Consider the following 121896-nt stretch of genomic DNA (forward strand, 5'->3'; position numbering starts at 1 on the left):
CATCATGATTGCACCACAGGAAAGATTTCTGATTATAATGGGATCTGTTATCTGGTGAATGAGTGAAAGCTCAAGGCAGACAAACTCAAACTAGAAATAAAGTGGAAGTTCTACCATGGGAAAATATAGCCTTTGAAAAGCTTAACCTACAAAAATTGTTTAATTTTTAATTTTCATAATTTCAGAGCTCTTAGGAAGGGATGTGGATTTAAAGAACTGGTGCAGGTGAAGAATCCAGATAGGAGACACTAGGTGAACTGGTGCTTATAATGTGGTCTTAGGCAGACTAAATTATCTGAAGTGGTTCAACCTAAATTACTGAATACCTCTTTTTCTCATGTATTTGCCATAAATTTTCAGTAAAATGGATCTGAAATCAATTTAAGCCTGCACAGTGGCATCCCCTCATGCTGAGGAGATTTTTTTCTTTCATTTTTTTTGCAGAAGTACAGAGTAAGCAGTGGTTGGTGAGATTATAAATTTAGCCTTATGGCAACTTTCAGGAAAGGAGGCAAGAGTGTTATGAATAGGGGCAGGCAAACCAACTGAGATAAATTTAGAAACAACCTCAGCCTGGACCACACAGTAATATTTACACAAAATATGTGGAGAAATTAGAATATAAATAGCTGTCAGTGGTTAAAGTCAGGATGCTTTATATGAGTAAAGTACCCCAGGGAAGACATACGATGATTATTTGCATCATGACTGACGATTTCAAAGATGGGGTCCCAGAGGTGTAGCCCAACAAAACCTTGATTTTTACTGGTGATGCTCTACTTTGAGAATTTTGGTCTACATATAGCCATTCCCAACAGCAGTGATGACACCCATCTGGCCCAGCTCTTGCTCACCTGGAGCTGAGTCCCTTATAAATAGCACATGAATCTCTCAGCATGGAAGTGGTTTAGTTTTGTTGGAGTATCCTCAGGGAGAAAATCCATAGCTCTGCCACAGGGTAGCCATAAATAGATTGTGGTGTACCCCAAGTAACATGTTACACATAAACCACACAGAGCCTTCCTGCCAGATCCCAGGATGCCAGCACACCTGGCAGTCTCACGGACACTTAGTCATGTGTTCAGCTGGGCTCAAGACCACAGTATGGTTTGAGGTCTACAAAAACATATTCTGTCTCAAAATATTCCAGGCCAGGCCAGCCTAAGCTTAGTCTCCAAACACCCCTGAGACCTCATTTCTCCTCTCTATTCCAGGCACTAAACAACTCTTCCTCTATGTGTGATTTTCTTCCTCAGGGAAGCAATTTGGAAGTTGAGCTCAGCAAGCACAAACTTTATGCTACTTGGAAAAAGATGAAATTATACTTCTTAGAAGGGTCTTGGCCACTCCTTTCAAGACATTGCCATTTGATTTCAGAGTTTTCCTGGGTCAGTAACAGAACAAGTAGTAAAGCCATCCCCAATGTGAGCATTTGATATGGGTCTCCGGAGACACACAGCTCTGCAATGAGCTGACTTAGACACTGAAACTAGGAAGAGGCCATACTGGATTTCACCTCAAAATGCCTCTGATGCATGTGATATGTGCCAAACCCATCACAAGGTCTGCTCATACCTGTGTGATACTGTTATGTCTTTTGATTTATATATTAGAAGCTCCTTTAGTTAGGGCAGCCCTCTCTATCTAATGCTCCAGCAAGACTCAAAATCCTCTTCCTTCATCAGGGCTGTGCATCGACATCCTGCTTGGCAGAGCAAGCCCAAGGAAAGTACATAAGTAACAAAGACAGCCATTGCTGCAATTCTTTCAGATTCATTGCCCTTTCTATTAACAGCTCCTTGTTTGCTGAGTCCTCTCTGTCTGGCTATGTGGTCAAGCTGCAGTGCAGGATGGATGCAGTCGTGGTTGGTCACATTCTTACCTGAGAGCGTACAAGGCCCAGTGGAAGACAGGGCACACGCATGTGGTGGGCAGTTGACAACATTAAGCCTAAAACTGTTGCGTTGGTGGGGAGTGCATTCACACCTAACGTGGAGCATGTGAGAAAATAACAACTTGCAAAGTGCCTGATCCCCACCTTACTGAGTTACCAAAGGGGAAAGACCTGACCACTGTCCTACCCTGCTCTCTGCTTGGTCACTCCGTGTGTGTGTTGGATGCAAAGGCAGCTGCTGTGCTGAGGGGGGTAAGAGGTTGGGCTGATTGCCTGCCTGCCCATTGCTGTGACATTAGAGTTTGAAGCACTGCAGGGGAAATAGTTAATAAAATAAGCACACTACATTTCTCAGTCTGTTTTCACTTGTGTCAGGTTTCATTTTACAAACCCCTCATGTTGTGTCTGAAACCAGTTGGCAGTTTGAAGCTTTTGAGAACTGTTTCACAGTTGATCATCCAGTACGTGGTAATTCATCTTTGACTAGGGTTTTATATTTTTTCCCTTTAGGCCTTCCAGCTGAATTTGAATCTAACTTTGTTTTCAGCATAAGCATCCTTCCAACTCCATATCACCTCAGCACGCTTCAAACCACTGGAAAAGTCCAAACTTTCAGCTTGTGTTTGTAGTTCAACTGACTACAACAATTTACTTGAGAAATAGCTGGTGATCTATCCTATTTTGTCATCTTCCCTGCTTCATTTGCAACATTAGAACTCTTTCATTCTTAGAAGAGTTGTGTGTATGAGGAGAAGAACAAAGTCCTACTGATGAGACATTTAAATGCCATAAAATGTCACAACATCAGATAAGCTTCAAGATCTTAAAAAAGGATTAAATGTGCAGAGACTTTATTGGATGCTGACATGCAGTTAATAGCACTTTTGCATGCAATGACTTCACAGACTGTTACTGTGCAGTTTTAAATGTCATGTAAGTGTATAAATTCCATTCAAACATAACCTTTATTATGAGGGCATCAATAACAGAGAAATCTAATTAAAGAACAAGAGGCATGGTGGAAACATAACCTTTTTCATATTGAATTGGTAAAGAATTAATAGAATTCAATGAAGGATATTGTTTCAGAAGACAACTGACAAGCACAGAGAAAACCCTACCTTTCACCGCATGGTTTAGTGGAAGTGTCTCCTCTCTCTTCAGCATCCTATCCTCTCCCTCTGTATCCTGTGGCTGCATCAAAATACAGGAAAACAGTGGCAGGACCTTTGAAATCCCCCTGTTTCTTTCAGCTCAGTTCATCTACACTGGGACACTTGCCACCTTGCCACAGTCTATTACACCCAAGCCTGTGGCTGATGAATTACAGCTCTGTCAATCCTCCTGTCTAGCAAATTGCCACTGTATGAGAAGGAACCCATTATCACTATCAGCATTACAGAACACCATGGACAATGTAATAGCAGACTATGTTTCTCTCGTTCAGTGCTTACCCCAGAAAACTAGGCCATGGTGTCCTTCAAACCATAATGAGAATTACTATGGAGAGGACTGTCAATCTACATAAGAGAAGAAATGAGGCTTGACAGTTCAGAAAATTGGGGATAAGTACAGTAGCAGCACCAATTACTGCAAAAGGATTCATTTTTTTCTCCATACTCAGTCTGAAACAGCTAGAAATGACCCAGGCCATAGCTGTTGCCTAATTTTGGCAACATATTCTTATCTGTTTCCAGCTGTTGATTTTGGCTGGGAAGACTTGGAATGTGATAAAGTTCCATTTAGGTTCTGTCTCTCCCTAAACCATAGTTAAGTCTAAGCTATGAACATGCCACATCACACCACAGATGGATGATTAGGATAGCTCTCATCCTTTTCTGTTTCTTTTACTATATTCCTACAGAATCACTATAAATATAAATATCACTATGTATAAAAATAAGAATATTTTTTATCTCGTTCTTTGCATTTCCAAACATCACTTGTTTTTATTCTGCATCGATTACTCAGGAATTATTACTCTCCCTTCCAGACTAGTGGAAGATAGTACAAGCCATTTGATACGTACTGTTGACTGACAGTGAGAAGAAAGGTTCAGAAGGGACTTTTCTATTATAGGTAGCCCGTGGCAAACAGCAGAAATGTCACAGGTCTAAGCAAGAAAAATGGATTCAGAGATTCACACTGAGCTGACAAATACAATGAGGAGTTTGAAAGCAGACCTGGATGCCCCCAACTGGGTGTCTTTCACTGCTGTTGTCCCCTGCCTTTCAAATTGGCTCTCCAGCTTTATGTAGCAGCCATGCTAAGCTAGACCTCTCTTGATGTCAGGTATTTCATGGATCTTCTGCTACACAATTGGGAAATTCTTTTGGATACACAACCCGGTTTCTGAATCCCAGTATATAGTTAGGGCTTGTGGGACTCAGTGCTATCATGGGGTTCTGAACAGGTCTGAAATCTATGTCTTATCCTTCCTACTGTCACTTAATGCTGGAGGGTGGAGGCTTGTTTTTAACATGTTTATGGTACAATAATGCTCCTTATCAGTTGTGCACTAAACATAAACCAGAAATATCTATGGAAAACAGAAGATCTTCTGTAGCAGCAGGCATTGGCCATTGACTTGTACCAGTTGTTTCAGTAGATAGCTTAAAGTTCTCTCAAATATGATGAAATAGAGATTATTTAGGGCCATGACGTCTAATCATTCTTCATTTAGTGCAATACACTAGAACTCTGTGATTCTGTATAAATTGTAAGGTATTCTTCTTGAGCTTGCAAAGTTGGCCTCAATGGAACCTGTGGCTTTGACTACTAGCTACCATAAAGAGAAATCCTGGATGGATTTCAGTATTTCGCAGCCTTTTATTTCATTAATGTGTTTCACCATTTACCTACTTTATATGTATTTGAAACAGTAACACTTTAATATCAAATATAGCCATTCTTATAGTGTTATAGGTACTATTACTTGCACCACAGATCATAAGATAATTTTAATCTGGCTATTCTAATGAATAGTCTATGAACAGAATCTTAAATGTGAGGGTCTGATTTTCAGAGAGATTTAGCACTTGGGGGAATTGCATTGACGTCATTTGCATGTTATATACTTAGGCAGTTTGCAAAAGCTGCAATTCCAGCATTGCTTATTACAGTGCTATTTATTAACTATCTTTCCAGTTTGTTTCTGTACAAGAAAGTAAGTACATGACAAATATAGCACTGCTTGGAAACTGGATCAAGGTTGTCTTTTTCTATGTGGATTACGAAAAATGTAGAGGTAATTGATTTTAGAGTGTATAGTGCTCCCATCAGTTCTCTGCATCTCTGCATCAGTACAGGTGCCCGTCATCTTTTCAGGGCCCTACTCCTAGTCTCACTCTACTTTTGGTAATGTGGCTATGGTAAAGCATATCACTGATTAGCTTCAAACACTCTGTTCATATTTAATTATTGTTCTTGTAGTTTTCCTCTGGGCTTTGAGCTGTGGCAGATATTTAATGTAGGTAGAAAATGCCATTTTTCTTTTGCTAGAATTCTTCTGGGGAGATGCTGTCAGAGTGCTCCATCACATGTGACGGATCATCACTTACAGAGAATTATCTCTAATACAAAATTGAGTTTTTATCTTGGACTGTCATGTCTGAGAAGTCTTGGCTGTGACACAGGGGAGTGGAAGGACCTAGATTTAGTAGCTGATTGCTCTTCCAGGATTGATTCTATCCTATCTCTTATAACCAGTTCTGTCCTTAATCTTGTAACAACTGCCACTTCCCTCTCCTGGGCTAACACTATAGTGACCAAATTTTCAGTCCAGAATCACATGGTGTCACAGTGCTGACATCACTGGTGCTCTTCACACATTCTGGCTCTTACTATTTGTGAGCTATTAACTGCTAAAATCATGTTGGAAAGAGTGGTGGAAAAATATTCAGCAAATAAATGCAACAATCTCCAAGCAAATAAACTTTGAATACTGATTGTGAATCAAGGCTTAGAAAAAAACCCAAAAGGTCGTGAAGAGTAAAGTATATAGTTCTGTAAAACTGTGTGCCAATAAATGTAAGCACAAAATATTGTACCCTGGAGAATGATGTTCAGAAAATGCTGTTTCCAGTCCTGCTTGCTGTCTGCTCCCTGACACACGCATGGGACTCTCTGAAACACAGTGACAACCACTACTCCTCTGGGAAGCTCCCCACCCACCTCCACAATTACAGATTCCTGGTCTAAGACATGATCCTTATTTCTCCATCCAAAGAAATTGTGTTTTCCCAGTAATCCTGGCACAAGTATCAGAACAAATACAATATACAAAAAGATATTTGAAGATTTTGTTACATATTCATACTTGAAAAATTTAATTATTATTTGGCTAAGGACATATCAAAATCACAGTAGTTATCATCAGTTCTGGAATTCAGAACAGGGACAGTTGAATCCTAAGGCTTTTTCTAAGATTTCTGTGAGGGATTTTTTTGATCCATAAAATAATGTCTGAGAATAAAAGTGCTTCATGCTGTGAGCCACGGCGTAAAGTCTATAGAGTATAACAAATTTTTCTTTTACTCTCTTAATAGACAATAAAAATATTGAAACTCCCCAGGACCTGGGACCCCACACAGACATGATTAGTTTGTAATCAACTGAGAGGATTTGTATTTTGTAGTTTAAAATCAACTGATAGGATTTCTATTTCAATACCCTCTTCACCAATCAGTAGCACATTTAAGAATGCCTGCTAAGTACATGCCATTGAAAAACTATGTAGGCATCAGTGCACTTTGTGAATGCCATGTACATTAGGTTTCACTAGATACTGTTTTACAGAGTGCTGCCTTCTCACAAAGCACTATTTATTTATATGTCAGTTTATTCACTCCTAGCCACCTTCTGCGGAGGTTATTTTTTTCTGCCATTACACAGTATGTTTCTTCTGCTACTTCAAAAAGTGGTAGGTGTCACTTCCTCCCATTTATTGATGGAGGAAGCTGAGGGCCAGAGAACAAAGCCCAGGCCTTTGAGTTCCTGCGCTCTGTTTCCTGGCCCTGCTGCTTTCTTCTCCCAGACAGTCACCAATGCACAGGCCAGCGCTGCATCCAGCCGAGAGGACTCTCTGCTCCTCCACATTCATCTCCATGGAAAACAGATTACTAATAAAACATCCAAGCTCATTCAGAAAGCTCTTCTACAGACTGCAGGTGGCTTAGTGAGGCTGAATTGCTCTTGACAAACAGGAGAGGTTCATGACAGATGAATCACTATTTGGTTGTGCTACGCCCACTCCAGCTCAAGCTGCCTCCTTTCATACCACCCTCCAACACTGCCTCTCAAATGCTCTCCTCCTGATCACACATACACCCCCTCCTTCCTCTCAACTCTGGTGTGCCAAAGTGGCACTAAGGGGGAAAGTCCTAGGAGTTCAAGTGGCAAAGGTATGAAGGCCAAAGCAGCATATGCAGCTGGGCCCAAAAAGAGAAATTAAGAGTTCAGTATTTGTATGTGACCACTCTCCCAGCATCACTGCTGTCTTTGCCACGCCAGATGATACTGTAGAGGAAAGAGACATTATCTTTTGTTCCAAAGTACCAGTAACCAATGGGAAGCATTAGGGATCCAGTAGGATGGCACTGGGACCACACCATCCTCTGGTTACCTATACTCCTGGGCTAATTTTTTTTTTTACATCCAATTTTGCTTGTCTTTCTCCTTCTCACTGCTGCATTTCAGTCCTTAAGTGCCTTTCCAACTTGGTTGACTACAGTGCATGTTCCCCAAAGCCTGTGACAACTTATTGTTGCTCTTGTATACGAAGTCCTGTTTCTAATCTTTCTGCTGAGCTTTATGCTGTCCTGTCTTTCCACAGCCACTCAGAGAACAGAGGTGATGAGTCAGGAAGGGAAGTTTAATAGCATCCAGAAACAGAAACAACTAGAAAACCTCAAGAGTTTTGCTGTCTTTTTCTTACTGAGAACAAATAAGTTGCAATGAATAAAGAACATCACATGGGTTAGTTTCAAAAATTATCAGACTGATCTGTCCCACAGCTGCTTTCATAATGGAGAGTAAAAGGAATTAGGGAGTGCTAAGAACTGTGGAGGGTTTGATTTAAGTGTTTACTGGAATTCAAAAGACTGAAGGTCATTATAGGATACATGCAAATCTATTAATCTTTAAACCGAGTTGTTAAATACTCCATTTAGAAAGCTTGGTCACAGTGAGTAGGTGTGAATAGAAAAAGACAAAATTGTGGTGAAGTCCTACACCCATTACAGTCAAAAAAAGCTAGCTAGTGATTGTCACTACTTTCAGAATTTTGTTCATAGTGTCAAAACCCCATGGGCTAGTCATCCTGTGGCAGCAGCACTCTGACTGTTAGCTACATAGGGATAAAATGACTTCACAGTGAAGAACATGCCATTGCAAGAGCATACTATGCCATGAATATGGCTGTATGATCCCCCGTCTTGCAAATAACACTCTATATTAATTTTTAACCTTCAATTAACAGAAGTGCAAACCTAGGTAGGCCAAGTCTTAATGCAAGATTATTACACTGTGCACAGGAGTTTCCTTGATATGTGCAAAAAACAATGCATATAGCAAGAAGAAATCAGCATTACTTATAACATCCATGCAATAGAAAACTAGGAAATCATACAAATGGAAGGGATACTCAAGTACTGCAAGAGTGAAGGATTGGTTCTTTTCAGCATATTTTATTTGATTAGCAGACCAGTGTTAAAATTTTTGGAACTCACTTCCATTTTTCATGCTGGCAACTCTGAATCATCTCTCTCTGATGCTTCAACTTCAAAACAGGAAAAAGCGAATACAGTAACCAGCCACGGAACCTTATAAAAATATTCCTATGTTGTACAAAGTAGATGAAAAAAAGGTTGACTCATGCAGCATCTTTCACCATGCCTACTTGTGAAACTGTGCAGGGCACCATTCTAGTAGTCTTTGTAGCATCAATGTAAGAGCGTGAAGAGAAGGTAAAGAAAAAAGGACCTGAGATAAAGGGGAAATATTGCAACACTGCACTTCAATCTCAATCCTACTGACTTGAGTGAAGACTACCATTGACAGCACAAAGTTTCATCAATAGAGCTTTGCCCCCAGTAGAGAATGATCCCCAGCTTTGCTTTGAAGGCCTTTGCTGTTTTGGTGGCATCAACAGACTCAGAAGTGCCCCTCAGTAACTGCTGCTGGAGGAATTCCTAGAGAACAGAGTTGTCCTCTATAGCTGGTGGGTGTGTTCAGAGGATGGAAGGCATGGTCCTGGGCTCTGTGAGTGAATATCCAATGGTTGCTGTGTACCACACCACGCAAAACCAATGAGGAGCGAAGTTTAGGCAGGAAGAACGCAGATGGCGTTTTAGAGACGCTCCTTTTTCAAACAGGCAGTGTTCCTCCTTTTCCTCATGTTTAAAAAAAGAATTGTCTACATGGTTAATCTGTATGTGAACTTTTCCTTTCCCAAGTAGCATTTTCTTTTAAATTAAGCAATATGCTGACTTTGGTCTCTACGCATACCCATACTCACTCACTGTTTACTGGAGCCAAACAAAAGCAAAAAAGGCATTCAGATAAATAGTCACTTGTATTTTGCCTCCATCCTCCATAGTTAAAAACTATGTAAACAGTTAAACTGTATTACAGTTTATTTAAAAAAATGAAGGCCTTGAAAAACTGTAAAGTCAACCTGTGAATAATGTTATTTGGAATATTTCACTGGATATTGGGTGCTTCTTTCTATATAACCTAAAATAAACATTGTAAAAAAAAATGGACTGATAATATGGATGCGAAGAACGCTTTAAGAAAATATAACTGAGAAAAATACACTAATACATCTGGGTTTGAAATGATCATCACTAGGTTAACAATAGAGCCAGATAGTTTGCTTGCAGGTGTTTACCCTGAACTCCTTTACATGCAACATGTGAACTCCCTGAAGGATTTTTAGCTGCACCTCACCTTTCAGAGTATCTGCTTGACTCAGCTCATTTTAAGACTTTATGGTACACACAGATTTCGACTGAGCATCAATAATGCATGAAATTGACCTCCATTTTAAGGAATCAGCACTACACTCAAATCCCAACATATTTAAATGGTCACTTAGCTAAATGGATGTATTTTAATTTTTTTAAAGCAAAACTACGTATCAATTGTTGTTCTAACAAGATAGAACGGGATCAGAGTAAGCAGAGTTACATATATTGTAGAGTTGAACATACAAAATCTCTCAGACCTAGTGTATGTGATACTCATTTTTTACTTAATTTTTTTTTGCCTTAAAATCAAGAAAAAAAGCACCAAACTGTGTCGAATGCTTTCAGTGTTCCCTCACCTCTTTTCAGGTTGTAGTGTGCTAAAGAGAAATACATAAATGCTAAGAATACCCAAGCATTGGTTCTGATAACCTGGTTGGAGGAAGAGACTTTACAGAAATGGTTAATTTGTGATATAAATTATTTCATTCCTTAAATGCCATGCAAACAGTGGTAGGGCAGGCCTGCAAATGGAACCTTACTGGCTTTTAGGCCTCTTTGAAGCATAATGCTAATTGTGATGACATTTTTCCACAATCTCCATCTTTCAATTAGGACTAAAAGTCAGAACTAAAATTCCAACAGCCTAGGTTTTGGGCTTTCTGAGGAACTGAAACTGACTGTATATTTATGGCATGGATGAACTTTGATGTAACACAGTTATTTTTCTGTAGATAAATCAGATTTAGCTGTGATAGATTTGGCTCTGGAAGACTAATTTCACATCAGCTCAGAATACAGTTAGCAATCGTGAGTTTCATGTTGCTTCCCATCAACTTCAGGTTCAATCAGAAGACTTCCAGCAGCAAACATAGAGAAGGACTGCCTAAAAAGCAATACCTGCAGGTGTTTACCACAGGCTAAATGTTTCATTTTGTACAACACAGAATAGAACTTGCTCCTGGCAAGATCATAATGTTAAGGCACACAATCTGTAACTAGACACTGAAAGAGCTTAGCACCTTCTAAAACTGCTCCTAACCCATACAGTTTGACATTTAAAAGTGCAGGCTCAAGATGTGACATTTACTGTGCAAACTGTTTTCATCCCATCCTGTCCCTGCTTTAATTTTATAATAACTAGAAAATAAATTAAGTCTCTAAGAATTCAGATGAAGTGCAAGTATAGCAATGTTCTTGTTCAGAGCTCTATTGACTTTTACAGGATGTTATACATATGTATATGTTCATTACAGTCTCAATGCAGAAAGAGCATCTTGAACTGGTTAAAAAAGAAAAAAAATCCATGTAGAATGCATGTCTTGAAGACCTCTAATTAAAAAAATGTTTTTAAATAGACATCACCATCTTCCCCTTTTTTCCCCATAACTGAACAAAAACTGCATTTTCATCTCTGTAAGATTTTGCTTGTTTTTCTTCAAATTTATTAGCTTCTGTAATTATATAGTCCATTTTATTGTTAAATCAGAAACAGGAAGAGAACACTCTAAGTTGGTATAGTCATTTTACAATGAGCATATCAGCTACAATATCTTTATCTAATGTTTTCAGAAAACCAAAACAGAACCAGCAATTGATTTATTTTTTTGACAAACCTGCTTATAGAGATATCTATTCTGTAAGGAAGAAAATACTCAAAAAATAAAAAAGTTAAAATTTAGTTAAAAGCTTTACTTGTTTGAGAGCAATCTCATAAAACTCTTTTTAATATGAGCACTTCACTTCACAAAATGAAAAACTATTTACATCATTTTACTTGCAATTTGGTCACATTATCTACACACATTTGCAGAAGATCTTAGGCAAAATAGGTATGTATCTTCTTCTGACATAGGCTATCAGATTGATTGCACATTTTCCTTTTACATAATGGCTCTCCAATAGTGCACTGAAGTCAGTGATCACTGTCTAATTACATTCTCATTTTCATTTATGGCTCAACAATAAAATCAATATCACCTCAAACCCAAATATCTGAGCGGCTGAATCACATATAGTGTGAAACGTGGATTCCACTTTCTTGGACCTGATTTTCAAAAGAATAGTACATCTCAATAGCACAATTAACAAATTGTGCAAAGAAAGAAACTACCTGTGCATCGAATTAGTTTGAAAATCAAGACATCTTGTCAAATTCTGTCAACTGATTTCCTGCTAATTACATCTCATTTTAAAAATTTCATTTCCCAATGGCACTACAATGAACTTTTCAGCACGCAATTACTGAATTACAGTATCTTTTACATATATTTGTTATATTTAGGCCAATAATGTAATTTCCATGTTACACAATGTCATTGCCTTCACAAGCAGAGTTGCTACATACATTCACAGTTTCAACAGATTGTAATTAGCTTCTCCAGTTGTGCTTTAAAAATCCCAAATATTTTCCAACAGTAAGTGCAAAGCAAATGTCCTATGCAGCTACAATTGGTCACAGAGTTATAAACTCCAAAATTACGAGAAGAGCCTTCTCTCATTCTCCATTTTCATCACCTGCTTTTTCAGGTATGACCTCCAGACTTCGACGAGGCTTTGAGATTTCTGCATTTTCAGTGCCTCGCTTATTGAGTCCACACGAAAGAGTGGCATAATGGATTTGTTTCAGATTCTCCAGTGCTTCATTTTTAGCATATTTGAGAAGATCAGCTTGTCCCTGTAAGAAACAAAATGGAGTTGGAATACACAGTTGATACTAGGGTTTCCTTCTTTTTGACCCTTCTGTTTGTTTTAGGTTAAAATTATAGTTGCCCTTCTCAAAAAAAAAACAAAAAAAACAACAAACCAACCAACCAAAAAAAAAAAAAAAGAAAGAAAAAAACCTACACAAACCAAATGGAACCCCCTCAAAATTAGAGTATTTGATGTTAGTAAGAATGAAGCTCTTTGCTTCCTCTGAAGCCCACCAGCAGCACCAACAGCAGGACGGGGGTAATTTCTGCCTAATAGTTTTCAAGAAAGTAATCTATGCCATACTTTTAATCTGTGGTGACTATAAATGTTTTTGCATAAAGAAAATAAAGGCTGATCTTAATACTTCAGGGAGCCATTTAAAGTTTTTCTGGATTTTTCATTCTTAGAGATTTTTTTTTTCCTAGCAATCTGATTCACTCTGTGGTAGGATGGTAAAGGACCAATGCTTGTCAATGCATGAAATATGAAAATACAGGTTGTGAGCAACACACAAAAAGGATAGTGATGACAAAGACTTCACAGAGTTGCCTGCAGTTCAGTTGCCTGCAGTCTCCTATCACTATCCCTCTTTAGAATCATAGAATCATTTAGGTTGGAAAAGATCTTTAAGAACATCGATTCCAACCATTAACATAACACTGCCAAGTCCGCCGCTAAACCACATCCGTAAGCGCCACATCACTCTTCCTCCTTATATCAATTAAATTATAAGTAAAGCTGTAAGAGAAATTGCCCCACACTGAGGTGATTTGGCTCTGTTCTACAGTACTGCACCTCTTTGTATCAATTAAAGCCCTCTGACAGCAACAGCTCTCACTAGCAGTCTGTGGATGGTCTTCCCCACCGCTGGATCTGCCTACCCTGCCCATAGGCAGGGAATGAGCACGGCTATAGCACAGGGTGAGCTTACTGTGGGGCACAGGACAGTTCAAAAATGTGCAGAAAGTCTGCATGGGCCAAAACGATTGTGCTCTGTCTGTGCTCCCAAAGGAGAACTCCACTCTTGTAAGCTCCACAGCTTACAAGAGAGTCAACAATGCTTCAAAAATACCTGAAGGGGAGAAACACACACACACAAACAAACGAACAAACAAAAATACTGGGGATTGTAGTTCCTTGAGACTGCCAGCACCTCTAATGTCCAATAAGGTATGAACACTGACTGCACCTTCTCCTGTAATTGGGATACTCTTGCCTGTCTGTCCTGTGTAAATTCTGGTTCCTGACAGATACTTCTCTTGAAGAGATGCTAATGTCTCTTCTAGAGATATGTTGGCCCTCCTTCTCTGCCAAATAAGTTTGAAATGCATCTTTACATCTTGATTTTAAAAATAAAGGAGGAGAGATAGAACGGCAGTCAAAAACATGTGTGCACTCACGGTGTGATACTTCTGATGCTTCTTTAGCAACTCAGAACATAAATACTATCCTATGAAGTAAGCAGAATTACGCATCTGAGGCACACAAATTGAAAACAAATAGTGCTTCCTTCAAAGAAATAATGCCCCCCTTCCCTTACCCAAGACTATAATAGCCAAAGTCTTCTTTTCTGATCACTAGAGAGGAAAAAAATCTAGGAGTTCATCAATCCCACCAGCACATGCTTCAGTAATATTTTCTTCTAAAAAAAACCAAGGCACTTTTTAAAAAAAATAACTTTTTTTCCAAACTGACAAACAACTAAAAGCTAATTTAAAACACTCCAGCACTCTAACTGAGTCATATCTGGAGTGCATCTGTTTCTAGCCCAAGTTCTATTTTACATGGATTAGTAGAATATAGTTCTGGAACTTTAATCAAGTTGTTTATTATAGGCAGAGCTGCTAGCAAACAGTCTATTAATAAGGCTGCCCAAAACTTCTCCATTTAACCCCCCCCTGCTTTCAGTTACTTATATGCTTGCCAAACTTGAACTACTTAAGCTGATACTTTCTATCCAGGATTCTTGCCATTGGCAGTTTTTATTATTATTTCTGTTTAGTGTTATTCTTTAACCTCATCCATATGGTTCATTCAGCTCCAAGAATAAAGACAGGAAAATGCCATCAGAACTCTTTTAACAATCTTCTGTACTTTCTTCCCTACTCTCACTTGGGGTAGGGACTTGTAATTCAAATGACTTCAAGGACCCATAGTAGTGGATCCAAGTTACAAGCTTTTAATGAACAAAAATCGTATTTTGAATGTGGTTAGTACAATCACTTAGGTTTCCATTTTTGATGATCCTTCATCTCTTGACACAGCACACACAATGTGGCAAGACAATACGTATTCCATTCCCACAGAATAATGAATGTGCACTAGGAAAAAAGTTGTTTTTTTCCTGGATGGCTTCTCCAAGCCACCAACACTGGGTTGCCAGTGCAGGCAGTCCAAAAGCCAGACTAGAAGAGGGGAAGGAAGAGCCTGAGACTCTGGAGAGAAGGTGGATGGAGAGAAGGAGGGAGCAAGAGTGATCTCTGGGACTGACCTGGCAAGAAGCCTAGGACTGCAGAAAGGAAAGTTGGACTGCAGTATACAAAGTAGGTACCAGATCTTGCTGAAAAAGGAGACTGTGAAACACATAGTGCAACAGCACTGAATTTGGATCTCACAGGTGTGCAGAGAAAGACTGAGGCAACATTTGGGGTTAGAATACAGAAAGAAAACACATTGACAAAATCCATCATGTTGAAAGAAGCCTAAAAATTATAGATAAGCTGAAGGTCTAACAACTCAAAAAAAGTGAGAGAGCTTGGTAATGAAAATAAAAGTTGGTGACAAAGAAAAACAAACAAAAACACAGTGCAGGGAGAAGACTGCAGAATATAATCAAGTAAGGTGATGAGAAAATGAAAAGTAACGCTTACCAAGAAGGATCTCTAGCGTGGTGAGGAGAAAGCAATATGAACTGGAAAGCAATGGGAAAAACTGACAGAAGAGAGAATTAGGCACCAAGTGGGAACAGAATAGAGGAGGGAGGCAAGAAGAGAAGGAGGAATTCAAGAGTTAGAAGGAGTGGGTGGATTTTCAGCAGGGAACTGTGAGTGCCCGGACAATACTGACCAGGGAACAAGAACTTTGTAGGCAAAAGAGAATCTGGGATAAAGGGCTGCATTATTGCAGAAGAAGTGATCAGACTAAACACATTCAGCCAAGTGATATCAAGTTTAGACCAGGTGTTTGTGAAACAAACCAACTGTGTTGTCATTATCTGCGGGTATGTCTTGATCTCAAGATAAAACAAGAGCCAACCACTGCTATCAAATATGCCACAAACTCAAGTGAGAGAGGTCTGTGCAATTGTTACGAAGTGCCTAGTTCTGTTGATATACCATCATGAAGCCATATGCTGGGGAAAGAAAACAGCATGCATCTTAAAAATTCAAGTTGTACTCACAGTGAACACTGTAAAAAGTAATACAATACTTCTGAAAGGCAGAAAAGTTAAAAAGTCATCCAAATCTGAAAAATTTGCCTCCATGCACTTGAATGAACTCAAAGACCTTTCTTCTAGTTATGTTTCAAATGTCTCTTGTCCAAGGGCTGTCAAGATCCAGTTTCAATTCTTTATATTCTATGCATCCTGATTTTCACAGTAAGTGCCATTGACTCAAAAGGCAAGTTAATAGCAATGTCAGTTGACTACAAACTGGAACACAGCAACCTCTCAGACCTATGGACTACTCAGAGTGGTCGACTACTCACCTCAGAGTAGTAGACTACTCACCTTCTTATCAGTCTCAAGTGACTGTAGCAACTTGCTGTGATAAAATGCATATTGTAAAGTCAATAAACTTACCAACAGCTCAAACTTTATCTAAAGGGAGTACAAAAAAACCCACATTCAAAGAAACAAAGCTAGTTCATGCAGAGAATTCAATGCTGGAATCTGGAGCAGCTGCAGAACCAAACCCATATGTTTCTCACTATGTGGTAGAGTTGTCTTTGTCAGGCTTTCATCTCAGATTAAGTCAAAAGGTAAATTAATTTAGCCCTTAGTGTTGTCTGGCAAACACTCCTCAAAACTTGAATTTACTCCCAGCACTGTGGTTAACAGGCAGTTTGTGGTAATTCCCACCTGGGAGTGGGACCGATCTAGGCCTTGCACATCCCTCTCCTCACTGCAGCAAACGACAATCACTGCTCCCTTTCCTTCACCGTGGTTAAAATTCACTAACACAACTGAGCACTACATCACCTGAATACCATCTATTTCATGTATTGATGTTTGCAAGTTTCAGAAGGAAGAATCAAGCAGCAAGTTGGTTTTTAGGCAGACATGAAAAAGACCTTAAAAAAAGATCAAAGAACAAAACTAATATTCAGTTAAAACCTTTTTATAAGCAAGAACAATAAAGGATATGGATTACTGTGGAAATCCAATTCAATATCCTTCATACCACTCTGTCCCAATAAGCCTGTGTCAACTAGTCTGGTTTGATTTTTTTTTAAATCATCATTAAAAATATTTTTTTTTGTTTTGGAACTTTTGGGTAAGAGGCAGTGTTTTTATATCATAGCTCCTTAAAGGTAACTAAAAACAAAACGAAAATAATTCCTATTAGTTCTCATACCTATGAAATGAGGTATGACTTCAGAGTCAATTGGATATAAGGATCGACTGGAATGTCTCAGTACAGCTATCTTTATAAGCTGTTATGTATTCACTCATGATTTTTGCTTAACTGGTTCTTCACTGGGTGTGGGAACATGAAAGTAAAACTGTAGAGACGACATTTGAAATAACTGCATGAACACCCTTTCCCCCCAAAAATCCCAAGAAACTCTATCATTAACAACTGGGCTTTAGCTCAGGTTCTGGAACCCCAAAGCTCTTATCAGGAAATGTAAGAAGCCCATATACCTTTCTCCAAGTGTTCCTCTGAGCAGTGGCTGCTTGGTACAATGGGACATTTTGAGCAACCTGGTCTAGCGGAAGGTGTTCCTGCCCAGGGCAGAGGGGTTGGAACTAGATAGATGAACTTTAAGGTCCCTTCCAATCCAAGCCATCCTATGATTCTATGTTTCTATGACATACTACAGTGTTCCATGCCCAGCTGACATGCTTTGAGTGCAGTTTTGGAATGAGGACATAAAGGAATTAAAACTGCCTAACTTTTAAATAAAGCTTTAGTTAGGAGCCAAAATCCCATCAGTCCAGCAACTTCAAGAGACTAATAACTTCAGATATTTAAATAGAACCGGGTTGTGGGAAATCTTCCAAGGACCTACAGGACTAGGCAGCAGCTATCAGAGGCTTTATGAGTGCTTCATGGCTGCCTGAATCCACTTGGAGATTTGGTTGAAAAAATTCAGATGATTTAAAAAAAATGTAAGAAGCTGCAGTCCTGTAAGTGCCTTGAATGTTCCATTTATAAATATGTTTTTAAAAATAGCGTAGGTGCAGAACCAATGTCATTACAGAGATAACAGATGTCATGAACTGCATGCCTTGGGATTTCTTTCAAGAGAAAGTAATTCATGTTGTCTAATGTGACTTGTCTAAAAACTCATAGCCAAAAAAGAACATCTAACAAATGCCCAACTTAGGAGTCCCACTTTCATTCTGAGTACTTCCATTGAACTCTCTCTTTGTGTTTAGAACAGCACTTTTTTGCAAAGACTGATTTACAGATGCTGTTATGTTCTTCCTATGGGCATCTCAAATTCTGAGCCTATAGAGGGTTTTTCCTCAAAGTTTTGCTATGCCACACAAGTCCATAAATTTTTACAATAGGTTATTTGTAGGACTCTGCTGCAACAGCAGTTGGAGTAATTTTCTTTCTTTAACTGTGTACTTTCTGGCAGAAAATGTGATTATCTATGTTTAGAAAATATGAATGCTATCAGTCTCAGTAATAACAATAAATTACTACCAAATGATCTTGCAAACTGCATATTTGAAAGAGATGAATATTCTAACACTGTACAATCTCTAAACCTCTCAGGCAACAAAGTTCAGTAATGCAGACTATATTTACTCTAAGTGATGTTTTGAAGTTAAACAAATCTCTATGTACATATATGGGGTGAATATGAATGGGCATGTGTGCATATGCACATATACAAATTGGATGGAGATATTTCAGCTGAACTCAAACATACTCTACTAATAATAAACTTGGCCACATGGTTTCAAATTAAGAAAAATTAAATCCTTTAAAACAGTAACTGTAATGCATGTGCGTGCAAACACACAGATATTTAAGAGCTATGTCAGGTGTTCTAAAGAAAGAGTTCCCCTAGAATTAAGCTGTCAATTTTGTTATTTTATCAAACTTTCCATTGCATCAACTGTAGTCAAAATGTCCCAATTGAAAGAAAATGATCAATAAGTATCTTGAGGGTAAAATGCAGCTTAATTGGTTTGGAAAATACATTAGCCACACCATGTGAGCATTCCATGATTCCTCTGTGAGGGAGCTGAGAATGGCGCTCATGCAGAATTATTCAGTAATGCTGTTCAGAGCCACACGGCAACTCCTGAACCATAGCCAAGAATCCATGCAAAATACTTTTCCTAACTACAAGAAGAAGAAGTCCACCTAAGCACTGCACTGCCTTCAGTGTGTTGTTTGCTCAATGTCTTGCTTGTTGGACAGCAAAATTTGGAGCCACTGAATAGAAAGGCTTTTATTTTTTGCTATTTGAGAAGGAATTTAATCTGAAGCAAGCAGGGAATTCAACAGATAAAAGAAATTCTTCTTAAAGTGACTCAGATTGTCAGTCTCAATTTCTACTCTAAAAAATGTGGATATTCACTTTCCATCCCTGTTCTTTCATAGTTTTCAAAGAACTGGAAACATGGAAAGAGTAAAACACAGACCAAAATTATGATTGCAGGTCTTTTCTCCAGAGAGGAAGAATAGTGTCTTGGAAACTGATCAACTTCTACTTAGTTATAAGACACAAGAGAAGTTATGCTTGCAGCCCACAGTAAAGAGTTTGGAGTGAAAAACCTCGATGTGTCACTTCAGACACATCAGCCTCTAACTTTTTGTACATCTAAATGTGAGTAACAGTACTTAGCAGATGCCCATCTGAACTGTAATAGCTGTAAATAACTTTTAAGATGTAACAACATACCAGAACTTTCTGTAACGCCTCCTGTTGCATTTCAACAAGAGGCTGATTAAATATCTCACCGATTTTTTAAAACAAAATATTCATTATGGGACAGATTGTACCTTCCTACAGAAAGGATCTTAATCTCTGAGTAGAAAAAAAACCCAAGTCAATGTTAAAGAGATTTTCTCAATAATCTCTTCAAAAGGAAGGCCTTCTAGCTTCATAATTACGTTAATCCTAAGGACATGCACATAAGCCTTTCAGTGCTCTGAAGAGCCAGATCTACCATGTGGCTTCTCCAATTCCTGGCTAACACAGAAATCACGACTTCACATTTCAGTCGCTCACCAACTGCAAACCTCCCCTCCACCATCCCGTATGTTCTGAATGGAAAGCAGAGATGAAGCAAAGGTACTGCTGTTTCAGGCAGTATTAAAATAGATTTGCCTATCCAAGCTGGTATCTGACACCTTTGACAGAAAGGATGGGATAAGAACTTATTTTTTTGACATTAGCCCAAACCCACTGTACTGACTCCTCTCTTATCTCCTCAGAAGCACAGGACTAGTACGTGACACATCCCATAATATGCCTTCAGGAAACTCCATTCTAATAAAGAAAATGCGATAGTCTGGTCTGGTCCTTTACCTATAAGAAGAACCTGCATTCATATTTTCAGAATGTATTAATGTCCATGCTGTAGCAAGTTTCTCCCCCTTCTCTCCTCAGCATTGGATTTGTGCATTATAACACAAGGGGGACGGAGCAACATCATGAAAAGCTTAACAATTGACACCAGCACGGAAAGCTGCATAAATACATGTGTATTACTGCGCTTTTCTGAAGTAGTTCACTGTAAGAAGCAGTGATAGGGAATTGTATTTTTAAGAAGAACTAAAAATAAAAAAATAATTTTCTTTATAATTAAAACAGACTTTATAGTTTAATGTAGTGATGAAATATTTGATTGAGTGGGAGAGAAGAACTCATTAGTGGATGTAAACACAAAACTTGAGTAATTGGGCTAGAAGAATAGTGTCAAGGGAATAAATTAAGGGAGGTAGTTTTGCTATCTCTATAAATTTTGTTTTAGTCTGCTGAGATGAAAGACCAGCAACAAGAAACCTGAACTGTTCCACATTCTAGTTTCCTGAGAGTCTCGGGCTGAAAGCTTTTTTTTATACTTCATCATTTACTCTTTTGTCAAAATGTAAACAAATGTGCTCAACAAAATGTAAAGAGAATCTCCAGCTCATATACACTCAACTTACTCCAGACTGGATTATGAATATGATTTGTCTCTACCATTAATCGCTATTCATCACTGACTGCAGTAGTAACAGCGTCCCTTTTGTTTTTCAGTAACTGCATTAACCTTAACACTCTTACTGCCTTTCAAATCACAAACCAGGCTTCTTTCCAGCCTGTGTCACTTTGCAGAAATCAATACTCATTGTTTCACTCAGGTATTCAAGATTACCAAGGATCCTGTTGGTGTTAAAAGGTTGCAAGAAGAAAATGTCAAACAAACTAAATGAAATAAACTTCCACAACAACAGAAGAGAAGAAAAATTCACATTGAGAGTCTGGTGTGTTTCAGGTTATAATAACTTAAATGACTATGGTTATAGAAGTGAATAAATCCAGCTGAACTGTGACACAGAGTAATGATCAGTAACAATATTAGAATATCAGTATTAGAATATTTTCTGTTTTGAACAGAAAAATACAGTAACTAACCAAAGGAAGACACATTACCTTTAAAATTGTAATGTTCCATGTAAAACTTTCAACTGATTTTTGCAGTTTTCTTTCTTTTAAGCCTTCTCTTGCTCCTATATTGTGCAGGTTTTCATGAAATTCCATTGCTGTGGAGAATAAAAGAGGCAAGAATATAGTATCCATTTTAATGCATTTTTGTGGTCACAGCAATAGCAATTTGAAACTATTATGGCAAAAAGACAGTGAAAAAGCTTCAGAAATTTTACTCTTCAAGCACAAATCTATATGATCTAGTAATGTGTAATGTTATACAACATGCCAATATACACAAATCTCTCTAAGCCCAAATCCACTGAAGCACCTGTTGGGTCATTGCTATACAAAGATGAAGCCCAGCAAGTATTTCCTACACGAAAACAATCTCTAAGCACAACTGAGTTTGTTGTACCATACGTAAAAACCTTTCTGTGAGTTGCTATAGGATGGAAACAGTAATTTCATTAACTACTCTATCGCAACAAATTTATTTTGTGCCTTGCTCTTTTAGGCACTAAATTTACATCACAGTTGTCCAGCTAACAGCTTATGTGCTGAGGCCAGCCCAGAAAATAACCACCTCACGTTATACCTGAGGAGAAAAGAAATAACTGCGAAGGAGGAATGCCAAGTGAATTGTCAAGGACATTTTACGACACCGTGTAAACTACTGTGTTCAGAAAATTTGTCTCCAACAAGCTCCAAATCAAAAATTTTTGGCAAAATTCAGAGTAGCTTGATCTTAACATTGAGCAGACCAGCCAAAGCTTTAGATTTTACCCAGCACACTGCATAGATAGAAGAAAAATAATTTCTTTTCATGCTGGAGTTTCCTTCATAGAGGGGTATACTGCAGTGGTTCTGATTCACAACTATGAAAGTAAAACCAAGTTATAGTTAAAGTAAGAATTGCAATTTTAACTATGTTGGTTGAGATCTACTTGCCCAGTGAGTGCATGTGCTTCAAAATGTGCTTCAATCCATGAGAAGACTGAGATTTATGGACATTAGAATTACCTCTTCTTTATAATCTCTCTAACCCACACTAATATTCCATTAAGAGATATGACTGAATGTTTTCATTGTACATTCCCTTACCTTACTCTCACATATATATATATATACACACACACATTTTAAAAATATTCATAGATTCATCTGAAAGGCAAGATTGTTCTTTTTATGTTTTCTTACTATTTTGACTTTTGTTACATGGAAAATAAATGGCAAATATTTTCCCCAAATTAAACTACTGTATCATTTTTATTTCAGTCACTTCTCTATAGCTCTGACTCTGCCTTTAAAGTCTCAAATAATGTTCCTATTATATTTCCCCAAAACAGATTTCTAAACATTCTAAACATTTCTAAAGTTCATTAATCCATCACTGTTTCCAAGTATCCATTTTCTTTTCACATCAACAATAAAAAACCCCCTCCCAATATGACCATGGAAAGATTACATACAGATCCATATTTACAACATTACCTTTCTAGAGCCATCATGACAATACAAATCATCTGATTTGTACCATGAATTCTAAGACAAACTGGTAAACGTCTGGACTTCTGTACCTCATTTCCACCTTTATAATTTTTGCTTTTTAAGTCAATGGACACTAGTGATCAATAATAACCTTGAACTAAAGCCACTCAGAGAGATATTAAGAATAATGTTGAGGGGCCTCATGATCAGTGTGAAATTGGTGCTTTGTAGATCTCAGATTATTTTAATGTATATGAAATCCCTGGTATCATGGACATGGACACAAAGTAACCACATCTTCTGTCAGCCAGAAGAGCTCCTTTTGTTCAACAAATACCTTCTGTGGTGATGCTCTCCCTTCTTTACACTCATGCTATGATACATTTCTGTTCTGCCAAAGCCATTCCGATCCAGCTAAGTATACTTGGCAGTTAGCAGGAACATCTCATCACACTTCTTCAGAAAACGAAACAAAGTCAGATCATCCTATCAGGGCATACACATGTAAACCCTCAGCAAACAGGTGTCTCCTGCTTAAATAGCACTAATCACCTCCCTATCCTCAACATCTCTTACAGACTGGCCAATTCCTCATCATCATGCTAGGCTAAACCTGTCCTACTCTAAGCCCAAACATACAAGCAGGGACAAGTAGATTTGAATTTTATTTCCATTTTTATTATTAGCTCTTGCCTGATAAACTGAAATTAATTATGTCACCTCTTAGTCTCAGTTCTTCCATCTGTTGGAAGGAATTAATTATATTTGCTACACAATATATGGACAACTAAATTTTAGAGTATGAAAGCAGCATAGCATTTAATTGTTGACTATGTCTGTTTTGGTATTTCCCTTACTTGTTCCTGCTTGGTTTTCTCACATTTTGCCTTGGAATTATCTCATGCATTAACTATGGCAAAGTAAAAACACAAGCGTTAAGTTCCAAAATTAAGCTGCTTTCTAGAAGATAACAGAAAACAGAAAAAAAAAGGAAAGACCTTATCATTTACAGCTGAATTAGTAAAATAAACTACATGTCCATATAAACTCATGTAAACATGCCTTTAAGATATGCTGGCAAAGAAAACTGAAAGCTAAATGACTCTTTTTCATAAGTACACAGAATTTTCTGTGCCTTTGCAAGTAAAAATTCAGCTCTTACTCTCATTAAGACATAGTAAACAAATCACTAGCCCTCATTACTTCTAGAATTATTAGTCCATTAGTAATTTCAAACTGCCTGAGAGCTCTTGAACGATAACAGGCATACTACTAACCTGATGTATCACCCAATACATTTCTGTACATACCATCTGCTTAATCAAAAAGCACAAATTACTCATGTTTTTCATTTAAAGTGGCAGATGTTAAGAAGGATATCATTCACAACTTTCTAAGTGATCACGAAGATTATGGGTGTTCTGTTTAGATGGTATTTCCTGTGTTTTAATTTTTGCCCATTGCACAAACATATTTATCTATAATGAAGTTATTATTATTATCTTGAGCCAGAAAGCTCAATTCTAAACAGCTCTTTTGATCAGTCAACTTTACTAAAATCCTTATTTACAAACAATCACTGAGGTAGGAAAGCACCTCTGGACATCTTTTAGTCCAACACCCTTGATCAAAAGCAGGACCACACAGAACAGGTTGCCCAGGACTATGTTGAGCTGGCTGTTGAATATCATCAAGGATGGAGACTCCACAACCTCTCTGTGTGACCTCTTCCAGAGTTTGACCACATCAGGCCCTCACTGAGCCTTTTCTGCTCCAGGGTGAACAGTTCCAGCCCTCTCAGCCTCTTCTCACAGGAACCATCTTCGTGGCCCTTGCTGGACTCTCACCAATATGTCTGTGTCTCTCATGTTCAGGGAAGTGCAGATCTGTATGCAGCACTGCAGATGTAACCTCACCAGTGCTGACGAGAGGGGAAGGATCACCTTCTTCAGTCTTCTGGTCATGCACTTCCTTAGGTATATTTGACTTCTTATCCATCAGAGCACCCAGATCCTCTTCTCCGAAGCTACTTTCCAGCCAGCCTCCAGCTTGTACTGGTGCATGCACAGGGTCATTCCTCTCCAGGTGCAGTACTTGGCACTTCTCTTTACTGAATCCTTTTTATGGAGTTCCTACTACCCACATAAGCAAAGTCCCTCAGAGCAGCAGCACAACCAGCTGTTGTATCAACCCTCCACAGACTTGGGTATCTTCTGTCACCTTGCTGAGGATGCATTTGGCCCCATCATCCAGGTAATAAATGAAGATATTTAAACAGTAGTAGCTCTAGTATCAACCCCGGAGGCACATCACTAGTGACTGCCCTTCAGATGAACTTCATGTTCCTGATCACCATGCTTTGAGCCTGGCTGCCCAGCTAGTTTTTAGCCTCTACATGTAGTTTGTCCAAGAGAATTTTACAAGAGACAGTGTTTAAAGCTTCATTGAAGTCAAAATAAAAATCATCCACTGCTCTTCCCTTTTCCACCAAGCCAGTCACATCATTATAGAATGCTGTCAAGCTGGTTAGGTCTCATTTGCCCTTTGTAAATCCATGCTGACTCTTCCCAACCATCTTCCTGTTCTGCATGTGTTAGGAAATGGTTTCCAAGAGAATTTATTCCAGCAATTTTTCTGGAATTGAAGTGAGCCTTCTTGAATTGCTTTGACTGTGGTAATTCTACTGCTTGTGACAGTGTGATGAGGTTTCAAACATCATCATTTGATTGCCTTCTTAGTTGGGGGCACTAAGTTGGCATAAGCTGCATTTAGAAGTCTGGTCACCGCTATTCCACCATAAGTAAAGGCAAGGTAGAATGGAAGCCATACGATTTGCAAAATAAAGACTGATTCAAGTCTTCCACATTAAAAAGACCAGCTCTTCAGTGACACATTCGCCCCGATTATTAGGTCATGTAAATACAGGCAACAAAACAGCAACAGCATGATTCAACAGTAGGGTTTTAAACTGAAAAAAATGCTGCCAATAAATTTTCCTAACCGTAGTCAGATATTTCACAGCTATCTTTCTCCCTTGCAGTACACTTATAAAGCATACTCATAAGCAATCCTCCAGTATTTCCAAATATTATTTTCCCCTTTAGTGCTGAATCTCTTTCTGATTCCCAGTGAATGCTGGTTAGTCTGAATTTCATGACTGTCTCAGCTTCTCCCTCTCCCCCAATCCTGGAATGCATTAGATGGCTTTAACACTTCTTCATCCCCCCGGGAATACCTTAGCATTCAAGATGCTCTTCTGAAATTTTATGAACTATTCTTTTCTCCCATTTTCAATAACTTCAAACAGCATGAGGAAAAGAGAAGTACCATAAAGCTGTTCAATGTGTAGCAACCCTATATCACGTGAGGAGACTAATAAAAATTTGCTTGGCTAGTCTAGCAAAAAGCAAACCAGAAGAGGAGCAATTGCTCTCTAGATAGGCATCAGTCAGGTAAGACCTTGAACATGAAAGGATTGTTTCAGCTAAAGGAAAATATGAATGTCCCTCAGGAAAATTGGAATATATGTATAATTTATAACCATTATAGATGTGGTTCTGTAAGCAGCCTAGCAAAGGAGAAAATTACTCAAATCAAAAACTCATATTCATTTTAAGATACACCTTGACATGATCAATTTCCAAAAACTGTACTGGGAAGCAGACTTCAGGACTTTCCAGTCCTGCATATCCTCAGACAGCTGCGTGATGACATCTCTAAATAGTATTACATGGCAGATTCTCAAACCTGCATTAATTTATGCTTAACATATTCTGATAGAACATTTATGTCTATAAACTAAACAAGGACTACATGACAGTATAGAAAGTAAGGTGTCTTATTGCTATGACATACTTTAATAACAAAAATTTATTTCCTAAATAAAATATACAAGCCAATACCATAGTCTTGACGGGCTGACAACAATTCTGAGCAATCACTTGTCAAAATAACTTCCAGATTATAACTTCAGCTTTGTTTAATGTCCCGGATTCTTAATATCTTATTTGTCACAAAATCTTTCATAATTTACAGCATGCATATAAGCCTATAATATGTGTGTTATTGTTTTGCCAATGCTTGAAATGCTGGAATAAAGAAGATGCATTTCTGTTGCTGCCTATTGTTGTAGTGCCAATACTGTATCTTCATAATAAAAAGTATTACTTGGTGATGTATCTCAAAACCAACATTGCAGATACTACTAAAAGTTACTCATCTTCAACTGTATTTAGCTTGAAAAAACAGCTTTTTGATTTCCTTAAAATGAAATTACTTCATAGGAAATTCACTATCCTTAATTACTAACTAGAAATGACACCTGTTGAAAGCTGGTTAGCAATTCCTCCCATTACTGGGATTTCACTATAGCTCCAAAGTCCTACACTTAAGATATTGATTAAAATGTGACATAAACAGCAACATAAGTGATTCTGGTATTTTTTAAGTAATTAAGAAAGATATATTAAAAAGGAAAGTGGCCTTAAGGTACTGAGCTGCATGTATTTATGGTTTTGCTTTTTTGCTATACAATATATGTATCTTTGTTGGAACACTCTGATGATAATTACACGTTTATTAAAATCAAGATGTGAAAAGAAACTGAAGTATGGAAAATTGGAGTGCATGTGTGTACTGTAGGAGTTCAGGCTGTTGGAACTCTGAGATTTGTTCACTTTTGCAAGAGTTACTCTCACAAAACCCTGGCATAAAATCTCAGTTTATAAGAAAAAAATTCACGCCTTTTCTTTAACTGAGAATCGAGATACTAGTTTTTCAAGGAAAACTAATTTTTCTTAGCAAAACAGCCAGCACAACACTTGCTAGACTGTATTTTTAAAGCCAAATCTCTACTTGACATGCTCATTTATTTTCTTTGATGAAAGCTTTCTTGCCAAGAGCATGATTTACAACCTAGCTGAGACATGACTACACAGCAGGTGGGCTCCTCCTGGTATAGGATTTTTCTCTTAATAAAGAACTTCATCAATGAAATAGCACAACAGTAAAACTTTGGCAACAAATGTAGTTACTGAGTAGGCCTAATATAAAATGAGTAGCAAACAAAATTTGACTATATCTATATGAGATACACACTGGTAATACTCCAAGTATGAAGCACTTAATTGCGGTCAAGACAAATATATTTTATTTCACTCTTGGTAGAGCACCTTAATTTAAAAGCAAATTAAATACTTATTATTACTCTTTTGAAAAGTAATAAAAATTAAATAAATATTAAATATTTTTAAATGAAAGGAAAATACCATACAGTTCTTGATCAGGTTACCCCATCTTGCAGGTCAATTACTATGTAGACTCACCTCAAATAATTATAAAGATTCTGTGAATAATGTGCATACACAGATTGTTCTTTACAAGAAAAAACATCCAAGTGCTTCACACATTAAAATATTTCTTTCTACACTGTGTAAGTTAAATGGTAATATAGGGAAAGAAAATTCTAGAAAAGAATTTAAGCCGTATTATTTTCCACATATAAATATTAATATTTATATGTGAAGTACTTAAACATATATAAATATGTAATTTGTTTAGACAACTGCTACTCTTGGCCCCATCTTTGAGAGCTAAGGCTTAATTTTTAAATATGTTTTTCTAATATTTTTGGTTCAGATTATATTCCTTAAACACTCAAGTATTTCAGCCTCATAAACAACTTCCTTTTAAAACAAAGTTTATCATAAAAAGTGATTGGGAAAGAAGTCTGGCTACTAGATTACATGACCAAAAAATCAAATAAATCATGTTAGAGAAGCAACCAAACTCAGTATACTTAGAAATTCTCCCACATTTTTCTTACAGAACACTCTTCACACAAAGAATTAGAATGAATCTTAATAAATTAATGTTTAGAGTACCTCTGTATTATCTAAGAATCACTACTAACTGCAAAAACTGAATCTTAACAGTAACAAGGATTAGATATTGAAATACTTCCAAGCACCTACTTTCCACCGAAGTCCCTCAAAATATTTTATGTCATAACTGGAGAATTGTAATTTCTTTGTGGATTTTAAGTGTGTTGTTCTTCAACTTCAAGAAGGTCAAGGTACGAACTATTTGCATTCAACATATTTAGATTAATACTTGACAAAAGAATATATTAACTTAATTAGTTGTTTGGTATTTTTTAATTATTTCAACTTCTTAGACAATGTGCACTATCTCTGTAGTAAGTGGAAAAGTTCCCCAGACACAGACATCTATGTACTGCCCCTACTTAGGTGGTTAAAAAACGTTTTGGTGCCTGATACCCTGTTATTCTTTACAAGGGGCAAAGACAAATTGTATATTTGAGATAAACTTCTTATCCCAACATCCCAATCGACAATGGCATCACAGCCTGCTGAACACCATCCTCTCTGCAAGGACAAAATTAGTATTTAGTCTTTCAATCCAGACTCATCCAGTCATATTCAATCACAATAATTCAGTTTTCAATATAAGACACTTTCTTTAATGCTAGAGAACAACTTAGGACATAAGATGTTCACCAACTTCTTTATGAACCACTGTCAGAAGAGATTCAAAGTAGTTGTAGCACCAAGTTTATACTGGTATGAAGATAAAAAGAGGACACCTGTAATATCTGGCCTCTATTTAATTACAGCTTTGTTACTTCCAAGAGTTAAGTAACCAGCTCCACTTCCTTGAACACTTTCAAGACAATCCTATATAATATTAACCCTCTCAAAAACAAAGTAAACAAAAATAGCATCAACTGACAAAACACATAAAACTCACACTAACATTCTGTACTTCCAAAACAGCAACACAGAAAACCAGATCTTCACATATTAAAACAGCTGTTCTGGAAAACTGACACATAGTATTCCACCCCCAATATACAGAAAATTTTATTCCACAAGGACATTTTTCTGTGAAGACAGATTGTATTTCTAAATGTGGGTGAAGTTAAGCCATCACATTTATTAGAATGAACTAAGACTGTCAATAACGGGCATAAACACAGAGGTACAAGGGCGAGGATTTTTTCCTACAGACTGCTGTTTCCATCTTTTATTTATCAGCCTTGATCCTCAAGAGAGACCAGTGAAATTTTATGGAAACGTTTCTGATTTTATTTCATGTTAGAAAGCAGACTTAATCAAGACATTGATTTATGGCACATCATAATTTCTCCAGTGTTCAGATCTGGCTGAGCCCATGTTGTTTCACTGACAATAGTAATGAATCTCTTTCACTTCCACAGGAATCTAACTTCTTTCTTTACTAGTACCTTTCGCACCTGAGAAATTTGGCACCCTTTTCTTTCAAGTTGCCTGATTAACACAATTAATTTAAACCCAGAGCCATTTCCCCAACCTGTATTTAACTTGGTATTTGTTGTTATTGCTTAAAATATAAAGAGGAGGAATGTCTATCTGAAAACCCGGCTACTTTTCAGCCCTTCAGCTAATAACGCATGTTACGAAATTTGTCTTTCAACCATGCTGATTGTAACACTTTACTACCTCTCCTTTTTCATAATTCCCATCTATGGATAGGTTGGAACTGTTGGTTGGTCTCAGCAGCTGTTGTACTAGTTTGTTCTCAGATATTGATACAGAAGACCCATGGGGGAGTAAATGGGCTCCTCATACTTTCCTCTCATTTTGGATTAGATAGTAGTTAGGATAACCATGTAGATTTTGAGCAGATCTTGGTACATTAAATGCGTGCTGTATTTGTGCACTGTAGTATACCTCTTTACATCTTAAGAGATAAAATTAATCTTGTCTCCTTAATCATTTTTGCAGGTACAAGGCAATTGCTAAAAAATATAAGCTAATATAACAGATCAATTTTGTAAATATTTCTGTACTGGGAATGGCTATTTAAAATAAAGAATTTTACTTTAGCCTCCTACAACGTTAATCTGATTTTGAGTACACAACCACAATTTCCAATAATTTTTGCTCACGGAAGTTGCTGAAAGTTGAATGTGCAAATCTAGATAGCCATCCTTAATATGATCTGATCTTTTCCTGGGCTAGAATTACAGTAACAGTAGGGGAGAAAAAGACATACAAAGGGGCAAAATCAAGAGAGTAATGCAAAAGTGTTAGTAAGTTATTTGCCCTAGTAGCAGTGAGTGAGATCATTAAGAAGTATGGGAGATGTCTCCTAGGAATCATCCACCCATGTGCAATATATATCAGGTTCCCCAAAAAACCAATACCATCCAAGGCATTACAGTGAGCTATGTATGAGGAGCAATACAGGAAAAACATGGTGTATGTCTGGTGTGAATAACCATAGTGAAAAAGATCTGAGCATAAAGAAAAATGACTGATCATCTATTCACTAACACTACCAAAGCTGATCTAAGTGCAATTCTTCATGTCCCCCTTACCCAGCAGAATGTGGTTTCAAGAATATTCAAGGCACAGGAGAGGAACAGAGGATTACAGAGCCAGAGAGATTATATGTGTGTGTATGTGTCTGTGTGTGTGTGTGTGTGCATATCTGTATATATATCTCAGTATAACCTAAGCTGCTGTGGAGCTGTACCTGAAGGGGCTTAGTGGAGTTGTTTGAGGAGGATGGACAAACAGAAAGAAAAAATACAGAAAAAATGGAGCAGACAGAGCAAAAAGGAAAGAAAAAAATGATGACTGAATACAGAAAGAAAGTTAAGAGACATAAATGAAGGACTGCCTTGAACATGCCCTTTATTTCCTTAGCTATCACAGAAAGCCTATTGTGCTAATAAACACTGAAAATGATGTTATGACAAATATGGAAAAAGGAGCTAAGACAATTTGATAACTGGCTTAGAAAAAATGGAGACATGGAGAAAATGAGGAAGAGCAGGTATTTCAGAAGTATGCAGGCTGGCTGAGAGGAGCCTCAAAGTGCCGTTTTAGTTATAGCAGGTGATGTTGGAGTTTACGTGACGGTGGTAAATATTGTAGATGTCTTACTTTTGACAGTGAACCTCATGAAAAATATAGTAATGGATCCAATTCTAAGATGTAACTTGACGATCAGCACATCCTACTGATGCAGTCAAACAAATTAAATATTCTCAGTCATGAAGCCCAATGATAACAGATAAAGCAGCATTCCTTCACTCCCTATTAATGAAATGATAGTTTAAATGCAGTGGCTTCTAATCAAAAGCCAAGACTTGCTGATGAGAGGCAAGACGTGGATTAACAAGTTCTGCTGAATTTGTGTAAACTCCACAGTACTGAGACCATAAACACTGCAAATTCTCTTTCGAGCTAGGTATAACAGCAGAAATACTGGGAACCTAGTCATTGCCTTTCACAGTTTAAATAAAAACTCAATTGCATGCCTATATACCCAGTCAAAAGTGCTCCTCAATATTTAATTATATTGATTTCTTTTGAGGGATTATGTAATCTGTTATGACACAGACTCTTATTTTTTCTTACATACTTTGTTTTGATGGACCCTGAGTCAAAACCCAATTTAGAAAGCAAGTAACAGGAACAAATAGTAAAAGAAACAGCTCAAGAGCTCCATAAGTGTCATTTTGCTGCAAAGCTTAAGCAGTAACGGTGGGGAAATAAGAGTTACAGCTACTTGAACAAAATTGATTTTATTCCTTTAATTTTCAACTACCAGAAGTATTTGCAGTATTTTGGTATGGTCATCATCCTAATATTTTTCTGCATGCAGCCCAGATGTAACTTTTCCCAACAAATAATGTGTACTGTGTTTATCTTCAACAGCATCCAGAATGGCTAAATATTTCCCTTCTTGAAACTGTATCCTGTTTCTGACAATGCTGAAGGACTGCTTTGAGTACATATTAGAAAATGTACTCATTTTAGGTCTTTCACTACTTGCATCATTAAAGTCAGTCACTGTACAGATGGGATAAATAAGACAGTCCCTGCTCCAATAACTCAGAATCAAAGTATGAGGAAGAAAGGGAACAGATGGATAAAGAAAGAGTAGGGAGTACACGGCAGCAATGAAAACTATTTTGGTTAAGGTGGTAGGAGGACATGTGTCAATCTAGCTATATTTGTGGGATAATTTTAAAAACAAATTCAAAGGAAGTAGCCTGGTGGATGTTTACAGTGAGCCCGTGGGACAACATGATAGAAAGCATGATGATGGCTGACAATTCTATCAGGCAGTGGAAACTCTTGCTACCAAATGAGCAAACACGAGAGAAGCAAAAGCAGCTCAGTCTTGACGCACAATGAGAAAAAAATATCAAAATTCATCTAGGGACAGACATCATCAAAACAACAGCCAGGAAAATGACGTGCATAAAGCAAAACTGTAATGGTCAAATGTAGAAAAAGGATAGTGTAGCCAAGATCCCAGAAAATAAGAATCTGAACAAGAGTTCTGGCAGCACAGATGACTAGGGATGGTTATGCCTCTAAAACCACATGGAAAAAAATATGTATGTTTTTAATGAATCTGAATTACCAGCCCACATATGCTGAAATGCATATTTATGCATCACTTTAGCCATAAACTGACATTGCTAGAACTGGATACCATAACTTCATTTTCTGAATTAAAACAGAAAACTCAGAGACCATTCCCTGCAGGTATTGTCAAGGCAACCTTTTCCCCTAACTCATTAATTTACCCTTACTGATGTTATATTTCACAAAATTATAGAATCATAGAATGGCTTGGGGTTGGAAGGATCATCTAGATCCAAACCCTCTGCCATGGGCAGGAACACCTTCCAATAGACCAGGTTGTTCAAAGATCTTCCTGTACTGTTTCACAGTCATATCTACATTTGATTACATTCAATAATTGCTACCAGCAAACTGTGTTTGCTCATTATTTGCCTCCCATCATTTAATGAGTACTTGGAATATCACATGTCCTTTCGAGTTTCCACTGCTAAACATGAAAATTGATTCCTAAACTGTGGTTCTCTTTTAACCAGTGATGAGCACAGGCAGTATTTGAATTATAAAGTAAAAGACCGCAATGGAAGATTCAAAAGAGGAGTTGAAGATTGATGTGAGTTGGGTACAAAGGAGGCTATGAAGGGGTAAGGTGACCCAGACATTCCAATTCTTTACTCTAGCAAAGATACAGGAGCATTTTTGGGTTTTAAGAGATTAAGGGAATGAACTGGATTGTCTTCAAACTCCCTTTAGCACCTAGGTTATATTTTCTTGCAGGATCTTTAACTGGCTTAATAGCAACAAAATAAATGGCACTGTAGTCATCTTGAAGTTATGTGAATTTTTTTCTTAGTTCTGTGAAGAAGAAAAGTACAGTGGGAACCAAACCACTATTATGCTATTATTTGTTTATTTTTTTCATTACTTATGTATCTAAAATGCTTTCAATAACTAATTAAGAACTTAATGTGTTGAGTTGAAATTAATGTGCTGATATGAAGAAAATAGGTAATTTTTTTATATGGTTTAAAGAATCAAAATAAGGAGAAATGTTTACAGTTAATGCTCTTAAGAGAACATTAATTCTGAATTAATTCTGAAAATAACCATCTCAATAATTGTATTTTTGCTCATTCAACAGGCCATCAACCTAACAAAAAAATAATAGTGCATTTATTTTAAAATTAGTTCTGAATTTTATAAGGTCAAAAGTTTTATTATTAAACTTAATGTCAGAAAACAGTTTAATAGAGTGAGTCTACTTTGCCTATTCAACAAACTCTCATATAAGCCCATCCATGACAACAAAAATTTACTGCTTATTGGCAGCTTCTGTATTTCTTCTTATTTTAGCAACTTTTTGACTCTTTGAGCCATAGAACGAAAAAGCCCAAACAAGGGCATGATTTTGCTTTTTCCTTATCAAGAAACTACACAGGAAAATGTATAATCTTTTATTTGTAATTAAATAGAGCAGCATCTACTGAAATCATGAGATCAATCAGTCATAAGACACCCTTCAAAAACCATTGATATTAAAAGGTAATCTAGTTCAGCTCATTCATCTTAAAAAATGCCTTGACCCTGCAGGGCTAAAGCTGCCCTAAATAGCAGGATCTATTACATAATCCATACTTAGGCTTATGTACCATGCTGGAGGGTTCTCATTTAAATGAGATCAAAATCTCCACTATTTAGCATGGGCTTTACGACTTTAGCATTCATAAACAAAGGATTCTTGGACCCAGTTGTCCTTCATGTAAAATAACGTGGTAAGACGCAAGAAAATCAGACATATGGAATTTTACTGGAATCCATACAAGCTAGGAGAAAGCAATCTTTTCTGAAGAGCAGCAATTCTAAAATACGAAAAATGGGCAATTACCTTTTGGCTTACCTCTAACCAAGGATCTAAACTGCTTGAGATACTGGTGATGCTAAAAAAATATGGCACACCATCACCACATAAATGGGAGATGATTCAAGAAGCACACAAGTCTACCAGACAACAGTTTTATGACAGCATCTCATATTTTGTGTTTGATATTGTTGCAGTTTAACCTCAGTCAGCAATTAAGTGCCACACACTTGCTTACTCCCACTGGGTGGGATGGGGGAGAGAATTGGAAGAGTCAAAGTGAGAAAACTCATGACTTGAGATAAAGACAGTTTAACCGGTAAAGCAAAGCTACACACGCAAGCAAAGCAAAACAGGGAATTCATTCTTTGTAAGCACTGCTCAGCAATAACAAAAACATCTCAATATTATCAGCCCTGTTTTAAGCACGAATCCAAAACTAAGCCCCATACCAGGTACTAGGTACAAAATTAACTCTATCTCAGCCAAAGCCACCACAGTATTTTAGATAAATAACTCCCATTAGATAGATCGCTCTCTTACCTGTAATCCCACATTTGCATTTGTGGAAATGACTATATTGACAAGCTACTGTCCATATATGAAATGCTCATGATTTCCAAAGTCAAGCTGTAATTCTATGGATCCTTGATTTCTATGGTTTGAAATGTCCTTTTCACTCTTACTGTATATGCCTAAATTACAACAATCTCTTTTTTTTGAGTGTTTTTTTTGTTGTTGTTTGATTGTTGAGTTTTGGTGGGTTTGGGTTTTTTTTGCTACAGTTGAATAAATAAACTCAATTAAAAGGTTTGGGAAATAAAGAAAAATGCAGTAAGTTCTGAATATTTTTAAAAAGCAGCTTGTACTTACCCGCTTTCTGACACTGTACTATCCTCTCATATAAGCTATCTGTATTTTCAACTAGAGTTCTGATGGTGTGAATCATCTGCAGAGAAAATAAATTAAAATATACAGGAACATCAGTAAAATTAAATTTTTACTGAAAATTTTTAATCTGTAAAAGATGCTTAAAATCAAACTCAAATCAATAGTATATTTACCATTAACATAATGAATACACTCATTTTCATGGTCATGACAAGGTAGAGAAGTATCCTAAATGTAGCATGAAAACATAAAACATATGATGATTTTGGGCTGGGATCTGTGAACACTGAAGCAAAACATCTACCCCATAATTCATTGTCTATCAAAGCAAGTGGAAATGATACAACCAGGTAATTCACTTTTGGTGGCTTGGGTGAGATAACCCGGATGCAAGTTTCCTCTTCTTCACTCCAACATTCAGGATGATGACCACTCACCACCCACTGCTTGCTTTTTCCTAGGGATCATTCCACTGCTTTTCCAGATTTTCCACATTTTCCCTTTTTGTGGCTTGACCTGTACATATGTATGAGACAACACTCTATGGAGGAAAACAAATCATCTGAGGCTGGTACCGGACGATAAGAAAAATAAATTATTCCTTTACTTGATCTTTCTAAACAAAAATCCTATCAGGGAAGCTCAGCTGAAGGCACAGTAATTAGGATGGAACTGTGCAGACTTTTCAGCCCTAGGGTATATATTGAAAAGCAACAACTTTGCTGCACCTTACCCACTGACACCCCTGGTATCTACTCAAGCAGACAATTTTCTCACCACTAAAACAACGACTAAAATTTGACATGTTACTTATGTGGGTGTTCATGTGGAACTTACTTTTCTTAGGAGACCACAATTTGCTGTTATGAGCAGGAACATTCCATGTTATAGGGAAAAAAAACCCCCCAAAGTTCTGTAACACACTTCCTCAGAGCAAAATTGCTGTAAGGGTCGTGGACTATTATTATGGCAGTCCTTCCTCACACATATTAGAAGGACCCTCCTCCAGCTGAATGACATTGAGGCTGTTTGTCTGAACATTCCTCTAAGTGAGGCATAAATCAGTTCTGAGAAGCAGGCAAGTAAGCCTCAGATTTTTGATCATGACAAGTGTGCAAGCAAGTGAGGAGGAAAAACACCTGCACAGACAAACTACTCTACAGACTTCTATAATTGTCGGCTACACAAAAATCTGGTTTTAACGAATGACAAAGCATTTAAAAATAATTCTAGTTCTGTTTCTATTATTTCAGTTTAAACCAATAAAGAAAATGATGCAAACCCTGAAATTTTTGGTTTATTCTAAATATAAAAAGCATGTAAATAAGCAACTTTGGAGTATGTGGAGGTCATCATACTGGATAATTTAATTTCATCTTCACATCCTGATTAATTTGTATTTAAATTCAAAGTATCTATTTAGCCTGATTTATAGTTTGTCAGTTGATGGAGTTTGGTTTTTTTTTAAATAAATGTAAATTATAATAAGTGAAGTAAGAATAATTTGATCAGGTTGCTAAGCTGCAAGTGAAAAACTTTATCTTACCCATTTTTAACTGGATTGTTCTTTTAATATAAATATCAATGTTCACTCAAGCAAAAACTACCTATAAATAGAATTATGCTGATTACTATTTAAGTGTAACAAACTGAAGAAAACTTAAATAAGAGAATACTATATTTCACCCACATAGGGAGCACTGCAACTATTTCTGACTGGTCAAGGAGAAAGCCCTATTTCACTGTATTTCATTACCATTCAGTCTTTAAAAACAGTATTCAGAAATTGAAATAAGGTCACTATAAATTTGCTTGAAAGGCAAGGATTTTACCTGTTTCAATATGTATGTCATGTACCACATCTGCTTCTGCAATGAACTTAAATCAAGAGAACTAAAACACAGCTGATGTCAATCACAAATATGCTTCCAGTAACTGACATTATTTTGCTAACTAGCTGAAAGGAAGCTGTAAAGCAATTTTTTGCTGCATTGAAAATCCCCTTGAAAAATGAAATGCAGAGCACATATGGCTCTTGGTTTTCTCAGGATGCTAACAGATGATAATAAGGACTAGAGTCCTTTAACCCGAGCACCCTTTTGACTGGAGTTCATAAAAAAGAGAGACCAATAGTGCTGCCTGTTCAAGTATTTGTTCTGTAGGAACTGTAAGAAATATTGCAACATCCCTGTTTTTTCCTGACCCCATACATATAATAATGTAATTTCTAAGTCATCTCAGTTAGGTGCTATTCCAGACACAGAACACATCTATCTGCTCTGCTTCCTTCATACAATACACTCTACATGTACATCAGATAATTCAGAAGCAGTGGAGAACAAGTTTCAGCTGATTAGAAAACTTACTCTGAGACACTGCCCTGATTTTCAGAAATAAGAGAATTCTAAAATGAATAAAAATGCTTACATTACTGCTTTTTGTTTACTTTCTGTATTGACAAAGCAAGAAAGTTGCACTAGTTCTGCAGATGAAAGGAAATGAAACTAATCGCTGTATTAGTGTTCTTTCATCACAGCAAGGCTAACATTGAAGAATGATTTATAGTAACATGCCCATTTCATATTTCACAGTTTCTGTACGGAAAGCTGCTAAATACTCTCAGATCAAAAGCAATGCCCACTTTTCAACTTTGGAAGAAAAATGTCACTGCATTTATGTGGCAAATTATTCTAATATCCATTTTTATATTACCAGGATCAGTAACAGTTACTTTCTTTATCTCAGGTCTCTAAAATACATACAAAGCTGTATTTAAGATTAGCAGCACTGCAGAGCAAAATTGACTGAGCTAGCAGTCAATTCAGGGGCTGCCTGCCACTACCATTTGATCAATATTATGGAACACCCCAATTTTCTTATGTCCTTCACTAAGAAAATAATGGAACAATATGCTGTGTGCATGAACAGATGCACCTTCTAGTCGTGCTTGATTAATAAAGTAATAGTATTAGTTCATTATAATTTTATTCTTACATTGCTCTTCACCAGGCAGTCACCTTTTAGTATGCATTCAGCTATTTGTTAAATTATTCTTATGGAATGTTTGAACATACAAATCCTTTCTGGTGTTCAGGCCAAAATTATGACATCACGAAAACACTCTGTAGATATTAAGAGAGACTGAAAGACTTTCGTGAGACACAGCATATGGAACAACTGAGTATAAATGGCTATATTTAAACAGAAAATTAGCCTAATCCAAATGATACTGGTAGGTATATGTATGCTTGATATAAAAGCGAAATAGAAAATGATGAGTAAGCAGCAGCTTCAGTGTGCAAAACAGTATGTCTGCAGCAAACTAAGCATGGAATTCTCAAGGCAAATGAGTTGTGGAAATTGAGGGGAAAGACAAGGTAGAACCTGCTATATACTACACTAGTCTATATTGACCAAGCCAGTCAATAACCAGGTATTTGCTAAACACAGTCAACTTTAAGAATATTATCAGTGACAAAACCATAAAGAGAAATGCAAACAAACGTAATAGGGAACAAGCAGTTACCAACTGACCATTAAAAATGTATTGCAAACTACCCATGCCTGTTCTAAGAAAAGAACAGATATTATATGAAGTTTAGTAAGCTATACTTTCTAGCAAGTCTTTTGCAATACTAATTTCCATTTCTAACCTACATTGCTTTTTTCTGGAAGTAAAGATTCAAAATATCCAAAAATATATTTGAAATACAGAATTTGTAACACCTTCTGGAATTGCTTCAATTCTCCCTTCAATTCCCACCTCACCACCACACCCCAATCTTGGTATGATCACAGAACTTGCCTGGTACCCATTATGTACCAGACTATGTCCTTTTTTTTTTCCTGGTCAATGGAAAATGGGAAATGCAGAATGGTTTATGAGACTTGAAGTCACCACATTTTTTCGGAGGCCAGGCTGACAGTTTGATCTATTCTTCAAACTCTATTTGTTAAATCATGCAAGCATTTTACCTAGTTATCAGAAAAACTGCCATAAGTTCTAACAAAAAGATAAATGTCAAGAAAGTTGTAAAAAACAAATAAATTATTATTAAGAGACTTTAGAAATAAACACTAAATGATTAGTCCAGAGCTCTCAGTGAGGACTGGAGATCTATATTAGTATATAGTGTTCCTGTCTTAAAAAGATGATGGTTAGAAATCACAATTTTTGCTTCAGACCGATGTAACTGTACTGTTACCAGTACCATTCACCACTTACATGACATTGTCTTCAAAAATCAAATTAAAAAGTCATATACTGAAAAAAATATATCCCCCTTCTCAGCAAAACAGAACTCTGTCATTAAGACAGTTACAGAAAATTAAAAATAGATACATGTCTAGACTACCCTTAGAATAATTTTTTTATGTTTCAAAGTTTAAGTCTGTTTTACTGTTTTACAGAAGAGATAAATGCTATGAACTAACACTGTGTAGATCTGTGCATGTATGTAAGTGCTCACACATATGTATACATGCATATATTTGAGACCATTCATTCAATTTGAGCTAAATTTGAACAATGAAGATCAATTTCTACTAGGTTCACAAAGACAAGTCTTCTGGTAGAATATAAACCATCCTGTTTATGCCTTCAACTCAGGGAAAATATGTAGACTGAACTTAACACTAAATATTTTGAATACTATATTTAACAAAGACTACAGAGCTTGAGAAAGAAATCTTCCAAAACTCTGAGGATATATTCATTCCTCTACATGTGGAACTAGTTGATAGCACACCAACAGAGACATCAGCTGCATTTTAAAATGGAAAAACCATCCAATGATAAACTGTCTGGCTGATGAAACTCAGAGAGAGAAAATACCTTCAACTGACAGAATTGCAACACCAAGGATGAATGTTATTTTTAGCAAGTAAAGCACACCACACATTTACGTCTCGAAATCTGTGAATATGTGTTGCCAATACTGTTAGGCCCACATTCCAAGAGCAAAACTGAAACTATACTTACAGTAGGTATAAACCAAATCTTCATTAAAATGGCGTTCACGTTCTACTTTCACCCAAATCTCTGCATATTAGATTTCTGAAACCACAAACTACAACATTTCTGAAAACAGTTTAGTATTCAGAGGCCAAAATGGAGCTCTTAAAAGTAGTAAGAAAAATGTAATTTGCATTGTCCAGACATTTCATTAAGTCCAGGATAATACAAACGGTACCAACAGCAAATAGCACTTCTCAAAAAAAGGAAATCAAACATAGGGCATCCCAAACTGCTAATACATAAGCTGCTAATAGTATCTGCACCACTTCAAAAGTATGTGTGGCACAGAGTTGTCTACTATTGCCCCAAGTAATAACAGCAAGGAAAGGAATTCTGGTGGGGACAGCATATAAACACTTTGACCTGAAGAACCATTATAAGTACTGGAAACTCAAACAAAATATGGTCAGTTCAATCCAACATACAATTGAATATATGTATAAACTGTATCCAAGCAGTCCAGTATTCAATGTCAATGCACCAGAAGGCATCTTTGCTGTGGTACTGGAACAAGTCAAAGAACTATTCTTAGTCCTTTCAGTGACAACTGCCATGGTCAGCTTGCTCTGCAGCTGCATAAAGAGTTGTTTTAAACTACATGTGCTGCCTTTTATTTTCCGCTGGAGAAGAATGGTGTTATAGCAAATAAGAAACTACTGTAAAATCAGATTGTAAACTCATATTAAACCTCATAACTCCAATTGTTCCAACAGTGTGGACAGCACACAGAAAGCATTCTGAAACATCCAACTTTTAACCAGGACCACCATAAACAAGAGAAGTGGACTTCTAATAAGTAAAAAACATTCACTGCTTTCCTCTCCTCCGCCAAACCAGCCACCTCATTGAAGAATGCTAGCGGTTAGCTAAGCCTGAATTCCCCTTTGTAAACCCATGCTGACTTCTCCCAGTCTCCCTCTTGTGAGGCCACATCTGGAACCATTCATTCCAATCTGTGGCTTTCCAGTACAATAAAGATACGGACTTACTGTCCAGCACAATGCCACAAAAAGAGTTAAAGAACTGGAGCATTTATATGAGGAGAAGTTGAGAGGGCTGGGACTGTTCAGCCTGGAGCAGAGAAGGCTCAGGAGGAATTCTGGGTGGTGAAACACTGGAAGAAGCTTCCCAGAGAGACTGTGGAGTCTCCGTCCTCAGTGATATTCAACAGCCAACTCAACATGGTCTTGGGCAACCTGGTCTATCAGATCCTTCTTTGAGCAAGGGGGTTGAATTAGATGATCTCCAGAGGTGCCTTCCAACCTCAATTATTCTGTGTAAATAAGGATTTTAGTTGACATATAATAAGTTGACATAAATAAGGATTTTAGTTGACATATAATCCAAATAAAGATTTAGTTGACAATAGTTAAGTTGACATCACCAGTCAAAAGAACTGAGCTTTCTGGCTCAAGAAAACAATCAATAATAACTTCATTATAGATAAAAATCAGCTATAGATTTGCACAAAAAATTAAAAGCTGCTCTATAAACAACTGATCTTTCTACTATCCAAGTACAGTCCAAAGCGCCAAGGTAAGAAATTACTACTTCTTCTGTACACACGGAGTACTCTTCACATCAAACTAAATTTCCTTCAAAGCGGTAAGGTTTTTAGCAAATATATTGTCTAAATCAGAAATTATTTCTTCAACTAAGCAAGGAAATAAATTTAGCAAAGAAACAGAGTCATTGAGGTTAGAAGAGACTTCAAGAGGTCATCTGGTCCAAACCCCCCATCTCATGCAGGGCAACCTAGCATGGCTGGCTGCTCAGGACCATGTCCAAAAGGCTCTTGAGTATCTCCACAACCTCTCTGGGCAACTTGTTCCCATGCTCAGCCACTCTTACAGTCAAAAAGTGTTTCCTGATGTTCTCACAGAGCGTGCTGGTTTTAACTTCATGCCTCTTCTCCTGTCACTGGGCACCACTGAAAATAGCCTGTCTCTGCCCTCTCAGCAACCCCTCTTCAGGCATTTATACACACTGATGAGATCCACCTCAGCCTTCTCTTCTCCAGATTGAACAGTCCCAGCTCTTCCAGCCTAGAAGAGATGCTCCATCACCTTAGTGACCCTTTGTTTGACTCTTCTGTGCATGTCCATGTTTCCATTGTACTGGGGAACTCGGCACTGGACACAGCACTGCAGATGTGAGCTCACCAGTGTTGAACAGGGCAGAAGGATCACCTCCCTCAATCTTAACATATATTATGATATAATTAAGCATTATGTTTCTCTTTAGACTTTAAACCACTGTCCTCTTACAAGAAAAACGCAGATTAAATTTCCATTATGCTTCCTGAACTCACTGGCATATTACGATATAAATGTAATGCTGTACCTAACTGACAGTGGCAGTATATCTCCATAAGTAGGAAAAACACAGGAATAGACTCATGGCTTAACTTTCTCACCCTTCCTTTCCCCTCTCACCTCTTTTTGCAATGTTTTACATTCTAGGAAACACATACATGGAAAAGGGTTTTTTGTCTTCAGAAAGAAGCATGCTGAGATTATGCCATAATACAGTACAGGAGCATAAGGGATGAAATTCCCTTACCAGAACTAATTCTTGTAGGCCCAAGAAAAAATACGACATAATCTGTTCTTAATTCTGCAGTATCCCAAAATGAATTAGATTTCCCACAGTTCAAGAAAACTTTTCAAAGGAAAAAACAGTCCACAAGTTATCCATTAAAAAGTCTTCTATTCTTTCTTAATTCCTCTTGAGTAAAGTATATGAGAAAGACTAGGTTGAATAATCTTCTAAACTATGTACCCAATCCAGTAGTAATTTCTCTTCACTTTCCTGATACTCTGGTTGTTGTATCAAAATTATTTTTGTAATTTTTTAAGATAAAGTTGACAGAATGAACAACTATACAAAAAGTGGACAATAAAGAAGCACATATATATGAAAGAAAAGTATCTTGTATCTGTATAAGAAGAAAAATCTATCATCTGTGTGTAAAAATTAGTAAGTAATGTTATGTCTGAAACTAAAACTGTCAGTAGCACAAATGTTTTCACAGAGATGTGAGTCAGAAAGACAAACAGAAGATTTGGAATTTATTGAGAGAGAAAAAGAGAACCACTATTGGAAATATGGAATACATTTAAGAGAAGTTGCTATGCATCTGACCTATTTTTAAGCTCTTCCATAAACATTCCATTGGACTACATTAGAAACAGGACAGTAAGCTACAGGAACTCCTCTTCCTAAGTAGCCATATTATTTTATGCTCTTATGAATACTGTGAGTCAGCCATTAGACATAATGGGATTAGTGAGAGGATACAAAAAGCTTCCCTGTTCATGCTCTGAACAAAAAATACTGAAATCTTGACTTCACAGAAGCATCAAGTTGTCATTATCAGAGCTTTTTAATCAATGCAAAACAGCTCATACTTTACAACATTTGGCACTGGAGTCTGAGAATCCAAAATTAGACGTTTGCTTCTGCCCTTGTGGACTGAAAAGCCCAGCATAAGCTGAAGTTATCATCTGCAGTTCTGTTTTTGGAAGCATAATTACAACATTCATGACTGTTCTGTTATAAAACAGGAAAATAAAAACTGATAATAAGCAGCATAATTCTTTCTGAAGAAACTGCCCAAGCTATTCACTATATTTTCCATCAATACTTATTTTTCCATCAGTTTTTGTGACAAACAACTACACAATCAGTAAATGTTTCAATTCATCTCAAAAACCAGGATCTACAATTATTATAATTTATTAAACATGGCAAAAACCATTACCTGAGCTATTTGCAATATTAAATTGTAATGAATGATGTATGTTTTCCCTTAGATCTCTTCACCACTGAACTGTATCCATTTATTACCTAAATAAAGACAGTTCTACTCTGCAGAGACTTGATAATGAAAGCAAGAATACTGTAGAAAGCCAGAGGTAGTAATGGAAATAGTGAGACAGTGTGTGTAATCGCAACTGAAATGCTGCATTTATATTGCCAACTCTGAAACTTACTGTTTTAACACACATTATAGCAATCTACCACTAAGACTGAGAAAGTTGTTGAAAGTCTAAGCAGCCACATCTCACACCTTGATGATCTTTGCAAACCTGGAGGCATCATTAATTCATACATCTTCAAGAGTACTTAGTTACTTTAGCTAGATCAAAGTTGTTGGAGCTATACCTACTATCTCTAATCTGCTTACTGGAAAAACGTACCCTCATGCAAAAATTAACACAAGCAACTGTCTTTAACAGTTCTTTTCCTGCTGGAACATCAGGTTAAGTTCAACATTCACTTCAGCTACCAGAGAAGATCTAAGATTTTAAAAGGCTAAAAATTTAATGGTATCTTCATTTCAATATGATCGTTTGAAAAGGGACTTTGTCAAATGTTTTGGAAAATCCAACCAGACTGATCTTCTGTGTCTACATGCTTCTTGACTTCAAAGAACTCCAAGGGATTAATGAGCCTTTTTATAAAAGCTGTATTGACTCTTCCCCAACATGACACGTTTCTCCATGTTTCCTCTAAATTTCTTCTTCAAAACAGTTTCTACCCATTTTCACAGTACAGATGTCAGCCTGTCTGATCTGTAATTTCATCATCTTCCCTGGAAATCTCTTAAAACACTGGCACCACACTAACAATTTTGATAGTCAGTTGCAAATGAGAGGATACACACGATTAGCACTTTTGACACATAACTCGAGATCTTTAAGACCTTTTGACTGAATATCACCTCTTTCTGGTATATTTTCTCAGTCATTTTGCCTTTCCTGTGTAATATCTTCTACCAGCATTTCAGTTAAAGACGAGTTCTCCAATGAGTCCCTCACAAAGAAACATTTCATATGAAAATTTAATCTCCACAGGTAAATGCAAAAACTAATTTAGTGTTCTGGCTTTATCTCTTTAGCTGGGGCTTTCTTTCATATGTTGATGAACTAGTGATCTTACACACTCTTTGACAGGCTTCCTGTTTCTGGTATATTCAGAAAAGAAGTTATGTTATTTCTAAGTCTATGCAGATTATTCTTGAAATTCTTCACTGTCAGCTTTCTTATACTTCTTATTTAACATGGCAGGGTTAAATATCTATCTTGTCTTTCCTATTTGCACATGACTTCAGCTTTTTGGAAGATGCCTTCTTTTTTTCACGAGAACTTCCTCCTTTTTGTCCTCCTCAAGTCTTTTTTTGATAAGTGGTACATATTTATTTCAAGCTCCCCGTGTGGTATCTTTAGAATGTCTGATGTCTGTTCTTTTGACTACTTCTCTTATCTAACAAAGGTATTTATTTTTATGCAGATTTTTTAAAGACTGTTTTTAAGAGCAGTTATGCTCTTAAGTGTAAAAGCAAGGAATAATAGTTTTTCAATCTTCTATGCAAAGCCTACCTTATTTTCTTTATAAGCCAGATAATGCTAAGAGTTAAACTGTAACATGGAATACCCATGGAGCTTGACTGCAGAAGACATGGGTTCAAGAAGAACATTCTGATGTTCAAGAACATTCTGAACCAACCGGAAAACAAAACACAGCTATTGTGGCCTATGCCAGTCAAGTATTCCTCAGAATAAGTACCAGATGGAAAAAATCTGGATTTTCTTCAAGTGCACTAAGCAGACAGTGGTCAGATGCTATAATGTAATTTAAAATCAAATGAGATCCAAAGATTGAGTTCTAATACAAGAGACTGGTGACCACATTGAACTCAGCCTCCTCTGATAGAGTCAGAAACTGACTATTTAGATCAAAAGAAAGTTAAAGTATTTAGATCAAATAGAGTTGAAGTAACCTATTCACTCACTCAGATTTAGGAGATAAACTGATAATTACCAGCACTAGATCCAGTATTTTTTTGGTTACCCCAGAAGTTTGCAAACTTAAAGGGCAGTTTGTGGAACAAAGGCTTCTCAACCAAGTAACTCTGGCACATTAGTAGGCTACGATGAAGTAGAAAAGTCTTGAGCTACTTGTTTTCTCAAGATACAAATCTGTAACCACAGCACAACAACTGTAATCCTTCTTAACTTTTTGCAAAGCAACCACAGCCAAGGACATACATCAACAACAAGGTAACTAATACAGATTTTATGAGCTAAGCATAAATCTAAACAGATCTGCTAATGACTCAGATCCTGGGAAAGAGGTAATGGATATACTCTTTGCTTCCTTCAGAATTATGAGCTTCAGTCCAATACACCTGATAAAGAAGTGTTCCACCCAATTCATCTATATTAATATCAAGGTTAAAAAAATTTAAGATTTTGAGCAGTAGCTGAACTTTTGTGAAGCAGTTGAAGCATGAGAAAACTATTAACATTTTACCAAAACCTTGACACTCAGCCCCTTTTAGGCAGTCTTTTAATAAGCCTTACCAGTACCTGTCAAGTCCATAACTCCACAAGGTGCAATGTCAAACTATCTACTTCCCTATGGAACAGACACATTCAAGTTCCAAATATAGACTATCAGATTTAGTTTATGTCATTGCCAAAATTTCAAACTCCATAACATGAAGTTAACTTCTACATGATTGCATATGCAGTCTGTTGTATTGAGTCAGTAGCTGAAATGAGGCAACAATAAGGCAACTGGATTTAAGCTTACTACAGAGCTACTAATCACCAATCATATGGTGTTTTCCAACTTAACACAGATCTGTTCTCAAGTCCATCCCTGAGGTATGTATACAAAACCTACTGATCTTACTTGATTTCATTTAAATCAAATACAGACCTCCTAAACTGCAGTCTGCAGACAAAAAAAAAAAACAACCAACCAAAACCAAAACCACACCACCACCCCCAGAAACTGGAAAGAAAAAAAAAATTGAACTAGCAGCATTATCTAATTAGGATTTAATAAAATTTAATCCTAATTATTGTAGCAGCATTATCTTTTGCACACAGGTATAGTTATCTGCCTGTTTTGTGTTAGTTTTTCTCTTAGAAGTAAATGCCTGCTTCCAAAGTTCAGAAAATCTTATCTTCATCAGATGGGGCACTTCATCCTCCACTAAGGGCAGAGAGAGAGTCTGGTTTCATTTGTATGCTCCTCTAGCATATCTTTGCAGTGCTATTATACTCATCACTGAATAATGCTGCAGACTTAGGGCAAGATAATTTTGTTTTCTCTTGCCATAGCATAACTTCTTAAGGCTTACTTACTGTTTATCTTAAAGGTTATAAGATATTAAAAAAAAACATGCAATGGTGTGGAAGAGGCACTTGCCTTAACTCCAAGCTTCAGTCTGCAGCACTGATCAGTGATGGGTGTGATGACACCAACAGAGTGCATGCTGAAGTATCACATAAAGGAAGCTGAAGTTCATGAACAAGAGGGAAAAATAAAACATTGTTAAAAAGTGAAAAGATGGTAGGGTGAAAAATATTCAGGAGCACGGAGAAGCTAAAGAAAAATACACAGCTTAAACTTCTGCCTTTCTAAAAAACTCCTTGTTATATTTGGATTTCATTATCCTGAAAGGACACCCCAGTTCCTGTAACATGCATAAAAGTAAAAGGTTTTAACCCATGAATAGTACTAGCTTTGATCACTTACAGCTCCTCCACTAATACAGTAGTGCACGTAGACAATTTAAGAAAGCATTATGTGTTATTTGTTTAAAGATAAAGACACCAAGTATCCAGTGATATACTAACTTTTCATTATTTGCCTCATTGTTTCTTTAAAAAATATATGCACCTGTGCTACACCAAAGATACTCTCTCCTTTCCATGTGCACCTGCAGTATTTCACTCGTTTGTAATTATTTCAGTGTAGACTGACTGTCCCACTGTAAAGGTCTTGTATCCTTTCTCATTTTACAGACCAACAATGAGTCTTTTAAGCACTCCCAATGTAAACAAACTCTGAATCTCGGCTGAATATTGCTTTCTATGTTTATTATCAGTTCATAAAAACGAGAGTATCACCTACAAATAAGAATTAGCTGAAAACATCATGAACCTGAAACATCCACACTGAGAATGCCATTACATGTGCCATTATATTGAGAGGGCACACAAGGTAATGACAGCCTATGTATTTATGGTACTAATCAAGATTTGTTTAATACACATTTAACACCAGCTTTGTTATCAACACTATTTCATACAGGATTTGACACGCTGGAAGTACATAGTTAAAAAATTTTGACCTAACCTGAGGCCTAAGCCAGCAGAAAATAAGACAAGTAGGTAATCCTTACTTCAACAGTACATCTATTCTTTCTCAATTCTGGATAACGATACTCATTATTAATCAGGATTTTACACCCACATACTAATTAATCATGACAAAAATATCCCCAAGCCAAAACAAACAATTGAGGTAAAATGTGTCATTTTGAGGGCTCATTATATGAATTTACACCAAAACCATACAACTCCCCTGTGATCTATGATAATATCAGACTCTAAACATCTGCCACTATAGCAAATACCAATATATGAACTAAATAGCTTCACAACTCGTCTCCTCAATTTGAAGAAAGTATGATACAGATGTCTCCCACTGTTTCACAATGTGTTTTCAGAAATTAGAGCATGGGAATATGGCTCCCATGGCTGACTTTATTTCACCGTATATCCGACAGATTTTAATTGCTTAAAATCTTTTGTCAAACTGAACTGAGTACTGGCAAGACCCAAATTTCACAAATTAAAATGCATCTCATTATTTCAAGTTTTATTTTATTTAAATAATCTTGAATTTACTTATCTTCAATATCATTTAGAGCTAGAAGCACTATCATACGCTTTGTTTGAAATTGAGTCTTTACATTTTAGGGAAGAGAGGATGGAAACACTTTTGCCACTAAATAAATATTTTAATACTCTTGCATATGAAAGTAAAGTATAGATTTCTGAAGTACACAAATATTCAAATTCTGTATAGCCTGTCAGATGAGGAGTGGGTTGGGGGGGGGGGAAATGTGAGAGACAAAGGGCAAACCAAACTCATATTGTAAAGATTTCTGGAGTCACAAGTCACCTCTAAGTGACACTCAAACAAAAAATTTATTCCAGACTTAGAATAAGATTTTAAGTACCTGGAATAGCTTAATAACTTAACAATCAGTATCACCACATAAGAACTAACTGCAGGTAGAGACATTCTGGTCAACAAGACAAAACTTCTTTACTTACGTGTTACAGGTGCAATCCCAACAATTGAGCTTGTTTGCACCCTAAATTATAGTGATACCCTGTAAGCCACCACCAAGAGGATATACCACTGTCTCCTTGTAACTGTGCTACCATTCCAATCAAATTCTGTTGTATTTACAGCATGACTGAACTATATAAACTCTGCTTAAATTGCTAATTATTGATGAGTGCTTTTTGGACTTTGGTATAGCACAATTCTAAAGCTACTTTTTCTTTTAAAAACAGTTTATAAGATGTATATGAAACTGGGCTATTGGTTTCTTTTCCTCTATTTTCGTTCTTTAAATGGCAAGTGACTTGGGCCTGCCAGGTGCGGTTTCTCATTTTAGTGCACAAAATTAATGTAAAATTATCCTAGAAACATTTATTTATTATCAGATGATATATCAAATGAAATAAAACATTAAATAAATTAATAAATAATCAATTACTCTGTGCCAGATTACTTCAGTGGAAGTAAGGAGGACATTTCAAATCACACTCATCTGAATCTTTTTTCCACATTTCAAATTAATGCAAGGCTGATGTAAATCAGTATTTATCAGTGAATTAGTTCTTCCTTCCTCCCTTCTTGCAACATGTTTAATTTGACACAATTTACATATTTACTGAAGTATAAGGGCTGAAGTTAACATTACAGCTTGCTTGCATAGGGAAAAATGCCTAATCAAATGAGATCTGTAAGAAACAGAAGAGGAAAATAAAAATACATGTGTAGCATTTTACACTTTGAGGTGCTTATAAAACTACAATACCTAAAAGCAGTGCCTGACATTTTTTTTATCCCATGTTGAGTCAAAGCCAATACAAATCAAGGTCCACAAAGTGGAAAATGTAAAGTGAGCAAATTAATGTAAGATCTTTATAGATACACAATAGGTTTCTAGTTACTGCAAAACTGGTAAATTAATATATCCTTTTCAGGGTAAATCCTCTTGATTATAACCACTTTGCTTTCTGAAGTGTACAAACGTGTTTGCATGCAGTATATTAATCTCTCTGGTTTACTCTGTATGAAAACACTATCAGTTGCTGTACATTTGTGGGAATAACTTTCAAGTACTTGTAATGAAGCACAAAATACGAAGTCACAGGTTAAAATCACTTTTCAAAACAGGCACGGTACTGTATATTAGATATATTTTTAAAAAGTCTTTCAAATAGCATATAAGACAAAGAACTACTCACCATTTCATATGCTGTTACAATCTTTTTCAAGACCTCTGGAACAATCCCTTGGAGCTCCATGGTCGGATATTGATCACTGAGATTCAGTACCACCAAGGGTGTATTATCAGGCCCAACCAAGTGCATAGACACTGCCAAAATGCACTGCATAAGATTTGCTACAGGGGAGAGGCCACATAATTCTTTGAATGAAACTACTGCATTCTGCAAAAAGGAAAGAAAGAGTTTCCTTTACAGTTAAATATGAAATTTAAAGTCTCGTTCTCTCAGGATAAAATACTTTATTGTTAAAGTTGAGCTATAATGCGGAATTACCACAGCTTTTCCCTGAAGAACTGTCAATTTTCCAAAGCAACCGATATTGCACATATATTTTTTAAAAATGTTAAAAATTCAAACAATTCAATACATGCCATAGGAAAAAAACATCTATTTAGAACAAGTATATCGGCTCCCTATCACTGCTAAAATTAACCATGCAAATAAACAGTTTCTAAAACATACTGGTTAGATATTTTGAAAAATTCTATGACATTTCAAAAACATTTTTAAAATGCCACCAAGAGAAAAAAAATATTAGATGGTGAATGTCCCAATTAAGCAAAGTGAAGTGGAAGGAATTCAGCACATTTGTAACTTTAAACATACCTGAACTACAGTCCAGACGTGCTGTGGATCTGTTGGCTCCCATTTGGTGTGATTCACAAACCCAGCACTCCACTATCGATGTATTCCTATCACAGAATCACACTTAAGTGAATTTTTAAGGTACTTTAATACAAATACCAATTTTGTGCCCTTCCCTAAGATTTATGAGTTATATTTTATATCCAGTATGGCAGAGTGTAAAACCATATGTTTAAACTTGGAGAAAATTTACAGTATTAGAAATACAATGTGACTCCAAGTAGCCACTGAAATTCCACGGTGTGAATATTGTCAGCACTGTATTGAATTTAGGATTTTTTTTACCAATTGGGAGCTGGTGATCTATGGCAGGTCTGGAGTTTGTGTTCCTGCAGGAAACAAAAACAAAAATATGGTATATTTAAGTTACAAATGTGCTCAGTGTTCCTTTCTTTCATGTCATACCCAAGCAGGGTATCTGACAGAGATTTTAATTTTAATCAAAAGCACTTTTCATCTTGCTGGCATGGTAATACTCATTTGTGGACATGTCTCCTAGAAAGACATAACGCCAACCTTAATGCAAACAGGAATCAAATGTGAAATATTTTGCTGTCTCTTTATGAGAAAAATACTGAAGCAGACTTCAAAATATACATATATAACATATTCATGCAAAATTATGTGAACACTAAATTGCATCTAGTACAGTCACTTACAGTGTACTTTAAGTAAATGTTTAATAGCATCTAGTAAATGTTCAGGAAACAGAAACTACTTTTATTAACTGGACTACACCTTAATGACACAGTAATTACATAGTTAAAACAACAGACATTGGGAAGTCCATTCAAATGTATTTTGTTTGGGGTAAGTATTATGGGTAAGCCATTATGAAAAACAGTTTTACAGAGAGGTTAACGAGGACCAGGGAATGTATATATTCACTAACAGCAGGCAGGACAGGACCACCATATTCTACTACTACAACTCTTGCCTTTGGACTTCTCTATATGCAGAGACCATTCCTCATACTGTTAAGTAATTTAAACAAGCAACATCACATTCTGTTTAATCACTCATGTTATACTTTTATCAGTGATTAACATGTAACAACAAGTTATGACATCAGCTTTTGTCACAGGAACGTAGGAACAAAAGGAACAGAAAAGGCTACCTGTATTCGGATTTAGAGAATCTATTAAACTCCCTGTTGCACACTTTCCTTTTGTCTCTTCTTTCATCTTATACTAAAAAATACCAAACCAACCAACTTTGCCCTTTCATAATCCAGCTTGTGGTAACATTATTTGTGCGTCATAAAAATCATAACAATTTATAACGCAAAATTTCACTAATATAGAAATTAAACAAATCTAACATTCCCTGTTATAAGCTGATATTTATTTTAATTGAGTGGTTTATTTACTTTTGTTAGCTGTAAAAACTTAGTTCCGCAGGTTACAACCTTAAATTGAGCACATTATATAATCTCTTAAAGTCTCAGATATCTTCTTGATAGTATTTTGAGAGATATTGATAAACTTAGTTGATAGCACATCTTTCAAACTGACAGAATAAAATACATAAAATACCTTTTAATATCTCATGTTCAAAGAAACCACACTGTAGAGTCTGTTTTCAATTACATCATTATACTGTGCATATTACAGCGTGCACAATAAAGAGTTTAAAGTAGTTACACGAAATTGCATGTTTTCACTGCTTTCTCAACTCAGCTCTTTCTTGAAAACTGTCCTAAAATACAGTATCCTTTACATGACAGAATTCTAGCCTTCAATATGCAGCCTGTAACATGAAACAAGTCAAAATATCATTTTTACTTGTATTTTTTTAATTATCTGTTAGTATCGCAATTTTATGTACCAAGTGGAATGGGAGAGCTTCATAATGATGTACTAATTGCTTCTTTCATATGAAGAAAAATTAGTTTTAAAATTGTATTACTATTCAAATCTGTTTAATGTAAGATTATTCAAGAAGAAAATTTATCTGATATGTCTTTAAAATCCAGAACTAAGACTCAGACATTTTCTTTAATCAGTTTCCCCTTAACACTGCCTAAAAGCAAGAGGATTTAACAGGTCACTTCATCTGAAGTGACAGGTCACTATGCTTAATTTTACTGATCACTGCGAGTATTTAATCAGAAATTCAAAGATAGTTAAAAGGTTTATTAAATGGAACACAACTTTACAACTCAACTTTAATCTATTTCTTAAAGGGGTTATTTACCTGGAATCTTTACTGGAATCTCCAAATAATGGATCTTTTGAAGTGAGATCTCTTGGCTTCCACAGAACCAAGCACCTCAACCTGTACTTTTTCCTGAAATTCAGTGTGTTTACTACACATGACCTTTAAGGTAAGACAATTTCTTCTAGAAGATGCCTTAGTGCTAAATCCATGTATATCTAACATGCTGTTACTAGGAAGAATCATGGAAAGCAAATGGGTCTTTCTGAAAGCACTGCCTTCTATTTGCAAATAAAGAAAAAACATCAGTGAAACTATGCTAAATACACTTGGACATACAAGAAGGTCTCTAGCAAACACTAAAGTCTCCTTTTTCTATCTGCTGTATTTTCCTCCCTCATTTATACTTAAGTTAATTTTTAAAAACTCAAATACTGACATACATTTTTCTAGTTTATTTCTAATATTCCTTCAAGGACATAGGACGAGTCAACATCATTGAGCTGAGTTATAACACTTGAGTCATATTTCCAGTTCACATTCAACAAAATACGCATGTGCATTCAAGGTCTCATCAGTAGACAGTTTACCTAAAAGACTGCTCTGACATAATCCATTTTTAAAGCTGTTCAGAATCAGACTCAAATAGCATAACTTACAAAATTCTTAAAAGCATATATTCTACATGCATCATAATACAAAGACACACATAATAACCAGTAAATTCATTATAAAACTGTACCTGCATATTTTCTCTCAAATCCGTAGCATCCCGAATAGGTTGGAGAGCATTCTTGAACACTTCATCTACTGTTTTAATCCATAATGTTCTCATAGAAGCATATTCCCTTGATTTCTTGCCCTTCCTCACAGAGAGGCCCCGCTTATGAGGTTTCCCACCACCCCTTCTATTAGTAATGGCCACGTGCACAAACAAGGAAGCGTGTGCTAAAATTTCACCAGTTAAAGACTGCAGAGGAACGTGCCGATAACCAGTCTGTAGACACTCAAAGGGAATAGTGTATTGCCCGATAAACTCGTCCCCAATGTAATCATCATCCAGTACTACAAAACGCACCATAGCTAGTTCTGGCAAATTTATTTGAAATTCAAAGCTTTCATCAAAAATTGGATTATCCCCGTTCTGATGCATAGTTTTCGTCCTTTGCTCTGCACAGTCAGCAGGGATTCCATGTATTTCAACATAGACATAAGGATCCACAACATCACCTTTGGCACCTGATCCTTTGGGTTTAGGAAAGTTTTGCCCACTAATGATTTTAATATGAAGCAGCTGAGGTGAAACTCCAGGCACGGTGTCTTTTGTATTTGCGCTGAAGAAGGATACTTCTTCTCTCATGATAGCAGGACGAAGGACATAGCCACAGTTTCCATTTTGTCGAAACCAGCCAATGTTAAGGTCCATCATTAAGCCAGGTGTTTGAAAGTTCATTGCTACTATCTGACAACCACATTTCCAAAAGTCCTGGGGATTCATATTACTAGAGTCAATCCTCATAGGACTGGGGAAAACCCTCGCAAGAAAACGCTTGTTATAATTTACAAAGTCTCCTGGGTTTTCATTGGCATATTTGCTAGCAAGCACTTCATTAAAAGAGCACACTTCCCAGTACTTCTGGAGCTGAAATGAAACTTGAAACTCTTTGAACTGAACCGATTTACATATGCTTACCAACTCAGAGAGATCTTTGCAGAGCTGAAATCGTTTCCCAGTCATTGAGTTTTGCTGTTCTACCCCCTCTTTCGCCACTCTCTGTGACATTTCTGCTCCTTCATCTTCATCTGTAACATCTCCCTCTAGTCCAGAACAACTAGCAGAAAGCTCTTTGCTTTGATCAGAATTTTCCCTTTAAGTGATTCTGGCGATGGAAGATAAGACTCTTCAATGTTTGGAGACTGTGTATGCAGTTTGTCCCCCAAAATTTTCTTCATGTGTTGTACCATCACTTTCTGCTGCTTAATAGAACATGATTTTCTAAACATAAAATAAGAGGGTATTCCGAAGCAAAAAATGCATACTTGTTAATAATGTCAATCACACTACGGAAGACAATCTGTGATGTCATTGTATGCCCTGTGTAAATCACTGGCTCATTATCCGGACCATCCATACATCCAGCTCACACTCCGACAACACCATTTTTAGAGCACGAATGTAACCTGTGATGTCAGAAGGCCCTCGGAACTGATCCTCGATCAAGTATGTATTATGAGATGAATTTATAAAATAATGAGACAAGGGTTGTTTCATATCTTGACAAACTTTTTTATGCTCTGGATCAAATATGTGGCAGTCTGGTGAAGTAAGGTAATTCGTAAACCCATCTATAGAAAGACAACCCTTTCCTGGCCCTCTTTGGCTGGCTACGTATTTCTGAATAATTTCAAGGCTTATTTCTTCTGTGACCTGTGCCATACCCTGTTCTGCTTCTAAAAACATCATGAGATCCTTGGTATCTAGAAATTCTTTATTGCTTGAAAACTGAACTAACAGAAAATAGATTTCAGGTCTGGTACAAAGCTCATGAAAAACTTCAATAAACTCTTCTTTTGTTACTTCAGTACCAGTTTTTTCCCTGGATCTATGTAACTCCTTGAATTTTAGTTCAATTTTGTTAGTTTTTAAAACCAGGATTTAAGTCTTTTATAAACTGTACAGGCATTACATAGGGGTATATGTCCCAAATTATCTACATCTGATTCACTGAACATTTGTGACAGCCATGAAGTCCGCATATTACTTGAGTACTCCCTATCATATCTAGAGTATGTTTTCCATAGGAAATCAGGTACCTTAAGCAGTAACCCAAATATTTGCAACATCTGCTGAGTTAGCAACAAGATCTAGTGACTCATAGTTTTCTCCATATATAATGAAAATGCACAGTCTTCTGATATCTGGTCATATATTCCATTGCTGCGAAAAATATCTGTATTTTTCCTGTTCTTACTTCTTTGATTGATTTAATATCAATCTTTGCTTTTCAGAATCCTTTTTGAAGGTTCCCAGCGCAGAGACTGCATATCCGATCCAAAGAAGTATCGGTGATACACCCTGAGTTGGATCGAATCTTTCTGAGCTCAGAGCCTTCAACCATCGCATTTATACAGTCGCTTGCACTGCTGATCTTCTTCTCTGTCGGCATGCTGCTAAAGGACACGGTCTTCTTCCGTTCTCGCTTTTGTTTCGTACCATCCTAGTAAACCATGCAAGGGGAAGGGAAACAAACATATATCAGTATGATTTTGCTCCACATTGAAATAGGTTTCAACTTAAAGCAGGAAGTTCATAAAGTAGTTCAATAAGGTCTGTGCAATGACCAGTAAGATAGAAATGCTTACTAGAATCATCACAATCAAAATACTAGTAACAGCTTAATATTTGTTCTTGCTTAAATAAATAATCTTCCAGAGTCTTTTTTAAAATATTTTATGAGCACAAAATTTAAAAAAACCAAGTTTTGATTGCTAATGAAATAATATGTTGTATTACTGCCTGTATGTACATTTTATTTTATGAGTATATTCTACTTACAGAGGTAACAAGTTCTACAGCAAAGGCAGTAGGAAGTTAAGCTTTCCTCCAAGTCCTTATAGATACTTGCTGACTTGTCAGTACAGAATATTTTAATACTATTTAATGCTGACAGGGTGCATAAAAACACAATTAACTGCATAAAATCCATAGGACATGGTCCTAATCTAAGCATACAAGACATTAACAGCATTTATTATGCACAGTTCCCTTCACCACTGCACCCATGTGTGCTCTTCCCACAGGCTGCCCACAGCACTCATACATGCACCTCACTCCTATACTAGGAAACTATCCATCATAGTCTAAAGAAGCTGCACTGAGACACAGGGAGCAGATGTAATTCACTGTAAATTCAGAGTTTCAGAAAATATGACAGCGACTCAAGAGGGAACTTCTGAGAGGATTAAACTGTTTCCGAAGAACCAGCATATCATCAGAAATAAACGGAATGGAAGACCTGGTCAGGAAGGGAAGCAAAAGTGCTTCCTTTGCTCTTAAAAAAATGAGATAACCCAAAGGTCTTACTTTACTAGAGAAAGTTTGGGTATATAAGGATATATAAGTCTAAAAAAAAAAAAAAAAGTCATTTAGCTACCTCTATTTGTTGTTTGTATCAATTCAAACAAGTGCAAATAATCAGTAACACATGACGAGTACAATCAATTCCATAAGACTGAATTTAAGAAACCTGTGTGATTTCATTACTTGCATTTTCTGAGACTGAAAAATGGTGTGGGTTTTTTGGTTTTTTTTTGTCTTGATGAGCCAACTTTTAGTCTGAATTAATACTTCCATTAAATAATCTTTACATTAGATACCCTAATTAGAGCACAGCTCAAAAAATTACTTTTCCAGCTTATTAAAAAAACAATGTTGATATTCCCTCAAACAGTTTTCCATTTGAAGTATGTTCCAGTGCAAAGCATTGCTTACATGGCAGAAAGGAAAGTGAAAGAAAACCTTTAATGATTGCTACGCTGAACAGATGTTCAAATAAAACCATCCATTACAAAATGCATTACAGTTCAGGGCATATGTGCTGTATGTTTAATTTCATTAAATTAAAAATGCAGAATCCTGATTTTGTCATTTAATTTATAAGCATCCAAAAAGCCATGCATTGAAAACAATGATTAGTAAAGTGAGCAGACAATATTTGCTGTTCCGTGTTTGAGAAAATTAATCAACCATACAATTCTTGCACCTTTAATGACAGCAGAATTTGCTTTATGCAAGTTCTCAAGAGACCAGTATAAGTGAATAACCCTGCAGATGACTGTTTTATTTCTAACTGCAGATCAAACACCTGCAATGGATACTGCACAGGGTTGACTCTCAGAATCTCATTACATGTAATTTGGGTTGTTTTCAAACAAATCGAATTTCCTTTAAAAAAATCAAATGTGCTTTTTGTTGACTGAGGTTTTGTTTCGTTTTAAACCTAGCCTCTTGTCTGGCTACCCTAATCTACATCTCTTAACCTGAAAAACTGGCAAGGGACAGTCCCACAGAAACGAGCAGTGATGTTCCCTTCTGGTATTTCAGGGCTTGGAATGAAGCATTTTTAAACTCCTTAATGCTCCAGATTTCTTAGTCACAGACGTAGGAGGGAAATACGTTTCTCAAACTGTTTGGTGAGAGATAGCTGACAGATAACCTTGTAACACCAAAACCATCAAGGCCTGGGAAGTATCACCTTGCCTGGCCATGATCAGAAGGAAGGTCTATGCCTTTCTGTGTGATCAGGACTGTATCTGATCCAAGGCGCTGAATTGCAAAGGAAAAATAAAATCTTCCATTTCTTGATGTCATCTGATGTAAAGAGGTCCATCCCAAGGCAACCCCATTCTCAGCGCTAGCTACCAAAACACTGAATAGGAGTTTATGCATGTGGATCAGAGGAGTAATTCGATCCACCACCTGCAAGATTATTTGGCTTGCCTGCCAGATGAATTTGAAGCCAGCTCACAGTATTCTGCATTTCTGCAGGGTAAAGCAGTCTAGCCACTCAGTTTATTTATATAAAGCCTGCACCACAGTGTAAATGACCGTGAAGACATTCTGAGCTCCAGAACACCCTTCATAAGTTTTTGCTTGTCCAGAGATCAATGACCCGGAGCTACTAGATTGCCTGTGCAAGTCCCCATCCTGACAGAGGCATGGCAGTCATGATCAATCTGTATAAACAGAACTTAAAGGATATTTTACCAAAAACACTGGTGAGAATCATTTGCCTGTTTGAATTACCCACCTGTTTGAAAGGAAACAGGGAAAAAACTCTCACTCATAAGCTGAGAATGCAATTGCACAGAGCGCACACAAACTGTGTGAAACAAGTTGGTGAGCCTCAGCGATACAGTCTGGCACGGAGAAGGAGACAGATATATTCTGTTATATGATGTGGAAGATTTCACCCTGAAAGTGGGGTGGCATCCATGAACTGGTCAGGTCTCTCATGGCCTTAGGTGTGCATTGAATCAAAAAGATTGGCCCATCAGAAAACTGTTATATATCTGAACAAACACAGGAGTGATTTTTCGGCATTCATGAAGACTTACAGTGTTCTTGCTGTTCAAGATGTTTGAAGTGACAGTGACTCTATGGTGCAGATGCACAATTCTGTCCAAGAAGCGGCTACAATTTTTGTGCTGAAACAACTTTTAGTGCATTCTAGGATCTGCCATACAGTGAAGACCATGTCAATCTTCAAATTATAAATGTACTGTCATTGTAACAGGACTTCTCCCTAAACACTGTCTGTGCTCAGAAGACTCTAATCACTGAAACCAGAATGACCCCTCATCATACATTTCCTACACACTGGGTGCCACAACCAAGGTCACCTGCAAGAAGTTTAGAGGAAGAGACCAGAACACACCATATATAACCATTTTGAAACATTGCTCATAACCACTACAAGCAACCACACAAAGAGTTTAGTTTATCCCGGAGTTCCTAGCAACAGAAAAAAAAGCATCTAGCAGTTTAAAAGAACAGAAATAATCCAGCTGTCTTTGTTGGCACTTAAGAGACAGAGACAGCTGGAGAAAACGGATTAAAAGCACAAATAGGAATAGTGTCTCCATGATAACTTTATTCCCCTCAAGGTACCAACAACAAATAGTTGTGTGACTAAGACAGCACTACCTACAAAACAGAATTCTGTCTACAAAACACAACAGAGAATCTTGAATCAGACACTGGGAGAGTGCACATCGTCTCTGAACTGCAAAGTTTTTAATTTATGCAATTCTTGATAAAATTACTTTAAAAGCAATTTGAATACCACTGGTACTGACAGGGACAGCAGTGGAGTTCAAACAGCAATTTGATAACTTAATAGACCAGGACGACAGAGCAAAACAATGACTAGTATAGGTTTGTAAACATTTGCTAAAGGAAAGGAAGCAGAGAGTGAACTTATGACCTGTAAAATGTCCAAATGAATCATGCCCCAGAAGCAGTACTGCAAGAAAACATTCAAACATGGAGTTACCAAGATGTTTAGGTACCATTTGGTCCAGTGGAATTTAGAACATTTACAGCCAGAGGCAGAGGCTTGTCAACTAAGTGTGGGGCTGCAACTTGAGCACAATGCAGGCAGTCCTTCCACCTGTCAATACAAGATGATCCTCCCACTCATTAACGGAAAGTTTGAAGGTGGATGCCTGCAATCCTGCCTCTCTCTCCATGATTAAAGCAGCCACCTGCAGCTTTAATGCGGTGGTTTTGCTAATTAGGACTGGAAGATCAATGCCTCTACCTGCATTTAGCCCAATAAGTATTCTTTGAGACAGAGGACTTTAAAAAGAATAGACAATGGTAACAAGAGGAAGTATCACAATGACAGATTTTTAGAGCACTTGTCGTGGCATCTGGGAAGTGAAAGTCACTGCCTCCATAAAACATTTCACTTGGTGACCTGAATGCAAAATACACTGACAGTCCATGTAGCAGGAACCTGAACACTGATTTTACCTTCTCAGAGGAATACCCACTTCCCCAAGTGACAGGTCCTGCTTATGCTCTAACTGTAAAAAACTTCCACTGGCTTTTATATACCAGAGGTTAATTGAAATGTGGAAGGCAGCTCGCATCCTAGTCTTGAGAGCATGTGGCTGAGCATTTGAAGAACTCCAGGCAGAGGGACTTAGAGCCAGCCACTCCATGAGCAGGTGAGTGCTCTGCTAACCAAGCAACTCCAAGGAACGGAGTACAAACACCCCCCCACCCCTGATGCTTAAGTAGCCAATTTGAGTACAAAAACTGCCTGTCTTCATCAAATGCAATTCAGTAACAATTGCAAAATCACCTAGCTTAACAATATGATTTATAATAAGCCTTTTTCAGGAAGTAGTTAGTTAAAAAAAAATTGAAACTTTGTTTATTTAATTAAGATTCCTAAGCATTTTTCTTCAGAACCCCACAAAACAAAAAACTTGAATTTTATATTCTTCATGTGTGTCTATGTATAGTTAGGTCTACTCAAGGGAAAAAAACCCCACAGATACTTATAGTCAGTAGTTTAAAATATTCAATTTCCAAATGCATTTTGTTAAAAAATATTATAATCTCAGTAATTTGTTCTTTTCCAAGGCTTAACCTGTGGTTTTAGAGATATAAATGCAGGCATAGAGCAGCAAATTAGTTACAAATGCAACATAAATATCAAATTATCCTTATGTTTATAATTATTTTTATCACAAAAATATTTAGGGTTTTCTTTGAAAAAATATCTCTAACTGAAACAGCAATAATAAACAGGATCACTAATTTTTGCAAACACACAAAACCCCTCATATTATATATAATTTACTGATGTACATCTGCCATCTCATTCCAGAACATAACATGCAGCATTATAAAGAGGCTAAGCAAGTTTTGTGTGAACAAGTCAGTAGATAAGTGGAAGGAAAATAGCAGGTAACTCAAATTAGCAACGTTTCATCTTTGTTACACAAAATTTAGCATTTCTTTCAAAAGTTACATCCAGTTAGAGGCAGACTGAGAGTCTTCTTTAGAAGAGGGTGGGCAAAAAAAGGGAGAAAGTGGAGAGAAAGAGAGAGGTTGTGCAGGAAAGGCATTTCACTATTAGGAGCCACGTCCCCAAAGACAGGAGCTCTATGTCCTCAATGCACCCTCTCTCAGCCCAATTCTCCTGCAATCAACAACTCAGCAGAAGAATCTGCTGACAGCCACCACTCAGCCTCATTCCTCCAGCCAAGCATCTCCATTCTCCCTAGTCAGTACCTTTTAATTTGCCATTACTAGAGGATTCTTACTAACACAGTGACCCAGATTCACTAAAAGGCATGTAACTTTGTAATGCTTTAACACAGCAGTCCAAAGCTTCCAGAGCATGTGAAAGCCAAAACAAGAAAAAAACTCTGCAAGTAATTAGCAGTTCAGCTGACAGGATCCCAAACACTTCAGAAATGGCACATGTTAAATCACACTGTGTACAATAGTTTCTGAATGGAACTGTAGCCACTGTTTAACTGGATACAGCACCAAGCAGTTCTATTTAAGACAAAGTAGAGTCCTCAACTGAAATAACAACCATTTGGGAGGAGACAAAACATCAGCTATTTGGAAAACACAGGGCCTCCTACTTGTCATGAATCACTATATTTGTGCTCAGCATTTAAATATTTCTCCAAATTGGTATTCATGACATATCTGTTGTTTGCAGAAATTTTTTAAGAGAAACTTATTTTTACAGTGTGTGGTAGGTTGACCCCAGCCCGACCCAGTTACATAGTGTTATAAATAACAATGAGAAGTCAAATAACAAATAACAATTAACAATTGTTAAATAACAAATAACAATTCTTCCTCTTTTTTTTTATCTTTTTTTTACTAAAGGAATTCTGTGCTTAAAGGAATATGGACACAGGGGCAAGTCTTAGCTCATTATTCAAACAAAAACTACCTATATTATTTCAGATGAGCAAATTGCACGGTTCATGATACAGTTAAACAAATTCCCTCTTCAAAATATTAATTTTCTGTCCTGTCTCTTCCTTCCTCCTGCCCCAGCTGCATCTCCATTCTCCCCCTCCAGCTCCTCAGGCCCTCATTAGACCTGTCTGAACGCAGTAAATTAATTTTACCTCACTACCTCAGGAAACAAAAATCTATTTTCTTCCAAATTAGTCGTGCAATTTTAGTAAGCTGAAACAACTTGCCATTTGATCAGTTAAGTATCAGAGATGGTTCAAAATAACCACTAGAAACAGGGAACAGATTAAAAATGGGGGGAAAGAAAAGAATCACTCACTTTCATCAAGAAATTAATTCAATTAAAATCAATGCAGTTGAAACTGTTCTGTTGATCTTACATGACCTGACAAGAGAGCTTTATGTCATTAGGTTAGTGGTGGACTTCACAGTGCTGGGTTAACAGTTGGACTTGATAATCTTAAAGGTCTTTTCCCACACAATTCTATAGGGAAACAAAATCTCCCATCTTGGTCCACCTCACAGAATGTACATCAACAATTTCATAGAACATAATAAATATTACAGCAAGATATTGGTAACTGCCACAGCATAAAATAACAGAATTAGGGTTCTCAGTACTTGGGCTCATTTGTTCTGCCTCATTTCAAGAAAACAAGACACCAGAAAATTCAGAGCTCTATGATATGACAGTATCACTTCCCCACTACCTATTAGACAGGCAGCAAAAAACAGTAGCCTGTGTGTTGGCCTTGCTGCTTTTATAGCAGGCAATTTAACCCAAAGAGCAAGGAAATAACAGGATAATTTAACCCAAGAGCAAGGAATAACAGGATATGGTTTTGCAAATACAGTATAGACTAAGGCTTTCTTTGAAATTCTCCTGTTTATTTAGTCATTTGATCAGTTTACAAAAGTATAAAGAAACCATTATCTAATATTTTTTGTGTATGTTGATGTCTTCACAGAATCACAGAATATGCCAAGTTGGAAGGGACTCCCAAGATCATTGACTTCAACCCTTAGTCCTGCACAGGACCACTTCCAAGAGTCCACACATGACTGAGAGTATCACCCAAACGCTTCTTGAACTCTGTCAGGCTTCCCTGGGGAGCCTGTTCCGGTGTCCAACCACACTCTAGCAAAGAACCTTTTTCTAATATCCAACTTAAACCTCCCCTGACACAACTTCAGGCCATTCCCTCAGGTCCTGTCACTGGTGACCAGAGACAAGAGACCAGTGCCTGCCCCTCTCTTCCCTCATGAAGAACTTGCAACTGCAATGAGGTCTCCCCTCAGTCTCCTCCAGGCTAAACAGACCAAGTGCCCTCAACTGCTCCTCATATGGCTTACCCCTCAAGGCCCCTGACCATCTTCATTGCTCTCCTTTGGACTCTCTCTAACAGCTTAATGTCTTTGTTATATTGTAGTGTCCAAAACTGCACACAATATTCAAGGTGAGGCCACCTCAGTGCAGAGCAGAGCAGACAATCCCCTCCCTCGACCGGCTGGTGATGCTTTGCCTGATGCACCCCTGGACATGGCTGACCCTCCTGGCTGCCAGGGCACTGCTGACTCATAGTCACTTGCCCTCAACCAGGACCCCAGGCCTCTTTCCATGGCCCCGCTTTCCAGCATCTCATTCCCCAGCCTGTACGAACACGGAGAGTTGCACATTCCAGGTGTGCAGAATCTGGCACTTCCCCTTGTTGACCTTCATATGGTTGGTGATTTCCCACTCCTCTAATTTGTTGGAATTTTCTAATGAATTCTTAAACATCTTTATGTCCTTCAGCATTCAGTATGTCACGGGGGAGCTTTCCCTGATCCTCTGCTACAATCCACTTCTTCCACCAAGACACCCAAGGCATCCACACGCATGATACCGCTTGCTCCTTTCTCATTCAGCTCTTACATAAATCCACTCCATAATTTTTTCCAAAGAAAGGAAACAACTTCATATTGCTTATTCTGCTGAAAATAATAAAGGAGCTGTAACTACTTTAACTATGTTTGACGTTGACCTAAATTTTAAAAGGTCTAGAGTAACTAAGACTTCTCCATTCTGCACTTTCATGATGCTATGTTTCATGCTGTCTTCTAGCAGCAACTACTATAACTTACAGAAACACAGGTATGTTTATAAGCTATGCACATAATGAGAGAACTCCAAGGCCAGGCTGGATGGGCAACCTAGTCTAGTAGAAGGTATTCCTGCCCATGGCAGAGGGGTTGAAACTACATGATCCTTACTCCCTTCTAATGCACACCACTCTAGGATTCTTTAATTTTATAACATAATTTTATAATAAATTATATTATACTATATACATTACATTATATATTAATACACTATATAATATAGCATATAATATCTGAATATTACAATACAGTACCAAAAATTAAATACAAATACCATTGAGGCATTCTTTCATATATAATTATGTCTGCATATTTATGAAATTAAAATGAAGTGGCATTTGGTTTCAGGGGTTAATTTACAATACAGATGAGCAGGGGAAAAAACAGTCTGATATCTCAAAAGAAAATAATAAGAGCATTTAAGGAAACTACCCAGACTGCTGTGAGCACTGAGAGAGCCAAAGCCTGAGTTATGCTTGGCATGAACATCGCAGTTCTCCGTCTTTCTGAGTCAGTTACAGTTCGGGCTTCTGGTAGCATTTACAATGGAGCAAAAGAGGTATCTTGTTTTACAACTCATAAAAGCAAAACCGTATATCTCAGATTAAAACAACCATATTTTAACCAAATTCATACAAACTCAATAATTATTTATGAAAACAGCAGTTAATATGTACTGTTTAGTCTTAAACTGAGAAAACAGCACTGACGAAAGCTGTTAAAATTACTTGATGCCATGAAAAGAATTTCAGCCCTGATAAGTAAGTAGAAAGTATTTCAGAACTCCTAATTTCTCATGTACTTAAGAAATTATATCTAAACTATGACAAGCAGACCATTTTAACTACTATAAACTTATGTTTTATTATAACCATTATTTTTTCAGCCATCAATTAACAGAAAAGTAATAGTAGTTACACATGCTTTTAGCTTGAATAATGACTGATGATGACAAAGTTGGCCCTCTATATGAAGGTACTGAAGGATTTGAACACGCAAATTGGCTTAACAGGTTTCAGCGTTGCTCAGAGTGAAGAAGGCTCCGAGTCTTCACTGCCATCCCTAAAACCAGCAAGATGCTCTTTCTGCATACACGCACATCTGTTTAAGCTCTCAGCATTTTTATTTTCAGTTCTACAATAATGTTTTAAATACCCAAATGTTCTAGCTAATAATGCACTTTCAGGAGCATTTAATCAAGACCTATCACAAGATTTAATAAGCAGAATATCACAGCAATCAGTCTGAAGTTGAATATCAGATTTTTTTCAAGTATTCATAGCTGATGCAAGTTCTACTGTTAGAAAATGCAGCATTTTTTCCATTTCTTGTTAAAGTCATAAACAACAATTTGACTGAATTGGCAAGTAAGTAACACAGCTGTCAGGCTTTAAAGCAAAAATACAGCATGTGGTGCTTCAAAATATAACAATAGCTGTATTTTAAAATTTTTGTAATTTCAGATGCAGGTCTGCAGACAGCTGCTTCACTTCTCCAGCATTGCAGAGGAAAGATGAGCCAAGGCCTGATCAGTAAGTGGTAAAAGTGAGCACTGGCTCAAGCCCGCCCTAACCTTTCCCAGTCCTGTTTGGTAAGCCTTCCCAGCAGCTTTTCCAGAATTTCCCACAAATATTAACTGTTGTTTTGGTTTGGCTTTTTTTACCAACATTCCTACCTAGCAGGCTGAGACACTATGTTATTTGATTCACAACAACCACCTGACAAAACAAGCTTGTAGACACGCATCTTAGGACGTCATTACAGGTACGCCCCATGAAGTTACATGTATTTAAATACGAAAAAAACACAAGGACACCTCATTCTATGCAGGTATATTCATATTTTTCCATGCTGCAAATGTAGCCAACAATGAAAATAATTGTGTTTGTTAATGAATGACTAATTTAGTTGGAAAGCAGAAAAGTACGTTGTCTCTACTGTGAGAAATTATAACTAAAAGATAATCCCTTAACTGTCAACAACTCTTGCGCACGAGAAATAAACAGCAGATTGACCATGAATGTGTTGTATAATTTAAAGGACTGGCTTTTTCACACATCCTCACAGATCATCCCACCTAACCTCTCAGCACAAGGTTACTATTAAATCACACATTTCACTTTCACTGATGTCGTAAAATGTTCACCTCCACCTGTACTGTCAATTCATGTATTTTTCCAAATTTCAATCCAAATGTCATCTGCTCTCTTGGAAAGTTCCTAGTGTTCTTTTGTGTCCTTTCCTGTCGCTAAGTGTTTTCCAGAGAACAACACGGAAGTAAAACTATCACCTAAAGGTTATTTTATCCAAGTCAAACTTTCATGTGTAAGAGTAATAAATGTAAAACTTTTTTTCATTCTAAAAACTACCATTACCTCTGCCCTGAAGCTTTCTATTCATCAGCTGATTTCCTTTATTCTAGTGATTGATGAATGGTGTCTTCAGATTTGCTCCTGACTAATGGTAACTGGACAAACAAATTTCACAAAGTAACTTCAAATAAACAGATGGAACTTCACAAGCTGAATTGTTCTCCTTTTGTGGTTTGAGGTAAGTTCCTTTTTGTCAATTAGGAGAGTGACTATTATCAACAGCCAATGCCATGAAGAGTTCATGTACAAAATTCAGTATAAAATGATGTAAAAAAGTTTGAATTTTTAAAAACCTCCTAATTCCTAAATAAATACTATCTTGCAAACTCTTATTGAGTTGCTACTTCAGCCTCATTATTTAGATGGCAATGATAATTAAACAGTGATAAATAGCTGTTGAATTTCAAGGAGACCAATTGTTATGAATTGGATAAAAAATACTTATTAGGTTATCACTGCTCAGCGATCACACAGGCAGAGAATATGTGAGTACCCAAGTACCTTTGCTAGCCACATAAGGCTGCTTCTGACTTGCTCTCCTGGTTGATTTTCAGATGTATGTAATTTACAGTTGTCAAAAAATTATGGGAAATTCTCATTCTGCATGCTACATCAATGTCCTTCTCCCCCTTAACTCTGTTCTTTAATTATTCATAACAGTTACAAGCACTTAGGAAAGAACAGTGAACTATAAATATTTAATACAAGATGCCTGTAACAGAAAGACATGAGAAAGCCTACAAAAATCAAATAGTATAAAGTATTTGTTTACCCTAAGCAAAATACTAAGCAAGGCATATGATCTTTATATTTATACAAGTGTTCATAGCTTTGACAAACCAAACCTAATAAATCATCTGTATGCTTTACCAAATAATTACAACTAAACAAATAAAAATTAACAGGTATATCAGTTTTCTCTAGACTCTTAGTATTTTAAAAGGATCTATTTTGATACAAGCTTACATTGTAAAGAATGCTTAATAAGCATCACTACAGGACATTACAGTTTGAAGATGTTAAAATATGCAAGAGTCAAGAGCAAATACACTGAAGACAATTTCTGAATTCCCAATCACAACAGCATAATCTTAGCAAGCAGTTGCTAAGAAATTCTCAGTACAGATGAGAATTATAGCATTTGGGGTGGTAAGAAAGTATGCGAGAATTTAAAATACTGTAAAACAAGGTATACAACCCTTCTAGATGTGGAGGGAGGCTATGGATATAGTGTGCACTCAAACCGCCGTATAATATGGCAGGTAAAAATAATCCTACTTTTAATTTTCAGAGCTCACTGTATTTAACATGTGGTATGGGCAATAATGAAAATACGGTAATACCATAACTGTGTTCTGTGCAGGAAAAGATTACCAGGAAAACAGGACTTCTTTTTTTAAAACCACTATGACATACAAGAGAAATATCATCAATCTTTCATTAAAATATTCATGTACCATATCTCAATACACCATGTGCAGCTTTCTAAATATCTTACATATCACAAATACTCAAAAAGTCACAGTGTAGAGCACAAACCTAACATCCAAATCTAAAACCAATCACAGAAGCAAAACAGTTTTGTCATCTATTTTCTTCAAACTGAATTACTGTCTGCTCACTCTGAGACCAAAGGCCTCCACTGATTCTGCTCAGCAGCAAAGGGTGCTGCTACCCCTGTCCTTTGAAATGAGGTCAGTGTCCCACCACAAAGGCCCATCTGCCTAAACCAATAGGAAAAAAACGTGCATGCCTGGAGTGGTCAGGAAAAGGCTGAAGAAAAGTTTAGATAATACTTGGAAACTCTATTAATTTCCTTATCTCAACCTTATAGCCACCTACCATGCTAACTCACAGTGATTAAATGACTTCATGGGGAGAAGTTTTGTTCTTGTTTGGTGTAGTAGAGAGACACAAACTAAAGCTGTTCCATCACAGTGAACCCCTTTGCTCTTCCAGCTTTCTACATTCTCTATTTTGTTAAAATTACTGATTTAACAAAACTTTTCAAATACATTTTATGATTTTAATAGTTCATATTTTATTATTTTAAAATTATTTGAACATTCACCTTCAACATGGAAACCTTTGTGCAAAATATGTTTTTTTCCTTTTCCTAATACTGTTAATCAGAACTGAAAATGTATCGCAGGAACCACTTTTGTAAGTAAAGCATGCAGATAGCATAATCAGATGTAGAGGTGGAGAGTATATTTAGATTGTACTTAAAATTTTGGCTGTAGAGTGGACAGTAATGTAAAGAAAATCCCAGCTGTAAATGACACCAGTGTACCAGAAAAGTACTAGAATGGATACGGTTATATTTGCAAATGTGTCTTTTGGTTACTTAGCTTACCCCTCCCAGTAGTTGACTTACACCAGGAAAATAAGCCTCCTGTTAGAATCTGTGTGGTCCCTAAAAATAGAGCTGGCCCTCATGTCACCTGCACCAATAAATCTAGTCAAAAGCAGACAAGCCTTCGGTATTAATACTTACACTTGAACCTGAAAAAAAGACAAGCATTCAAAGCCATAAAGCAATCTGAAGGAAGGACATTTTGTATATTAAATAATTCTCAGAATAGTTTACCTGATACAGAGACTAAAACACTAAATCTTTAACTTTTTACAAAGCCAAAGAGATTATTAGATTTTTTTAAAAAAAGAAAAACACTGACATTAGAATTTAAAACTCTTGCCTTTTTTTTTCTTTAAAAATAGACTGTATGTAAAACATTTCAAAAGCACATGTTTAACCAACTTTACTTGGATTTCTAAAAAATTTTGTAAATTTATGCTGCAACACGAGTTGCTCTGTTGGACTCAAGAGAACTAGAGTTTGAAATGACAGAGGAGCCAAAGGGAAGCATAAGAACTGAGGGGAAGCAGATGTGCCATTAGCAGAATAGATTTAGAAGACTTACATTTCTGTACTAGGCCAGAGTAGAAAGAATACATCTAAAGGAAAATAATTTGCTGAATTAATTTGATGCAATGGCTAATTGAAAAGTTCACAAAAATATTAAATTATTTGAATACTGCATTTTGCATATTTGTATATTTGAATGTAGAATTCATTATCTATTATCCACTTTGATTCCTGAACTAAAAATAGTTGCCTTATAATTGAAAATGCTATAAATCAACAAATTCTCTGAGGTACAAAGTTAACTGAATACAGCAAAAGCATTCAGGCAATATTAGTGGAACTGTCTTATTTGTATCTGTAGCAACTTGTTGCTGGCAAATTTTCCATGTAATTGGATTTTAACTATCAGTATAGTTCAGAAGGAAAGAACAAACAGTAAGTGGTAAAATTATTTCACTGATCTTTGGTAACTTCTCATTCAATACATGTTGAATCCTTATTTCAGTAACTTGCTTTATGCTGCAGCTCTATTTCAATCCTTTGACAAAGTGTAAATTAGCTATAGAAATAGTAAAGTAATTTTTCAATAGAAAAGTGCAAAAATTTTCCAAATTTGGTAAATCAACAACAATTTGGTCCCAGCCTATTGCACCGGATTATTTACTTTAGCATTTTTTAACAACAATTGCAGTTGCACACATTCCATCATAAAGGATAAATTTTGGCCTCAGTAATTTATTATAAATACCCTTCATTAAAATACCCATCATCTTCTGCCAGTCCCATCCAGAACAATATTATTTCCAGAATGTTAAGGAACTCAACCTTTAGATATCTCTGCTCTCAAATACACCAGAAGTATCCCACTTACATAGAACCTTTTCCCTACCACAATATTTGCACACTTCTCACAACGGTCTTTACTTACAATGAAAACTATTTCTTAAAAGGTTTATGAGAAGGAAGGAAATCATGGCAGCTTCATGATGATAAAAGTGATTGAGATAGAAGCAGGCTGTTTCCAGGGCTACCAATGAACTGTATATTATGTTTTAGATGGTTTCCTAGGAAAATAATCCTAGGGATCACATCATCTATCTCTTATGCATTCTTTCTCCTAACTTTAAAACTTACTGCTTGATTTCAAATAAATCTGTGAAAAGATCTAAAGACAACAAGGCTTTCCAAAACCAGAAAGGTGAGAAGAAAAAAAGAATCAATAAAATTCAGATTATAAACAAAACACATATCAGAGAGTTCACACCTCCTTCGATCCCCAAGTCAACCAAGAAGACACAATCCTACTGGAGTTCTCATGTCATTAAACCTTGTGGCAGACACAGCTAAGTCGCAAGAAAAGCAAATATACTGCTACTTTCCACAGTGTCCTGACTTCAGAGGGGAGTGAAATTTTAGCCCAAAGAACAATTTTTTCCTTCATTTTTTCATTCTGGCTTCACTGAAATGAAACAGATATAAACCACTGAGATCTAAACATCTGAATGCTTTACTGCCTCTCGCTAAGATTTCCTCAGCAGACACTACCAGCACTGCCAAGATCGACCGAGGGCTCAGTAAGAAAAACAAAAGCTTGTTGTTTAACGTTAGCAATCAAACTCTGCTCCAAGAAGGGCAGGTGTAGAGTACTTGCCTCTTCAAAGACTACACTCTCTGCTACTACACAGACTAAGACTCCTTATCTCCTCTAAGCAAGACTTATCAGAGGCTTATCTCATCAGAGCATGACCTCATGTCTTCCCACAGAAGTTCCTGGCAATTTTGAGAGAGAAGAGGAAAGGTTTCAGAGCAGATCTAAACCTGTGTCAAAATCCCTATTGTGGTATTTCTTTCAATGCAGAAAATTCAGGTATTGCCTGAAGTGTTTAAAACCAGCATTGTACTTACTATTCACCCCTTTTTCTACCAAGATAGCTGTAAACTGCCTCAAAACCAGCCATCCCGTTGGCCTTAGCAGGTACTGACAAGTGCTGGATACACAATAAAGTCACAAAACTTCCTTTTACCGTCAGGCTTTTGTCTGCATTAGAACACCTGAATTAAACCATAAGATTTCAGAAATGAGTTCTCTTCAGATTGCCCTAATCTCAAATGATTTCTTTTCTTAGGGGAGGTCAGAGCTTTGTAAGACTGGAGCATTCTTCTGTAGACATTGCTACTGAGAGGCAATGGGCTTTGAGCTAAAATAATACCAAAAGCCTGAGGCATGTCAGGTTTTAGCCTGCCTAGTTGTGACAGCAATGATCTAATGACCAGGTGACTATTACCTGCTTTGGTTTAGATTTTGGTGGATTGTGCAATGTAACACTATATATTTTTGTAGTTGAAGGACAGTAGTAAGGAATAGATGACCTGTGTAGAATAAACAGGCTGTGACTCCATAATAAAGCACAGAGCTGGGAAGATGGCAGGGGCCTTGAAAATGCATGAACAGAATGATACTGGACACCCAAAGGTTTAACTGTCCATGACTGATGGCCAAAGGAATGCAACCTCGGAAAAGTGGGCAAGAACATTTTTAAAGCATAAAAGGAACAAATACAGTACTGAGCCCTGGGGAACACCACTCGGACCGAGTGCCAGCTGGATGTAACTCCATTCACCACCATCCTTCAGGGCTGGCCAATGATCAGCTAATTCACACATATTTCTGTGTTCTGTTAATTAGAGAGGAGACATACCATTTGAGCAGACAGCTTACGCACTAGTTAACAAAGCAAGAACCGATCAAAGCAGTGTTGAAAAGTCCTTCATGACATATGGTACACTACACATACCACGGTTTACTAGTTGTTAATGTTGATCATAAACATTCTGAAAAACCTCAAGAGAACATCTTCTATGCTGTTCAAGATTTATGACTTACAGTCTGCATTTCTCTCAGAGTTTCTGGTTAATTTCTAAGTGATAAATGAAATGTAACTCAAAGCAAGTGTGATGTTAGACACTTTGCCTATTATAACACTACTAGGTAACTCTGGATGTCTATAAACCAGGCAAGACTAGAATACATTAAAAAATTAAAAAGTTCAAAAATGTTATGAAATGTTGTTATTAGATAGACCCAAAACTTCTGGAGCAGCTATCGACTTTTGGAGCTCCATTTACAGCTGCTTCCACCAAACCTGTTGTAAGTGATCCATTTTCCTGACTCCTAGCAAAACTCAGTCACTCTTTTAACAAGTGCTGGAAGTCAGGAATCCCGAAATGAACAGTTCAACAACCCCATCACTTCCTATGTTAACTTATGTTCAACTTCAAGCAAATCTTACAGGACTGTAATCCTTTTTTACCTCCTAACTAATTAATAGCTAGTAAAGCAACATCATAACAACAATATTATATTTCAAGACATATGAAAACATATCCAAAAATTTTCTCCTCCATTTAGCTGTTCACTGCACTTTGTATAAATGTATGGCAGCTACAGAATGATGATTCAAGTTTTGCTCCCATATGCCACATTGAACAAATGTTATGCAGAGAAAAAAGATACATTTTATGAATGTATGCAAGTATATTATTCACTGATTTAAGACACTGGCAGCTAAAAAGAAATGTTTACACAGGCAACCTTCCTAAAATTCTATGTTGTATGGTAATAAGATTGCAATTCTGCTTGAGGTTAAAAGTAAATGACTGTATCCAAACCCAGACTCCAGGTATAAACATAACTTTATGAACAGCAAGTCTGCCATACACATCACTGTGTTGTGGACACAACTGAACAACATACACGTTAGCAATACAAGAATCTTCAAGAAAAACTGGCAGACTTCTCACAGCTTGGGATCCATCAGTGTGTGGAGAAATCATAAAAATGAGTAACTGGATGGCAACAAGTGCTAATGGTGAGACTGCACACACATCCACTGGCTGGTTCCAGAAACAAACTGAACAGCTGAACCGAAGGCTAAACAACAGTAAATTTTTTGGATGCTTCTCATCTAAAGATTTTAACCAGTTTCAGGAAATTGTTCCAAATTCAGGCAGCAATTCTGCCTCACTATGTGAGATTCACTTGTTTTAACTGACTTTAAACTCTATAAATGCAGTCCAAAGTCTGAGGGAAATGGACAGGCTCACTTGCTGTCATCAGATGAAGAATTATAAAGAATAAGAAGAATATAAAGATAAGACTAAGATTCAGGAATATGAAAGACAAGGTACTTGATTATGCATTCTTTACCTCACAATCAGCTCCCTAATACATAGCAACAGAGATGAGGAGTACTTTTGTATAGGTTTTTCTTCGGTTTATCTGTATGTCGTCACAGCAGGCCAATATTTATAACATCGGTGACCTTCTGAAGCTTGTTTGATATAGTCATAACATTCACCTGGTAATCTTTTTCCTTTATTTAAACACAGTATTTAGATAAATTACTTCTGTTAAATATAGATAGTAATAGATAAATTGCTATTACAAACTAGTTTAAAGAATATAGCTTTGGTTCCCTTTAAAAAATAAATAGACATTTCCTTCAGGAATGGACCACTCTCACTTTACTACAAAAGCTTATCAACTGTATATGCCGTTACACCTTTTGATATTTTAATATATTGTTGGTCAATTCTTTTATTTATCATTCAATAACTGCCAGTGACGTATACATTTCTGATTTTCTTATTTTATTGAAATTACAGTAGGACTAGGAAGTCTTCATGACAGTAGTCTAAATTCTTGTTTTAGTAAGGAAATTCCATTCCTTATTCAAAACAAATTCCATATGTTTTGAAACCAAGCTGTACAGCTACTAAATTTAAATGTGCGCTGCACATCAAGATTTAAGTACAGATTTAGAAGTCCCACTTTGTCTTAGATGGAATAAACTAGACTGGTTTCTACAATTTCTATTTATAGCTGGTCATGAAAATCCACAAAACAAAAGAAAAAGCATTTCAGAAATCAAGATAAGTATGAGAGAACAGGCATTCTATGGCTTAGGCAACACTATTCACCTTCCAACTAAAAGCTTGTAGTAATACAGCTCACTCTTCCCCTGAACTGCATAAACAAATGCAAGGTGCCAACACTACTAAGTCACTTTCTGCTCAGGGTTCACAATTATGCGAGAGGAAGGGAAAGAAAGGGAACAAATGCTTAAAAATGAAAAGAATTATTCCTTAAAATGACGAGAAATTATATTTACCAAAACTCTGCGAAAGTATCAAACATTCAGCTGGTAATACTAATCAATATGGATATTCCATATGGGGGAAAACAAATTTTATTAATTAATTTCATCATTTATTATTTATGAATTCATTAATTTTATTAATGGATTTAATCACTGTACAAGCTACTTGAATACTGGAGAATTAGACACAGAGAGACTTGTTCAGCTGACTATTCCATCATTGTGTAACTGGTTTCTACTGAAGCTTTTATAAAAGAACCACTCAAGGCAATATTACCTTTGTCTCCAGTTACAATATTGTATCTGGCAGCTTGTTCTAGAGGCCAACAGTGTGAAAGTACCTTGATCCACACCTCTTTCTTTTATATCTCATGAAGACAGAAGTCATTCTTCTAATGACCTAAATATAAGTCTTACTAAATGAACTTAATTTGTTAACTATGTCATTAAAATAAAAGTAGAAGGCATCATCAAATAACGGCTCATAATTTGGAAGAGTGTTCATGATACCTTTTTAGGAATTTTCAAGCCACATGATTTCCAAGAGCGTGAGATCTTGAACATTTTTCTTATTTTTACATTTGGGTAATCCAAACCACCTTGATATAGCAATCTTAAACATAAACATAATTACTCAATATTTTTAGACATTGCATTGGCATGTAGACTTTGAGCCACCTTTCGGGGATATTTACAGAGGCTCCCAGGACACAGTTACCAGGGCAACCTCTGAGGTCACATAAATTAATGTAAATTACAGAAGTTTCAAGAGACTCCAATTCATGTTAAAATTGCATGTACCATGCATGAATGCAGCCCACTGCACCCCACACTGAGCCAGTACAGCTGCTGCAGCACTACAAGACAGCCCAAGTCCTATAGGGTGCTTCAGGGAGAATTCCTCTTAACAAAACTGATAGAGGAGGGCATGGGGAGGAAAAAAGTAATTCTCAGCCTCAACACATCTGGAGCCACATCTTGTCACATCCCAGGTTCCACAACCGCTATAAGGCTCATGTTCAATCACATTCCTGATCTTCCCAATCATGCTCACTCCTCTCCACTATCTCTTCCCATCTTTTACAGTCCCCATCCAACGCCAGCAGTGATCCTACACAGCTCATGCAAATCCTGATTCTATCCTTTGCTTGCAGGGTGTTCAGACAGCCAAGAGACAGCACATGTTGCAGCTCATATGGAATGACACCTGTGTGGAAAGGCTTGGAAATGCAGATCTGGTGCCTTCCAAGAAAGTCATCACTAAAGGGACAGATAGTGACTATGCTTTCCCCAAGTTACTGCAATGAAGAATAAACAGTGCATCTTTTTTCCACTAGAAGAAATAAATTACATCTGAGACATCTATCCTTTAGTGTAATTTGCTAGAAATTAGCTAGTAGCAGGCAGATGCAGTAACTCACTTCCTCAGGACACTTGGCTGGAAAAATTATCTTCTCATAGAACGACAATGTAACTTTTATAAATACAACTGGAAATCTTTGGATTAAACTCTGATATCAAGGTAATTAGTTTATTATATACCTCATTGACTTTTGGTCTTTTTTTTTTATTCCTCCTAGCTAAGTAAGGAGATGCAATCTGTTTGGATCTCTGGATCGTTAAAGGGAAAACACTCAGATGGGAAACACTGTCTGAGCACTCCAGACAGGAAGCACATACAAAAGATCTGTCTCCTGCTAGATTTATAAAAACCAGAAATCTTTTACAGGTGAGAAAAAACTACAGACTTGATAAAAACACAGTAAAAGCTGTGATTTTCTCATTTATCAAAAATGTTCTCATGCACATACAGTAAGTCACACTGCCACACAGAACCTTCTAATTTGTTTATTTTACTATAGCCACTCCTACATTTGACACTAATTCACACTATTCTCTGAAAAAATCACAGCTTTATATTTACTTAATTTACAGACCTTTTGCTAAGATTTTTAATCAGCAATATAGAAGAGTATCTGCTCTTTATTATGTCTTAGTTTTGGAAGGAGACTAGACAAGCCAGACTGTAGTATAAAGAAAAAGCTTATTTATAGAAGATGGCGTCAGTCAGTAAAAAAGCCAGTGGAGTTCTATTATCTATAAAATCTTTCAACAAAACATACTGAGATGATCAGTAAGAGTTCTAGCATTGTCTTCCAAACTCAGGACTACAGACAGAAGAAAGCACAGCTCTGGAACCACTTTCAAAACAGCTGACCCCCTACTCCTCTTCAGCACAGTGGTAACAGAGGAAAAACTGATCATCACACTCTCCAATAACTAATATTTAAAAAAAAACCAAACCCCACAATATATTAAAAATTAAAAACTGATATAAAAAGATTGAACATTCTCAGAGGTTTTTCATTCATTCAACAAAAAAAAAGTAATATCCTTAAAATAAAATAAAAGGACAAACTACTATGGTTTTCTTACATATTTTATTTTCAATATTAAAATAATCTCTTATCCAGAGCTTATTTATTAGAGTTAAAAACACTTCATAGTACAGATTCAAATTTCTGAAAGAAAAAAGGACCTGTTTTTACAGTGGAACCAAGCCATGACTCTAAGGCATTATACATCATGGGCTATACTATATGAATGTAAGAGTATAATGAAACACCAAAGATTCTACCTGGAAGGGACAGAAATTTAGGGGTACATGTATGTACATGTAAACACAAAAAATAAAAGAGGATAGGGAATAGCCATCTTCCAGTCTCACATATTTCTACTTTGAAAAGAAGCACAAGGCCCTGCATCCCACCAAATTTCACCACCTATATTACATGTCTCATGTACTTTCTTCAAATTAGCATTAATGATACATATATGGCCAAATGGGAATTTTATAGAATGTTTGCATACCACTTGTCACATGTAGAAGTGACAATTTCAGAGCAACAGCCTTTCAGACTTAATCAAAACACACTTCAACCTGATTTTTCAGTGCTTTACAATTAGCAAGAATTGCTCAGATCTGTAAATTATGGGCAGTTTGAGTGCATTCAGTAATTTATATACATAAGCACTGTAAAAAACAATTTTGTAGAATTTGTAGAAACAATGTTTTCTAGAAACAAATGTTTTCCTTCCAATGAAACATGTTATTTGAATTACAAGTTCCCACAACATCTCGGCCCGAATGATGCATAAAATATCACATGCACTAGATAAGTGGGAAATACAAAAGAATAGTTGGTATTCATTCTGAAAATTCATTCCAAAAAGGAATGAAAATAAAACTGAATTACAAATCTTTATTTAGATTGGTCTCCAAGTATTACCCAAACATATTCTCTCATACTTTACATCTGTACAATATATTCTCTACATTTTACAATAATGAAGAGATGCAACGTCATTCTCAGGAATAAGAGTCAGAAAACATTTCCAGGCACTTCCTCACTTCTAAATGCACAGTCAAGTGATCATAGCTACAGACTGGAAGCAGAAACTCATTTGTTGCTGCAATAAAGTGATATTCCCAACATTCTCTAAGTTTTGAAATTCCCCTCCAGAGTGCTAGTCTTTCACATTTCAATGTAAATATTTGTAGATACATTCAATTGCTATCAAGTAAGTAGCAAATTACTCTCAAAGGAATGTCCTGTACTTTTGGAACAAACATTTTGAAGGGTAGTTAGCTACACATTCTGACTGGAAAGAGGGAAGGATATTTTGATCCATGTACTTCTGAAACATAGTTGTTTTCTAACATCCTCTAAAAGTGCCTGCATTTAGAAAACCATATCATATACATAGACACATATCAGTGACTGATCTGGAACTTCTGTGATACAGGTAATTTTTGAATTCCGTATGCCTACTTGAATAACACATGACCTGATAGTTTAACCTGAAAGAATTCTGTCTGTAAAAACAGACAAAAAAAGAAAAATTAGGGATGACTAAAAATTAGCTTATCCAGTCACATAAAACAGACAACGCCAGTGATTTGAAGATTGTCTGCTCTGCAACCCATCCTTGCAACTGATTCTAATCCTGTAAAGTCACATCCACAAAGAAGCAGAAACTACAGTGGAATGAGAAAAAGTTCCTTGAGGTCTTCTAGGAGTTACTGCAAAGCACGTGAAACAATTTTATAAAAAAAATTCCAAGTAAAAACTGAAGGTTAAAAAAATTATTAGAAAAAAACTATAACTTTTAAATAAGAACTTTTTATTCCAATTTATGACATTTATACTCAACCCTGTCTCTAATTCCCCCAACAGAAGCTTTCGTAGCTTAAGCACTCCCTACTATTAGCTGCAGAATAGCATCCAGATTCCCCTTGTTTGATCTCCTTTCAAATCAAGTGTTAAAATCAAGTATTCTGGATTTGTAGTGCAGCGCAACTGAGCAGAATTTGACTAAATATTAAATTACAGCTAGTAGAAACTAGCTTGTTCTGGCCATTTTAGAATATAACTGGTGATCCTATTGTTCACAGTCTCCATGGACTTCCTTATATAACTTTGTAGGAAACTGAATGTTTGAGTTTTATTTCATGGGTAGGTTTTTTTCCCTTGCAGACACTACAAAAATCTTCATAGCATGCATTGCAACAACAATAATCATGATGAAGGAAGCCAAAATATTCACCGTTCCTAACCACCGCTTTGTAAAATTCTACAATTCTCTAGTTTCCAATATTATAAACCATTGCTCCTAAGAAAACAAGAAAGGGTGAAAACCAATTTTTTATTAATTCAGTGATAACATGAAGCTAGAAAGCAAGTTCTTTAGTAAATAGCAAAAATTTGTTTCTTCCTCTGCTAATGCTCTTTTAGATTGCCAGGAAGATTACCACCCATTTTGCAAAAACTAGTTTTTCATTTACAAGTATTTGTCAAGTCCTCAACCACAAGAGCCTCTAACTACCACTTGTAAGGTCACTGATTGTACCACAAACATTAATTAATCAACCACTGCAATAAAAAAATAACAAAAAATAAATCAGTTCTTAGAACACGTATTTTAATTTTACAGCCTTTACAAAACATGTTTACTAAAATTAGCTTGGCAAAGCACTGGGCCAAAAAGAGTTTAAGTACAGTTTATTCTCTTTCCTGTTGCAGCTGTTTTAAAGCATAACTAGCTGTTGAACTAAGGGTTCAACTGTGGCATCAGGATTTAGAAAGGATGCAGTTAGATCACAGGAATGCAAAAGATATTCAAGTAGGAAACTAGTCAGTCAGGCTACAGTTACAAACTACAGTTTACGAAAAAACTTATATAGCTTCAGTAGTACAAGAGTTACATTACTATCACTTATCGACAGTCAAAAGCTCCCCTAGCAGAAAGTAAATTCTTATAGAAGAATGTCAAGCAGGAATTATGACCAACTGACAACTGAAGCACAAGAGAAGTTACATAAGGTCTTGGCATTCTTTTTAAAAAAGGCTTTTTATCCTTATTGATGTAATTAACTTTCTTCCTTCAGACACAGATAAGTCTGTATTTTAACTAACTTACTCTAAGAACACATAACTATGTAATACTTTAAATAGTCACCTAATTGTCTGTCTTTCCCTCTTCAAGTCTTTCTCTCTTACTTATAGCTTTAATGTATTAGCCTATCTTAAAGAAATCTGAAGAACAAGACAGATATATCTTCACATCATTTATTCCAGGAGTTTTCCTAAACAATGGTGGAGGAGGGAGACGCAAAGTGAGACTCAAAAAAGTGGGCAAAATTAAGCTGCTCATCAAAACCCATCACCCAGTTGGCCTACACAGCTGCTCTTCAAGAATGCAGCTTAACATGAGAACTTCATTGTTGTTATTGTAAAGTTCTTAGTTTCCTAAAGACATTTATCAAACATTACAATTATTACTGTAAAGCCTTATTTTTTTCAACTACCTATAAAACACCTTGTGTTCCTAACTAGAAAGATGCACAGAAGTCAGTGTTCAAGAATCTCAAGATCTGCATTGAATCAAATGTCTTAGATTCAGAATTTCAAACAAAAGTATATTCTACCTTCATCTTCAGGTTCTCTGGACAGCAAAACCATAGCTGCTGACTTGGCAAACTCCTACAAATCCATTTTGGCCTGTGTCTCACCTTTAGACCCAAGGGATTACATTTCCAATTTCATCTTCTCCAAAACAGAAAAATAGCATTTAAGGACTAAAAAAATCTGTGTTTTGACTGAAAACTGTTTCATTAACACTGTGACTTCCAAGTGCCACAGTTCTTTCCCTGTAGACAAGGGCTCAGGCACTCTACTCAATGAGATTTTACATAGTCTACCACTACTGATAAACACCCTACACAGCTGATTTAGGATCTTAAAGTCCTGGTATGCATAGTTAATCCACTCTGAAACTCAAGTAGTTGCAGCAGGATGGTAATCAGAAATCTCTCATCAGCCCCAGAATACCTCATGGTATATCATCCTATAAATAAAGCATATCCCCTGCTCCTGGGCCGTAGAACTGATTATGGAACATCAGAAATTTCTCTAGATTATAGTATGTTCAGAAAAAATACTATGCTGCAAAGGCTCACATCTCATACTTTTGAGTGGAGCATTTTTATGATGAAATTAATGCAGTTTGTAAAAATGTCTGATTCATTGAAGCTTATGCAATTGCAATTTTACAGAAGAATTTCTAATTTATAAATGCAGTTTTTAAAGCATGTTCTGTCTTACTACTGCTATTATGTGCATATTTTGAGTTTTACAGAATTGCAGTCAGCTAAGAATAAAAATAATGAAAACTGATGACCTGATTTGGTTTGCAGAATAAATTAGCTCTACACATTTAGAGCTAGTGCTACTTACTTCAAGGCAGAAAATGGTGCATCTGAGGTTTGATCACTCTTGATAGATAATGAGATACATTAAAACCAATCATATTCTGGTTCTTCCAGACATCTTCAAGAACAATCAGCATAAGTCCGTAACAAAGAATCAAGCATCATTACTTCAGACTTCGTTCTTAGCGGGAGGGGAGAAGGGGTAAGTTGGCTCCAAACATAATAAGTCACTATACTGACTGTAGCTTTACAAGTTTCCTAGTAATTTATATCTCTTCTTCTGCACATACAACGTATAGAACCTTATTCATGTCCAGTGTATCTAAAACATAAAACCTGAACGAAAACTTGCATCACAACACTATGAAATCCTCTCTCACCCTTACTTCCCAAATATCAAAAAGTAATTATTTCTTCCCTTAAAATATCAATTGCAAATGAGAACATCATGTGCTGAAAATTTTGGAAAAATAAGTTATTTTTAATTACTTCCTGAATGTGGCAAAGTCAACAGTCTTTGTTACCTCTCCTGGCAACTTGTTGCAAGTTCTGGGATCTCCTGGGTTGTAAGGACAAAAAAGGAACTTTGTTTTCATCTACTCTTATATGAGTCATAAAAGTTTACCAAATAAGAACAAAATTGGCATCAAGAGGTCTTGTTGACCAGGATGTTATTTCTTGAAATGTGAAAAAATGCAGACTCATCTTTGGTGTATGTTTACATTTGCAAAGAAAATTTCCTCAGACAACCGAATCCAACAGATTTGAATGCTGCAGCAGAATGCAATCCTATCAGTACTTTACAATCACATGAAATATTGCAGAATATTTCTGCAATACCTTATAAACCAAGTGAACCCTGACATCTGCATTAGAAATTAATTTATATAATTCTGCTCAGAGATCTCTTCTCCCAGCCCATACTTGTCTATACAGAATGTCAACACACTTAGCTATTCGGAAACTTCTGATTGCATCAGCAGCACAGTCAAGTACCCAGATAAACATAAGTAATTGAAGTAATAATGCCTATTAAGCAATCAGTAGCTCACAAATTTCACTTTCAGTATTGCACCACCTAGCTTTACTGACACAAGGGCAGCAGCCACAATCAATGTATGAAAATAATTACGTTCTTTTTCTAGTGATACAGATCCTAATATCCGATAGACAAAAAATTATTAAATACCAAGGGTTATGCAAGTCTTTCAGATACTGGGGCAATTCAGACAACTTTCAATGCCAAATGTGGAATTGTTCTGGTTGAGAGAGGAAGAAATTACTTCCTGTGACTACTGACAATCAATCAAACAAACAAACAAAGTCTTCCTGCTTCTTAGTAAAGTAGTGAGAAATGTGCCTGAAACCCATATTTTACTAAGATATGTCACAACATGGTATAAATGGTTAGATGTTTCCCAAAATACCTTAGAATGTTACACCAGTTAAAAAATAGTTATCAAGTCTTGATTTTTAATGAAAGCTATTTAAACAACTGTATTGTTTTGAAAGTTTTCTATTACAAATGTTATTAACAATGGTCACACTGATTTATATTCACTATACTTGGGAACTTGAAAGTCATTTCATACCCGTTTTTCTGTCATTACACTGTATATACCTTGCCAAATTCATGTCCTTATTACTATTACCTTGTGAGATATAACTCTAGAATTTTCTACTTACAAAGTCCTCACTGAAGGAGGATATTCTATATGAATAGCAGGACAGCTTTGAAAACATTGCCTTATCCACTGTCTACTTGCAGTTGTTGTTTTAACCACATATAGACTGAAATAAATACAAGGAAATTGATGTCAGTAGAAGAAATATGTTTTTAAGTTTTACTAAATTATAAAATCTAGATAGTACACTTACATAAACATATTACAAAAACAAGCTGCTAATGTCAGTGCTGCATTCTGTGCCTATCATTATTTACAACTGGTACAAGCTGCTGTTTTGTAATTAACTAATTTCTGTTAGTTAGACACTCACACTTCTAGCTGCCGTGCCATAAAATCTAAGCAAATACTAACAGCTACTGCAAGCATACTAACTACAGAATTATCTCAGCAAATTTATTCTGCTCTTGGTGAGAGATTACAAATGTTTGCACACATTTAGCTAATTCCTGAAGGCCAGCAGTAGGAAGAGACATAACCTCTACACTGTCCTCCAATATTTAAACAGAAGTGGACACAAAACTATGTCAGTTAAACAATTACTACAGTATGTTGTGATACTGCCTAGAGGCACAGTTAGGAAAGGCATCTGAACACAGTTGTTAGAAACTGCCAGTCTCGGGGTCTACAAAAATAAATCAAGAGTCCATAGGTTTTGCTCTACAGTCTATAAACTGCTAAACATTAAGCCTAAATGTGCCATTAAAGATCAGGAATTTTATCATACACTGAGCTCCCAAATCTTTCAGTACTAAATCATGTACAGGTATACCTGTCATACCCGTCCTACCCTTTCACTGCTGTCAGAGCACACGGAATGAACCTCACAGAGAGAATAAGACAGCATTTGTAATTAGCAAGCCTTGAGGGTATCCCACTGGGAGTGGTAGAACCTAGGGAAAGCATAAATAAAATAAAGTGATGCACAGAGAGTAAGGGAAACAAGAAGATATTGTATCACTATAGCAAGTGGTGTGATGAGAGCAACCAGAGGAAAACAAGTAGCACTGGTGAAGTAGAAGGCAAAAGCCATATTAGTTTTGTAGTTTGGGGATTTTTGATGGGGTTTTTTTAAGAAATTAAGACTGGATTTTGTGCCAGTTGATGAAGATTGGGAAGCAGTTCTGCTTGACCCACAAGACCATGGACCAGAGGAAAAGGAAGCCTGAAGAAGCCTTCATATGAAAAAGAGGAGAAGAAAGAAAGGAAGTGGTGACTTCTCAGCAATGTTTCACATGGTAACTACCCTAACCTTTGGGCCACTTAATGAAACTCAATCTCAAGAAACTGTGTTCACAGCACAGAGATAATATCCTTTCCTCAGCACACAAGTCCCTTGCAAGGTAAATGCACTAGCCTTAGAACGATGCTGTGCAGGCACATTTATAAATGGCAATACAGAACTACTTTTACCCTTACTCTCTTGGAATAAGGATATTAATTATTGTCAATAGCACTAATAATGATTATGCATTAATAATGATTATCATTAGTAATCAATACTTTTGAACATCTGCATCTTAGCTCAGTAAGTCTGCAGCTAAAGAAGATTGGAATTTCTTTTTTTTTTTCCTTTAAGAGGTATATTATACTGTGACCAAGAACAGACAATATTAGGGCAGTTACTTGGCTGCCTGGCCTGCTACTGTCTCTGCAGAAGTACAGATCTTTATACAGAAAGATTCTGGAAGTGGTCATTCCATCTGTGTATTTCTGGAATCTTGTTTTTATGGGTTATATCCAAGCAACTTAAGAATCACCTATCTATTTGCAAGCTTGCGTGATTTTTCTATAATTTTACTGTTTATTAACATACTTCTCCTGCGTAAATATTACAAGCACTTCAATAAAAGTTCAAATTAAATGAAAAATTATATTTTTAATTTCAAGTGTCTTCAAACTATATAACCTGCAACTTAGAGAAATGGCTTTGCTCATGTCACTTTCTTTGAAACAAAGGACTGAAACTCATCTGCAATTCTGTTATTGTTTCTGACTACAAGTCAAACACGCAGTGCTGTTCAGCTGACTTCAGAGTCTAGATAAAAGTTTCCTTCCATAGGTAAGTTTAATAAAGTGAAAGGAGAGCCAGCTACTCAGTCACATCTTTGGAGGCAATGCAGAAAAGCATGACAATTATCTCATTGTTTAGAATTAGCAAACACTACCTTTCAGGTCAGATCTTATTCTGAGAAAAGCACATGAAGAAATTCTCCAACACCACACAGGAAGTTATTTTTTTCTTTACTGGTATGACCCTTGCACTAATGTGTTTAACACTGAGCCATATAACAGCTGCTTACTTCTGCTTCAGTGAGTGCAAAGTGCAATATCAGTAAGGTTTGGCTTCTTCATTTCCACACTCCACAAGAAAAAAAAAAAAGAAAAAGGCCAACTGGCTGTTTAACACTTGACAACATCTCACATATCCTTTCTACCTTCATCTATTAAACATCATCTTTTCTTAAGCTTTAAAGCATTATAAAAAAATGTATTTCATATTGCAGGACTAGAAACACAGTAACAGATATCAGTACTAAATCCAGTATTAGATTCTGCAAAGGACTTTTTTCCCCATCACTATTCCCCAGCTTTTAAATGGATGCTAACTAAGACGTATGCTCTTCCTATATTCTGCTTAACTTTGGCAAGTTTTATATGTTAATTACAACAATTAAGGTGTGAGTGTAAAACTGCCAAGCAAAAAAACTATAAAAATACCCACTTCAAACTACTGTTTTTAATAGTACAATATCCTTATTCCAATATTAACATTCTAGTACTCTTCCATTCCTAAACCTTAAAACAAGAGCAGTTTCTCCCTCTAGTTTGAAGACAGCAAGTTTAGTAGAACAAATATGCCTTACTAAGACTAACAAACTTTATTTAAAAAATGCCCAAAACAAAAAAAAGCAACTATTTGGCATTTTAGGCAACAGTTGATCAAAAACTTCTTAGATAGTGGGCGTAAGCACAGCTACACTTTCTCTGCAACTTCTATGTGGTGTGAAGAAACACAGTCTGCAACTCACACTCTGTCCTTCTACCACTACTGCAGCTCGAAAGAAAACTGGCCAGAGGATAAATCCACCACTGTCTTGGCATTGCTTCCTCCTGTTTGTAGTATTAATACTGTGCTTCTTTTAACCTTTCCCCTTAATGTTTCAGACAGACTATTCACAGATATTTTTGGCAGTGATAGACTCAGACGGCAAGCTCGGGAATGTATTTTTCCATCAGTAACAGTTCAGTCTACGGCTGCCTTCCCGTCTGTCTGGTTCTCAAGCCTTCTGATGACCCGTCTGCCAGCCTGTTCAGCTGCTGCATGCAAAGCTAGAACACCGCACAGTAAACCAACGCGCAGGTTCAGGCAAAAGGGCTTCCCTATTCCTCCTTTAGTGTTGCACAAAACCACAAGAAGGGCCTAAGATACTAAAGGCTCTCACATACTGAGCTTTGTAACAATACAGATGTAAAATTAACACTGCCTTGTTTTGTAAAATATTCGAAGAAACATTAGTCTGAGAATGTACAATATATATTCACATGTCAACCAAAGAGCACTTTAGCTAGAAATATTCTGATGGTTACATCAGAAAGTAGTAATAGATATATGCCAATTCAATTAATGCTAATTTAGCACTTGGTGTATCTCTCATTTAATTCAAAACTATTCATGCATAAAATTGCACCTATTTGTGCCAATGTAGTTAGTTACAGGAAAACACTTCAAGTCAAGCTTTGCATTTTCTGTAAGTATATAATACTTTACTTTTTAAAAACCCTACATATAATCTGAGGAACACCTAAGAGAACAAAAAAAATCAATAGTTTTGTTTACACAAAGATAACATCTTTAAGTTTTATCTATAAGTTATAATAAGTCAACCATCTAAACCAAGCTTTTATACAAATAAAAATACACAAGAGATTTCAAGAGCAGTTAACTTAAGGTTCTGTTGTAAATACCCACATAGAAAAAGAAGAATAGGTGATTAAAAAAATCCAGAACCGATTTCTCTAACTCCTGCTAAGATACTGACCTGTATAATAAAGGAAATAAATCAGTCTGAACAATGGAACAATAACTGTGATCATTTGCCTACATTTCTGTGTAAGAGTTTTTATGTACACACAAAGTTCCTTTTCCCAAATATAAATACTTCAGATTACAAGCCAGACCACTTTTCCCTTGAATTCAAGACAAGGCTTTTACAGTTCAGAAGCAATTAACTGTTTACAATGTTATTAAAATACTATCTTATCTGACTTTTTGACTTATATGTACTAGATTATTCCTAAAAACTGACATACAATTTCTGAAATTATAAGGAAGTTTGATGCACTGGGTAGATTGTGAAATGAAAAGTAGAATTGATCAATCCTCCCTTGTTACAAATGTTAAAATTAGTACTTTGAAAATCTATGAAGATTTTAGCTCTCTGGAACTGAGTGAAATTACACCCTTTTCCAAATGACCTGCATCTGTCTTTTTTACTTGTTAAGACTAGAATTACATGATAGCCTTAAGATTTTTTTATTAACACCACTCTCTTCAACTGGCAAAGTGACAGGAAGATGCCTGTATGATTTCAGAAGAGAGAGAAAAGGGTATTAGTAGCAGCCAAAGACATTTGAAGACAGAGCAGTTTTAAGGCCAGCCTTGATGGCCTGCATGCCATGCCAGCTTTGCAATGATTCAATCTCTACAACAGATTGAGCCAAATTTTAAATTAATGTATGTAATACTTAAAAAATTAAGTACTCTGAAGACCTGTTAAGCATTTAAAGGCTATCACTTTTCAAAGCCATACTAGCTGCACACAAGTTTTCTGATCACAAATCTATCATATTTCCTACATTCATCAAAGTCAAATCACAAGAAGTGGGTTATTTAAAAGACATCAGTATGTACCAACGTGAAATACACACACAAAGAAACTCCAGACCATACATACATGTATGTATTTTGGAGAAGAGACTATATAGATGTTTACTTATTTGGGAGAACTGTATTACTCTGATACCTTGGGACATGGAAAACCATGTTCTGGCTGAGATCGAGTTAATTGTCTTCACAGCAACCTCTATGGAGCTGTGTTTTGAATTTGTGATTAAAAGGGTGTGGATCACACACCAATGTTTTGGCTGCTGCTGGATAGTGCTTGATAGTGTTCAGTCTCTTTTTTCACCCCCTCACTGTGGCCCCAGTCCAGCAAATGGGCTAGAGGTGGACAAGAAGCTGGGAGGGAAAAGAGCCAGAACAAAGACCCTGGATTGGTCATATATATACTGTAAAACATCATGCTCAGCAATAAAACTCAGAAGAAAGGAAGGGTCTGTCTTCCAAGGTGACTTTTGCCACCTTGGTGGCTTGGGAGCCACCAAGCTGCTTGTGGGAGTGATTTCCTTAGCATCACTTGTTTTTCTTTCCTCTTTCCCTCACTTATTAAACTGTCTTTATCTTGAACAAAGAGTTTTCTTGCCTTTGCTGTTCCTACTCTCTGCTCTGGCTGTGGGAGGGGCAGCAAGTAAACAGCCGTGTGGGTGCTTGACTCATTTCCAAGGTCAACCAACCCACTACACATGACAAGTTAAAGATCATTTCCAAACCCATTTTCTGCTAAAAAGGCTCAGCAGCAGCACCGTCTTAATAACGGGATTATTAATCTTAAGGGATTAATAATGCTGTCCTCATTGTGTTTAAAATACCAGTATATAGAGGAAAAAAATATGAAGAAAAAGCAGCCAGGAAAAATGCTGCAGAGCAAGTGATAAAATGGGTTAAGTACGTACTAAGAAAACTTACCAATTCAATTTCTTTTGGGGTTGTATTCTCATTACTTTTGATACTAAACCTTAGACACTTCTATAAATCACAGAAAAAATTTTAGAATCTTAAGTTAGAAAGAGTTGTTTTACCCACTGTTGCCAAAGCATTTCCAAATTTTTTCTCAGTGCCCCAGAAACTGCCATTTGTTTAATCTAACCAGTCACAGTTCAGATTGTTTTTTCTAGATTCTACTTAGAAACTATCTGTGGTTTCTAGTACTCTAGACAGAAAATGTGTCCAACAATCTTCTGAGGAACTATTCATTCTCCATATTTCCCTTGGGAGAAAAAGAGATTTCTCCCAAAGGTCTTGACAGAGACTGGAGTTCAAAGCCTCCAACTAGTATCAAAAGTAACAAAAGAATTCTCACTTGAAAACAAAACTACAATTCCTGGGAATCCTCCAGGCAGAAACTGTCATTATAAGCAACCAGCTTTATAGGTCATCTTCCTTAAGATTTTGGGATTTGTATTTAATTCTATGTTCTAACTTGAATCTACACTTAAAAATAAAAAATACTTTTTTAAAATAGCATGGAATAATACAAGTAGTTTTATCTTTTCTTTCTTTCAATCAGTAGTAAGTACATGGCAGCAATAAAGCTTGAATTCGAATCAGGGGCTGTGGAAGAAATCTCTTGTAGCCTCAGCTTTTAGGGATGAACACTGAGAACTGTCATTTTTACATCTGCAGAATATTCTCCAGTTCCAAATGATTCACAGTGACCTGCTAAGGACCCTTCAGATTTGACCGGATTTTATAAATTCCCATCAGTATATTACTAAACACTACAAGCAACCACAGAACAGTTTTCTGTTCATTTTCGTCTCTCATACACACCACAATTTCCCATCTCTGCTGAGCAAGGAGGAGTAATTTCAGTGCCCATGATGAGACTGCCACAGGTATCTTAACTTCAATGCAAGAACTTTGTTAAAGGATTCAAGCAGCAAGCAATTTCTGTTAACAAAAGGCCAGCTTGAACTCCTTGAAAAGAGAAAAAGGCAACAAGAATGAAGAAAATAACCTTCCTCTCTCCCACACACAGAAGTCATCAAATCATTCCAAACATTTTCAGAAATAATAAGGGGTTTTTTCTTACATGGGTAAAAGAGGTGAATGGAAGGGATGCAGAATAAATAAAAGAATATACAGCTTTTATCTCCCTAGAGAGGCTAATTCTGGGAAGAATAATTCCAAGCATATTTACCAAAACTAGAAGAAACAGAGTGAGCACATGCTGGAAGAAGGCTTCATCCAAACCATTAAAGAACAGTGTCAGTGATTTAATTCAATACTTTTTTTGACCTTTTAAATTTAATAGCTGAGAAAAGCCGTGAAGGATTCAATAGCTCACAGTTTAAGATTATGAATCCTTTGTGGAAGAATTACAGTCACACTGTATAGGGACTACACTTCAATAGTGACAGAGATAAAACAGATACGTTTAATAATGCAGAGAAACAAAACAGAAACATGAAAGCCAAACTTTAAATGAGGATGTTGATGTGACAGATATTTCAGAAACTCCAGGTAATGAAAACTACAAGTGGGAAATTACTGCCAACACACAAGTTCATGAAGTCAAAACAACCTGTGAAAGGTGGCTTACAGTTAAATCAGATAAACTAACTCTGCCAAAACATATCAGATGATCCCTATGCACTGGGATTCCAGGTGTGGCCAATCTACTTTCACAGACTGAGGAAGAAGAGGCTGAGGGACACAGCACGTTATTAACAACAGACTTCCATTTTTTCCAAGTAAACTGGATAGATATTATGTTTAAAACAAGATTCCAAGAAATCTTTTAAGCTAGACATCACACATGATTACTTTATAGGAGAACAAACATGACATCAGAATACAAATCAAAAAGTATGAATTATTTCTCACCATCTCACCCCATAAAAAAAGTTAAGGAGACATCAAATTAAACTAGCAGGTAGCAGAGTCAAAATAAAGAGGAGCCAGTATCTTTTTCTTATCAGCACCTTCAAGCTACAGAACTCTGAGCCACGGGATGTGCACAGGGTTCATAAAGAAATTGGGAAAAAATAATGGGTGCAAAACCTGTCCTTTAGATGTAGATACTAAATATGAGAACACCACCTCTGACTCAGAGAATCCTCGAGCAATAGGTCACTGAAAAATATTAGGTTAGTATTGAGGCATAATGATACATGTTAGTTCATCGTTGCATTTCTCTCTGCAAAAAGCAGGGCAGGGGGAAGGAGTGAACTTCTATTATTGAAGTAAAAGCACTTCACTGCCTGTCTCCTCCTTCCTGCACACTGAGGTTTCTGAGAAAATGGGGGCTGCTGTCCTTGCTTCCATGCGCTGCGGAGCTTGAGAGGCTGTTACAGCACCCGGGCACCTCCCTGAGGTCTCTCAAACTCCAGAGAGGCTGCACAGCTGGATGCTTGGCTTCACAAAGCTGCCTTGCTGCAGCTCCCATCCAGCCTCCCTATGCTGGCAGCCTTGGCTGCAGCCAAGAGCTCAAGGACAAAGCAGCCCAGGAGGCAAAGGCAGCAGCAATGGCTGCACTGGCCCCCAGCATGACCGTATCCCCCAGGTGACCTTGCTGTGAAGCACCTGGGTTGCCAGAGGGGATCCAATGTGGTACTTTGGTACCTTGTCCTTCCCTGTGCTAGAATCCAGACAGAGCTTGTGGATCAGGGACAGGACAGCCTGGACATCCAGCACTGCGTTGTCTTTTTCAGTTATGAGTTCATCCTTTGCAAAGCCATGCAACTCCATTTCCAGTATTTTTTGAGCAGATTTTCACCATCTAGTACTTATTTAGGGGGTACACACACAAGTTTATTCTGTCCTCTTGTTCATCCTTTGCCTTGACCTTCAGCTTTGCCTTCCTTGCATGCTTCTCAGAGCCTGCACTCAAGCACTCTTCTGCATGTCCACTGGAGATAGCATGATGGCCTAGATGCAGAAAGGCCATTCTTAACAGAAGACTTCATAAACCTTAAGAAGAGGTGTATTTAAGAATTTGTTTATTTGTGTGTTTCGCTTTAATTTATATTCCAGTTTTTAAGTCTCTAATCCACTTCAAATTATGGAGGTTGTTGCACCACCATGCTTGCCTACAGCACACGACTGAACAGAACAGCTCATGACTACCAGTTTAAGAGCTTCCAAACTCATCTTTTTTTCCAACAGGAATGCCAGCTAAATGGAAGCGAGTTTTACTGAGGAACTTACATACAGAGCCTTTGCAACAACTCACGAAGCTACTTTAGCTCATGGCAAGGATCCTACCAGCACCTTTGTGGATGGCCCCAAGAGAAGAGGAATATATAATCACAGAATGACTTAGGTTGGAAGGGGCCTTAAAGATCATCTAGTTCCAAGCCCTCCCCCACACACACCCACAGGCAGGGATGCCACACACTAGACCAGGCTTCTCAAAGCCCCATCCAGACTGGCCTTGAACACTTCAGGGACGGGGCATCGACAACTTCTGTGGGCAACGTGTTCCAGTGTCTCCCTACCCGCTGAGTCAAGAATTTCTTCCTAACATCTAATCTAAATCTCTCCTCTTTTACTTTAAAACCATTCCTCCTTGTAGCTCAAACATAGTTTTGAGATATTTTCCATTTCCTTTATCCTTGGTTGCATGAAAGTGTAAAGGAAAATTAAATTTAAAAGAACCAGAGAACAAGAGATGTGCAACTTCAATATTCTGTAACTCTCCCTCTTCCCTTTAAATATCCACTCTCCTTTAATGTTCTGACCTGCTTTGTTACGTGTAAACTGGTATCATTATGGACCAGAAGCTGGTGTGGCCCATTTCAAACCCCACAGCAACACAATATTCTCTTCCTACATACTTAATAATCTCCAAGCCACAAAACAAACCTGAAAGAGAACTACTATTTTAATTAGTTTCAAATTCAATGAAGAATACTTTAAATATCTCTGCTTTTAAGTTTATATTGACAATTTTAAATGCAAATAGAATTCTGTTTTATTCCCACATCTGGCTCTTCCAATAAATCCTACGAATCAGGAACAAATATCATGAAAAACTACAGTTCTGATTCAATGATATAGTAGAGAAAAATAAATGACTTTGTTCTTCTTATTGTTCTTAGATATCAACACAGGTCAACTACTGGAACTCACATAACAGCAAGGTCAGAGAAGAGACTCTCCCAGTCTAACACATAAAAAGAAAAAAACCCAAACAAACAAACAAAAAAGGTAATGTGGACAGATTTAAGAGTGAAGGAGTTATGTGATGCCACCTTAAAAGACAGCTTTTTGCATCATTTGCTCATGTCCTCTATTTGAAAAACTGCCACATTTATTTCCAAATTATTTGTTAGAGAAGATCTTCTTAATCGCCGTTCTGCCCTTTACATTGATTTCTGAGACCTTGTTTCTCTATGATATACAAGTGAAAAACAAATGTCTCAGCCCTAATAAATTATGCAATAACTGAAGGAAAACAAATTGTGAAAAGTTGAGAATAATAACTATCTTTAGTAAAGAATCTCAAAATGATTTGGTCAAGGAATTGGAGAAAAGATGCCCATAAACTCTGGAATTGATTTCAAGTTACAGCTTAAAAAGTCTTTTTTTCCCCCTAAATTCTTACATGTAAGCAAAATAGGGTTAGAAAATTCTAGCAGGTGTCACCTCCTCCCAATCAGTTATTGTGACCATAGAAAGAAAATGTATAATGTGAGATAATTACATTTTTCAGTAACAGTTTGGTTCAAAGTCTCTTAGAATTTTAGAACATTTCTTATTATGTTTTACAGTAAAAAAATTACATTAAAACAAAGATTTCCTGGAGGTAGAAAGAAATGGCTTTTCATTGCTCATTTAAAAACAAGTAATGACTTGGCAAACTACAAAAACAGCAGAGATGGAAACAGAGAAGTTTCAAGGGGCACAATTTTTGCCTCACAGAACTGCAGCTAATGTAATGCACAGAATGACCACAGACAGTGGATGACAATGTTTCTTAGCAGTAGTGTAATGTAAGACAGAGCTTCAAACATTTTATTTTCTCTAAAGTGTTGCCTCTCTCCCTTCCCTCAATGTAGCAGGTGCCAGAACAGCAGTCTTATTTGTCTTCCCTACTACAAGCTTACTCTCTGGGATGACCATGACTTTTATTAAAAGCAGGGTAGAAACAAAAGAAAAATACATTAGACCCAAAATTTTATTCTGTCTATACTAAAAAAGAAATCTTATAAACTTAAGAACCATCATTAAAAGAATCGTATTTCCAGAAAGAGGGTTAAGAAGCGTCACATTCATTTCACCCACTGTCATGTTGCAAGAAGATGATTTGACAAGTCACAGAAGGATTTTGCTGCTGCTCAACAACTACCTCTCACAGTAAGATCTCCCAAGACACTTTACAGCAAGAAAGCCACTGGTATTCCAGAAAGAAAAAAGAAAACACCATCACAAAATACCATTAAGTGTATCTTTCCACAATGCTATTCTGTGCTGAATCCTCTATGAGCTACCGAAGTTGTAGGTAAAGGACTCAAAAATATTTTGCCTCATTCAGTCACATTATTCTTGTCATAAAACTCATCCTGAACTACAACCAACAATCTATTATTTTTTCACCAGCTTTCAAAACCCACCCTGCTACTTAGCAACGAGGAACATATGCAACACCAACACTTAACATATCTCTTTCTTTTTTTATCATATGGAATTCTACATTTTCCAAGTAACTCCTTTAAACATTGTGACTATGATTTATATCTCAGCTGTCAGTGAAATCATCGTATTTCCCCTTCATTACCAGCCCTGAAACCTGCTAGCATTCTCAAGCCTCTGGTTTCAGAAACTGTGGACTCAGATTTAAATCCCTGCCAACTTGTTGGCCTGAAATAATACAGAACTTTTTTTATCCTTTCTAGTATAACAAATTGAGAGCTTTGACATGAGGCCTCGATCTTTTTTTTCCTGAAGTTTTGTCTGTCAACAACAGCACTGTAAGAATTTTTAACTGCATGATCAGCTGACTGGATGAATACCAATACAGTTTACATTGTCTTGAAAGGACTTCTAGAAGTTTGTTACCAAAGTCTTCTAAGCAAGTAAAAAGAGGAAGGTTTGTACAACTGCATTGTTAACGATTTGGGACACAAACATCTTGTTATTTTTGTCATTCATTGCTTACTGCAATGCAACTATTTAATAATCTCTTAATCCTCAGACAAATAATTCTCTGGGGTGAAGTATTACATATTGTTCTATTTTCAGGAAGCTAATCTGATTGCTATACTTTGTATGGGTTTCCTAAAGACTAGAAATACCTTCTTGCTCTTCTGGACTCTGACACAGGTGTCCTGAAGAGCCTCACACATTATAAAAGCAAAAGAAATCAAAGATGAAATAAAATAATCCATTAACGTGAGTGTTCTACGAGAACCTTAAAATTCAGAAATCTATGACATCCAAAATACTATCAGATTGTAATACACAACCAAGATCCTTCCTATGTAAAGCTTAATATAAAATGAAATCACTTTTATTACTGAAATATTTTTCAGCTGTATGCAATGTCCATGCCATTTTATTCTGGGCAAACAAATACTCAGCTGGAAGTTAGATGTGCCAATCAGCAATGCTTTGTGTCACCAGCACCACAAAAAGACATTATAACACATTAAAAGACTGTAACAGAACTCCCATCTCCTGCAAAGATGTTAATGGCAGCCACTTCCAACACCAAGTATCATGGCTAGCATAGCCATTCTTACACAGTTCTTCATAAAGAAGGTTTTAAATATTCAGCAAAAGGTTTTAAAAGCACTGTTCCATTGCCAGATAGTGACAGCGATACCATTTAAATCTTTGATGATGACAACACTAAAAATAAATAAATTACAGTCCAACTTAGTATCGCAATATTGCTAAACCTTCATTATGCCACAGTGAACTTACACATTTGACTGGCACACATTTGGAATAACATTTTAGTCCTGCACTGCAAAAAATTAATAAAAGTGAGGGGAAAAAAAAAAAAAAGGGCACCAGAGTGAAAAATGCAAAGAAAAACTTCAATAGGTGGAGCAACTAAATAAATCAAGATTCTTTAGCCAGAAAAAAAAATTATATAAAGCAAATGCAAAGAACACCTTTCAACTAATCTGTGCAAAGAGTGTTCTTCTAACACAAGAACCAGGGGATAACAGTGAACAAGTAAGTGGCTGCCAGGTAAAACAAGGCAACAAAAAGGACTTCTTCACAGAACTCATAGCTGAAACTGCCCTAGGATGTTACAGTGGAGAAACGCTTCCAAAAGTCAAACTGGCCTTTCATAATTAACAGGGGGAAAAAAACCCTTAAGGCTTAAACATAAAGACATCTTAGCTTCAGATCACTTAAAGATGGAAGCAGATGCCAGAAAAGGAGGCTTTTTTTATTCTTCCTGTTGGAGGCAACGTAATGAGCAAAATGGACTTTTTGGCCTGACCCTGGCAACCATTCTTAAATTCACAAGGACTGGAAGCTTTGAAGACTAGGAGAAATAGATGCATCTACCCCAAGCTGTGCAGTCAGCCTTCATCATAGATAGGTTCAAGCCCAGTCCCTGTGGGACTTAAACCCCCTGTGAAGGATGACAGCCTTACACTGGAATCTGTCATTCCCTGTTCGCCACTCCTTTTTGAGGATTCACAAGCAGACACGAACTATTGCAGTGCTGCACAGAGCACACAGAGTTCTGCTCCAGCACTTTGCTGGAAAGAGAAGGATCTTCACCAGCTGTTACAGAAGAAAAGCAGGGTATGATCAGTCTGTTACTGCTGAAGCAAAAAGGCCAAGCTGTGTGAGGGATGGGGAGAGACCAGAGATGGAGGGAACAGGCAGGTGGACACAACAGACAAGGTGACACAAACCTGAACCAAGCTGAGTAGGATAGTGAAAAACTTATGAATTCTTCCACAGCATACTACTTCTAAATCTACAAAATACAAAAAGATAAGACTCACAGCAAGAAGCACTCAATGCCTTCGCACTCAATGCCTGATTCCAGATCAGGCCAGCCACTCGCTGAAGAAGGACCAAGCATGAGGCACAAGGTACATGCTATTTAAGATGATGAACAAATAAAGCTGAAAAATGTCAGCCTCAAACAATGCTTGTGAAACTCATCACTGCAACTACTACAACTGGGAAGAACAAAGAGAAATTAAAGGAGAGTTGGGTTCAATAAATGAAGTACATCCAATAAGCTATATAATGCTCTTGAGGGCTCTTCAAAAGAAAGAAAAACATAAAATTACACGGACTCAAACTACTTATGTCTGCTCTAGCTTTCTCCACTATGTGGTAGTAACGTGCCATGACTAAACAGAGTACTATTTCACATAAATATTAGTCTTGAACTCTAGGACTTACACTGGAAATGCTTTTTGCAACAAACTGCTATCAACGTATCTAAAAAAAAAAATTATTTAGTGACCATTCTCTGAAAACAACAAAGTACGTTTCAGTTAATTCAAGCTATTTCCTGAAGCAGTTTATTTCCAACTAATACTTTCTTCCCACCTTATATAGCAAAAATGTAGGTATTTGTAAGCAAGTGAATAGTGCAATGAATGTAAGTATTATTTCGGCAACTCAGACTTTTCCTACAATATGTACATGAAAGATATTCATTCTGCTTCTAATTTACTAAAGGAAAAAGAATGGTAGAGTTTAAAAAGTTGCTCTCTTGCCTTTTCCTGTACCATTTACAGGAGTCAGCTAAAATCAATAAACAACTGCCTATCCTAAAAACACCAACAACAGGAAAAAAAATCTAAACAAAAGTTTGACAGCAAGCTGAATTCCTGTCCTTTTAGGTCCATGTTACATTATGATAATACAAAGAATTAAACAATTAAATTAGTTTATATATTTTAAATAAGCAGCCATCTACACTTTATTTAAGGACTGTAGTTTAGAGTAAACAGTTGACAGACAATGTCAAACACTTTTGTCACCATGGACAAGGTAATGAAATATATAAAGCATCCAGGATTTTCTATCACAAGAGATGCTTAACAAAACCCATGCAGACTGTTCTGCTGCTGCAGAATTTCACAGTCATTCTTCCTCTCCTATCCTACACTAAAAAGGGCAGTAAAGGATGGGGATATGTTCACATACATGGATGTTAACACATCAAAGCACAAAAAGGCTCTGCTTTTTTTTAGTGAAAACAAAATAATAATGCTGGTAAGAAAGGAAAAAAGAGATAAGAAAATAGGGGGGAAAAAAAGTTAGAATCACAGAAGCTTAACCATAAAGAGATCTTGAAAATTCTGTGGAAGTGTTTTCTACCAAAAAAGCAGCAGTTCTTTTTCTTCTGCAATACTGATTATCTCATAATTGAGAGAAAATATCAAATCATTTTCACCAATTTTAGCAAAGGTATTAGGGCAGTCATGACACTAATACACATAATATCAATTATCTGCTATATATTTGTAAGGTACCCATTTCTTAAACCAAAATAAAGCACACAAATAAGTTTCTTTTATTATAGTAAATATTTTGTACAGTGAATGTTGAAGTCCGCCTCAAGATCTTGTTATATTTTAGTTTTCATTTTATAAAGCTGTCAGCTGCCATTCTGAAAAAGGGTTGGTTTGTTTGTTTGTTTGAAGACACATCCTGTCTGCCTGCACTTATTTCCAGAACATGAATGTTTGGGATCTGAAAAGATCCCTGAACATGGTATACAAGCTGAAGTGCTCAGGGATATTTTATTAGTTATTCCAAGGGGTCAAATGACATTAAAAGGAATCCCAGGAGAGGCAGAAATGAATCACGGATATTTTACTTTCCCAAGGCTGCACCAGTTAACACTGTGAGCCTCGATACTGCTGATTTCCAGTCACATGCCATATTGCATTCTTCACTGCCTTGAACACTGGTGTTCTGCGAGGTCAGTGCCTAGGAGGGAACAGGTGAGTGAACTCAGGGATGTTCCTATTCAGAAGTAAGGGACAGATGAGCCTATATAGACATCTTTAGAAATTAAACTAGTTGTATACATATTAAGAGATGTACTTCAGTCAAGAGGATAGGTAACATATTCTTCCAAAGGATTGCTTCATGCATAATCTCCTAAAACAGGGAGAATTAAGTACAACAATGGCACTACCCCATGTCTAAATGGCATGCCAGATGTGAAAATCAACTGTAAACCAGTAACAATAGTCTTTATAAACCCAGCTGCAAAACAGGGAAAGAGGTCACTTACTGCTTACTCTCCTTAAAGACAAACAAACCATCCCCTTTGAAAGGACCCTTTTTACGCCAATGCTGCAATCCAGTGATAATATTATAAAATTGTATTTACAATTATTTTAAAATAGTTAGAAGAAACAATATTTTCTCATAAATTATATTTCTGAACTCGATTCTGCAACATCATATTGCCCAATTTACAGGTGGTAAAGATTATAAATAATTGATTTTTATTTTAACTATGGAGTATAGAATTTGATCTTGTATTTAAAATCCATAGTCTACAATCACTTAACAAAAAAAGAAAAAATGCATGTATCACGACAATGGAAATGAGAGCATAGTTAAAACCGCATGTTTACCTGAAGGTGGAAGAGCTGACGGCATGTTAGAAAGTAAGTTAAAATAAGAAAGAACCTGACAAATTGAAGATATAATCTGAAATAATTAGAATGCTGTTAATAGGACAAGTACAAGCTTTTAAACTCTGTGCAGATGATTGCTTTTGCCCATTGCAAAGAGGAACAATCAGCCAGGTGCATAGAAGGATCACAAACAAAAGGTGATTAAAAGACAAAGAGCATCATACTAAAATATATTAACAGTTGATCCTGGAGCAGAGCAGCGGAGCAGAGTAGACTGACCTCTTGAGGTCTCTTCCAGCCCTATTTCTTAATATTCTTCAATGCATATATGTTGCTGACTTTTCTCATATTTTCCTCTTGTCTGTGCATATTAAACATAAATTACTATACACCTTTCCTCCCCCAAAATCTACCTGCTAGTCTGTTTATATTTAGATTTCTGAATTTTGAGCACAATCCCACATTGGTATGCAAAGACAAATAATTTAGAATCCATGTACTAGTATTATAATATGTATTTCAACTTAATTTGGCCCTTAAAGATTGACAACTGGCAAATTTTATTTAAGGGTTTTTCCTAATAGAGTCAATGCAACCAATACAAAAGTTGATGGCAATATCACCCATGGACCAGCAAAGGCTGGGAAACTACACAATTAACTTGTCCTGTCAGTCTATGTTTAAATCTCTTTTAATTTTCCATGAATGCAATCAAATCATGGGAGCAATGTATTATTTGTGAGCCATGAACAGGAGACCACTGCTCTAATTCCTAGTTTAAAAATACGGTAATCTAATAGTCGTATCTTTGATCTGATAACAGACATAAGTAAAAAACTCATCAAGTATTCATAATGACCTTAAATGCCATTAAATAATTTTTCACCACGGAACAGACTGAACATGTTTTGTGGATAGTCTAAGGTTTTGTGGGAGCAGGGGGTGAAGGAGTTGCTATAATTCACACTAGCCAAGCTTCTACTCAGTCAACAGAAATAGACAGATAAGCTCTTCCAGAAGAGAAGTCAGAAAAGCTAAATTCATCCAAATTAAGCTCCTGCTCCAAGTCAGCTTTTGGAAAAAATACTTTATCTTCGTGGGCTATAGTACATAAGCTAACTAAATTACACACTGAACTTGCATAAAGCGAGTATCCACATGTATACGATTTCTACAAACACCTTTTTATTTTTTTTGTGTTACATATATTCAAATGAAACTCTGATTACTGCAGTCCGCATGAACTGCTAATGCAAATAAAAATATATACCAAATGCAATGCACAACATACCCACTCAGTGGCCATCACACATCTCAGTTCAGTGTCTCTGTTAACAAGTAGTAAACTGCCTGATACCTCTGTGTAATGTATATACATGATACTCTATGCAAATACCTAAGGTTTACAGCTTTTGTATCACAGAAGATATAATTTAGGATTGTTTTGGTGTTAAGTATTCTTTTAAAATATAGATTATATTTTTAAAAATTAGGAAGCCAGTACACAATCAGTAGGTAGAGGACAAAGGAGAATGACTACAAATGCAGATAGGTGCTGGTCATCTTCTACAGTGTAGCTAAGAGTCCAACAAATCACAGAGACAGCATCCTCTAAAAGAAACCTCCAGGATTCATGGAGCTGCAGTCAGCTATTCAGGTCTCTCATACTATCTGACAAACCACAGAGATGAGACAGATCTACAACAAATCAACAAGAGAAAACTAAGAAACAGACAAAAACACATCCAGAAAAACCTGCTTTGGCTGTCTGGTTGAATAGCTGTCCAAGGTCAGATGTAGGGACAGCTCAACTATCACAATCTCCTTTCCTAAATATATGCTTTTTTTTTTGTGCTATCAATTTTGGTGTCAATTAGCACATGTGCTCTGGGCAAAATACCTTTCACTGTTGGCACATTCACAAGCACAGATCTTGTTAACTAGGAATTCAGATGAGAATGTAGCATTCTGTTTCCAAGGGGAAAGAGCATGAGGAAACAAAATGCGTGTTAGTTCTCTCCTTTTTTCTTCTCTATGGCTGTTTTCTTTGAACTTAAAGAGCCTTAGCACCTTTGGGAGTATGACTGCTCAATCAAGCTTACTTGCAAATGTGTGACAAAGTATAGAGTTACTTGGGTTTAAATGCATGCACATACAAATACATTAAAAAAATCTCCCCGCAGTAATATTTGCAATATGAAAGATGACTGAAAATCAGGTAATTTCATATACTTTAAACTTCCAAAGCCAAATATGTATGATCTATTCCTGGGCCTCCAAAAAGACTTGCAGACATGTCATTGTGGCTAAGGTAATTTAGGACTGCAGAGAACCTAAATCTACTGAAAATGCTACTTTAGAGTTTGCCATGAACACAAAAGGCTTTCTGTTAAAGCCTTTAAAACAATCATAGCGGTAGAAAACACTGACTAACATTCTCCATATTTCACATTTTGTACACCTGATACAAACAGGTATACAGTATGAACTAAAGATCACAGAAGATTGAACAAGATAGTAACAGACTGGCATTACAAGAAAAAAAAAGATCTTGATGTATATGCTGTATGTGATAGAAAGACACAGACATAAGCACGTTTAGTTTTAAAAGCAAAGCTCTGCTGCAAATTAAACCCTTGAAGATCTGCTAAATTTGGCTGCTCTCTTCTCACAGACTTTGAAACTTAGGAGTTGACAATGTTCAGCAAGTGCATGACTTTCCAAAATGAAAGCTTGACTTTATACCCAGAATAAAAAAGAGAGATACAAATTCGTTTAAGTTATCAGTCAAGAAATTTATTGGTACTGAGATCAGCATTGGTATATGAAAACAAACACCCCGGACTTTGCTTCCACACACATGTTGATAAAAACATTCCTGCTCACAGAATGCCAAAGCCACCTTTCTCCACATATTTCTCTGTGTTGTCTTCCTAAATAACTGCAGTCTCTCCTAAGTGTCTCTCTTCTCATCTTATTACTGCAACTTGTCTCCTAATAAAGACATATCTGTCCTCCTGGATCTCCTCTCTGTCTAGGGTTATAGCTTTGAGAAACCATGAGATTCTGTAAGCATTTACTGGACACCCCTGGAAGCAAGCAGCTCTGAGGAAACATACCCATACACCACAAGTCATTTGCTGCCTTAAAGATTCTCAAATGCCTACCACCTCAAAGTCTCTTTAAGGGAGGCATGGAGGAACCTCACACAAAAATAAAGCAAGCTCACTGCCAACTGTCAGAACAGCTAAGAAAAGTTCACAAGATGCTTAAATCCACTTTGAACTGCAAGATGTAAACAAATTTTACAGAGTATTATAGGAAATGTTGTAGGAAATTGCATAATAGGAATCCATAGCTAGTTGCACCAAGGAAAACACTATGGAAAAACAAAACACTGACCACAAAACCCACTACATTCAAATAAGTGGCACATAAATTAGTTCACAAACCAGAAAGCTGAGAGCCTAACTCCCATGAACGCACAACATATCATCACTACCACCTCCTGAAAAATCAGAATCTCATAAATACAGAGAGTAAAAAATAGAAAGGGAAAAAGTATAAACACAGATATGTAGGTCCTAGCCCTCAAATTTGGTTCAAAGGCAAGCAATGAAATAGGCTATTCCATAAAAATTACTAGAAATGAAGAGTACAATCTTTAATCCTTTCAGCCTAAACACAGTTTACATATTAGTGAAAGGCCAAGGAAACTACTATGTATGAAGATTGTATTAGTTTTTTCCAGTAATAGTAATCCTACCACCTCTCATCATCCTAGGTGACACTTCAAACTCATATATCATCTTGTACCAAACAAGAAAAAGACAAATTGATGAAGGCACACAAAATTAATAAAAATAGACAGAAAAAAAAATATAGAGCTACCAGAAAAAGAGACAGAACAGAGACTGCAAGTAAGAACGGAAAGGGAAAAAAGGCAGCAACTGCTTTTCTCAGAGTTATGAAAATAGACAACCAATGGAAGCACAGACTGAAACCAAAATAAAATACATATCTCTGCTCCTGATTTTCATGCACAAACATGTGGTTCTATAAGAATTTAATCTGAACTGGAACTTTATTCAAATGTCAATTTTTTTGTTTGAGACTCAAAAGCCTACACAGTAATCGGCAGACACAACATTTAAAGTATTAGATTTTCCATAAAGGTGCATTTTACGGATCAACTAACAATGTCATGTTTTGCATGAATGATGAAATCTACACCTGCATGGAACAGACCTGTTTCCTGAGCTTACTCCGTATATTCTTTAAGAGCAGTTTTAAATTCCTGATATAAATTATTAAAACATTTTTCAAAAATATATATATTTTACTTTTTCCTCTCTGTTTACAGACTGTAAGAGCAGGCAAGAAGCATCTTAAGGTTTACTACCTGTGCCAGATGTTCCAAAAGGTTTCATAAAGAAAACCAGACATCAGCACAACCGGATTCAAACCACCTGTGAACTGCTGAACTAAGCAGGTAGAATAATATTCAGAATATATGAAGACAAGTGATTTTTCCCAGAAGTATTAACAGTCATATCTGAAATAAATATGGACTGCACAACTTTAAACGTAATGTTGTCACATTTTTCCACTCGTGATAATTATTCAAATGATAACACAAAGTTTTAGTAATCGGTTCTTGGCTGCTAAACAGATTACTGTTCACATCTGCGAAATGGTATTCGTTGGTAATAACAGCAAAAAGTTGAACAATTTTTTATTCCAAAGCGCTACCGTTTCTGTAGAAACTAAGAACCTTGATTCGGGTATCCATGAAATGCAATTCAAAACCTATTTCCTTATCTCATGCTTCTAGATTTTAGTATATCATGAATCCCTAGGCTCTGCAACCTTGCCTGGTCCCCAGAGAGGCAGAAGGTTGCTGTATAATTAAATCACACACTACAAAGCAGTACAGTGGCATGATATACACTGCAAACAACACTACTGCCTTTCTTGGGCTACCACAGAGGAAACAAAGCAGTGTTAATAAGTATCGGACCTATAAAAAAAATCACCGGCAAATCCAGCAAATATTAAGTCATTCCAAAACCAAGCTCGGCTGCCCCTTGTCCATTGTTGTAATTTCTTTAACACACACACATACACACCACACGTACACGCCCAGCATCACTGCTCAAACAGGAAGGGTGGGTGCAGGCTGTCAACTGTGTTCCACTGCTCACTGCCCTTGCCTCCCCTTCGTTTTTATAGCAAGGTTCAGGAGACGGTAACACAACTTTCAATACACTACTAGTCTTGAAATCCCACACGCTTTTCTATCATCCAATCATCAGAACAACAGAGGTAACAGGTAAAACACAGACTGTGTGAAATTTCTGTTCTAACTGTGGTGAAGAGACAAGGGGTGGACTGTGTGTGCAAACTGTCCCCTTTTGTTTGGTGTTGTGACGGTGTTGTTTTGATTTTGGTGTGGGGAATTCTTTTTTTGGTGATGTGACTGAAGTTTGTGAAGACTGTGTGATGAATATGGATTTTAATGATAATCCTTAAATACGTAATTCACAGAGGCAAGAGGTGGAATGTCTTAGGTTTCCGTGACAAGATTTTGGTAGCAGGGAGGCTACATGGGGGGCTTCTGTGAGAAGCTGCTAGTCTTCCCCTGTGACAGACAAAGCCAATGCCAGTCAGCTCCAGGCTGACCAAGGCTGGCCCCACTAGTGACCGTGGTAGTGTCCTGAGATAAGAGATTTAGGAAGGGGGAGAGGAAGCAATAGCAGTCAGAGAGAGAAGGGACAATATACAAGAGAAACAACTCTGCAGACACCAAGGTCAGTGAAGAAGGAGCAGGAGAAGGTGCTCCAGGTGCCAGAGCAGCGATTCCCCTGCAGCCCATGGTAAAGACAACAGTGAAACAGGCAGCCTGCAGCCCATGGAGATTCACAGTGGAGCAAATATCCACCTGCAGCCCATGGAGGACCTCATGACAGAGTAGGCAGATGCCTGAAGAAGGCTGTGACCCTGTGGGAATCCCACACTGGAGCAGGTGCCTGGCAGGACCTGTGGACCCATGGAAAATGAGGAGCCCACACCAGACGAGGCGTGCTGGCAAGACTTGTGACCCTGTGGGAGAACCACACAGGAGCAGTTCATGAAGAGCTGCACCCTGTGGGAAAAACTCACGCTGGAGAAATTCGTGGAGGACTGCCTCCCATGGGAGGAACCCCACGATGCAGCAGGGGAAGAGTGTGAGGAGTCCTCCCCCCGAGGAGGAAGGAGAAGCTGAAACAACTGACCGCAACCCCCATCGCCTGTCCCCCTGCACTGCTGGAGAGTGGCAGGGTGAAAGGGGGGTGTTTTTAAAATTTGGGTTTATTTCTCGTCCTACTCTGATTTGATTGGTAATACGTTAGTTGCCCCACGTCAAGTATATTGCTGAGGGATCTCTACTAGTCCTTATCTCAACCCACAAGCCTTTCATTCTATCTTTTCTCCATCTTCTCTCCCCTGTCCAGCTGAGGGGGGAGTGATAGAGCGGCTTTGGTGGGTGTCTGGCACCCAGCCAAGGTCAGCCCACCACAGTTGATTTTGGAAGTATATAAATATCTAAGAAAACATCTAACTTAATGTACATCTAGGTGATCTTGGTTAAACTCGGATCTTAAGTACTTGAAATTGTGCTTCATTTTACAGCTAGTACAGCTATTATACCAATGGAGGAATTTCTCTATGTTCTCTCAACCTTTTTACTGGAGTTGGGAAAGGCAACCCAGAACATCTTTCAGGAACCGCAGATGCAAGAAAAGAGAACAACTTCACTTGTAAAAATAACTGTATTAAAAAAACCCAACCCCACTCCTTCTTTGCCTAAGCTACATTCTACCATTGATGCTCCCCCTACTTTTCAAACTGAAACACTAGCGTTCAGAATATGGAGAGCTAAGTATAAATAAAGATGTTTCTACAGCTGAAGTACAACACACCCTACTGCTAAACGAGCTGTCACTTTTAACAAGAAGAATGTTCCCTATTCTACCTTCTCCCACCCCCAGCCCAATGAGATCCTGAATCTCTCATCACCTGCTGTGTGCCTGTCACACACACAAGCCAATGGTGCCACAAAATTGCTCTGCACAGGTGCATCCCAAATAACAAGCATACTGTGCAATTCACATCTTTCCCTGCCAGGCTGGTGCCCATGTTGTCTGGTCACAATCCAGCTAGTTTCTCTCGCCTTTTCTAAGAGGAGTTAGAGCCTTCTGCTTTAATAAATCTCAAAGCACCATGTCCTCCACCCCAGGCATGGATGTACACAAAGCCATCCTCTCACTGTTGTCCACTTCTGACAAAGGAAAAATCAAGTCTCCTCACCACAGGGGGAGAGGAAAAGAAGAGAAAGAAAAAAGCCGCCTGTCCTTTCATCTAGAGCCAAGGCTCTGTGAGCTAAATCTATCGCCTGCATCTCCCTGCCCCTGTCACAGAGAAAGACCCAAGACCCCGATGCGGAGAAGCAAGAGCTCTTACCTTAATTATGCTGCTCCTCCGGGGGATGCCGGGTTTGCCTTCTCGTTGTTGAGTGGTGGAAAATCCTTTCTCTTTGCTGCTGCTCTCCGGGCTTGCAGGAGGAGCTGATCCCGGCTCCTCGCCGGCTCCCGGCTGTGCACAGTCCCCGTTGGAGACCCGGCTGCCCGCACTGTCAAAGCGGGATCTCCCACCGCCGCCGCCGCCTCCTCCTCCTTCCCCATCTCCCGCCTTGAAGGCCACCTTCCCTTGAAGCGGCCCCGGGGAGGAGGGCAGCCCCCCGCCGCCGGTGCCGCCACCGCTGCCAAACTCCGCCATCAGCCTCCCTGGCTACGGCAGAAGCACCGCCGCTGCCCCCCTCCCCTCCTCCCGCGGCTCCTCGGCGGTGGCTCTCCTTCCGCTTTCTCTCTATTTACGATCGGGGGATTTTGAGCCAAAGTCTCTCCCCTCCGCGCATTTGGCAGCCGAGGCCGCGTAGCTCCAGGAGGGGAGGGGGGACGGACGAAATGTGTCGGTGGCGGCTCGGCGAGCACCAGTCCCGCAGCACCTGGGGAGGGAAGAGGAGACGAAACGTGACAGGCTGCCCTCGCACGAGGCGGGCGAGCGTCGCACCGCGGCGCGCTGCCCTGTGCGCACACGCGAGCGCGCGTGGGAGGAGAGGGGCTGCGCGGGGTCCCCGCCGGGCGCCCCGCGGGGCAAAGGCGCGACCCGCCGCGGGGGCACCGAGCGGGCAGCGAGCGCAGCCCCGCCGCGGGGAGAGGGGCCGGCCCGCCCCGGCCCCCGCGGGGCGGGGGAGGCTGGAGGGGACCGGAGGAACTACGCCGTTGGGGCTGCTCAGCCGCGGAAAGCGAGAGGCGTTGATGGCGGTATTTTCTCACCCTGACACAGCGACACCCACAATCCCTGAAGCGGGAGCGAAAAGAGAACTTGCAGAACAACACGCCCCAAACCCTCCGGCCCCGGCCCGGGGGGAAGCCCGTCCCACCCACGGCGGGGACGATCCGTCGCAGCCCCTCTTCGACCCCGGGCGACGGTAAGAAGCGGCGGAAGGCGAGCAGCGCCGCCGCGGCCCCGCGGGGCAGCCCCCAGTCGCCCTCAGCAACTTTTGTCCCCTCCCTCCCGCTGCCCGCCGACATCCAGCCACCCCACAGCGGCGACAGCCGGCCGGGGCAGAGACACCTCCGGACCCCGCACCGCTACTCGCGGTGCCCCCGCACCGCACCGCCCCCCTCCCGCACGCTGCGGCCCCGCTACCCACCTCGGCGGCGAGGGGAGCCCCCGGCTGCCGCCGCTGCAGTAGCCGCTTTTCCCCCTCTCCCCTCCTCCCCGCTATGGTCGCCGCCTCTGCCCGGAGCCGGATACAGAGAGAAACTGATTCATGTGGCTGCTTCCCTCGCTCTCTGCTTCTGCTGCTGCTGCCGCCGCCGCCGCCTTCCCCGGCCCAATGCTCGGCAACAGCGGGAAAACGCCGGCAGAGCCCAGGGGAGAAGCAGTCCCGACCGCCCCCGCGAGGAAACTCTCCGGGGAAGGCAGAGCGAGCGATCGAGGCTCGCCCCCCTCCCCGGCGCCGCCAGTCACAGGGGCCGGCCCCGCGCGGATTGGGCGGCCCCGCCGCCAGCACCCCCCTGCGGCAGCTCGGGGGCGCTCCGCCGGAGGGCAGGACCCGCGCCCGCCCCTTCCCGCGCCCCGCGCTCACCGCTGGATTCCTCTGCACGCTCCCGTCCCGCGCCTGTTGCCCGGGCTCCGGGCTGACACAAAAGAGCCCGCTCTCCGGCTGCCCGCGCCCGGCGCATCCTCCACTCCCTGCTCCTCTCCGGCCCGGGCGAAGACTCCTTCCATCCCTCTTGTCGCGGCCTCGCGCCCTTCACCCGCCCTGCCCACCCGAGGGGCCGCGGCCGCCGGGGAGCGCAGGAAGGGCGGGGGGCGGCGGCCCAAGGAGCGTTCCCGCGCCCTGCCGGCAGCTCACAGCCCGATGAGAGCCCAATTAGTGCCATTAATTAATAAAGGAACGAAGGTGATGGAATGCTGGAATATTAAAAGCTTAACGGAAACTGTAACTTGAGTTACCCTGCGTCCACAACACAGCAAGCACGGCTGGAGAGCCCTCATATACCCCATTGCACTCGTTTAGGTTTGCTGTGAGACAAACAGGAGGGACTTGGTGTACGAGGAATAATTCAGAGAGCTACGTGTTTATTTTTACCTCTTGACACGGCTGCATATTGCAAGAACTTGATATTTCACGATTAAGTTGAATAAAGGGAATTGAAATGCCTCCGTTGAGGCACTTTGGCCCTCTGCTTGAAATTCAGAAGTTGAGTCAGTCAGGGAGACATTGAGAGCACAGCCAAAATTGAGACTCACATAAATAGGAGTGCAAAGAGTCACACTGAGCAAAGAGACACCTAAGATAGCCCACACCATCTGACCTTCAGCATTTGACTGAAGTGCTTAATGCAAGAGCTCAACTCGAATTATAGTTGAACAAAAGCACTACACTTTTCTTTTAGGTTCCCCCATTTGTCCTCTGAAGATCGCTGTGTCTGGAGCCTTGGCGCCAGAGGTCAGACACCTAGATACCCAAAATAAGGCAGTGTGCTGGTGGAAACACTGAAGTAAAGGGTACTTTTTCAGTCCTGTTCCCTGGCTCCAGGGTTTTACCATGGACTGCAGAGCAGTGTCACCATACCCTGGTGGCCCACTGCCTTGAGCTGTCTCCAAAGGGGAGGCACCTCCATCTTCTCCTTCGGAACACAAAGGGACAGCTCACTCCTCCAAAACACTGAGAGCCACAAGGATGATGTCTTTTGTCTGTGTTTACTGATTAGATCACTTGGAGCATGAGAGCCCTTATTTCAATGTCCTCTTTCTGAAGGGGTTCACATCTGTGTCCCCACTGCCATTTAAAAAGCTGCCAACTTATAGACTGGTTCTGGTGTGAGTGTTTTCCTCAGGAAGATGTGCCACGCTATAGAAAGGAAACCAAGAGACACTGGGTCAGAAAGAAGATGGAGCACAAACGGGAATGCCACTGCAATTTAGCAGTAATCTGCTCATGGGTGTTATTAAATAGTCATCTTGGAAGCAAGGAAAGGACCAAACAACTCACCATTGAGGTGAGAGGTCTAGGAACTAAGATACAGGAACCCACTCAGGTTTGTGTCATGGAAATGCCACACCACTCCTGCAAAATAAATCTGCTTCAGGTGCATAATAATCACATATAATAAACTGTTAATCTCTGGTCCTTGACTTACAGACAATATTCTGGACAATGGTGTTTGTTACTGCAGTGAAAAAGGGCCATAAATTATGATCCAGGTTGGAAGAAAGTATGAAGCTATTTGGAGGATATTACTTAGTATCCTTTGTAGTGGGTAAACGAAGTTCAGAACCTGACACTGCTACATCACTCATATATGGTCCCAATTTCAATCAAACTATTAACAAGGCTTAAGGTTAAATGAAAACCTAGACATTTGCAGGATTTAGGCAGTAAACACTGAGGGACATTAATATTAAACTTGAGATCTGAAAGAGCCAAAGTCTGTGTTTTCCATTAGCTGGAAATACAGTGATTTTACCATTTGCCCTTTTCTGAACATCTTTTGCGTGAACATCTTGCCTTTCATTTAACTAGGAATAGTCAGCCTTAAATATTGAAGGAACGCTCAGTATTGTATCTGCATATGTGGACATCACAAACCATCCAACACTTTGTTGTTAGGATCATCACTGTTTCTTCTGGAGCATGAGATTTATACACAACAGGTACAAAATGTTATTAGAATCATTTGTCACAAAGTGTTGCCAGTAAACTGGTGAGGAAGATGTGTGCTTCTGTCATTTTGCTACTTAAGATGCACATACTAGAACACCAGTTTTAAGGCCTTTAGCAAAATTTTATCTGTTCTGTCTCAGAAAAAAAGAGATGAAAAAAACCCTCCCTTTTCAACTCTGCTTATCTGTCCAACCTGTATAAAACCAAGATAACACCACTGAAAAAGAAATCATTTAACTTTAGCCTTGGCAGTTCTGTAATGAATGATATCAAGACCTGCAGACATTGCCAGACTTTTGACTGTAAAGGTGATGATTCAATACAAAGGAATGAGTAAAACTTCTGAATCTAATCTTAAGGACACATGCCCACAAATCAATATAATACTACCAACACTATGCTTATTCTAAATACTGAAATTTAATTACTGATAAAAACATTGTGTCAGATACTAAACTAGAAAGGTTGCACCAGAAAGATGAAGGTAGCAAATAATTAATTCTTCAAATTTGAGATTTCTTCTGACGACCATTCACTGAGTTTTATTATTGCCCATACTGTTTTACAGAACTTCCTTACCTTAGCAGAGGGTTTGTTCAGATGCATTTTGAATGCATTCAGTTGAAAAATATTTTCATATACAAACCAGAACATTTCTGATAAACCAAATCCCAGAAATGGCCATTGAGACTGAGCTGCTCTGTAGAGACCTTGTTTATCCCCGTGAACTCAGGTTTCCAGGTCATGTAATACCAATGTAAACCATATACTTCCTTTGCCACAACTTTTTGAAGATCATAGGGTGAGGAAACTTTTTTGTTATCATTATTCAACAGTGGCCTCAGCAGGCTCTATTTGTTTAATTGTTAAATGAAATAAAGATTATAATGGAATCAAAAGACACTTCTGTGACAATATTTAACTGTGAGAACTTGCTGTCATGCGCACATATTAGCTATTTACATTAAATTCTATTAAATATCAGAGTTCCACAGCTAAGCTAATATTACCCACTGAACTTTTCTAACTCAAATAGTGTGGCAGTAGAAACACGCCAAGAAACAGGCTATGTTAAAACCCCAAACTAGCGACTAAATGACCGGTGTTTAAATAAGCCAAATATTAGATTATTACTAATATACAGAATACTTTTTATTCCAAACATGAAAAACTTTAATTAGCAATTATCTTGTTTGAATGTTGCTTTTCTGACATCTCTGCTTGGAATATTTCTTTTCATTATTGTAAGTATCTCTACAATTCCGGCGATAATTTCAGTTACTTGATTTGATTGTTCAGGTCACAGTCTAGCACATACTTGTTTATTATACTTGTTTATAATTAAGTATACACATTTAAGCAGTCCCATTACAGTCGCAATCTGATTCATAATTAATCCAAAGCAAAGTTTAGCTATAAATAATGCATTATTTTACACAACATCTGTAAAGTGCAGGTGTGTTGTATGCACCTAAAAAGAGCAGAGAGTACAAGTGGGGGAATATGTACGTATGTGCACTAAAGACAGCAAAAATAGGTAGGCAAATATAGGCTAAATTGACAGATTTGTTTACCACAAGCATTTATTAACATTGTGTACTTGAAAGTAATTTTGTTTATAATTTTTGAAAGTTCATTATACTAGCAGTAAGTATCGGAGTAAGTCAGGAGTTGGACTTTGATGTTCCTTGTTGGCCCCTTCCAACTCAGGATATTCTATGATTCTAAGTAGGATGATTTTTTTTTTAAATGAAGCACATTTTAGCCTATTAAATACAACTTAAGGAATGTTTATTCTCTATCCTATCTCTAATGCCAATTATTTTGGCTACCAGCCTATTAGATGTGATGGCTGAGAATTAACAAGAGCTTAACAGTAAATCTACTCTTCCACTGCAGGCTATTGAATCCGGAAGGAGTGTTTTTCTAAATCAAGACAATTCAAAAATTCTTCTCTAAACTGTCTGTTATTAGGACTATCATGCTGTGGTGGTTAATTAGTTGCAACATAGCTTTAAATCACGTGTCTATGAAAATGCGAGTCTTTCTTTATATGTTTAAAAAAGGTCAAGATTTTTAAAAACTGAAGGACAGAATTCCCTCCCTGCCCTTTTTAAGAGAAGAACACTTTAAGGGAAAGTTAAAGGGCGGACAGGAAGGACTTTCGGGAAATCAGAGATCTCCCTTATGGCCTTAGTTTGCAAACTAGAAATTAAGTCTTTCAAAAGTCTTGACCTAGGCACTAATTTTGAGTAACTCTTTTGGGGATCCTGGAATTACCTTAACTGGAAATTAGAGGTTATCATATTCTAATAGCATGCTGTTAGTTTGCCACTCTTAAAAAGACTGATATTTTGTAGCAATACTAATTGAGGTTATATTGTATAAGGTTTCTATGGAGCAAAATTTGCATTTTCTTCTACTAGGCAAGGCAGACATAGTGGAAAAGCTTTGCATCATGCACATTTCAGCTGAGGCACATGTTTTACCAGAGAGATTGCAAAAACAAACCTGTTCTTGAAGAGTTTCTGATGCATCATTAAAAAGAGCGTACAGTGTTTGCCATCTCCTAGTGTTATACTCTGCCCTCTAAGGAGAAGTTACAAAGTTACAAAAACGGGCTGAGAGCCAGAATCCTGCAAAGGATAGGATTTCATTTTGTCCCTTCCTACCATTTGTTAGTAAGCACTGGGTATGTACAGAGCCATTTGACTTGTGGGACATAAGGCATTTAATAAGTCATCTATTTTTGTAATTTGAAGTATCTGACTATTATTACAGGAGCATGCAAATAAAATAATCCACAATGAGTTTTTATAACTTCTTCAAACCTAAACTTTTGCAAACTAACCAAAGTGTTAATAGTGATCAAAAGCCGTCATTAAATTTGCACATAGAAAAACCACAAAGCTTTTAGTTTGTAATTTCAGCATTATATGCTTTGCAAATTCTCATCATAGCAGAGTATTAAACACTTTCAGTCCTTTGAGGAAAACTACATCTTCTACATTATAGACGGGTAAATAAATAAAATAGGTTGATTTTTTTTGACAGACTGAGTTCCTACTAAAATTGTCTTCATTTTATCGTGTCCATGAGGGTAAACACTGGGTCTACATGTGCTTAGTAGGAGTTGCAGTGTGTTATGTCTTCACCTTTGCGGATTTAATAGGAGAGTTAATACATACTCACTTCTGCTGATAAATGGTTAACTGTAGGCTGGTGTCAGTTTGTCTTGTTAGAAAGCTCACAACAGAATACCGCAGAAAGAGGAATATATATGTATAAAAGATGAATTAAGTTCTTTTATTGAATGGCAGTTAAAATTCACATTATTCATTTTAGCCTGGAAACTTTTCTGAATTACAAGAAATCATATGTTTTTCTTAGTATATGCCCACAATAGAGGTAGAGAGAGGAGTTGATTAAGCTCACATACTCCAAGACATAAATGTATTTCTTTCAGTCATTTGAGAAAAATCACAGCGAAAAATACTCATTTCCATTGGTACATGGAAAAAAAAAAATCACAAAATTATTTGAAACAGATTTTAAAAAGTTTTGGTAACAAATGGGGAACATAGTTTTTCATGCTGTTTGACATGAAGACAGGTAGACTGCAAGGAAACACAGTGACACTGTATCCTGTACTAAAGCTTGTAATGCAGTTCCTTAATCCCATTAATTTTTGTATTGCTCACATTACAATAAATATCAGTTCCTGTCCCATAGAGATGGTAGGCTTGGTATGTTGCACTAACCAGCACGGGTCTTAACAGAAGTCAATTCCACCATTTAATTTTTTATCCACTCTTCCAACTTTTGAAGCATAAGTCAACAGTCATATTTATGTTCTTTATTTTTAGCTCTAAGAATGCTAATAACCTGCAGTCTTTGTAGATGCTTTCACATGCCTATTCAAAACTTTTTTACTAGAAATAGCTTTATGGTTGAAACATCTGGCCAGAAGACCTTAACCAAACATCCACTGTACCATTACCACAAACTGACAGGAGTGCAGTATGCAGATAACAGTCTTCTTAATTTCTCTGAAACATTTATATTTTGTATAAACTATATATGAAAATCAGGATCCTGACCACTAATGTAACTTATCCTATATTTCAGATAACTGAAAAAAATCTAAATTATATAAAAATCTCTGTGTTAATATCCAGCAACTTCATTTTCTGAGTAAACAGCAGCTGAAGTAAGGGGAAAGCACCATTTTTTCTACTGCCAAAAACCAGAAGGAAATTCCCCACTTCTGTTCTTTGCTATGGCAACATGCTCCTGGAGGAAGAGTCACCAGGAGGGAGAATCTCTAGTGGGACACCAGTAAAACTAAACAGTACTTGAAGACTTTCTAATTCTCTCACCTATTTGCCTGCATGTATTAGAAGGCTGTGAAAACAAAGTTGTTCCAGCTAGCACTCCCCTTACTCCTCTTAGTCCAGAAAAAATCCCTCCATACTTCCTTCTCCCATCCAGCTTCTTCTCTCTGTAGGGATCTATACAGTTTTCTTGCAATCACTGTACAAATTGCTTCTTCCTCCTCCATCTAAGATAAGAATCTACAACGAAGTTCAATCCTCTGAGCATTTCTAAGTCACTGACAAAGGACAGAAGAAACTCCAGAAAAGTTAGGAAAATAGTAAATAAGGAAAGAGTATGAATGAAGAAAATTAATGAAAAGGGACAGCAGAGAAGGACAAACCTCTTAACATTTACTTATAACAAGTTTCAGGATTACTGTCATCATATCCCATAGCACTAATATAGTGACAGGGAAAAATAAAAGAGTGAACAGTGAGGGAAAGGGCAAGTGAAAATTAGACAGGGACATAAAGCCAAGGCATTGGTAAATGGAAAGCAATGGTAGGAGAAAGAGAATAAGAATTGTTAGTCATTGGAATTGGAAAACAGATTTGAAGACAGAAGAGGACAGAAGGAAATTAAACAAGATTGATCAGATGGAAGAAAAAATATATTATTGCAAAGAATGTTTTGAAATATAATATTACAATAACATTCAAAGAACTTGACTTAGTTGTCAAGGAGTATGACTGTACAGGGGAAGAAGGAAACAAGACCAATCACATGGAATGATTATGAATGCAAGAGCTCCTCACATTCACATACAATGAGGAAGTAACAGACACAGGCTACGGAAGAGATTTTCTCTTTCAGACTGCATTACCAACATTGATATGTTCCATATGTATTTTGTCCAGCAGAAGCAGCTGAGACCTAAATGCATTCCTGGCTATTTGACATTAGTCATTTCAATACTTAAAGTCACTTTCTGGGGAAAAGGGTTACTTTGGGGGGGAAGGGTTGCTGCATTTAAAATTCTCTTTTTTCCCCTTAAGTTCCTAAGTTCTTCCTAAGCAAGAAACAGAACATTTATTTCCATATCTGTGAAAAATAAGATCAGATTACTGATTTTAATATTTTTTAAACTAATTATATTTGTATCTGCTTTACAGAGAAGACTAAAGGCCCCAGTCAAGATCAAGGCTCATTGCTGTTGACAATGTATAAATATATGGGATTGTCCAGTTCTGAGCTGGCACTTAGTCATCCTGCTTGGAATATAAAACACTGTGATCTTGCATCTACTCGCAGAAGACTGCATAGACATTCTCTGGGTAATTTAGGAACCGGGATCTCCAAAATTTCTGACGCTCTTCCTGAGCACTGAATCATCTTTCTTCAGAATGTCCTTCCCTAGAAAAATCTCTTCTGGTGCATACATGTGTAGCTAGAAGGAATTTAGGAAAAAGATCAGTGAAGAACTGAAGCACTGTATGTGCCAAAAAGATTCACCAGCATACATCCACTGGCTACCGGGATTTCTACCACTCTGCATCTCTTTTTTTTCATTTGTTTTAATTATTTTAAGGCACTTTATACACTTTAATCTGATTTGAAGTCTCAAGTAAGAGGTACTATAATAAAACCAGCCATTTGCATAAATGATTCTGTACAGGTGCAAAGGGTGTTGGTGTCAATGAAAGGAAAATCATCTCAATCTTCATTAAGTACAGCATTTTAACATAAAATTAGAAAAAAAATTCAGGGACTGATTTACTTAACTTTATATCTTTTAAAACCTTACAAAACTTCCCTGGGTATTTAGAGATGCAGGTGTGTTTAACCCAACTCCTCAGAACTAAGTTCAGTTCTTTTTTTGACCAACTATCTCAGAACTTTCAATTCTGCTGATTTCAGCAATTCCTTCTGAAGAGTCACTTAAAATGCTTAAATATTGTTCATCTGGAAGAAAAAAACCAGTTTCTTTGGCTTTTTCTTTTTTTATCTAGCTTGTTGAATTATTAATAATGCTTTGTTTCACATTGCTTATCAGCGTGATTCCTTGATTATGAGTACGGACACACATGCACACACATTCCCAACTATTTTCTTTGTTTCTCCATTCTGTGGTGAGTATCCTTTGGTTTTCCCAATAAAATACAAAGCTGTGTTCTGGAAAAAAAATAGATGAAGTTACATGAAGGAGATGAAGTAGATGTTTCCAGCAAGACAAACTACGTGAAAGGAGCGAATAAAGCTAAAGAACAATGTACTGCACTGCTCCCCAGTATCAAGCATGGAAAACACCTCACAAATACTAGTTGTAAATGTAAAAATTAGTTACTCAAGGAAAAGAGAAAAATTGGCCAGAAAAAACGTAGGTTCCATAAATAGGTACTTCATTTGAATTTCTGGGTTTTGGAATCAACTTAAGATTTTAATATGTGAATGACTTACAAATCCAGTGGGAATCCAAAATTAATTCAGTGGAAGAAAAATCTTTAACCTAAGGCATTAAGATTGTTTCATTATATGTGAACTAGTTTTCCTGAAATCGTCTAGTATATTTTTAAATTTAAATAGGGGTAATGCAGGATATACAGATATACTACATAGTAATTCTTTCTCTAACTTGTAGTTAAAGATTGACCTCTCAGTTCGCTAGCACAAATTTCTGTGAAGTATGTGACAGGCAAATCAAAGCTTCCATCTTGGTTGTACATTTCAACACAACAGTTTGACCATTACAAATCACCAAGTATTAAAACATACTATTCTACATTCTGCCTTCCTTTCAGACACAGACTATAATTAGCTGTAGCCTCCCTTCTGCTCTACCTTAGCCTAAAGAGAAGTGCTGGCTGTGTGTGGAAGTATGTACAGTTAGATATATAGCTATAGTTGATATATGGGTTCCTTGGTTCTCAGGCTGGCAAAAAGCCAGTCTAATAAAAACAGGAGGACAGTTATTCCCAGTTATGTCCAGCATAAAGTGCTGGGCAGCAGCATGACATTACATATTTTACATCTTATTATCTGTGACTTAATTAAAACTACAGAAATTATCTGAATATCTGTATTTTGTTCTGTAACTTAGGGCTCTCAGGGCATTCTTTATCATGCTGTGAACTAAGAAAAATTACATACAGGACATTTCTTTCTTGTACAAAGGCAGCAGTTAGAAATTCAACACATAAATTAAAAACTCTCTGTCTACTAATACGAGCATGAGGTTAGGTTGGCCAAACCAACTGAGAGTATGACCTGCAAAACCACATCTACATTAGCTACCCCAAAGGGAATTCTATTTGATTCATAATGACATGCTTGGGCTCACCTTATATTCACTTTCATCAAGGTAGAGAGGATCATTTGTACTTAGATTTTTCCATTTTTTGCTAAGAGCAGTCATCTACGATGGACTTTTGTGGGCTGCAGTTCGTGGACTTTGGACCCTGCAGAGAGATAAGGATCAGGAGGGAAAGATTGTACTCAGTCCTTCAGGCATGCTGGTTGTCAAGCTCCATTGCTGGGACTCCAGAAGCTGTAACACACAAAATAGCCCCCTACTGCAAAATGAGTGCAAAAAAAACCCCTGTAACTCTGAGTCACAAGTAAGTTAATCATGATCTCTGTCAAAGTCCCCCTGCTTTTCAGGCCTATTCCATGTTTCAAGTACTTAATCATGTTTCCTTTCCATTCCCTAGTATTGCTGCCTTTATATAGCAATAGTCCTGCCTGCAGTAATGCTAATCATTAATGATAAACTATATTCCTTAAATAAATGAACAGCTATATTATAATGTGAAACTGTCCTTTTTTATTTTTTACTTTTTCTTTCTGGGACTCTGCAGACTACAGTCATTTGCAACAGGTTTTCTTAGGGCCTTGTCTTACAGAAGACAAAATGTTCTGGCCCTAATCCAGGAAAGCACTTAGATACATGTTGACATTTAAGTAGATGAGTGGCCTTAGTGAGGTCAATTGGACTACTTACTTGTGTAAAGCTAAACCTGTCCTGAAATATTTTGTTTGATGGACACAGACTATTCAGCACTTTGAATGATTGAACCCTTCATGAGATCATACACAATTATTATTATTGCACAAATATTTTATGCAATAATAATTTCCCTCCAGATTATTTGAAATAAGCAAGTTTATATTCAGTGAATAATTAATGTAGCAAATTTCAATCCAACCCCACGGAAAAGGTATATGATTACTCCCAGTAAGTATAAGGTATTTCTCATTACTGTTGTGTTTTCCTGCTGTGTTTTGGTGTGTTGAGATTGCAAGGATAGGACAATCAAGGGTCTGAGTGTGACCTCAAACCTGCCCCCCAGAGAATGGCTAAGTCTCTGTCTCCCCTCTTTTGCTCTCTGGCAAACACTTGCAGCAATGCTAGTTCCTGCATGTTTGTGAGGGAGTGTTTTTTTTAAACAGGGCAAATGACCAGACCCCAAACTTGTTAGCATTTTGATGGAAAAAGAACATCAAGATACCTCAGCATTATGTTGCCTCTCTAATCATAAGCTAGTATTGCAGCATGGAAGCTGAATGTTGCTTCTTTGCCTAATCCAGTAAGTCGATTTCTAAATGATGTGAGACACAATTCAGACTTAGTTTTTATTCTTCCTCCTACATTCACTGAATGGCTGTCTGCCCTCATTACCGGTGCATTTTTCCTATACAGCATCATTAACAGAAATTCACAAAGAGTGAGATTTTGTGGTCACTTACAGGTTCTTTCTTGGAGGTACCAACCACAGAAGAGAAAGAGGATACGCTTTTTCTGAGGCCTCATAGGAAAGTCCAGCCCTGTGTGGCACTTATATTCCAAAATAACCTGCTTCTGCTGGGACATACTGACAACAAGGCTTTAAGATCTCAGTGAACCACTCTACTAGGATAAATTAATTTGTTAACAAGTGAGATGATCGTGGAACAGCAGGGCTTATCTTCCAGCTTCCTTCAGACTTTCATAAAATAATTTAGATTGATGATTTTAGCAAAAATCCCAAGGCTTTCTATTAGAGAAAAATGTCTTCTTGGTCCTTATATGTATACATTACCTATATAAGTAAACAGGAAATATTAATCAGTGAGATCCTAACTAAGAATTTTCT

The 121896-nt window shown here is 37.4% G+C and overlaps 1 protein-coding gene across 1 annotated transcript; it reads right to left on the reverse strand.

Annotated features, from left to right (window-relative positions):
- Positions 1-11034: 11034 nt before the first annotated feature.
- Positions 11035-110228, reverse strand: PLCL2 (phospholipase C like 2). Its single transcript, XM_032685566.1, is given in 17 exon segments — positions 11035-12538; positions 21385-21494; positions 35986-36061; positions 51373-51576; positions 54959-56067; positions 56070-56207; positions 56210-56347; positions 56350-56866; positions 56869-56978; positions 56981-57037; positions 57040-57114; positions 57117-57176; positions 57179-57222; positions 57224-57296; positions 57299-57434; positions 108673-109216; positions 109928-110228. Coding segments are annotated over 16 exon segments (3342 nt in total). The 5' UTR covers positions 108988-109216; positions 109928-110228; the 3' UTR covers positions 11035-12358.
- Between the last annotated feature and the right edge of the window lie 11668 nt (positions 110229-121896).

This window comes from Chiroxiphia lanceolata, chromosome 1 (assembly GCF_009829145.1).
Source record: "Chiroxiphia lanceolata isolate bChiLan1 chromosome 1, bChiLan1.pri, whole genome shotgun sequence".
Lineage (NCBI taxonomy): Eukaryota > Metazoa > Chordata > Aves > Passeriformes > Pipridae > Chiroxiphia > Chiroxiphia lanceolata.